Below are 144,179 nucleotides of genomic sequence, written 5' to 3'. Positions count from 1 at the left end.
AGGTCTGTAATTTTTATCATAGGTACACTTCAACTGTGAGACACGGAATCTAAAACAAAAATCCAGAAAATCACATTGTATGATTTTTAAGTAATGAATTTGCATGTTATTGCATGACATAAGTATTTGATCACCTACCAACCAGTAAGAATTCCAGCTCTCACAGACCTGTTAGTTTTTCTTTAAGAAGCCCTCCTGTTCTCCACTCATTACCTGTATTAACTGCACCGGTTTGAACTTGTTACCTGTATAAAAGACACCTGTCCACACACTCAATTAAACAGACTCCAACCTCTCCACAATGGCCAAGACCAGAGAGCTGTGTAAGGACATCAGGGATAAAAATTGTAGACCTGCACAAGGCTGGGATGGGCTACAGGACAATAGGCAAGCAGCTTGGTGAAAAAGCAACAACTGTTGGCGCAATTATTAGAAAATGGAAGAAGTTCAAGATGATGGTCAATCACCCTCGGTCTGGGGCTCCATGCAAGATCTCACCTCGTGGGGCATCAACGATCATGAGGAAGGTGAGGGATCAGCCCAGAACTACACGGCAGGACCTGGTCAATGACCTGAAGAGAGCTGGGACCACAGTCTCAAAGAAAACCATAAGTAACACACTACGCCATCATGGATTAAAATCCTGCAGCGCATGCAAGGTCCCCCTGCTCAAGCCAGCGCATGTCCAGGCCCGTCTGAAGTTTGCCAATGACCATCTGGATGATCCAGAGGAGGAATGGGAGAAGGTCATGTGGTCTGATGAGACAAAAATAGAGCTTTTTGGTCTAAACTCCACTCGCCGTGTTTGGAGGAAGAAGAAGGATGAGTACAACCCCAAGAACACCATCCCAACCGTGAAGCATGGAGGTGGAAACATCATTCTTTGGGGATGCTTTTCTGCAAAGGGGACAGGACGACTGCACCGTATTGAGGGGAGGATGGATGGGGCCATGTATCGCGAGATCTTGGCCAACAACCTCCTTCCCTCAGTAAGAGCATTGAAGATGGGTCGTGGCTGGGTCTTCCAGCATGACAACGACCCGAAACACTCAGCCAGGGCAACTAAGGAGTGGCACCGTAAGAAGCATCTCAAGGTCCTGGAGTGGCCTAGCCAGTCTCCAGACCTGAACCCAATAGAAAATCTTTGGAGGGAGCTGAAAGTCTGTATTGCCCAGCGACAGCCCCGAAACCTGAAGGATCTGGAGAAGGTCTGTATGGAGGAGTGGGCCAAAATCCCTGCTGCAGTGTGTGCAAACCTGGTCAAGACCTACAGGAAACGTATGATCTCTGTAATTGCAAACAAAGGTTTCTGTACCAAATATTAAGCTCTGCTTTTCTGATGTATCAAATACTTATGTCATGCAATAAAATGCAAATTCATTACTTAAAAATCATACAATGTGATTTTCTGGATTTTTGTTTTAGATTCCGTCTCTCACAGTTGAAGTGTACCTATGATAAAAATGACAGACATCTACATGCTTTGTAAGTAGGAAAACCTGCAAAATCGGCAGTGTATCAAATACTTGTTCTCCCCACTGTAAGTATGTGAATATGTATAGATGAATAGTGTGTAAATAGTTTTTTTTAAATGGTCTCTTGGTGCCTTGACAATATATTACTTTTAATTTTAATGTAATAATATCTTATGCTGTTCTTGTCTATAATTGTTCTTTACACTTTAATGTATTTTATGTGGACCCCCAGGAAGCGTAACTGCTGCATGTGCAACAGCTAATGGGGATACTAATAAACGTCAAGTTAACCACAAATGTATGCATTGTCATAAGTTAAATAGCCTGTGCAGTATCTGTGACACATGGCCACAGACACTTGTGTGACTATCACAATGGTGACAGATCAGGGATAAGCTCTTATCAGATGAGTACACACAGACCCACCCTTTTCAAGATGACCTCCCTCCCTAACTTCTCAACTGAAAAATCCTTACTAATATGGAGGTTGAATACAGAGGCTTTTTGAGAATATATTTTACTATGATGACTGAATGATTTTAAGTCAACGTTTGATGACCAGAATTAGTGAACAGTAACATTAATGACATGAAGTGATCAAATATCCTACAGTAGATCATCTGAACAAGCTTGTGAATCAATTCATTATTTGATTTTAATTTAGTCACATGCACAGATGTAGTTGCTGTGTACAGTGAAATTCTTAAGCTCGGAGCGCCAACAGCGCAGGTGTGAATAAAAAAATAAATAAGAATATACATTTACAACTAAATGAATGACTGAATAAATGAATTTACCTGGCTCTTCCTGGTCCCCATCCTAATGACCCGATTCACTGTTCCGTTTCCATCCTGTTAAAAAATATAATAAAAACACATCAACTTCCTTATAAGCGATCTTCCTCATAACTCCAGCTTGTTAGGCAAGTACCAGGTTAAACCTTAATCACTCACTCTAACACACTTATAAGGTCCTTCCTCCATTCTTTCGGCTGACTTAAAGGTGGATCTTCCTGGTAAGGGCGTAAGAAGACTAGAGCTCTTCCTCAGGCTCTACAATGAAGTGTCTGTGATGAGCACTGCTATGAGTGTCTTTGCCCTGTAGTGTCTTAAGACTACTGTATAGTGCCTCCACTCTCTGTCTCCTGGCATATGCTGAGAAATTGTGTCAGTTGTTGTGTGGGTGGGTGTGTGTGGTAAGCCTACACATTGACTTCATGCTGTATTTAGGGCTGAATTAAGAGTTTCGGCTATTCTTTTCACATTTCTTCCAATCATTGCCAGTGCATGTTCAGTGATTGTAACGCTTATCAATCCAATAATATAATACAATCGTACAAATTGAATAACAGAATATTATTTTAATGGCAAAAACAGAGCTAAATAGAGAGATTTTGATATCGTTTTTCCAATTCTCTAGTTGATATTTTATTCGTTTGCAGAGAGTCTAAAAGCTAGGCCAAACCTATATGTCCAAACGGAAGGTTAATTTACAAATCTGTGCATAATGGCATGGTGTTTTATGTACAAATCCTATGAAGTAGCCTCGTAGGACTAGGCTTATCTTGTGAATTTAGCCTAATGCATGGATTGCATAAAGAAGGATTGCGCTACCCTGCCGGCTCACAGGCTGACCCCAAACTCCAGTGATGGACACCTTGCATAGCCACGGGGCACGGGGCATTGGTAAAGACCCATCTGAGACAGCAATTTTACAGTCCATTGTTATAACCTATTACAGGTCTAGACACTAGCCTCTCTATACGATGAACAAGTGGTAGCCTAAAATAGCGGTATAGCAGAGAGAAATGCACAGCCTATAACGGAGATGATACCCCTGTTTTGGGATAACCTATGCATCCTTCATTCCTCCCATCCTTGAAGACATCACCGATAGATGGATAGGTGAAAGGAGATTTTCCATCATAGACTACCAACCAAGTTTTGTCAGATCAGTGATTATTTCTATAGCCTATGATCATTGATCATCACTTATCTAATACAGAAAGTATTCAAACCCATTCCCTTTTTCCACATTTTGTTACGTTACAGCTTTATTCTAAAATTGATAAAATTATTTGTTTTCCTCATCAATCTACACACAATACCCCATAATGACAAAGTGAAAACAGGTTTTTAGAAATGTTTGCATATTTATTAAAAATAAAAACAGAAATACCTTATTTACATTAGTATTCAGACCCTTTGCTATGAGACTCGAAATTGAGCTTAAGTGCATCCGGTTTCCATTGATCATCCTTGAGATGTTTCTACAATTGATTGGACATGATTAGTCAGAATCGAGGCAAAGATGAACGGAGCAAAGTACAGAGAGATCCTTGATGAAAACCGGCTCCAGAGCGCTCAGGACCTCAGACTGTGGCGAAGGTTCACCTTCCAACAGAACAACGACCATAACCACACAGCCAAGACAACGCAGGAGTGGCTTCGGGACAAGTCTCTGAATGTCCTTGAGTGGCCCAGCCAGAGCCCGGACTTGAACCCAATCTCTGGAGAGACCTGAAAATAGCTGTGCAGCAATGCTCCCCATCCAATCTGGAGAGACCTGAAAATAGCTGTGCAGCAATGCTCCCCATCCAACCTGAGCTTGAGAGGATCTGCAGAGAAGAAATGGGAGAAACTCCCCAAATACAGACGTGCCAAGCTTGTAGCGTCATACGCAAGAAGACTTGAGGCTGTAATCGCTGCCAAAGGTGCTTCAACAAAGTACTAAGTGAAGGGTCTGAATACTTAGGTAAATGTGACATTTCCGTTTTTTCTTTTTTATTCTTAATAAATTAGCAAACATTTATAAAAACCTGTTTTTGCTTTGTCATTGTGTGTAGATTGATGAGGGAAAAAAACTAATCAATTTTAGAATAAGGCTGTAACCTAACAAAATGTGGAAAAAGTCAAGGGATCTGAATACTTTCCAAAGGCACTGTATACTAGGGTTGAGGTTAGCGCATCTGACTAGTGATTATTTGTTTTTTCTCCCCAATTTTGTGATATCCAATTGGTAGTTACAGACTCGGGAGAGGTGAAGGTCGAGAGACACGCTGCTCGCTTAACCCGGGAAGCCAGCCCACCAATGTGTCAGAGGAAACACTGTACAGCTGGCGACCGGCCCGCCACAAGGAGTCGTTAGATCGCGATGGGACAAGGACATGCCGGCCAAACCCTCCCCTAACCCGGACGATGCTAGGCCAATTGTGCGCCGCCTCATGGGTCTCCCGGTCGCGGCCGGCTGCGACACAGCCCGGGATTGAACCCGGGTCTGTAGTGACGCCTCTAGCACTGCAATGCAGTGCATTAGACCGCTGCGCCACTCGAGAGGCCCCTGACTAGTGATTTTTTGGCTCTCCCAAAAGCAACACAGGCCTAATAATAAATATATATATATATAACTGTAAAGTAATGAGTAACCATTTTAGAAACTCATGGGACATAGTCTTTGGTTGCATGTTATTTTATGTCAATCATATTGCTGCTATAGCCTATAACTGATGCTTCATGGTCTTATGCTGCCATCTATTATAAATATTTAGCAATTAAAAGTTATTAATTCACATAAAGACATTGGTGAGGCAGCTGAGAAATAAAGTGTATTTTTCTTATTAATTCCTGAGATCAGTCTCAAACCTGTCGCACCTATCCCACGCCAATTGCTGGACTTTTAAATAGAGGTTACTAGGTCAAACCCAGTTCAAACCACATTAAAAAATAATATTAATAATGTGGCTTATTTATCAAGTGTTCTGCCTTTCCATAATAAATATCATAAAATAACTAAGAAAAATAAGAAAAAAACTGCAAAATGCTTACATAGGTTTTGATGTAAAGAAATAATCAAAATGCTATTTAGCACTATAAATGGTATTTAGTAACATAATATTATTACTAAAATAGTTTCTACAAGTTTTAGGCTACCCTACCCTAAAATTAGGGTTAGGGTTTGGGCTAAAATAGGTTATGCGTAGGTTTAGGGTTTTTAAGGCAAAAAACGGTATGCGTTTATAGCTCTCTTGCTCCTCCCTGTGGCCTTCTGCGGGTACTACATACCTCATTCGCGACACTTGCTAGGCTCATAATCTGAGGTAACAACTGTGTCAGATCTACAAATCAATCAGCTAGACCTATCCATTTAGTTTACAACTCAGTGAACCTGCGCAGCATTCGATCAATTCCATGCCCATGAACGAACAGATTTCGACGCATATCAAATTACCCAGCAGCCATTTAGAAACAAATCGTCAAAAATAAAAAAGTTCTCTTTTCACTACAAAATGTCTTCCGGCTGTTTAAATTGGCCACATCTTGAAAAAGAGGACAGGGACATGCATTTTGTTTAGGTTTTACACCTTTTTCTGAAAATAAATATGGTTAACCTTGACCAGAAAATGTTTAACGTTTGATGGCTATGCGCCAGACATCGCTAGCACTGTGGGTCACCACAACGTGTACCCAGGCGAACAGTGAGCTTGCGCACCAAGTAGCCGTAACCTTGTTAATAATAAGTTACCTGAGGTAAGTATACAGGGTTAATGCCAGCAGGTCTCATTGCCAACAATAGCGAAGCTGACATTGTGATGCAGAACAATGGGCTGGGAATAGAACGTTTGGAAGCTGAGTTAGTGCCACGGTGCTCAATAGAACTAATAGGAGCTGGCAGGGTGAAAAACGCCCTAAAATAAGGTCTATTTTTTTTCAAGAACACTTCACAACTACGGCAAGCAGCTGGGACATATGGTAATATTATGAAACTGGGCTCCATGGCGGATGCAATGAACTAGTTTTATCAGAAAAAGGCATTGTTAAAAATGTGATGTGTCCAGCCTACTACCGTTGTCGCCCCACCCCTTCTTCTGTAGGGTTTATCTGCAGCTGGAATCCAACATTATTGTGCATTAACGCCACATAATGTACTGGAGCATCCCCGCCTCCCGCTAACCTAAAAATGTACTAATATAAGTATAAAGAGGGGTTCCTGCAGATGCGGTAATGCCCACATACAGGAACGCCCCGAATTACGGGTCGCAATTGCACCCTTCTCCAAGCTAGCTGCTGTGGTAGACAGAGCGCAAAACGCGTATTCTACCACCGCAGAGTGGTAGAATACGATTTATACTATCCTGACCGACGGACAAGGAGTTACGGATTATAGATTAGCTTTCAATAACAATATTTTCGTAAACAAGTACCTCCCCCCCAAAAAATACATTTTGCCAGTTATTTTTCGGCCTCTGCATTATAATCACCCAGGACGCCCATGCGCGGCGTCCTTTATAGGGCTATTAACTAGCTAGCTACACAGAAACAAGTCAATGTGAAATATATATCTGGAGTGATTCATTGAAAGCCAATTAACCACTTCAGCGTAATACATGTTCTTATAACTGATATCTTTCAGCATTACGTGATCGCGTGCTGGATTATTTCTTGAAAGTTTCCTCCTCGAGTAGCAAATACCAAATGCCCATTCATTTGTTTAGCCAATAGCAGCGCGTGATATGTAATTTTTCACCAATCAATGTTCAATGAAGGCGGTCCCAAAAACAAAAAACTAAACTCCTCGTGCACAGTACTCTCAGGTTCTTACCTGTTCGTTTAGAACTTCACCAGACATCTCCCCGCAAACATAAACTGCCCAGCGATGTTATCAAAATGGTCTTCAAAATCATTCAAATATATATGCTGTTATCATAACGAAATAGTAAATTAATGTAAAGTTCCAGTCCACCTTGGATCAGTGACCTCGACGACAATGTCACTTCCGTCAGAGTAAAAATGAGGCGGGGCGAGTGTAGTTATGTGGCGCGTTCAAGGGAGTCTGACTATGCAGGCAGCGCTGCTCAGTCTGTCTGTCCGTCTGTCCGTCCGTTTGTTTCTTTGCCTCGCCATAGTTGAGAGACCCAAGGCATAGGCCTACTTTTCTTACTGATAGCATGGCATATAGTTCATAACTAGTGCAGCTATATAAAAGGCATATTGCCCCATAATATTTACACATGGACAATGGTTTCTCTGCTAATAGTAATATACTGTATTGAACATTAACTACTTATTTCAATTGACAGTCTTGTGTAAACACATTTATTTGTAGAATGAACGTTTTGTTTATTGTAATGGCCAAACCTGGGAAATAAAATGATGGCTGATGGGTTGCAGTGCACTTAGCTAATAAGTCTGTGTTATTTGGATTCAATGCACTTTGGGGGAATCATGGCGGAAGTGGATGTGGAGAGTGAAACGAGAAGCGAGTTGAGTGGAGTTGGAGAAGATGAATGGAAAATAGTAGTGTTGAAGAATGGAATGAAAATAATAAAGTGTTGAAAACTGAAGGGGATGATAAGTGTATGTCAGACAAGGATTTGTTTCTTGTTTGGATGTGATTTTTGGATAATGATGTTTATCTGGGAGATCCGTTTGGGGGTTTCAAGGAAGGTGAATCTTGTGCTGGTAAAAATGGGATCCATCAGCGTGACCAGGAGTGGGCTTGTCCTGATTAATAGTGTATCTGACGAACAGAGGAAGATGGCAGTGCCTACTGGGCACAGACATCAATTCAACATCTATTCCACATTAGTTCAACATCATTTCATTGAAATGACGTGGAAACAATGTTGATTCAACCACTGTGTGGGCATCACGAGAGTTATGTAGTGCTTCGAAATCCGGAGTAGGGCACCTGTTAAGGGAGTCATCTCTGGGGTGTCATTGGATATCCTTGCGACAAGAATCCCAGGTGTGGTTAGCGCCCGTTGCAGTGGCGTGGCGCAGTTTCGTGGGTGTGAACAATAACTTTAAAAAATGTCAGCATAATATATGCGCAAACTGTTTCGACTGGGAAGCATGCGACAGGCTTAAGAAGGTAAGAGGTTGATGTGGCAAAAGTTAGGGCGGTACATCAGATTTCAGAAGATGTGATGCCCTCCCAGGCTCCTGGATAATTGATTTTAACAGATGAAGGAGGGAGCATTTTGATGAATGATTTTTTGGTAGTTAATATGAGTTGTAGTTTTTTTTCACATTATATATTTGTCATTTTAAAAAAATCCTCCTGCACAGTAGGCGACGGCAATACAACTTTTTGGATGTAGTCCGCTGTAAAACCCCAACGAAGAAGAAGATTCAATCAAAGACAGAAGGGGAAACCTAGACACGTCACATGGACTATAAAGCTTATGCGTCTGTTTAGAATGTTTTCTCGGCACAGAGCTGGAGATGGAGTTATGTCGGGATGCCACTGCTAGCAAAGCCGGGAGAAGAGGAATATTGGAACAGGGACATGGAAAGGTGGATTTCGGAGGAGGAATGGAGGAGGAAAAAGAGGAAGAAGAGGTCAAAGAGAATGAGGAAAACAGGTTGAATCTGAATTTGATGAAAATGGCGATAAAAAGGGAGATGGTGTGTCGAAGAAGACTGGGTCAAGTACAAAAAGAGTAAGATGTCCGCCAGACCGAGTTCTGGAGGTGAAATGGAAGTGAATGAGGGAGATTTAAGTGCGGTGGAAGGTGTGGTGAGGAGCTCGGAGCCCAAGCCTTGCATCAATGGACATGGTTATGACAAAGATGAGTTTGGCCCAGTGGGAGTGAGATTCTTGGAGAAAGTGGATCCAGGCCTTTTGGCTGATCCATATGTGGTATCAGGTTGGGTGGAAAAGATGTTGGGTACTGTTAAATGGGTGTAGGTAACCCGAAGTGGACTTGTGATGTTTGTTTCTGTTTCTTCCACCCAGTGGGGGCGGACACTCTGTGCCACGCAACTCGGGTCAAGATCATTGAAAGGAGTGATTTCTGGGGTAGTGTTAAGTGTGAAGGCGGAGCAGTTGAAGTTTAAGATTCCTGGTATTTGTAATGCCCATCATTTGGTGCGACACAGACCCAGTGGGGAGTGTAGTGAAACAGAGGTGTCAGTCTGTCCTTTTGAGTTTTTATTCTTTATCTAACAAAGTCATGTTAGTATGTATAAGTTAAGCTGTTAGAGCTTTTGTGCCAAATCCACTGCAGTGTTTCAGGTGCCAAGATTATGGTCATGTGGCAGCAGTGTGTAGGAGGAAGATTCCAAAATGTGGGAAGTGTGCAGGAGGGCATGGGACAGAGGATTGTGTAGTTTCGGTGGGAAAAGTTGTGTCAACTGTAGGGGTAACCATGTTGCTGGGGCTCGGAAGTGTCCGGTGCAAGAGAGGCAGGTTGAGGTGGCCATGGTCAGAAGTGAAGAAGGTGTCTTATGCTGAGGCAATCAAGAAAGTAGAGGAGGATGGCTCAAGGGTTAGGGATCCTGAGAGGATCCCTGTGAGTAGTAGATCTGTGCCAGCACAGAGGGAAAGGCCAACAAGTGATATATGCTTCTGTACTTGGGTGTACAAGATTGAGTTCACAAGAGTTACAGAGTGTGTTGAGTGGTGGTGTCCTGTCCTCCGAGGCCGTTGGCGTGGTTCAGGAGCAGATAGGGTAAAAGTAATGGGATGGAGTAGTGTGTTTTTTAATGACTGTAGGGTTACTTGGAAGGTTGTTTATATTTTTTAATTTTTTCTTCCATTTTGTATCACAAAGTGTAATGGATGTATACTATAGTCCAGTTGGGGACGGTAATGCAACATATTGGATGCCAACCGCCATTAAAGCCCACCGAAGAAGAAGAATGTTTTCTTACCACCAAATATGGTAGTGAGAGGAAGTCCAGTCGTGGGTTGTGGGAAAGGATGGAACTAGGTAAAACTGGGCCGACATCCTGCACAACATTTACTCAGTGATGAAACATCTGATCTCAATACATTTTTCTGTTCCCAAAACTAGAATCTGTTACGAACACACTGCACTAAGTGTTATAGACCTGACGCTTTGCCCAAGAAGGAGTGCAAGGTCGAATTGAGTTTGTGCACACAGAATTCACAAAGGAGGCATCCCCTAATGGAAATATGCAAATACATGCTACAATGAGCCAATAGGATCTCGCTAGCTCGTGCTGGGCTTTGCCCACCTCCTTGCTTGTTCTGCCCACTATGTTTCATTTGCTCCCACTGTACACGACACAGATTAACCATCTTGGGTTAGTTATAAATATCTTTAATTCAATGCACTCTTTTGAATGAGTTCTGCTTGCTGCTGATGGTAAATAGGGCTCCAACGAGGGGTTCCGGAAGTGGATTCTCGAACCTCGTTATCGGTGGTGATTTCAAATATTAGCGATAGCATATTACTGTGTGTATGTTAATGTAGTGGTAGTGCCCATCAGTTATGAATGTTTCGACCTCTGTGTTGAGAAGTCGTGTTTTATACCGTTAGTTTCTGGTATCAAAGAGCACCATAAACGACACTAACAATAAGCCCATTTCTGCCGCCTGAGAAACTGACCTTGGGACTGTTCTAACCATTCTCACGTGACCAACAAGTTACCATGGAACTACCGCCAGAGTTTGGAGTTATGTTTTGAAGCCAGAGGATGAGACTGAGTTGTATTTCACTGTTAGTTTTACACAAATACATTTACATTTTCAGTTAATAAAACTGACGATTGTTTATTTTTTATTAAAAGTACTGTTGCTTGTATACATTGTATGCATGTGCTTACTGTGACTGTCACCCTGATATTTGGCACGTTTGAGTGGTAAGGCTAAAGCCTGTCACATACTTCCCAGTTGTAACAGTTTGTGACGTTTGTTTTGGTGTTCGGCAGGTTTTTTTCCGGCTGTTCGTGCACACAACCTTTTTTCTTGAGGCAAATTGAAGTTCGGTAGCCGAAGTCTACGCCCCTTTGTCGCTGATTGGTCAACAGCACTTCTCCTAGTAGGAGTGGGAACTATGGATGGGAATCTTTAATGAAGTGTTTGTTGTCATTCAGAGACAACTACACTGAACAAAAATATAAATGGCAACATGCAACAATTACAAAGATTTTACTAAGTTACAGTTCATTTAAGGAAACAAGTCCATTTAAATAAATTCATTAGGCCCTAATCTATGGATTTCACGTGACTGGGAATACAGATATGCATCTGTTGGTCACAGATACCTTAGAAATAAAGGTAGGGGTGTGGATCAGAAAACCAGTCAGTGTCTGGTGTGACCACCATTTGCCTCATGTAGAGCGACACATCTCCTTTGCATAGAGTTGATCAGGCTGTTGAATGTGGCCTGTGGAATGTTGTCCCACTTCTCTTCAATAGCTTTTCGAAGTTACTGGATATTGGCGGGAACTGGAACACACTGTCGTACAAGTTGATCCAGAGCATCCCAAATATGCTCAATGGGTGACATGTCTAGTGAGTATGCAGGCCTTGGAAGAACTGGGACATTTTAAGCTTCCAGGAATTGTGTACAGATCCTTGGGGCCGTGCATGGGGCCGTGCATTATCATGCTGAAACATGAGGTGATGGCGGAGGATGAATGGCACGACATTGGACCTCAGGATCTCGTCACGGTATCTCTGTGCATTCAAATTGCCATTGATAAAATGCAATTGTGTTCATTGTCTATAGCTTATGCCTGCCATACCATAACCCCATCACCACCATGGGGCACTCTGTTCACAACGTTGACATCAGCAAACCACTCGCCTACACACGCTGTCTGCAATCTGCCCAGTACAGTTGGAACTGAGATTCCTCTGTGAAGAGCACACTTCTCCAGCGTGCCAGTGGCCATCGAAGGTGAGCATTTGCCCACTGAAGTCGGTTACGACACCAAACTGCAGTCAGGTCAAGACCCTGGTGAGGACGATGAGCACGCAGATGAGCTTCCCTGAGACGGTTTCTGACAGTTTGTGCAGAAAATCTTCGGTTGTGCAAACCCACAGTTTCATCAGCTGTCCGGGTGGCTGGTCTCAGACGATCCCGCAGGTTACACGTGGTCTGCGGTTGTGAGGCCGGATAGATGTACTGCCAAATTCTCTAAAACAATAAAGGCGGCTTATGGTAGACAAATTAACATTAAATTATCTGGCAACAGCTCTGGTGGACATTCCTGCAGTCAGCATGCCAATTTCACGCTCCCTCAATACTTGAGACATCTGTGGCATTGTGTTGTGTGACCAAACTGCACATTTTAGAGTGGCATTTTATTGTCCCCAGGACAAGGTGCACCTGTGTAATGATCATGCTGTTTAATCAGCTTCCTGATATGCCACACCTGTCAGGTGGATGGATTATCTTGGCAAAGGAGAAATGCTCACTAACAGGGATGTAAACACATTTGTGCGCAAAATTTGAGAGAAATAATTTTTGTGCGTATGGAAGAATTCGGGGAACTTTTATTTCAGCTCATGAAACATGGGACCAACACTTTATATGTTGGGTTTATATTTTTGTTCAGTGCAGTTTTCATGAATTGTTTTTCAATTGAGAAGTACTGCACCAAACATCTTAATGTAAAATTGAGCGACTAAGACCTCTTTTGCAAAAACATTAACATTAATTACAGATTTCATGATTTATCTTACATGAATTCAGAATATTTTGAGGAAGTCTTATCAAAGACAGTACAGTATGAAGATGGGTAGAAACTGCTTCTCCAATCGAAATCCCTGATTATATTTGTAGGCGATGTCATGGCGACTTTGGCTAGCTAAGCTCATGCACAGAAACACATAATCTGGTCCAGCGGTGTAGTGGTGCTGGGAGAATTGGGTATACTCTAATATTGCAAAACAAAATAAAAAATGGCCCTCCCGGCGAAGGAAAGGCGCCCTGTGGGAAAATGTATATGAGAAACAGTGACATACAGTGCATTCGGAAAGTTTTCAGACCCCTTGACTTTTTCCGCATTTTGTTACGTTACAGCCTTGTTCTAAAATTGATTAAATACATGTTTTTCATCATCAATCTACACACAATACCCCATAATGGCATTCTCTCAACCAGGTTCACCTGGAATGCTTTTCCAACAGTCTTGAAGGACTTCCCACATATGCTGAGCACTTGTTGGCTGCTTTTCCTTCACTCTGCGGTCCAACTCATCCCAAACCATCTCAATTGGGTTGAGGTCGGGTGATTGTGGAGGCCAGGTCATCTGCTGCAGCACTCCATCACTCTCCTTCTTGGTCAAATAGCTCTTACACAGCCTGGGGGTGTGTTGGGTCATTGTCCTGTTGAAAAACAAATGATAGTCCCACTAAGCGTGAACCAGATGGTATGGCGTATCGCTGCAGAATGCTGTGGTAGCCATGCTGTTTAAGTGTGCCTTGAATTCTAAATAAATCACAGACAGTGTCACCAGCAAAGCCCCCCCACACCATCACACCTCCTCCTCCATGCTTCACGATGGGAACCACACATGCGGAGATCATCCGTTCACCTACTCTGCGTCTCACAAAGACACGGCGGTTGGAACCGAAGATCTCACATTTGGACTCATCAGACCAAAGGACAGATTTCCACCGGTCTAATGTCCATTGCTCGTGTTTCTTGGCCCAAGCAAGTCTCTTCTTCTTATTGGTGTCCTTTAGTAATGGTTTCTTTTCAGCAATTCGACCATGAAGGCCTGATTCACGCAGTCTCCTCTGAACAGTTGATGTTGAGATATGTCTGTTACTTGAACTCTGTGAAACATTTATTTGGGCTGCAATTTCTAAGGTGTAGTTAACACTAATGAACTTATCCTCTGCAGCAGAGGTAACTCTGGGTCTTCCTTTCCTGTGGCGGTCCTCATGAGAGCCAGTTTCATCATAGCATTTGATGTTTTTAGCGACTGCACTTGAAGAAACGCTCAAAGTTCTTGACATTTTCCGGATTGACTGAACTTCATGTCTTAAAGTAATGATGGACTGTCGTTTCTCTTTGCTTATTTGAGCTGTTCTTGTCATAAATGGACTTGGTCTTTTACCAAATAGGGCTATCTTCTATATACCAACCCCACCTTGTCACAACACAACTGATTGGCTCAAACGCATTAAGAAGGAAAGAAATTCCACAAATTAACTTTTAAGAAGGCACACCTGTTAATTGAAATGCATTCCAGGTGACTACCTCATGAATCTGGTTGAGAGAATGCCAAGAGTGCTCAAAGCTGTCATCAAGGCAAAGGGTGGCTACTTTGAAGAATCTCAAATATAAAACATATTTTGATTTTTTTAACACTTTTTTGGTTACTACATAATTCCATATGTGTTATTTCATAGTTTTGATGTCTTCACTATTATTCTACAATGTAGAAAATAGTAAAAATAAAGAAAAACCCTTGAATGAGTAGGTGTTTTAAAACTTTTGACCGGTACTGTATATAAACTCAGCAAAAAAAGAAACGTCCTCTCACTGTCAACTGCGTTTATTTTCAGCAAACATAACATGTGTAAATATTTGTATGAACATAACAATATTTAACAACTGAGACATAAACTGAACAAGTTCCACAGACATGTGACTAACAGAAATAGAAACATTTGTCCCTGAACAAAGGGAAGGTCAAAATAAAAAGTAACAGTCCGTATCTGGTGTGGCCACCAGCTGCATTAAGTACTGCAGTGCATCTCCTCCTCATGGACTACACCAGATTTGCCAGTTCTTGCTGTGAGATGTTAACCCACTCTTCCGCCAAGGCACCTGCAAGTTCTCAGACATTTCTGGGGGGAATGGCCCTAGCCCTCACCCTCCGATCCAACAGGTCCCAGACGTGCTCAAGGGGATTGAGATCCGGGCACTTCACTGGCCATGGCAGAACACTGACATTCCTGTCTTGCAGGAAATCACGCACAGAACAAGCAGTATGGCTGGTGGCATTGTCATGCTGGAGGGTCATGTCAGGATGAGCCTGCAGGAAGGGTACCACATGAGGGAGGAGGACGTCTTCCCTGTAACGCACAGCGTTGAGATTGCCTGCAAGAAAATAGTAAAAAAATAAAGTTAAACCCTAGAATGAGTAGATGTGTCCAAACTTTTGACTGGTACTGTATATATATGTATATACAGTGAGGGAAAAAGTATTTGATCCCCTGCTGATTTTGTATGTTTTCCCACTGACAAAGAAATGATCAGTCAATAATTTTAATGGTAGGTTTATTTGAACAGTGAGAGACAGAATAACAACATCAAAATCCAGAAAAACGCATGTAAAAAATGTTAGATATTGATTTGCATTTTATTGAGGTGAAATAAGTATTTGATCCCCTCTCAATCAGAAAGATTTCTGGCTCCCAGGTGACTTTTATACAGGTAACGAGCTGAGATTAGGAGCACACTCTTAAAGGGAGTGCTCCCAATCTCAGCTTGTTACCTGTATAAAAGACACCTGTCCACAGAAGCAATCAATCAATCAGATTCCAAACTCTCCACCATGGCCAAGACCAAAGAGCTCTCCAAGGATGTCAGGGACAAGATTGTAGACGTACACAAGGCTGGAATGGTCTACAAGACCATCGCCAAGCAGCTTGGTGAGAAGGTGACAACAGTTGGTGCGATTATTCGCAAATGGAAGAAACACAAAATAATTGTCAATCTCCCTCGGCCTGGGGCTACATGTAAGATCTCATCTCGTGGAGTTGCAATGATCATGAGAACGGTGAGGAATCAGCCCAGAACTACACGGGAGGATCTTATCAATGATCTCAAGGCAGCTGGGACCATAGTCACCAAGAAAACAATTGGTAACACACTACGCCGTGAAGGACTGAAATCCTGCAGCGCCCGCAAGGTCCACCTGCTCAAGAAAGCACATATACAGAGCCGTCTGAAGTTTGCCAATGAACATCTTAATCATTCAGAGGAGAACTGGGTGAAAGTATTGTGGTCAGATGAGACCAAAATCAAGCCCTTTGGCATCAACTCAACTCGCCGTGTTTGGAGGAGGAGGAATGCTGCTTATGACCCCAAGAACACCATCCCCACTGTCAAACATGGAGGTGGAAACATTATGCTTTGGGGGTGTTTTTCTGCTAAGGGGACAGGACAACTTCACCGCATCAAAGGGACGATGGACGGGGCCATGTACCATCAAATCTTGGGTGAGAACCTCCTTCCCTCAGCCAGGGCATTGAAAATGGGTCGTGGATGGGTATTCCAGCATGACAATGACCCAAAACACATGGCCAAGGCAACAAAGTAGTGGTTCAAGAAGACGCACATTAAGGTCCTGGAGTGGCCTAGCCAGTCTCCAGACCTTAATCCCATAGAACATCTGTGGAGGGAGCTGAAGGTTCGAGTTGCCAAACGTCAGCCTCAAAACCTTAATGACTTGGAGAAGATCTGCAAAGAGGAGTGGGACAAAATCCCTCCTGATATGTGTGCAAACCTGGTGGCCAACTACAAGAAACGTCTGACCTCTGTGATTGCCAACAAGGGTTTTGCCACCAAGTACTAAGTCATGTTTTGCAGAGGGGTCAAATACTTATTTCCCTCATTAAAATGAAAATCAATTTATAACATTTTTGACATGCGTTTTTCTGGATTCTTTTGTTGTTATTATGTCTCTCACTGTTCAAATAAACCTCCCATTAAAATTATAGACTGATCATGTCTTTGTCAGTGGGCAAACGTACAAAATCAGATCAAATACTTTTTTCCCTCACTGTATATATATAATTTCCTATTGATTGTTAGAACTGTTATGTATTTCCTTGTTGTTTTATACCTTAAAAAAACATCCGAACATCCATCCAATTTTCATCCATTGTAGTTTTCAATAGTTTATTCAAAGCACTGTGTGTTATATTTTATTTTATGGCCCAAGCGTCAACAAACTCAGAAGCCTCATTGCCACAAGCATTAATGTGTTTTACATTATGGTCATTGTTAGTGGAAAGGAAACATTTATTGTAAACCAGAATGGATGGGACTGTAATTGTTGATCAACGAATAATACCTTATTATGAGTGATAGCTGTTGTGGGACACACATTTCTGTGAACTGTCTGAGTATCTAGCGCACGGTGGTGGAAGGTGGAGACAGACTGTCAGAGAGGTTGAGGGTGTAGAGCAGGGGCGGTGTGTTCATTAGGGCGATATGGGCGACGCACTGCCAAACGGGAAGGGATTTTTTTTCTAATCAATTATATCACGGCAACAGTAGTTATCAGTGTTCTAATCTAGACGTCTGATCTGCCACTAAATGTCCAATCAGGCTAAAGGCGTGCTTCAAATGGCCCCGCCCCTTTTGGGGCGATTTCAGTCAGGTTGAAAATCGCCCCAGAAGTCTCTCATAGCCTGTCATGTAAAATCTTTTTTTTTTCAAATATCAGAGCTTTCAATACAATCTCTATGGGTTTCTGAGGGCTTGCACTTACGCGCTTTCGTCATACGTAACATAACCATGAACGTAACTAAGAAAAGAGCGGGTAGCAGCGTCAATCAATTCACGTACTATTATCAAGATGGCTAGCGTTCAGTGCAACTCGATTGTCTCTTTGAAAGAAGTTCACATCAAAGACCATTCAAAACGAGCTACTGGAGTGTATGCTAGCGGTCATGAGGGAACATATTGTGGAGGAGGTGAAGTCGGCGAACTTCGTAGCTATCCAAGCTGACGAGACCACGGACGTTTCTACACAGACACAGCTGGTGCTTGTGCTGAGGTACATAGATAGCAACCACAAAGTGCAGGAGCGCTTTTTTGAGTTCCTTCCCATCTCGGAATCAACCTCAGTCTCAATCGCCAGTGTGCTTTTGGAGAGACTGCTTTTCGACGAGAAAGTCAAACTGTGGTGCACTGGCACTGTACCAGGTTCTCATGAGCTACAACCTCCAGGAGACGTTCTCTGAGACTGTGACTCTGTTGAACATCCTCATAACTACTCCCATGACAACAGCTGAAGCTGAGAGATGTTTCTCAACTTTGACACGAGTTAAGACATTCCTGCGAAATTCAATGGGCCAGGAACGTCTGAATGCACTGGCCATGCTTTCCATGGAGAGGGAACTAGTCCTCAGCATGCCTGATTTCAATGAGAAAGTCATTGACCGCTTTGCTGCATTGAAAGAGAGAAGAGAACAGTTTCAGTACAAGTAATGTAGCCTCTCTCTCTCTTTGTCCCTCCCTGTCTGTCTCTTTAACACACACACGCCCAAATCAGTTCACAGTTGATGTTGTTTCAAATAGTTATTTTTCATTAAAAAAAAGTAAAAAAAATAAAATAATCTGTTCATGTTCATTTTTACAAATCTATACAATTGGCCAGAATATGGTTGTTCATATTTACAAATCTATACAATTGGCCAGAATATGGTTGTTCATTTTTACAAAGCCATACAGATAGCTGTGTTTACCTTTTCTGTTTTCAGGCAAAATGTCTATCACTGTTCATTTTCACAAATCTATACAAGAGGGCAGAATATGGAAGTCTATAAAAATTTCTTATTACCAATAACTTGCATCAATGTTTTCAGTAGCCTCTATCAAAAGCTCTATGCTTGCTTGTTGTGAATTATGCTCAGGTGCACATATTTCCAATTCAACCATGAGGCAAAAAATGTGGTAAAAGCTCTTGTTGATCCTGCAATCTGAACAAATACCAAGATGCTGTATTTTCAGCTGATATTTCATTTGTTTATGGAAATGCATATTGTTTATGCAGTGTTGAGGAATGTGAAAGAACACCCTTGATTATTTTTACTGTGATAACTTATTTTGCTTTTGTAAGCCAACACTTTTGAGATCAGTCAATAAATGCTTCTGGCATTGACTTATATGCTGCCCCTGTCTTCATGTTGTTGCTGGACATATCTTTTTAAAAATGTGTGTAGGTCACCTAAATCATCAGAAAAATTGCCCCCCCTGAGAATTTTTTCAGGAGCCGCCACTGGTGTAGAGACAGAGTCTGCTGGCATGGAGGCAAACAAGAAGACATGTATTGAAGAGCATGGTGTTCAAGTGATGAATGGGATCAGCTGGAAACACTCATCATTCAACCATTAGAATGTTGTTTTACATTATATATAGGCATATACAGTATTCCATGAGAACCTAACCCGCTTTGGTGCGCTCTGCCAGCTGCAGGGCCGGCAGCAGAACGAATCAGTTGCAAGGGCTTTTGATTTCCATAGGCAGGCACGTTTTTTCAAAGGACCTCCTATGTGTGCATGCACTTGCACATTCACAATTTTTGTATGGGTGTTATGGTAAAGACCATAGACAGCTCGTGAGTTTAAAATTTGGGGAAGCTTACAATTTATCCTACAATTTCTACTGATCTGCGTGCCAGTTATGATTATTTTTATATGCACATTTTCGTGGAAGTTTAATTTCAGTAATAACGTTTTCGTTTCTCAAAATCATTGTCACATGGTTAATCATAAAAATATGAATAAAACATTGTTTACATCTAAAAGTTACAATTTAACTAAGGCGAGTGCACTAGCCTACACTGTGATCCATTGCCAACTAAAGAAATGAGCGCATGGAAGTCAGACGTAGTTTATAGGCCAATGCAGCAGTTGGCTTATAACTTCCATCGTCAACTAAGTAAAATACATAGACCTAAAGCCGACAAATAAAAACAGAAAAAAATATCCTGATGAAAATTCCGGTGCTTTCAAATAACATTAATCTCTCTACGCCGCCTGTCTGCCTAGAGTTTCCCGCACCAGTGAGCTCGGGACAGACAGCTGTTTTTTTCTGACTCTTCCACTGGATATATGGGATAATCAGATCATGGTATGTTTCTCTTTCACAGGCTTGGTGATTATCGAGGCCGGGAGAGGACAATTATTATTCGCAAAGGATGTAAAAATAAAATAAAAAATACTTTGTTTACTTAGGCTACTGTGTGAGGTGAAGAAAAACATGAATGAGATGCTGAGCTTATTAGTCGTCGACGTGGTGAGTTAAGACAATCAGAAATACCAAATGGGCACTTTCCTACATATACACGCAGCAGGCCAGGTATGCCTACTTCTATGCCTGCTCAGGCGCGTGAGCTCCCTCTACGTTCCTAGAGAGAAACCAGACACATGCTCATTGCTAACATGGAGCACTCCAAACAAAAGACAATGAAAAAATTGACAAAACTTGTAAATGACGGTTATGAAATAAACCAAAACTCACAAGCATAGCAGGTTGTGAACTCTGAAAATAAAGTTTCCACTCCGATAATGAGAACTGTAGGTTGAATGACTGTAATTAATACATGTATTAACATAAATTAATATAACCAAATGACGGAGGATTAATGGCACATTTACTAGGCCTACTGGGAAATGGATAAAACACAATTCACACAATTAGTGCGCAAGAATTGGCGGGAGACAGCTGAGCGCATTCTGGAGAGCTGAGTGCATGTATTTTGGAGAGAATCATGCCATATATTTGCCACACACCCCTACCCTTCTTCTTGTTGCAACATTTTAAATTATACTCAAGACACATTTTCTTCACACATATTTTAGATGCTTTTCACTTTTCACAAATTGCGGTATTCCCAAATAGGCAGGAGTAAGTAATTACAGAATTTTGGAAAAACCTCAATTTACTGGGCAATCGTGTAGTGCCTAAAAGAAACACTTTTGCTGGTCCATGCTTGTGATGATAAAGGAATCCGCCGACACTGTACTCTGTTCACAAAGGTTTATTATAACAAAGAGTTTACAGCATCGAATTTTGACAGACATCTGCAGATGTCTGGAAAACAGCCCGAGCCAATCTGATTAGCTATTCTTCCTTATTCTATTGTTAAAGACATGGTTTTATATCCTCCAATGACGTATTATGGTGTGATTCTAAAAAACCAATCCCTAGTCTTTTCTTCCTCACTCCCCATCTCCTCTTTCCATGAACATCAGTAATGCTTTCCAGATGTTACAACCAAGTAGAGCAAAGTTCAGCTGTTACACAATTTTGTAAACGTCAGCACAATCCTAGACTCTTCAGATACTACATATTTCCCCCCTTCGAGACTAATTAAGTCTCGAAAACAAAAAGAATAGGATTATGACAAATAACAATTCTTGCTCTTGAGTAACTTTAACAATAAACCAAAATTAATGGAGATTAAACACATGTTTATATAGACACATTTTTGTATGTAGTGTAAATACATTATTATGGAGTGTAAATGAATTGTCATGTAGTGTAAATGAATTGTCATGGAGTGTAAATGAATTGTCATGTAGTGTAAATGAATTGTCATGGAGTGTAAATGAATTGTCATGTAGTGTAAATGAATTGTCATGGAGTGTAAATGAATTGTCATGTAGTGTAAATGAATTGTCATGGAGTGTAAGAGCGAAAAACCTGTCTGGCAGCTTTCATTCCAAATATCCATCAGTCAGTCAAGACAGGAAAATTCTCTCACGGCCCCTCTGCCCTAGGCGACCACCTAAGTACTCCAGATCAATTCACACATTTTCATGAATACATTTTAAGCTATGATGCAATTGAATACATATGAAAAACCCCAGCAAACAAAATACAATCAAAATGTCCACATTCAGGCTGGTCGACCCATCGGACCCTCCTGTGGATTCTCTCTGTCCTTGCCTAGACCCCATATCCCTAAACTTCAACGAAATAAACAAAAACATCTGAGGTCCCCACATGTACCCAACACAGAAAACATAATTGTTCAAAAATTAATACAGAAAGAATATAACACTGGAATGTAGTCCACAACACTTCATCTCCTCCACAGTGTCGTCTTTCAATGCAACATTGATGATGGAATCGGAACATTTCCACTCCTTCCTTGTTCCACTTCCTCCAGTCCATTCATATTGTCCATGTTTGAGTATTTGAGTCCCTCTACATATTCCCCCATATGCTTCTGGAAGAAAAGAAAATACCAAACAGTATCTTTTGCAAAACAACACATGCAAATTAAAACATCAATATCAGCAATAATATAAGAATTCCAAAAATGATATGAATTCCATTTCCCCCCTTTGATTCATCACAATAATATAATCATCCCACAATTAGATATTCCAAATTTCCTAGAGTTATTTCAACCCTAGTTTTCATAACATTTTAGTCTGACTTTTTTCCAATTTTTCTTTATCTAATTTTTCAAAAACCATTTCACTGATTTATTCACAAAAACTCTTTCCCATTTTCTGAGGATATTAAATCGGGAAATTCCCACCTGCTGATGACTTCTTTACACAATAACTTTGCAACCGACTGAGCATATTTTAGCTTAGTTGAACATCTTATGAACCTCTTGGTATATGAATGTAACCAAGAATAACAGTCACACATTATTTTTCGGACAGATTATGCACCTACCTATGACATAGTCAATCTATTCAAGAAAATATGGTTCCCAAAAACTCTACTCCTTTGTGATCTTTATCGTAATCTCCCCTTTTACAACATTAGCTAACCCATAGGTTACTAAATCATCATGGTTTCTCCAAAACAATATTTGATTGCTACTCTAACGATTTTTCTCTTTCATTGTCTTCAAAACACTTGCTTTCGAAAGTCCTTCAATTTATGGTTCAATCCCTTGGATTGCTTCATCTTTCAATGGATACTGATTCTTCCAAGGAGGTCTGGCTCCTGGTCGAAGTTCAACTTTCACCTCAATTGAGTTCAATATCAGTCCTTCTTTGATATCACAAACATTCTTGAACCTTTTTCAACATCTCTTCTTCCATAGATTCTCAATCCATCTTCACACTTCAAACACATTCATTTATCTTCCGTACAGCTTATGGCTCTCCTTGTCCTTGAGCCAAAATCATCATTTTCAGAAATCGCTGATTTTCACTCCTCCAAATCCTTCTCATAATTAGTTGATTTGACATAGTGAGATGTGTAACCTCTTCAGGCTGAACACAGATAAAAGCCTTTCTGCTATCCATCATCACTTCCCATAGTCCATTGTTTATTTTCACTTCAATTGTTGGATCTTTTTCTCTTCTTCTCTAATCGGTGCTATCAGTTGAAACTCCTCCTTTCGGATCTTCTTGGCACCTCTAGAATTCTTGCTCCTTTCCTCTAAAGGGTTCACCTGTCCTCCAGATGATCTTCACTTACTCCTGTATCTTCCTCTGAAATTATTTCTTTCCAGAAACTATCTATGGATATGAAACAACTTGTACCACTAGTTGTGGCTGGTACAGTTGCATTTGACCTTGTTCAGTTGAAACTGTAGCAGTGATTGTTGATTCGGTTCCCTCTGATTGATCATAACCAACACTTCTTTTCTTCTTCTCCACCAGTTGTATGATTGAGTTTTCAGAGTTTCTTCGTCTTGTTCTTTCTCGTTGTTGACATATCAGTATTCTTCAAAAGGTTCTCTTCTAAGTTCTGTTCTTGAAATATCATCTTCTTACCAGTGGCCTTTCCTTTGGCCTCACTGTATTATTCTTTTCCTTCAATTCTTGAGGTCTTCATCCAGTCGTGTTACTTCTTCCACTTCTCCATTTCTTCTTTCCTCTCTTGCCAACCTCTGTCTGATGACAGGGTCATATCCACCCATGATCTCTTCTGAATCACTCTCATCTTCATCATCCTCTTCTCCTTCACGTTCCAGACATCTCATTTTCTTCCGTCTTCTGGATTCATCTTCATCGTTGTTTCTGCGGGTACCCTATCTATTATTAATCTATATTTCTGATGCAATAATCACTCCTGGATGATCATTGTAAGCTGAGAACAAACATCCCCAAGCTCTACTTTTTGAACCTATCTTATCGCTGAAATATTTTATCAATTTCTGTTTGAGAATGAAGGGCAATTTTTGTTTCACTTGCCGGATAACCTAGCAACACTTTAATTAAAGGATTACCCCTATTTCAACCCGTGTAATGACTTTCATAGTCCTGATATCTTTTTCCCCATTGTAATGACTATGTTATGTGTTTCCCTCTTGTTTCCCTCCTTTTTTTTTTTTTTTTTTTTTTTTTTTTTAAATAATTAATCAATTAATCCAATCAATCAATCAACCAATTAAATAAACAAAATCAATCAATCAATTACTAATCAAATCAATCAATCAATTAATCCAATCAATCAACCAATCAATCAAATCAATGAACTACTAATCAATCAGTCAACTAATCAATCAATAAATCAATCAATCAATTGATTACCAATCAAATCAATCAATCAATCGATCATCAATGAAATCAATCAATCAACCAGTCAATCAATTAATTAACTAAATCAATCAATAAACTAACTAAATCAATCAAACAATCAATCCAATCAATCAATCAACTAATTACTTCAATCAACAAATTTAACCAATCAACTAATCTGATCAATCAATAATCAACCCAACTCAATCCAACCAATCAATCAAATCAATTAATTAAAAATAAAATCAATCAACCAATTCAATCAATAAATCAATCAATCAATTAATCAATTAACCACACCAATCAACCAATTAACTAAATCAATCAATCAACTAATTAATTAACCACATCAATCAACCAATTAACTAAATCAACCAATTCAATCCATCAATTCAATCAATATATCAATTTGTTTGTGAATTCTATTTTACCAAATTATTGATTGGTGGCAGTCTTACCACATCCGATCAGGAAAGGTAAAGGAAAGTAGTCAACTCCAGAGCAATTAAAAATAAAAGATCTGTACCAACTCACAACCCAATTGCTTAATAAGCACCTAATTACTTTAATTTTACAGAATAATGTTTAATGCTGGATTTCCAAGACAACTCTAATCAATACAAGTCATTCACGGAAACTGTAATGTGCAATTATCAATTACATAAAGTCATCAGTCTGTTGCCAAGCTCTTGCGAAATGGTCACAACATGAAATATTCTATGTAAACACAATGTATCAATTATATCCTGTGAGGGAAAGTAGATTTGTGAATAATGACAGCACTGGCCTTGATTTGGACAGGGTTGCCGTCACTGGTGTCAGTTGATGTCAGCCCCTCCTCTTTCTCCCTCTCTCTCTGTCTCCTCCTTCTCGTCTCTCGTATGACAGAAAGGCAAAAGAACAAAGAAGAGTTTAGTTTATACTTTTTCCACATTCACGCTAAGAAATAAGCAAACAGCTTAACTCAGGAATATTATAAATAGCTCAATAACATTTTATTTTATTCATTTATATTATTATTATTATTAATCCGTCAATATATCTGTCATTCACCAACTCAACCGATTATCAACAAAACAGTTTTACCGTCAAGCAATAGTTAATTCAAGAGAAGATTTCACTTGTGTGCAAAATTCCCCCCTCCCGTTCTGTTTTTGTCTGCACTGAAAACGGACTCTCCCGTTCTCTCTCCAGTTCAGTGCAGGGGAGTGGCTAACTCATGAATCCTACGCGTGCGCAGTTCAGTCACCAATGTGATTTCAGAGTGAAAGGAGCTATAGACAGACCCGCTGTTGCTCCGTTCTCTTCTCCCATAGACAATAACTGTTTAGACTTTAACAGAGCTCACAAACTGAACACATAGAACATACAGAACACAGAACACAAACCCACTACCAAGCTTGTTATCTTTCATTTATCTGCAGATTTATAGTAATGATGTTATCAAATATAAAACATCTCTATACACTCTTAAAAAGTCCTCCCTGTAGGCTCATGATTAGTTAGTAAACTATAGAGACTCATAAGATCTTTAAACTTATAGTCCTTCCAGGGGGCTCATAGTTTATATAGTTTAAGAATTACAAACGTTCTCACAAACAGAGACTCATAAGATATTTAACCTTAACTGTGTTGTAGGGGGTTTTAACTTTTTACTCTAGGGGCTTAACTTTTGAAAACCAAGATACCTAACACATTTATTTACAAGAGACTAAAAACTCTGCTCAAAGCCTTAGTCGACACACATCTGGAAGTCATCAAGCACGCAGCCAAACTCACTGCGTTTCACCCAAACACACACACACTTGCTGACAGAGAAATGTGCTTTTTCCTCCTCTTAGACACACACATAGTTACATACAGGATCCATTAATCGCCGTTCCTATCTTATTCCTTTTGCTAAATTTCTGCTACCTTGAGGTTTTAGACATTCAAAAGAGAGGATTACTTCAGACAGATGTTTCGTCAAACAAATTCAGAGCGGTAAACTTACAATTGAATATATTGTCTTAAACCAGCAGTTCCGAGAACTGACTTGAGAGTCAATCTAATAACTATCAAGATTTATGGCCCATCTCTAATGATCGCCTCGTTTGAGGGCTTCCTTAAATTAACGGCGCCCTAAAAGTATACTGTTGACTCATTTCACGCGTTATCCTCTAAGCCTTTCCTTGGACACTCCTTGCACTTTTATTCAAGCCAAAACATCGGTGTCCTGTGGTGTGCCCTACAGACACTCCCCACTTTTTGCGTTGTTCTCAACGCAAAGTAATTTAGAAAATTTAGAACGGAACTCCTACCACACAGCAAACACCAGCAAAATGCACGCATAAGTAATTTAACGGTACATCTCTAACGCACACACTCTCTGGACTCACAAAACGGCCAGCGTCCAATGTAAGGGATTTAACTCACCTTATTTTTTGCCGGCTTCTTTGAGCGGTAGTCGTTTTGTAGCCCAGGAATGGAATGCAAAGAAGAGACGTAGCACGTCCCAAAAAGTAAAATAAAAATAAAACTACCTCGTCGCCATTAAATGTAGTGCCTAAAAGAAACACTTTTGCTGGTCCATGCTTGTGATGATAAAGGAATCCGCCGACACTGTACTCTGTTCACAAAGGTTTATTATAACAAAGAGTTTACAGCATCGAATTTTGACAGACATCTGCAGATGTCTGGAAAACAGCCCGAGCCAATCTGATTAGCTATTCTTCCTTATTCTATTGTTAAAGACATGGTTTTATATCCTCCAATGACGTATTATGGTGTGATTCTAAAAAACCAATCCCTAGTCTTTTCTTCCTCACTCCCCATCTCCTCTTTCCATGAACATCAGTAATGCTTTCCAGATGTTACAACCAAGTAGAGCAAAGTTCAGCTGTTACACAATTTTGTAAACGTCAGCACAATCCTAGACTCTTCAGATACTACAATCGCCAACTTTCTTTTCCAATTACAACAGGCACCGGTAGCACCTGTATATAGCCTCGCTACTGTTATTTTACTGCTGCTCTTTAATTATTTGTTTTTTTATTTTTACTTATCTATTTTTTACGTAACACTTATTTTTCTTAAAACTGCATTGTTGGTTAAGGGCTTGTAAGTAAGCATTTCACTGTAAGGTCTACACCTGTTGTATTCGGCGCATGTGACAAATACAATTTGATTTGAAATCAGAGATATGTAGGCTATATAATGACGAGATGCTCATGTCTCCGCCCTAACATTGGGAGTCGTTGTCCCAAAGGCAGGAAGGCAGGCTACAAGCTTATGTCTGCATAATATGCCCATAAAAACGCGTTGGATGAATATATACAGTAAATATTAGGACGAGCAATGTCGGAGTCCGGAGTATATAAACTCCCTTTTTCAGCACCCTGTCTTTCAAAGATAATTCGTAAAAATCCAAATAACTTCACAGATCTTCATTGTAAAAGGTTTAAACACCGTTTCCCATTCTTGTTCAATGTACCATAAATAATTAATGAACATGCACCTGTGGAACGGTGGTTAAGACACTAACAGCTTACAGATGGTAGGCAATTAAGGTCACAGTTATGAAAACTTAGGACACTAAAGAGTCCTTTCTACTGACTCTGAAAAACACCAAAAGAAAGATGCCCAGGGTCCCTGCTCATCTGCGCAAACATGCCTTAGGCATACTGCAAGGAGGCATGAGGACTGTAGATGTGGCCAGGGCAATAAATTGCAATGTCCGTACTGTGAGACGCCTAAGACAGCGCTACAGGGAGACAGGACAGACAGCTGATCGTCCTCGCAGTGGCAGACCACGTGTAACAACACCTGCAAAGGATCACACCTGCGGGACAGGTACAGGATGGCAACAACAACTACCCGAGTTACAACAGGAACGCACAATCCCTCCATCAGTGCTCAGCCTGTCCGCAATAGGCTGAGAGAGGCTGGACTGAGGGCTTGTAGGCCTGTTGTAAGGCAGGTCCTCACCAGACATCACCGGCAACAACGTCGCCTATGGGCACAAACCCACCGTCGCTGGACCAGAAAGGACTGGCAAAAAGTGCTCTTCACTGACGAGTCGCGGTTTTGTCTCACCAGGGGTGATGGTCGGATTCGCGTTTATGGTCAAAGGAATGTGTGTTACACCGAGGCCTGTACTCTGGAGCGGGATCGATTTGGAGGTGGAGGGTCCGTCATGGTCTGGGGGCGGTGTGTCACAGCATCATCGGACTGAGCTTGTTGTCATTGCAGGCAATCTCAACGCTGTGCGTTACAGGGAAGACATCCTCCTCCCTCATGTGGTACCCTTCCTACAGGCTCATCCTGACATGACCCTCCAGCATGACAATGCCACCAGCCATACTGCTCGTTCTGTGCGTGATTTCCTGCAAGACAGGAATGTCAGTGTTCTGCCATGGCCAGCGAAGAGCCCGGACCTCAATCCCGTTGAGCACGTCTGGGACCTGTTGGATCGGAGGGTGAGGGCTAGGGCCATTCCCCCAAAAATTTCCAGGAACCTGCAGGTGCCTTGGTGGAAGAGTGGTATAACATCTCACAGCAAGAACTGGCAAATCTGGTGCAGTCCATGAGGAGGAGATGCACTGCAGTACTTAATGCAGCTGGTGGCCACACCAGATACGGACTGTTACTTTTGACCCCCCCTTTGTTCAGGGATACATTTTTCAATTTCTGTTAGTCACATGTCTGTGGAACCTATTCAGTTTATGTCTCAGTTGTTAAATATTGTTATGTTCATACAAATATTTATACATGTGGTTAGCTGTTTCCAATGTTATTCCACGCTTAAGAGTACCTGTAATTGAGCCAGCTAGCTGCCACCTTCAGCTGTTTTTTTTTCTAACCTCATTATCATTAACGTTAGGTGGTCGGTAGCTGCTGTACCTAATTTCGGCTACTGATTGCAGTCTGCCAGTTTGGCTTTATACATAGCTTGGGCTTTGTCGAGTAAGGCTTAAACTATGTATTTAGATTGTAGTTAGGTACTATAGGTAGGCATCGTGGGCTGTATATTATTAAGCAGTATAGGTAGGCATCGTGGGCTGTTGCGGGTAGCTGTTGTGTAGTTATTGTAGGTTACTTTTGTATTCGGCGGTGCCGGATGTAGCACGAAGCTAGCTAGCTAACTCACCTCCTGGATTAGCTGGCGAGTAGCTATTAGCAACGATAGCAACTAAAAACAATATCCTTTTAGCCAGCTACATTCGCTCACAGCGACGCCGTTTTTCAAACAAAGTCAACACAGTAGCCATTGCTAGCTAGCCAACACTACCAGCAGGCTGTGGTAGCTAAATACAATATCTTTGTGCTAGCTACCCAACGTTTAATCATTGCTGCGTTATGAAAGGTAAGCTTGGCTTCTTATATGGTGTTGAGTTAAGCTTAAACCATGTATTTAGATTGTAGGTAGGTATTGTAGTTTGGTATTATAGGTAGCTTACTCCGGTAGTTATTGTAGGTTATTATTGTAGGTAATTATTGTAGGTAAGGATTTTATTCGGGCGGAGCCCAGGCGAAGCACGAGGCTAGCTTACCCACTACCTGGACCAACAAAGCTAGCTAGCTAGAGGGTAGCTACCGGTAACTTTTAGCAACTGTGGTTAGCTGTTTCCAATGTTATTTCATGCTTGAGAGTACCTGTGATTGAGCCAGCTAGCTGCTACCTTTCAGCTGTTTTTCTAACCTCATCCGAGGCATTAACGTTAGGTGGTTGGTAGCTGCTGTACTTAATTACAGCTACTGATAACAGTCTGCTGTAGCTTACAACAATTCTAATTTCTAAAGTGGAAGTTGGGAGAGTTTTATTCGGGTGGTTCAGTGAAACAATTATAGTTTCTGAGGTGGAAGTTGGGAGAGTTATATATTTATTTATTTTTTTGGTGAGGGAGGCCTGCTCTCTCCTTTCCCTGATGTTCAGTTCATTTCATCCCGATCTCCTCTGCATTATTGTAGCCATCTGTTGCAGCCTGTCAACTATGCCTCTGCCTATCCCTGTTCTCTCCTCTCCGCACAGGCTACACAAACGCCCCACACCGCGTGGCTGCTGCCTCTCTAACCTGGTGGTCCCTGCACGCACCCCACACCTGGAGTTCCAGGTCTCAGGCAGCCTCTGGAACTGCCGTTCTGCTGCCAACAAAGCTGACTTCATCCCAGCCTATGCTAATCTCCAGTCCCTCGACTTCCTGGCGCTGACGGAAACATGGATTACCACTGAAAACACTGCTACTCCTACTGCTCTCTCCTCATCTGACCATGTGTTCTCGCATACCCCGAGAGCATCTGGTCAGAGGGGGTGGTGGCACAGGAATCCTCATCTCTCCCAAGTGGACATTCTCAATTTTTCCCCTAACCCATCTGTCTATCTCCTCATTTGAATTCCATGCTGTCACAGTCACTAGCCCATTTAAGCTTAATATCCTTGTCATCTATCGCCCTCCAGGTTCCCTTGGAGAGTTCATCAATGAGCTTGACGCCTTGATAAGTTCCTTTCCTGAGGATGGCTCACCCCTCACAGTTTTGGGGGATTTCAACCTCCCTATGTCCACATTTGACTCATTTCTCTCTGCCTCCTTCTTTCCACTTCTCTCCTCTTTTGATCTCACCCTCTCACCGTCCCCCTACTCACAAGGCAGGCAATACGCTTGACCTCATCTTTACTAGATGCTGCTCTTCTACTAATCTCACTGCAACTCCCCTCCATGTCTCCGACCACTACTTTGTTTCCTTTTCTCTCTCGCTCTCCTCCCACAGTACTCACTCTGCCCCTACACAGATGGTAATGCGCCGCCGCAACCTTCGCTCTCTCTCTCCCACTACTCTCTCCTCTTCCATCCTATCATCTCTTCCCTCTGCTCAATCCTTCTCCCTCCAATCTCCTGATTCTGCCTCCTCAACCCTCCTCTCCTCCCTTTCTGCATCCTTTGACTCTCTGTGTCCCCTATCCTCCCGGCCGGCTCGGTCCTCCCCTCCAGCTCCGTGGCTTGATGACTCATTGCGAGCTCACAGAACAGAGCTCCGGGCAGCGGAGCGGAAATGGAAGAAAACTAAACTCCCTGCCGACCTGGCATCTTTTCACTCCCTCCTCTCTACATTTTCTTCATCTGTTTCTGCTGCTAAGGCCACTTTCTACCACTCTAAATTCCAAGCATCTGCCTCTAACCCTAGGGAAGCTCTTTGCCACATTTTCCTCCCTCCTGAATCCCCCCCCGCCCCCTCCTCTCTCTCTGTGGATGACTTCGTCAACCACTTTGAAAAAGAAGGTTGACGACATTCGATCCTCGTTTGTTAAGTCTAATGACACTGCTGGTCCTACTCACACTGCCCTACCCTATGCTTTGACTTCTTTCTCCCCTCTCTCTCCAGATAAAATCCTGCGACTTGTGACTGCAGGCCGCCCAACAACCTGCCCGCTTGACCCCATCCCCTCCTCTCTTCTCCAGACCATCTCCGGTGACCTTCTCCCCTACCTCACCTCGCTGATCAACTCATCCTTGACCGCTGGCCATGTCCCTTCCGTCTTCAAGAGAGCGAGAGTTGCTCCCCTTCTCAAAAAACCAACACTCGATCCCACTGATGTCAACAACTACAGACCAGTATCCCTTCTTTCTTTTCTTTCCAAAACTATTGAGCGTGCCGTCTTTAGCCAACTCTCTTGCTATCTCTCTCAGAATGACCTTCTTGATCCAAACCAGTCAGGTTTCAGGACTGGTCATTCAACTGAGACTGCTCTTCTCTGTGTCACGGAGGCTCTCCGCACTGCTAAAGCTAACTCTCTCTCCTCTGCTCTTGTCCTTCTAGACCTGTCTGCTGCCTTTGATACTGTGAACCATCAGATCCTCCTCTCCACCCTCTCCGAGCTGGGCATCTCCGGCGCGGCTCACTCCTGGATTGCGTCCTACCTGACCGGTCGCTCCTACCAAGTGGCGTGGCGAGAAGCTGTCTCCGCACCACGTGCTCTCACCACTGGTGTCCCCCAGGGCTCAGTTCTAGGCCCTCTCCTTTTCTCCCTATACACCAAGTCACATGGCTCTGTCATATCCTCACATGGCCTCTCCTATCATTGCTACGCTGACGATACACAACTAATCTTCTCCTTTCCCCCTTCTGATAACCAGGTGGCGAATCGCATCTCTGCATGTCTGGCAGACATATCAGTATGGATGACGGATCACCACCTCAAGCTGAACCCTGGCAAGACGGAGCTGCTCTTCCTCCCGGGGAAGGACTGCCCGTTCCATGATCTCGCCATCACGGTTGACAACTCCGCTGTGTCCTCCTCCCAGAGTGCGAAGAGCCTAGGCGTGACCCTGGACAACACCCTGTCGTTCTCCGCCAACATCAAGGCGGTGACCCGCTCCTGCAGGTTCATGCTCTACAACATTCGGAGAGTACGACCCTGCCTTACACAGGAAGCGGCACAGGTCCTAATCCAGGCACTTGTCATCTCCCCGTCTGGACTACTGCAACTCGCTGTTGGCTGGCCTCCCTGCCTGTGCCATTAAACCCCTACAACTCATCCAGAATGCCGCAGCCCGTCTGGTGTTCAACCTTCCCAAGTTCTCTCACGTCACCCCCTCCTCCGCTCACTCCACTGGCTTCCAGTTGAAGCTCGCATCCGCTACAAGACCATGGTGCTTGCCTATGGAGCAGTGAGGGGAACGGCACCTCTGTACCTTCGGGCTCTGATCAGTCCCTACACCCAAACGAGGGCATTGCGTTCATCCACCTCTGGCCTGCTGGCTCCCTTCCTCTGCGGAAGCATAGTTCCCGCTCAGCCCAGTCAAAACTGTTCGCTGCTCTGGCACCCCAATGGTGGAACAAGCTCCCTCACGACGCCAGGACAGCGGAGTCACTCACCACCTTCCGGAGGCATTTGAAACCCCACCTCTTTAAGGAATACCTGGGATAGGATAAAGTAATCCTTCTACCCCCCCAAAATTGTAAAGTGGTTATCCCACTGGCTATAGGGTGAACGCACCAATTGGTGAGTCGCTCTGGATAAGAGCGTCTGCTAAATGACGTAAATGTGCCCTTGAGCAAGGCACTCAACCCTAATTGCTCCTGTAAGTCGCTCTGGATAAGAGCGTCTGCTAAATGACTAAAATGTAACTGTAATGTAAATGCTGAAAATAAACGCAGTTGACAGTGAGAGGACGTTTCTTTTTTTGCTGAGTTTATATACACTACCGGTCAAAAGTTTTAAAACACCTACTCATTCAAGGGTTTTTCTTTATTTTTACTATTTCTACATTGTAGAATAATAGTGAAGACATCAAAACTATGAAATAACACATATGGAATCATGTAGTAACCAAACAAGTGTTAAACAAATCAAAATATATTTTATATTTCAGATTCTTCAAATAGCCACCCTTTGCCTTGATGACAGCTTTGCACACTCTTGCCATTCTCTCAATTCTAGTGTATATATATACATGCATAAAGTGAATTCGGAAAGTATTCAGACCCCTTGACTTTTTTCACATTTTTTGTTACGTTACAGCCTTAGTCTAAAATTGATTAAATCGTTTTTCCCCCTCATCAATCTACACACAATACCCCATAAGGACAGGACAAAAACTGGTTTTTTGAAACATTTCCAAAATGGAAATATCACATTTACGTAAGTATTCAGACCCTTTACTCAGTACTTTGTTTAAGCACCTTTGGAAGCGATTACAGCCTCGAGTCTTCTTGGGTTTGACGCTACAAAAAGCTTGGCACACCTGTATTTGGGGAGTTTCTCCCATTCTTCTCTGCAGATCCTCTCAAGCGCTGTCAGGTTGGATGGGGAGCGTTGCTGCACAGCTATTTTCAGGTCTCTCCAGAGATGTTCGATCGGGTTCAAGTCCGGCTCTGGCTGGGCCACTCAAGGACATTCAGAGACTTGTCCCAAAGCCACTCCTGCGTTGTCTTGGCTGTGTGCTTAGGGTCGTTGTCCTGTTGGAAGGTGAACCTTCACCCCAGTCTGAGGTCCTGAGTGCTCTGGAGCAGGTTTTCATCAAGGATCTCTCTGTACTTTGCTCCGTTCATCTTTCCCTTGATCCTGACTAGTCTCCCAGTCCCTGACGCTGAAAAAAATCCCCACAGCATGATGCTGCCACCACCATGCTTCACCGCAGGGATGGTGCCAGGTTTCCTCCAGACGTGACGCTTGGCATTCAGGCCAAAGAGTGCAATCTTGGTTTCATCAGACCAGAGAATCTTGTTTCTCATGGTCTGAGAGTCCTTTAGGTGCCTTTTAGCAAATTCCAAGCGGGCTGTCATTTGCCTTACTAAGGAGTGGCTTCTGTCTGGCCACTCTACCAAGGCCTTTCTCCCCCAATTGCTCAGTTTGGCCGGGCGGCCAGCTCTAGGAAGAGTCTTGGTGGTTCCAAACTTCTTCCATTTAAGAATGTTGGAGGCCACTGTTGTTGGGGACCTTCAATGCTGCAGAAATGTTTTGGTACCCTTCCCCAGATCTGTGCCTCGACACAATCCTGTCTCGGAGCTATACAGACAATTCCATCAACCTCATGGCTTGGTTTTTGCTCTGACATGCACTGTCAACTGTGGGACCTTACATAGACAGGTGTGTGCCTTTCCAAATTACAGACTTTTTAAATACCCGTTTTTGCTTTGTCATTATGGGGTATTGTGTGTAGATTGATTGACAATTTAATCAACTTTAGAATAAGGCTGTATCGTAACAAAATGTTGAAAAAGTCAAGGGGTCTGAATACTTTCGAAAGGCACTGTATATACACTACTGGTCAAAAGTTTAAAACACCTACTCATTCTTGGGTCTTTCTGTATTTGTACTATTTTCTACATTGTAGAATAATAGTGAAGACATCAAAACTATGAAAGAACACATATGGAATCATGTGGTAACCAAAAGAGTGTTAAACAAATATAATATATTTGAGAATCATCAAATAGCCACCCTTTGCCTTGATGACAGCTTTGCACATTCTTGGCATTCTCTCAACCAGCTTCATGAGGTAGTCACCTGGAATGCATTTCAATTAACAGGTGTGCCTTCTTAAAAGTTAATTTGTGGAATTTCTTTCCTTCTTAATGCGTTTGAGCCAATCAGTTGTGTTGTGACAACCCTGCTGTATGCAGAAGATAGCCCTATTTGGTAAATGACCAAGTCCATATTATGGCAAGAACAGCTCAAATAAGCAAAGAGAAACGACAGTCCATCATTACTTTAAGACATGAAGGTCAGGCAATACGGAACACTTCAAGAAATTAGGAAGTTTCTTCAAGTGCAGTCGCAAAAACCATCAAGTGCTATGATGAAACTGGCTCTCATGAGGACTGCCGCAGGAATGGAAGACCCAGAGGTACAGTGGGGGAAAAAAAGTATTTAGTCAGCCACCAATTGTGCAAGTTCTCCCACTTAAAAAGATGAGAGAGGCCTTTAATTTTCATCAAAGGTACACGTCAACTATGACAGACAAAATAAGAAAAAAAAATCCAGAAAATCACATTGTAGGATTTTTTATGAATTTATTTGCAAATTATAGTGGAAAATAAGTATTTGGTCAATAACAAAAGTTTCTCAATACTTTGTTATATACCCTTTGTTGGCAATGACACAGGTCAAACGTTTTCTGTAAGTCTTAACAAGGTTTTCACACACTATTTTGGCCCATTCCTCCATGCAGATCTCCTCTAGAGCAGTGATGTTTTGGGGCTGTCGCTGGGCAACACGGACTTTCAACTCCCTCAAAGATTTTCTATGGGGTTGAGATCTGGAGACTGGCTAGGCCACTCCAGGACCTTGAAATGCTTCTTACGAAGCCACTCCTTCGTTGCCCGGGCAGTGTGTTTGGGATCATTGTCATGCTGAAAGACCCAGCCACGTTTCGTCTTCAATGCCCTTGCTGATGGAAGGAGGTTTTCACTCAAAATCTCACGATACATGGCCCCATTCATTCTTTCCTTTACACGGATCAGTCGTCCTGGTCCCTTTGCAGAAAAACAGCCCCAAAGCATGATGTTTACACCCCCATGCTTCACAGTAGGTATGGTGTTCTTTGGATGCAACTCAGCATTCTTTGTCCTCCAAACACGGCGTAGTTGAGTTTTTACCAAAAAGTTATATTTTGGTTTCATCTGACCATATGACATTCTCCCAATCCTCTTCTGGATCATCCAAATGCACTCTAGCAAACTTCAGACGGGCCTGGACATGTACTGGCTTAAGCAGGGGGACACGTCTGGAACTGCAGGATTTGAGTCCCTGGCGGCGTAGTGTGTTACTGATGGTAGGCTTTGTTACTTTGGTCCCAGCTCTCTGCAGGTCATTCACTAGGTCCCCCTGTGTGGTTCTGGGATTTTTGCTCACCGTTCTTGTGATAATTTTGACCCCACGGGGTGAGATCTTGCGTGGAGCCCCAGATCGAGGGAGATTATCAGTGGACTTGTATGTCTTCCATTTCCTAATAATTGCTCCCACAGTTGATTTCTTCAAACCAAGCTGCTCACCTATTGCAGATTCAGTCTTCCCAGCCTGGTGCAGGTCTACAATTTTGTTTCTGGTGTCCTTTGACAGCTCTTTGGTCTTGGCCATAGTGGAGTTTGGAGTGTGACTGTTTGAGGTTGTGGACAGGTGTCTTTTACACTGATAACAAGTTCAAACAGGTGCTATTAATACAGGTAACGAGTGGAGGACAGAGGAGCCTCTTAAAGAAGAAGTTACAGGTGTGTGAGAGCCAGAAATCTTGCTTGTTTGTAGGTGACCAAATACTTATTTTCCACCATAATTTGCAAATAAATTCATAAAAAATCCTACAGTGTGATTTTCTGGATTTTTTTTTCTTAATTTGTCTGTCATAGTTGACGTGTACCTATGATGAAAATTACAGGCCTCTCTCATCTTTTTAAGTGGGAGAACTTGCACAATTTGTGGCTGACTAAATACTTTTTTTCCCCACTGTACCTCTGCTGCAGAGGATAAGTTCATTAGAGTTACCAGCCTCAGAAATTGCAGCCCAAATAAATGCTTCACAGAGTTCAAGTAAGAGACACATCTCAACATTAACTGTTCAGAGGAGACTGTTTGAATCAGGCCTTCATGGTCGAATTGCTGCAAAGAAACCATTACTAAAGGACACCAATAAGAAGAGACTTGCTTTGGCCAAGAAACACAAGCAATGGACATTAGACCGTTGGAAATGTATCCTTTGGTCTGGAGTCCAAATTTGAGATTTTTGGTTCCAACCGCTGTGTCTTTGTGAGACGTGGTGTGGGTGAACAGATGATCTCCGCATGTGTATTCCCCACCGTAAAGCATGGAGGAGGAGGTGTTATGGTGTGTGGGTGCTTTGCTGGTGACACAGCATTCTGCAGCGATACGCCATCCCATCTGGTTTGGGCTTAGTGGGACTATCATTTGTTTTTCAACAGGACAATGACACCTTTTTTGGTTACTACATGATTCCATATGTGTTATTTCATAGTTTTGATGTCTTCACTATTATTCTACAATGTAGAAAATAGTAAAAAAAATAAATTAAAACTTGAATGAGTAGGTGTTCTAAAACTTTTGACCGGTAGTGAATGTGTGTGATGGGATGTCTAGATGTTATGGAAAGTATGTGGATATAATATGTAGTATATCTGTAGAATACATAGGATAGAATGGTATATATACAGCAATAGCTGAATAGGATGGCATTGACAAGAATACAGTATATACATATGAAATGAGTAAAACAGTATGTAAACATTATTAAAGTGACCAGTGTTCCATTATTAAAGTGACCAGTGATTCCATGTCTATGTACATATGGCAGCAGCAATAGTATTTTTGTCCAGACAGCATCAGATACATGGTATACCCGTACTGAGACAGAGGGGCGCTGTTTCGCTCGATCAGATGCTTTATCTGATATTGATTCGTTTTTCTGTCGGCGCCCATCTCGGTCAAATAAATGATCAATATTTTAATATTTTATTTGGACGGGCAAGGAGGTATGGTAGGGCGGCCCAGGCCCCCTAAGGCCCGCCCATAACGCTGGCACTGGCCAGCTGTTTGCCAAGTGTGCTAAACTGAACCATGCAAACAAACCCTGCTGAAAAATAACATTACTCCAATATTAATAACTGTAATGGTTCTAGTGCCCACAAACACTATGCACGTTTATATAAATTGCTGTCTATTAATTGAGTAGCATTTAGAACACAGGTCAGCAGTTCAATCAGATTTCAACCAAAAACCAGATCACAACCAATATAAGAGGTATTTTTCATGACGTCAAAAAGACGTAAAAAAAACGGCAGTCAAGCATCGATCATCATCACCAGAATAAGACCCTCAATATTTATTGGAAAGCGGCATCAAGATCACAGTGCATTTTCACCACCCTGTGAAGTTCATCATAATTTATTTAATCTGTAGACAGATAAACTGCATGCTTTACCGAGTCGTAGTGGGAGGACCACACACCATACCATCGCAACTCGCAAAGTTTACTTCGATATGATGGTCATTATATCAATATTTGCGAATAAAGGTATTTCCTCCATCATTTCTCACATAGCCTAATTAATTTTACTGACACAAAAAGATCCCACCATGTCAAACGAACAAATTATCTGTCGGCATTTATACAATTGTACCGAAATACCTTCATCACAGCTGTCCTGATTTTTTTTTATAAGGTATGACTTTACTCGCATAAAAACTGTGGAGGGAAATGTGGTTACAGTGATGCAGATGCACCTCCCCAGACTTCACTCCTCGACTTTCGTCTGCAGTCGGTTGCTTCAGCCTTACCACTCAAATGAGCCCAATGAACTACAGTAAGTAGACCAGACCATGGAGAATGGTAAGAGGCTTTTAGTGGCCAAAAGGCCATATTAGAATGGGCAGCGCCATTGAGGACTTACACCATTTTAATGTAGTCAACTGGGTGGGAATGTTCCAATTTCATTGGCTGATCCCTCCTGGTGACCCTGTTGGAGTCATGTCCAACTGGGTAATCAGGAGGGATCAGCCAATCGTGAAGAAGAAAATGTACCCTTCGCTAAGCCACCCTTGGTTACTCTTGCAACCTCGGATAACATTTTCCCGGGAAGCCCAATTTCCCATTCAACCACTGGCGAAATCCCCTCACAATGATCTCAAACTGTGTTTCTAATACACAATTAAATTAAACACAGACTACTCCTTGCTAATCAGGAAACTCTTGGGTATGTTGTGTTGGACTGTCAATACAATTGCTTCACAGGAACCTGGTAAAATTATGTTTGAAGTTTAGCTAGCCACTGAATGGCTCTGAATTCACTGTCAGCATGCAGTCAAAGCTATAACCACTTTTGTCTAGAAGCACAGTTTCTACTGCTCCTACAGTTTTAATTCGGTACTGCAGTTTAACTGATGCCTGGCCCAGGAAAATACAATTTCCATAGACGGCCACATAGAGAAGTCAAATTAGAAAATTCCTAATAAGACACATTTTTTCCCCCAGCACTCACAGATGAAGATATTCTTTTTTTTTTAAATCATCCAATGTCTTCCATGTTTTTGGATGACTTCGTCGCTGCTCACACTGCTCCCTGTACACACTGAGTGCTAGTGCGCATGTGATGTTGGTCCATATAAACCGGATGCAACCTGGATATAGAAGGTCCATGAATCAGCGTATGCGAACATGAGTAGATTACCGTGAAAACAACGGTCAGACATCTTGGACGCAGTCTCCAGTTCTTATAATAAAGAGCAATAGTAATGGAGTCTTTTTGTAGGCACTAACTCCGCTATGGTTCGTTGGACAAAACCTATGGGAAAATGAATTAAGTTCTTATACATTTTATTCTATGAGATAATCATCATTTAACATCACTTTTTGTGAATTGTGAAGCATTTATGTAATTATAAAATGCACATAAAGCACAAAATTCATAAAGTTCATGTTTACTGACATATTATCTCATAGAAAAAAATACCTTATTTTCGGCGTTTATCCCAAAACCCTATTCTTTCCCCATTCATTTTCGCCATTGCCATGGCTGAACGAACTAGAGGTAACTCATTTCCGGGTTTTAGGACTACAAGTTGGCGAGCTCTATTATACATCAGTGGACCAGACCCAGCTCCATTGGTGTCTATGGAACCAACCCGTTAAGAACCAACCCGTTAAGTAGACCGGAACTTACCATTTTAAAAAATGGTAAACGGCTTGAGAGGACTATCTTCACTTATCTACCATCTTTGACCCTATCTTCCACATGTTCATTTTTTTCGTCGCTGCCTTTCTGGTCGTCACTAGTTACCACAGCCACAAAGTCCTAAACCCCGCCCATTTATACACTTTCTCTTCCTACATTTACATTTTAGTCATTTAGCAGACGCTCTTATCCAGAGCGACTTACAGTTAGTGCATACATTTTCATACTGGCCCCCCGTGGGAATCGAACCCACAACCCTGGCGTTGCAAACGCCATGCTCTACCAACTGAGCTACACGGGACTTAAAATCAGATTTGAAACCTAACCTTAACCATAATCACACTGCTAACTTAAACTTAAAGTAAGACTAAAAAGCGAATTTTTACGACATTAATCTTTACGACATAGCCAATTTGGACTTTGTGGCTGTGGTAACTAGTAATAACACATACCTTGCTGACGAGCTCTTTCCGGTGGAGACGTGGCTAGAGGTCCTTCCATATTGAGCCTGTAAGTTAAACAGACGCAAGTTTCACTCCGCATTAATATTATATTTTAGACACTAATACGTGGTATTATATTACGGAAACTGCACAAGGATTTGTAGCACAAGGGATAACAACAAAATGGTGAGTTATGAAATGTAATTGATCTACTGTATTTAGCAGCTAGCTAGCTGTCTTGTTCGGCTTGACTGTGAACATTGCAGTTGCAGATAGCTAACAATCTAGCTACAGTAGCTAGCAAGTTAACATTGATCATTTTGCTGCGTATGCAGGCAAATATACTTCCCTTAAGTATATATTGGGCCGTATATCATTAGCTAACGTTAGCTAGCTATCAATAGCGCTTTCATGCACCATCTCATCGATAAATGCCAGCTCAGCTAACGTCAGCTAGTTAGCGTTTGCGTCTGTTTTGTAGCAGCAGGCCTCACTAGCTAGCTAACGTTAGCTATATTGGCTTTCAGCTAGTTAATTGTGAGTCATTGAACTGGTATTGGTTAGATGGCAAAGTTTACAACATAGCCACTCTATAAATGACTAGTGAAATGTCTGGATGTCATTCCCGGCCTAGCATGACTCGAGTTAAAATTGAGGATCCCAGCTTCTATACCAAGCTTGCCAATGTAATACCTGTGTGAGGCTACCCACAATAGTGGAATGGTCCATGCTATCCGGGATCCCTAGGACGTCCCTACCCCGTTGAAGTTAACATTTTAAAATGGGTAAGGGTTAGGTGGAACCACTACTTGTGCTTGAGGAGAGGAGGAATATGACAAGATCTCAGTCTAATGTCCAGGATCCTTCAATTCAAAGTCCGTCCCAACATTAGCCAGCTCTGCAAACGTTATGTCAAAAAACGTTCGGTACTTATTAAAATATGGAGTTTCGCAGAGCAACTTAAGTAATTACTGCCGTTACGCACCGTATGTACAAAAAAAGATCTAAATACAAATAAAATCAATGATCTTTATGGAAACTGTACTGCTACCGAAGGTATCAAAAACAATAGATAATGCTAAATAAGGTTGGAAAGTTATATAATTTAAAAGTATTACAATAATTAATTAATTTGACAAACAGTAAAAAAAACTGTTCAAATCCCACTGTGGATTTATTAGACTGCATAATTGCATTGGGGGCATACATATATGCACCTATGGAGTGTGCACCCATGAAACAGGGTATCAGCTATAGAACAACCAACATTGAACAGGAGCTCAAGCAGTATAAAATTTGAGGTGCTGGTTCTCTGCTCCGTTGGGCTCCTGCCCAAGTCAAGCACTGCTTCTTATCCCTTGCGCAAATAGCTTACAATTGTGTCTTTCCCGAGCTCACTGGCGCTGAAACTCTGAGGGCCCAGAATATTTTATACAATGTGGCAAGTTCGCTAGCGCAAGCTTCTGGTTGGACCCAAGTTAATAGTTGATACAATGTTTCAAGTTCCTTGCAGATAGCCAATATGATTAATAGGATATATTTATTTATCAGTATATTTTCTAAGCCTGCAGGCTGCAATGTTTTTATTTGTTGGCTTTATGTAGGCTATTTTTACATGGTTGGCAATGGCAATAGAAGTTACTTTTGATCATTTTCAACAAGCCATGAGGTCGAAGGAATTGTCCGTAGAGCTTCGAGATTGTGTCAAGGCACAGATCTGGGAAAGGGTACCAAGACATTTCTGCAGCATTGAAGGTCCCGAAGAACACAATGGCCTCCATCATTCTTAAATGGAAGAATTTTAGAACCACCAAGACTCTTCCTAGAGCTGGCCGCCCGGCCACACTGAGCAATCGGTGGAGAAGGGCCTTGGTCAGGGAGCTGACCAAGAACCCAATGGTCACTCTGACAGAGCTCCAGAGTTCCTCTGTGGCGATGGCAGAACCTTCCAGAAGGACAACCATCTCTGCAGCACTCCATCAATCAGGCCTTTATGGTAGAGTGGGCAGACGGAAGCCACTCCTCAGTAAAAGGCACATGACAGCCCGCTTGTAGTTTGCCAAAAGGCACCTAAAGGACTCTGACCATGAGAAACAAGATTCTCTGGTCTAATGAAACCAAGATTGAAGTCTTTGTTCTGAATGCCAAGCATCACTTCTGGAGGAAACCAGGCACCGCTCATAACCTGGCCAATACCATCCCTACGGTGAAGCATGGTGGTGGCAGCATCAGGATTGGAGGGAAAGATGAACGGAGCAAAGTACAAAGAGATCCTTGATGAAAACCTGCTCCAGAGCACTCAGGACCTCAGACTGGGGAGAAGGTTCACCTTCCAACAGGACAATGACCCTAAGCACACAGCCAAGACAACGCAGGAGTGGCTTCGGGGCAAGTCTCAATGTCCTTGAGTGGCCCAGCCAGAGCCCAGACTTGAACCCGATCGAACATCTCTGGAGAGACCTGAAAATAGCTGTGCTGCGACGCTCCCCATCCAACCTGACAGAGCTTGAGAGGATCTGCAGAGAAGAATGGGAGAAACTCCCCAAATACAGTTGTGACAAGCTTGTAGCGTCATACCCAAGAAGACTTGAGGCTGTAATGGCTGCCAAAGGTGCTTCAACAAAGTACTGTAAAGGGTCTGAATACTTACAGTATGTAAATGTGATATTTCAGTGTTTTGGAAAAGTCAAGGGGTCTGATTACTTTACGAATGCACTATACTTCCAGTTGATTTGGGCATCCAATGTATGGGACATTGCAACTCAGATGCTAGTCAGCAGGGGCGGACTGGGACCAGAATGGCATTTCTTTTTCTTTGAGGTCCCGACACCGCCCTGTTTTTTTTAGTTGAGGCCCCCATTTATTAGTCAGATAATGATTATAGGCCCATTAGGCTAAAAATGGGCCAGTCCGCCCCTGCTAGTCAGCCTGCAAAGTTAACACTTCTAAGATAAGACTAAACTAGAATTTGTGGGCTTGCTTCAGGTGAATACAAATATTTGTAGCCTACCATTGCCATTTGATCTTTGATATATTAAATTAGTGAATTATTTCAAAAGGCATAAAACGTGTTTGCTTTTAATGTTGCAATGTTATACATCAAGGGTGGTCAACCATCCTCCAGGAAAGCTAATGGGTGTGCAGGCTTTTATTCCAGTCCCCCTCTAACAAACTACATTCTAGAAATTAGCTGCTCAACCAGACCTTGATAAACTTGCTCTGATGTGTTTGAGCACTCCCAGTAGGGTTGACCATGTGTTTTATTCAGTTGCCTAACAGGTATTCTACTTTGGGGGGGTGTTAAGTGCCTTGCACAACAACAGGAGATGGTACATGGGATCAGAGAGCATCCTCCCAGTGTCAATACCACAGTACGCTTAATTTTTTATACGTACAGAGAGACGCCGCTAATGGTTGGTCATGGAAGTTTGGGAGAAGTCATGGAAAAGTCATGAAATTCCATCTGTCAAAATGTGTATGAATCCTGATAGAAGCAACACTCCAGCATGTCACGCCTGTATGGAAGGACATCATATATGCACTGCTGTTAGTTTGAGAATATAAAATAACATCTATTAAATGTAAATGGGTCCAACGGAACATTATTTGTGATCACGGATGCTTATGAAACTAGTGTTTTTTTGTTGTAATTTTCAGTGATCGGGATAATGTTCTTTCAGGACAATTCGAAACAACTCAGTTGGCTAGTTCAGCTATCTGTCAAGCAATGGACGGATTGTAACTTGATCCTACTACTACGATTGGATATAGGGAGGCTGTAACTCCGATCCCTTTCACATCTCTCTCCATCGCTCACATCACTTGGTGATGTTTACTGCCACTATGAGCACTAGCTCAATTGCGATGACATAGTATCGAACCAAGAGAGCGAGTGTAGGAAAAAAGCTGCAATGACGATGCACGTTCTGTCTGAATGACTCATCTGTCCGTAGTTTGAGAAGTGAGAACGCACACGCTCGCTGATCTACAGCTTCCTTGGTCCATAAACATGCAAGAAGATTCTTGGGTAGCTAAACCTATTGCCAACCTTTTTTTATTTAGGTATTACAATCATTTAATCCGACATCAACTGTCAATTTATGGATACGATTGCAGCTAGTCAGATCAGCACACCAGTAAATGGCTAACGTTAGACCCCAAGTCAGATTGCTCGTTGCCGAAAATGGTGCATGTTCATAATGATAACCAGCTAACGTTAGCAAGCTGCTTTGGCTATTGTCTCCTATCTGATATCTTAGCACCATGTTTATCTAGCCAGCTAGCTAGCATAGTAGCTAAGGTGTTCCTAATATTTTGTACACTCAGTGTATATTGTAATATTAGCTGAATAGGAGCAACACTTGAATATGTTGGACTCACTCATTGCTATTCTGTAACTACGGCCTCCTCTTGTCCCAGGTGCTGTTGGCAGCAGCGGTGTGCACCAAGGCGGGCAAGGCCATCGTGTCGCGGCAGTTTGTGGAGATGACCCGGACGCGCGTGGAGGGCCTGCTGGCCGCCTTCCCCAAGCTGATGAACACGGGCAAGCAGCACACGTTTGTGGAGACTGAGAGCGTGCGCTATGTGTACCAGCCCCTGGAGAAGCTCTACATGGTGCTCGTCACCACTAAGAACAGCAACATCCTAGAGGACCTGGAGACACTACGTCTCTTCTCACGTGTGGTACGACACGAGGGGACCCAAAAAAATCTCCACATACCCTCACAGATGCCCTGCTCACACACACATACCCTCACAAATATCCTTAGTCACCCACCCACAGACTCACACGGTCTCACCCACACATACTTCTAGGAGCGGCAGGGGACACCCATTATGTAAACAGTTTGTTAAGCGTAGCTCAAACAGTGTTTTTAAGTTGAAAGTAGCGTGAACCATATTTTTCAGTTTGGCAGAGCCTAAACAATGTGTGCCACTGAGTAAAAGTATCAGTGGGGATAATTTAGGTGAAGAATAGAGCATTGATGACTAAGTGACCAAATCTATTACTCCTTTAGATCCCAGAGTACTGTCGGGTGCTGGAGGAAGGGGAGATCTCAGACCACTGTTTCGACCTGATCTTTGCCTTTGATGAGATCGTGGCGCTGGGCTACAGGGAGAACGTCAACCTGGCCCAGATCAGAACATTCACTGAGATGGACTCTCACGAGGAGAAGGTGTTCCGCGCCGTCCGAGAGGTGAAAGGAGAGCAGCAGCAGAACTAATGAACAGATTGCCATTACATTATTACTGAGTCTAACAGCAGTCTGAATGAAGGGGAGCAGCAGAACTGAACAGCATTACATTATTATTGTAATATAGCTGAATTACTAAATCCAACACTAGTCTGAAAGAAAGGGTTTTTGGTTTTCCTTTGTTTTCTCGCCATCTCAGACCCAGGAGCGAGAGGCTAAGGCAGAGATGAGGAGAAAGGCTAAGGAGCTGCAGCAGGCCAGGCGGGACGCGGACCGCTCAGGGAAGAAGTCTCCAGGGTTCTCCGGAGGGTTCGGCAGCACAGGCAGCATGTCCAGCAGCAGCAACGCTACCATCATCACAGACACCCTCATGGAGCCAGAGAAACCCAAGGCCTCACCTGTCCCTGCTAGGTACTACCCTCGGTAGATTAGGGTTTTGAGATGTTTTGATTGTTGTGGTGAATGTATCCTGTGTTGTATGTGTGAGATGTATTTATTAGTATATTTGTTGGTTGTTTAGGCTCAATGGAATTTGTCAAACTTGTTTTGTCAGAATGTATTTTTAATACTGCAGAAAGTTAGGCCTATGCCTCATGAGTTATGTATTCATCCACAGGGCTAGTGGTCCCAGTAAGGCCCTGAAGCTGAGTGCCAGAGGGAAGGAGGTAGATGACTTTGTGGACAAGCTCAAGTCCGAGGGACAAGTCATCATGCCCAGCTCAGGGAAGAGGCCCTCCGAGGCATCCAAAGCCCTGCCTCCACCAGTTAACACAGAGAGGTGGGTTTACCAGGTTCTATATTATATCCCACTGATTACAGGCAGCGTGTTTGAGGAATCAGTTTGCGCAAGGCGAGGCGCAGAATCGCTAATCTTGATCCCATAATGAGGAGTTATTTGGGATGCAAAGTGATTGTAGATCAGTGATTCTGCACAGTCCCGACTGCAATGTAGTTAGACTCAAACACCTGCAGGTTAATATGTCCAACTGTCTCTAACCTCTGCCCTCTGGTTCCCAGTGTGCACCTGCGTTGTGAGGAGAAAATCAGCCTGACCTGTGGGAGAGACGGAGGGCTACAGAACCTGGAGGTCCTGGGCATGATCACCCTCCGAGTGGCCGATGACAAGAACGGACGCATTCGCCTCACCATCAACAACGGAGATAAAAAGGGAGTCCAGCTGCAGGTAGGTTCCAAACAAATACATAATTGGTTCCAAAGGGGGAAAGGTTCACCACATCACCACGACAGTTATACATGTCAAGGCATTCATGGATTTGGGCTGTATAAATCAAGGTTAAAAATGGCCGCAGTTAGTTGTATTTGCTTTCGGTGCAGCATGAGCACGGTTCCACGTTTTATGCCATGGGAACTTTAACAATGTGTTTTATCGTTTTTCTCCCTCCCTGCTCTGTCCAGATCCACCCCAACGTGGATAAGAAGATGTTCACCACAGACTCCGTGCTGGGCCTGAAGAACCCAGACAAGTCCTTCCCTCTGAACAATGACGTGGGCGTGCTCAAGTGGAGGCTACAGACCACAGATGACACCCTCATACCACTAACGAGTCAGTAGACTTTACTAGAGTATTACGTGTTTTTATACTAGTGTATTTCCTCAGTGTTTCTCTCTCTGGAGAGCTGGAATACAATGTTCCAAGCATTCCAACTATAGTGTTCCAAGCATTCTAATAGGTTGTTATTAATAAAACGTCACAAGGTGCAGAGTGTTCGATTTGCCTGCTGGGGGGCAAGGAGAACCCCAGCTCTGCTAAAACCATGCTGTTTTCAAGGGATTGTTAAATAAATGTTAACTATTTGGTTGTAATATCATCACCTCTTGAAGAGCATAGTCACAACTACAGATTTCTGATTATTCCATGCAAAACAATTGCGCACAATTAGCTCTATCAGAGTTATACAGCAAGTAACTGCATGCTTTTCGTGAGCAGTAAACATCAATGAATCATGTAATTTCAGATACGTGAGGGTAGCCTCATGACATCTCTCCACCATTAATTGGATATTTGAGTGATAAAAAACTATACCTGTCAAGTATGAGTGGTTTATGTAAATGTCCCATCCTTTATGGGCTCTGCCTGTCAAGCAGCAGAAGGGAGCATTTGCCGACGTACTGTTAGCTGATGATGTGTAAGCTACCGGTAGAAAGGGAGGACTTGCCGAAGTAAAGCTCTTTCCAAAAGCCTAATCTCTGATGAAGCAAGCTGACACGTTGTTTGCTTAGCTAGCGAGCTAACTACATGCTAAATGGATAGGCTACCCTCACGTACCTTAAAATACACGATCAATTGATGTTTGCTGATCATGAAAAGCATGCAGTTCTTGCTGTATAACTCTGATGATAGAGCTAAATGTATAATAATCGGAAATGTGTAGTTCTGACTATGCTCTTCAAGAAGTGGCATGTTTTAAAGTGAAACTGACAGCGTTTTAACTACTTTCCAGATATGAAACAAACAGACACTCATAATATTAGTCAAATATCAAATTCCCAGTTTATGCTTCAAAACCAACTTTAAAAGAGGTTTCAAAAATAGGTTCTATTTGACTCAAAATTCCATGACGTACAGTAAGGCATTGTTGGTAGAATAGATGGATGCCGTTCAATACATAATTAATACAATTCACCAATACATTTCTTGGTAGTCAAAAAAATATTGCTATCAGGTTGTAAATCACAGCTGGCCTGATACATTGTTTGCTGCCGCCACCCTATCGGGATGCACTGTTTCAATGACTCAATTTGAACAGAAACGGACAACTGTAACTAAGACTGGGAATGTCAATACAATCAAACTAGTAAGGGCAATGATCACAAGTCAATCATAACCTGACTAATAGGCTAGCGCACGTGTCAAACACAAGGCCTGCGGGCCAAATGGTACACTCAAACGAGTATAAATGAGTCAACAGTTGAGTCATCTACTTCATGACATTATAGCCTGATGGGCTTGCATCGGGGAATTCAATTGCGCTGCTGTCCTGTGTTGCGTTTACAGCGCGCAGCGGAGGGAAAGTGTACCACATGCCACAGTACTAGCTAGTCTACTGAAATGTTGCAGTCTGGCTTCGGTTTTTAAAGCTTGACAAAAAAAATAAGATTATTTATATTTTTTGGTTAAATATGTTAAAATGCTATATACAGCATCCTATGTACCAGTCAAGTTTGGACACACCTACTCATTCAAGGGTTTTTCTTTATTTTTACTATTTTCTACATTGTAGAATAATAGTGAAGACATCTAAACTATGAAATGACACATGGAATCATGTAGTAACCAAAAAAGTGTTAAAACAAATCAAAAATATATTTTAGATTTAAGATTCTTCAAATAGCCACCCTTTGCTTTGACAGCTTTGCACACTCTTGGCATTCTCTCAACCAGCTTCATGAGGAATGCTTTTCCAACAGTCTTTGTTCGGTTTTATTTACTGCAGTGTCTATTAATTGTCCAAATGAACAGCTGCTTTCCCACTCTATATTGCTATAGAATTTTCCAAAATGCCTTACTATATGTAATTCCCAAACATTCTATGAATTTATGAAAATGTGAAAATGACAATTTCTAAGTGCTTGCTTGTCAGAAAATGTAAAAAAATAAAATAAAGTGACATCTTCCTGGGGGTGTATATGGACAGATTTGAATAAGATTTCATGTTGCAAAAAATACTGTCAGTTCCACTTTAAGCATTCTAACTGTTGTGTTCTTCTACTTCTCCCCAGTAAACTGCTGGCCCTCTGAGAGTGCCACTGGCTGTGATGTCAACATAGAGTATGAGCTTCAGGAAGAAGCACTTGAACTGAATGATGTAGTCATCTCTATTCCCATCCCGTAAGTAAACCACTCTGAAGCACCTCAGATCCCATTTCTCATTTTATCCTTTCCTTTCTATACAATGGATTCCATATTAATTTCTAATACTATGGTCTTAGACACTGTTGCAGTCTGTCATCTGAGTTTAATTTCATATCTGTCTATCTGTCCCTGCAGGTCAGGTGTGGGTGCGCCTGTGATTGGTGACCTGGACGGAGAGTATCGCCATGACAGCCGGCGGAATGTTCTTGAGTGGTGTTTACCCGTGGTGGACTTCAACAACAAGACAGGAAGTCTGGAGTTCAGCATGGCAGGCCAGCCCAATGATTTCTTCCCTGTCAACGTCTCCTTCGTCTCCAAAGGAAACTACTGCGACATAACTGTCAGTCTTATTTATTTATATTATGATTCACTTTTATTTCACCAGGCGAGTCAGTTAAAAACAAATTCTTGTTTACAATGACGGCCTGTAAGTCTCTACACGCTCTGACTGGCTTTAGCAGTTTGTGAGACCATGTAGATGTACATCTATTGTATTAACCTAATATTTCCATTGTGACGGTGTATAATGACTCCTGTTACCCCTCTAGGTGGCCAAAGTGTCCCAGGTAGATGGAGAGGTTCCAGTGAGGTTCTCCTCAGAGACATCGTTCCTGGTCGACAAGTATGAAATACTGTAATATATTCACATACAGTACTACCAACCAACACCACGATGACAAGATCGGTGGATTGACATATGAAAAAACGAAACAAAATGAAAGTGAGAAGTGGACTTGAAACCCTTTTCAAAAAGAAAAACCCTTCGCACCATGGCTTGGCTTGCCAGCATTTGGTGTCTTTGTACCTTTTTACCAGAAATCTATCAACTGATCGACCTATAGCTGTATGTAAAAAGAACCGCTCAATGCACCTGCAAGATGGAATGGTAAAGTCAAACGGGACAAGGTTGGGTAATTGTATCAGGGTTAGGTTGGGTGGACCTGGGGGGTGATGACATCTGGGGTGGGCTGTGTGAATGACACTCATTGGTCCAGTATGTATCAAATCCTTTGACAGACAGAATCTGTGAACTATCGGCTAATAGTTTTACAGATAAGTCGTAATCATGTACAGAAATACACTCTTGATACACATACTCCAATACAAACAGGCTTGCGGTCCATAGTATAACACTACAACCACTCTTTGCTTTAGCCAGAAGAACCACACATTGTGATTGGTACTGAACTGACCTAAATATTAGCTAAAATGATTGAGGTTACATGTTTTATAGTTTAGCTTCGCTCGCATTTGAAAGACCTCGTTATTTAAGAATTTATTTTTTATGACACTGCTCTGTCTACAGGCTAGTTAATATATGATGTATAATGGCATATTTGTTTGTGATATGCTATCAAATCAAATGCCTGGAGTAGTTCAATGCTGAAAAAAGTTGGTTTTGTACCATACCAGTACAACTCAAGCACTGTAGTTGTTTGCATTTTTTGCAATGGAGGGAGCTCATTCAAAGAAAAAGTCCTGTCTGAGATTTGGACTGTTATAATAAATCTGTTTATCAAATGGAAATTATCAATCCGAGAACCATAACCCTCTAACGCTCCAAACATCAAACCTTTATATGCCATTTATCAGATGCTTTTATCTTAATCAATTTACAGTACAGTGAGTACATACATAGTATAACGTACGTAACCCCAACGGGAATCGAACCCACGACCCATGCTCTTACTAACTGTGCCACAGGAGAACCCTGTCCATCACCACCACCCACAGTCCAACCGCCAACCAGCCCTGTTGCAACAAGCCCCCATGGTTATGTATGAATGAATGTCAGGGCTCTTCTCTTGTTTCAGAGTGTGTCTATATAAATGGCCATATTCACCTTGACTGTGCTAATGATATACAATTGAGAGAGGGAAAAGTTAAATACTATTTGTATTGTTGTTGGATTTTTTTTCTTCGTTATTCTGAATTGTGTGTGATTCAGATTGTTGGTCGATGGGGAGATTGGAGGTAAATAAGTGAATCAGACTTTTGTAACCCTATAGAATAATGATATGGGTAATTAACATTCCAATGTAAACATAAAAAAGATTAAAGTGTATTATAAACCCTGAAGATGATCCTATAATGAAATATTTTCAGAATGAATGATGTGCTTTACCAAGGTCAGTTGTGTCATCATTTCTATAAGCAGTCTTGACTAGTGACGGCATGCAAAACATGGTTTCCACAATCGAAGTATGTTTGAGTACTGATAGATGTGGTACTATGTTCTGTGCTTACTAGAGTAGTGACAGCGTGTGAAAAAAGGTTTTACATTATTTGATATGGCATGGATGTACAGGTCACAGGTGGAATACAAGACCAGAGTTTAACATAATCTGTTGGTTTGATCCAAATGTCTGATGTTCTGATTTCTTCCATGCACTCAATGCTTCCAATAATCCCAGTCATGGTATGTAAGTGTTAAACCTTTTTGAGGTGAAGCTTTGAGAAAACTGTTCTGTCCCTGTCTACTATTCAGTAGGGTAACACTAGCAGAACGCTGCACAAAACAAACAGAAAAGTATTTGTATTGGGCAAGTTCCGGTAGTACCTCCCGGTTTCAATCCATTTCTAAATGTTTTCTCCCTACTGAACAGGTGGTCCCATGAGCTCAACCCACCTCCATAGAGGATATTCGGGCCATGTCACTAGAGCAACTGGATGATCCTTCAACAAGTTCTGATTGAATCTGGGGGGGAAAAAACATTATTTTGCTTTTATTCCATCCTTTAATGTCATAAGAACATTTTATAAAGGGATTTCAGTGGCAGAGAATGCATGTTGGAATTATCTGTTTTTTACTGCTCTGTACTTGAGGGTGGAGTGAGAGAGTGTGTGTGTGTGTGGGGAGGAGAGAAAGTAAGGGATTAATGATTCAGCTTCCCTGACCCGCTTTCGTAGCGTGTGTGATGGAGACATAAGATCAGGAATATGTCAGTCAGGAGGATTGGAGGGTGGTTGAGTTTAATGCATAAAGCTAAATCATAAAGGAGGATATTACAACTGTAATGAGAGAAAGGCAGACGTATTATAGCTAGGGAATGTTTGCCATGCGCCACACACACACTAATGCATGGAATTAGTGTCTGGAGGAGGGTAGAGAGGCAGCAACTTCCTTATTTGGGGTAGAGTGCGTGGGACGAGAGAGCGGGTGTGTCGCAGTTTGGAAATGAATGGACGTACAGTTCAGTGCTGTTTGGTGTGGGACGGACAGTGTCTCAGAGAGAGAGGTAGCCACAACCTTAGAGGGCTCTCCTGGAACAAAGTGTTATCTGTTATTAGTTCTGAGGAAGAAGCTGTTTCTTTTGGACTATTGCCTTCTTCTTCTGTAGTTCTTATTGTGGCTGGGGTGTGATAGTCCTGGAGTGAACCTGCATACATGTAAGGAAAACTAAAGGGGAGACACCTGGGGATGTATTGTGATTCTCAGTGGGATGGTGGCACACAGACAGGGATGATGAGTATCCCAGGATACTGCAGTGACAGAGGGGAGGCTTTCTCCTCACACCCAGCACCCAGACTAATGTTCAAGAGGGTCAGATTCAAGGTAAGTTATTCGTTTTTATCTGGCAACTGGTAACGTATGCAATGCCTATGATGTTTTTTATGTAACTGATCACACAAACATTGTGTTTTATTGGGTATAAACAGTAAAATATATGTTTAATTTAGATGTGCTAGATACACTGATGTGCAGATGTATCTACTAGTAGGCATACTTTAAAAAAATTAAAAGCACATTGAGAATTTCTTCCTGATATTTTTATTAATTTATCTTAGGTTTATTCCAACATCTTGGTACATATGCAGAAACATAGTGTCATTAGACAGTATTCCACATTTTGTTGTGTTACAGACTGAATTTAAAATGGATTAAATTGAGATTTTCTTGTCACCGGCCTACACATAATACCCCATAATGTCAAAATGGAATTATATATTTTTTACATTTTTACAAATTAATAAAAAAAATGAAAGCTCAAATGTGTTGTGTCAGTAAGTATTCAACCCCTTTGTTATGGCAAGCCTAAATAAGTTCAGGACTAAAAATGTGCTTCACAAGTCACATAAGTTGCATGGACTCTGTGTGCAATAATAGTGTTTAACGTGATTTTTGAATGACTACCTAATCTTTGTACCCCAAACATACAATTATCTGTAAGGTCCCTCAGTCGAACAGTACATTTCAAACAGATTCGTCCACAAAGACCAGGGAGGTTTTCCAATGCCTCGCAAAGAAGGGCACCTATTGGTAGATGGGTAAAAATAAATAAGCAGACATTGAATGTCCCTTTGAGCATGGTGAAGTTATTCATTACACTTTGGATGGTGTATCAATACACCAAGTCACTACAAAGATAGAGGCGTCCTTCCTAACTCAGTTGCCGGAGAGGATGGAAACCGCTCAGGGATTTCACCACGAGGCCAATGGTGACTTTAAAACAGTTACAGAGTTTAATGGCTGTGATAGGAGAAAACTGAGGATGGATTAACAACATTTTAGTTACTCCACAATACTAACCTAATTGACAGAGTGAAAAGAAGGAAGCCTGTACAGAATATAAATATTCCAAAACATGCATCCTGTTTACAGCAAGGCACTAAAGTAATACTGCAAAAAACATGTGGTAAAGCAATTACTTTTTGTCCTGAATATAAAGTGTTATGTTTGAGGCAAATCCAATACAACACATTACTGAGTACCACTCTCCATATTTTCAAGCATAGTGATGGCTGCATTATGTTATGGGTATGCTTGTAATCGTTAAGGACTGGGGAGTTTTTCAGGATAAAAAAGAAACAGAATGGAGCTAAGCACAGGCAAAATCCTATAGGAAAACCTGGTTCAGTGTGCTTTCCACCAGACACTGGGAAATGAATTCACCTTTCAGCAGGGCAATAACCTAAAACACAAGGCCTTAATATACACTGGAGTTGCTTAACAAGAAGACAGTAAATGTTCCTGAGTGGCCGAGTTACAGTTTTGAATTAAATCTACTTGAAAATCTATGGCAAGACCTGAAGATTGTTGTCTAGCAATGATAAACAACCAATTTGACAGAGCTTGAAGAACTTTGAAAAGAAAATGGGCAAATGTTGCACAATCCAGGTGTGTTAATCACTTAGAGATGTACCCAGAAAGACTCACAGCTGTAATTGCTGCCAAAAGTGTTTCTACAAAGTATTGACTCAGGGGTGTGAGTACTTATGTAAACAATATACACTGCTCAAAAAAATAAAGGGAACACTAAAATAACACATCCTAGATCTGAATGAATGAAATAATCTTATTAAATACTTTTTTCTTTACATAGTTGAATGTGCTGACAACAAAATCACACAAAAATTATCAATGGAAATCAAATTTATCAACCCATGGAGGTCTGGATTTGGAGTCACCCTCAAAATTAAAGTGGAAAACCACACTACAGGCTGATCCAACTTTGATGTAATGTCCTTAAAACAACACAAAATGAGGCTCAGTAGTGTGTGTGGCCTCCACGTGCCTGTATGACCTCCCTACAACGCCTGGGCATGCTCCTGATGAGGTAGCGGATGGTCTCCTGAGGGATCTCCTCCCAGACCTGGACTAAAGCATCCGCCAACTCCTGGACAGTCTGTGGTGCAACGTGGCGTTGGTGGATGGAGCGAGACATGATGTCCCAGATGTGCTCAATTGGATTCAGGTCTGGGGAACGGGCGGGCCAGTCCATAGCATCAATGCCTTCCTCTTGCAGGAACTGCTGACACACTCCAGCCACATGAGGTCTAGCATTGTCTTGCATTAGGAGGAACCCAGGGCCAACCGCACCAGCATATGGTCTCACAAGGGGTCTGAGGATCTCATCTCGGTACCTAATGGCAGTCAGGCTACCTCTGGCGAGCACATGGAGGGCTGTGCGGCCCCCCAAAGAAATGCCACCCCACACCATGACTGACCCACTGCCAAACCGGTCATGCTGGAGGATGTTGCAGGCAGCAGAACGTTCTCCACGGCGTCTCCAGACTCTGTCACATGTGCTCAGTGTGAACCTGCTTTCATCTGTGAAGAGCACAGGGCGCCAGTGGCGAATTTGCCAATCTTGGTGTTCTCTGGCAAATGCCAAACGTCCTGCACAGTGTTGGACTGTAAGCACAACCCCCACCTGTGGACGTCGGGCCCTCATACCACCCTCATGGAGTCTGTTTCTGACCGTTTGAGCAGACACATGCACATTTGTGGCCTGCTGGAGGTCATTTTGCAGGGCTCTGGCAGTGCTCCTCCTGCTCCTCCTTGCACAAAGGCGGAGGTAGCAGTCCTGCTGCTGGGTTGTTGCCCTCCTACGGCCTCCTCCACGTCTCCTGATGTACTGGCCTGTCTCCTGGTAGCGCCTCCATGCTCTGGACACTACGCTGACAGACACAGCAAACCTTCTTGCCACAGCTCGCATTGATGTGCCATCCTGGATGAGCTGCACTACCTGAGCCACTTGTGTGGGTTGTAGACTCCGTCTCATGCTACCACTAGAGTGAAAGCACCGCCAGCATTCAAAAGTGACCAAAACATCAGCCAGGAAGCATATGAACTGAGAAGTGGTCTGTGGTCACCACCTGCAAAACCAGTCCTTTATTGGGGGTGTCTTGCTAATTGCCTATAATTTCCACCTGTTGTCTATTCCATTTGCACAACAGCATGTGAAATGTATTGTCAGTGTTGCTTCCTAAGTGGACAGTTTGATTTCACAGAAGTGTGATTGACTTGGAGTTACATTGTGTTGTTTAAGTGTTCCCTTTATTTTTTTGAGCAGTGTATTTCTGTATTTCATTTTCAAACATTTCTAAAAACATGTTTTGACTTTGTCATTATGGGGTATTGTGTGTAGATGGGTGAGAAAAAAACTATTTAATCAATTTGGAATTCAGGCTGTAAAACAACAAAATGTGCAATAAGTGAAAATGCAGTGTCATACAATAGAAAACACAAGTAAAAAGATATGATCAGCCTAACTTTATGGAAAGTGCATCATCAGTAAATCACAAGTCATAAACAATGAATTAGCATACCACAAAATCAATAAATATGCATATCAAATGTATTAGGTGATAGAGAGTGTAATTTGCATAGTTTGAGAGCCCTAGCCAGAAAGACCTCTGGTGTAGTGCGGCTTGTTGCAATAGAAGATGATTGCCTTGAACTCCTCAGATCATACTGTCTCTGTGTAAGGGTTGGAAACTTGTGCAGTGGGACTTGTGTGGTCTGCTCTACAGAGATGGGAGTGAGTTGTAGGGAGTGCCAATGATGCGGCAGAAGAACTTGAAGTTCTGCTACAAACGTCATTGTCTCAGTCTCTTGGTCTTCATTCGTAATGATTAAGAGTTGCATTATAAGATACAGTCTGTTCAGCATCAGCTGTGTCCCCTCCATAACAGGTCTTTGTCATCATTGCCTTCACTGCCCTGTACGGTGTACTCTCCAGCATGTACTTTCCAGTCCTCTCAGCTCAGGTATGCACGATGCCTTTCTTAGAAACCTTAGCCGGCCATAAGGAATGAATGAGTATACAGGGGAGATATTTTTCCTGACACGGATGTGACGTTCTTCTCTTGAGCCAGCGAAGTCCATTAAGTTCAAGAGGTCCATAAAGAGCCCATTTATATGGTATTTACTTCCCCCTTCACTGGCTCTGGGTTCATCCCTCATTCCCCCTAGTCTACATAACAGACAGGGAAGAGAAATAAGCATACAATATATAAGGTATAGCTACAGAATGGTTCAGCAACGGGGAGTATATATTTAGAGCAGTTTGGATATTAGGGTGCGTTTACACAGGCAGCCCAATTCGGATCTTTTGCTACTACATGGTCTTTTGACCAATTAGATCAGATCTTTTGCCAATAATTGGACAATAGATCAGAATTGGGCTGCCTGTGTAAATGCAGCTTTAGTGAACTTTAACCTGTTCTCAGTTTGAAGCCGGATTGGCAGAGGGACTGCACTTCATTGTCTTAGCCGCAAGGGGGCACTAGTATAACATTTATCCCAGCATACCCTAGCTCCTGTATGTCGTTCTGAAGTCCATCAAGAAACCAGTCAGACCATCAGATGTCAGTCACACAAATATTGTGATGCATTGATGGTTTTTATCAGTCCTATGCTTTAAAATTGATGAATGAATGAGTGTGCTCCTTCAGTCAATGAACAGTGGTGCCAAGGGCAACATCTTTGATAAATCTTTGTCTGTTGGTTCCCACCGGTCATATGCTGTTGGTTAAATCCACTCCTCTGTGGATGGACTGGACCCCCTCCCTCCCTCCCCCCTTCCCTTGTACCCCTTTCCTACCCAATGTAGTGCCAATTAGCCCTCTGTGAATTGCTGGAAAATTCCAATCACCTTAGAACAGCTCCCCCCTCCATTAGCCTGCCTCTCTTTCGTGTTCTTTAATGAGAGCTTTCATCTAATTCTTCCCTGTGGCCGCACACTGGAAGTTAGGGAGCTGAACTTCGACTGCATGGGAAAGGAGGTAATGGGCTTCCTGCTCTTATAATACAATATAACTTTATTGTCCATTTGTGACCTTACTCCATCCATTAAGACTCAGGGGGAGACTGCAGTGTTTCCTGGGAAATTTAGTATTATGATGTGTGGCTAGTTATGGTGATCGTTTTGGTATCAGACAATGGAGTTTCCTATGGTGCATTTTGAGACACTTTCTCCCATTCCTTGTTTTGGGTTGATAACCGGTGGGCTATGTATCCATTTATGATGCAGGGTGTTGTGCTGGGTATTGCAGTAGTGACTACATATTGTTAGAACTCCTAGCTACTAGAATAACTGCTGCTGTCTACAGCTTGTTCACATAGACTATTCACATCACTTCAAAAACACTTCAGACTACATGCTGGGACTCTTGCTGTAACTCATCCAAAGTTTAACTTCTCTCATGTCTGTCTGGGTTATAAACCACATGGGTATTGAGTGTTGATTGTCAGCTACATTTCCCTGCCACCAATAACAAGAATTATCTGTAATTAATTGCTGTCTGTGAGTGGAAGATGTTTATTTATTTACAATTCACCCCCAGATTTAGTAACGTAGTATACCCCACGCACATTAAAGACAAAGGCGGGCGGAAAGGCCCATAACCCAGTAGGAGGGGTAGAGGGTGGGGATGTTTGCGTGTGCGTTGGGGTGTTTTATTTGTGGCAAAACCAGCATGACGCACCAAAGAACTGAACCAAACCCAGGACAGCAGGAACCAATTACGACGTCCTAGACAACGTGTCCAAGAGAAACAGCAGTCTGCAATTTCCATCTCTGAGGGAAAAATGTGAAAATATCCACTGGCTAGGTTAACTATTGTTTCCATACTGGCGTTCTCTCCAATGCTGTCTAAATTTAAGAGCACACCGTTTCTCATTCACATATGTCACAAAGTGATTTTATTAACCTTTCCATCATTGTTTTCGTACTCTTTCGGGGTTATTCTGGTTGTGTAGTGGTTATGGTTTAGCCTCAGGATAGCAAACCAGTAATGTAAGCTCGCGGGATCAGGTGGCTCGCGAGGCTAGTTATGGTTGGTGCTTTTGTAAATTATGTTTCCTTTCCCGATATTACCATATACCTTCATTCCTAAATTGGAGAACCTGTCGAACATCTCAAATTAACCCTGATTATAACAAACAAGAGGTGCACATTGCTGTATTGTTTTAGTCATTGGGAGAAACCCATGACTATATGACTCTCAAACCCTATGATGGCACAAATGAAACTGTCTTATCTGAGTGTGTCAGTGTGTTGTCTCATCCTCAGTTAAATGTCTCTCTCTCTCTCTGGTCCAGGGGTCCGAACAAGTGGGCTGACGCTCAGCTACAGAATAAATGACAGCCTTGTGTAATCTGAGAGAGAGAGAGAGAGAGAGAGAGAGAGAGAGAGAGAGAGAGAGAGAGAGAGAGAGAGAGAGAGAGAGAGAGAGAGAGAGAGAGAGAGAGAGAGAGAGAGAGAGAGAGAGAGAGAGAGAGAGAGAGAGAGAGAGAGAGAGAGAGAGAGAGAGAGAGAGAGAGAGAGAGAGAGAGAGAGAGAGAGAGAGAGAGAGAGAGAGAGAGAGAGAGAGAGAGAGAGAGAGAGAGAGAGAGAGAGAGAGAGAGAGAGAGCGCAAATGGTAAAAAAAAGAAAAGATGGACAGGGAGGGAAAGAGAGAGAGTGGGTGTAAGAAAAGGGAGGGAGAGAGAGAGGGTGGGAGCAGAGAGAGAGATATGTAAAGAGGCTGGCTGTCTCTTTCCCATCCTCCGTCTCTGTCAGTCTGTACAATGTGTTTGCCTTAATCGCTAACCACGTTAAGAATGTGTGAACTAAAGTGAAGACTTCACTGGAGAGACAGCATACCAAAAACATCCTCAGGATACATCTCCCTAAGGATATCACCAGCTAGGACATTTCTCTTCTCTCTCTCTCTCTCTCTCTCATGCAATATGGGAATCATGCCTTGTCTCTGAAAAGTCTTGGATTTGAATGTTTCTGTGACTAAACACTCTTCTGAGACCAGGTAATTCTATTTTTATTCTATTTGCTGTGTTTGTGTATGAAGGTGTTAAATGTACACTGAATGTACAGAACATTAGGAACACCTTCCTAATATTGAGTTGCACCCCCTTTTGCCCTCAGAACAGCCTCAATTCGTCAGGGCATGGTGTTGAAAGCATTCCACAGGGATGCTGGCCCATGTTGACTCCAATGTTTCCCACAGTTGTGTCAAGTTCTCTGGATGTCCTTTGGGTGGTGGACCATTCTTGATAGTCAAGGGAAACTGTTGAGCGTGAAAAACCCAGCAGCGTTGCAGTTCTTGACACACTCAAACCGGTGCGCCTGGCACCTACTACCACACTTACATATTTTGTCTTGCCCATTCATCCTCTGAATGGAACACACACAATCCATATCTCAATTGTCTCAAGGCTTAAAAATCCTTCTTTAACCTGTCTCCTCCCCTTCAGCTGCACTGATTGAAGTGGATTTAACAGTTGATATCAATAAGATATCATAGCTTTCACCTGGTCAGTCTATGTCATGGAAAGTTTTGTACACTCAGTGTATATGTGACACACAGTGCAACCTGCCTTTCAGTGCTTGTAAATATCAGAAGGGTATTTTTCCCATTGGGTTGCTGTCCTACAGCAGAATGAGTTTTTGAAAGACTGCACACTGCATTTCATTTCTCTCAGAGTGAGATTGCGGAAAAATATAAATTCAGAGAGGGAAAGTTTTAGGGGAAAATATGGAAATGGAAAACCTTAGGGGAGAAATGTCATATTTACTCATCACTGGAAACAAGTAGTAGCCTATCCATGACCATGCATACTTTTGGTCACAGTCACACATAGGATATAAATGGAGATACTAGACAGCACACCATGCTAATATTGCAGTGTGTAATGCAGAGGCAGCAGAGCTGGGATAGAGGGGTGGCTTTGTCTGCCCTCAAGCTGAAGGATAATGGGTCTATTGTACCAGTGTGTGTCAGGGGTCCTAGTCTCACATGGCCCACTTATTCCTGCACTGTGTGTGTGTGTGTGTGTGTGTGTGTGTGTGTGTGTGTGTGTGTGTGTGTGTGTGTGTGTGTGTGTGTGTGTGTCTGTGTCTGTCTGTCTGTCTGTCTGTCTGTCTGTCTGTCTTGACCATCACAGTAGGACTAGACCACAGAGCTCCACCAATTGAGCTCTCATATTTATAATTGTGGAAGATCGACCAGGAATGTCTGGTGGCATTGACATTTATGAAACTCTGTATGCTCAGATCAGATGTACGGTGCGATTATAGTATGAGTGCCATGTTTGTGCTAGTTAAAGTTACACACGTGCACTATAATAGCTAAGAAACACAGCTGTTGAACTCCCATGGCCGGATATTGGTGGAGGACTAGAGAGCACAGGTGTAAGCCAAAGCGATTCTGGGCCAAACCCAGCAGGTTCAGTGAATGGAGGCTTTCATGTGTGGGAGATCAGGCTGCTTCAGAGGCTCAGAGGCACTTCGGTAATTTGCTGCAGCTTTGCATTCTTGTATCAATTGTTTCTCAGACTGCAGTGGAAGATATGAGTGTGCAACGTTATCATAGTAACATGCTGAAAAATAAGTACTTGTCTTTCTGAACTGTTGTGCTCCCACTTCTTCAGTCATTGGGACAGAATGACTATTTGTGGATTAGAAGCCGTATTTATTATGAAAAAATTAAATTTGTGTTTTTTCATTTGTTCGTTTGTGTGTATGTTCATGAATTCCATCAGAGAGAAACAGAATAAGAGAAGGAGAGATGAGGGCTGGAGTCGCTGTTGGAAACATTACACCTACTCTACCCAGGTTAATGTGACGTGATGTGAGAGGGGTACGGGGATACCAGCAATTTGGTGTTGGCCTTTTCTTTATCTTTTCTTTTCCTATTCTTGTGTTGTGCTCACACCTGTGTTGAAGGCTGGTAGGTATTTATTTTCAGTGCACATTCAGGTAGAACAATTGATAATGAATCTGTTTCTCCTGGTGTGTGTGTGTGTGTGTGTGTATGTGTGTGTGTGTGTGTGTGTGTGTGTGTGTGTGCTCGTGCATGTGTGTATGAGAGACTTTGAGTAGCCACTCACTTTGCTGGTGTGCTGAGACACAGAGAGCTCTTTTGCATGCAGTAGTAGATAATTGAACTTGGGTATAAACTGGTGGAGTGTAAAGACGTCTAGCGAGTTCATAAGATGATGTTGCCTATTCAGTGATGGTACAGTGGCGTTATGATGGTGAAATTCAAAAAGACATTTTCACTCCCTTTTTCCACTTCTCACAACTTCTTGTTTATTCACTGAATAGAAACTTGCCTGGAGGCTCAGTCTGTAGCTAATTGAATTGAAGCAGCTGGATTCAGCAGCGAAGCAGGAGAACTGTGGTCATCTGAATGTGCTCCGGTTTAGGTGGAAATAACTTCTCCTCTAGTCTGTCTCCATTTAGTACTCACTGCTCACCCCTGTCTAGAAATATAACAAGGTGTGAAATCCTTATGGTAGCTGCCATGCCACACCTGTGTTGGGGTGGGAATAGAAAATACACAGAGTATACGAAACATTAAGAACACCTGCTCTTTCCATGACATAGACTGATCAGGTGAATCCAGATGAAAGCTATGATCCTTTATTGATGTCACTTGTTAAATCTACTTCTATCAGTGTAGAAGGGGAGGACACAGGTTACAGAAGGATTTTAAGTCTTGAGACAATTGAGAAATGGTGCCATTCAGAGGGTGAATGGGCAACTCAATATTAGGAAGGTGTTCCTAATGTTTGGTATACTCAGTGTACATCATATTTTTTTTATTGATTCTAAATGGTATTCTTTTCATTGTTTCTCAATGGCTATCTGAAGACAGCTGAGTTAATGTTCATGAATGTGTTCCCTGTTTATGCTTAAACCAACTACAACCGTTATCCCACCTGTGTTCCCCGGACCCCTACCTCCCAGACTCTGTGCAAGTGTGCTGGCTTAAATGCTTTAATGTGGGCTCTATTCACAGTATGCCTGAATGGATAATCATAATCTCCACAGTGAAAAGAGCTCTCACTGCCACAGGAAAGTGACTGAAACCTGTGGAGCCCTCTGAATCCATGGATAGGAACAGTGAAGTGACAACATACAGTGGGGGAAAAAAGTATTTAGTCAGCCACCAATTGTGCAAGTCCGTGTTGCCCAGCGACAGCCCCAAAACATCACTGCTCTAGAGGAGATCTACATGGAGGAATGGGCCAAAATACTAGCAACAGTGTGTGAAAACCTTGTGAAGACTTACAGAAAACATTTGACCTGTGTCATTGCCAACAAAGGGTATATAACAAAGTATTGAGAAACTTTTGTTATTGACCAAATACTTATTTTCCACCATAATTTGCAAATAAATTCATTAAAAATCCTACAATGTGATTTTCTGGATTTTTTTTCCTCAATTTGTCTGTCATAGTTGACGTGTACCTATGATGGAAATTACAGGCCTCTCTCATATTTTTAAGTGGGAGAACTTGCACAATTGGTGGCTGACTAAATATTTTTTCCCCCCACTGTAATACACAACGGAACATTTGTAACCCAAAAATGAGCAACAGTAGAATAATGTGTTCCCAGTGTTCTACCACCCCATTTCCTCCTGTCCAAGCCTTCCTTTGAACAAACACACATTCCATCATGCTCCATTGCCAGGGAGGCAACCGGCCTCCTCACACACTTGCACATAAACATGGACACACACACACACACACACACACACACACACACACACACACACACACACACAGACACACACTGGCCGAGGAGAACATGTTGTGTTGCCAGAGAAAGACTGACTCATCCTCAGTATAAGTGTAGCTTCCAGACCTGAGGCTATGAGGCGATGGTATTCAGACACGCTGGCACATGCAGCGGGTCAACCATACTGTTTCACTGAAGCAGACCTGGGTTCAAATACTATTTGAAATCTTTCAAATACTTTCAGAGTTTGCTCTAGCCTGTCTGGAGTGCCTGCAGACGGTCTGGGTTTACAGTTTTGGAACTCTTGTATTGGTCCACTAAGCCAGGCAAGCTCGATCAAGTATTTCAAATTATTTCAAAGAGTATTTGAACCCAGGTCTGAACTGAGGAGAAGTGTGGTCACGCGAGGACATGCTATCCTCTACTGATAATGTGCCCCAGACCCAGACTTTATGGTGGTGGGAAATGCTGAAATCTCAGAGACTGATCTTATACCCAACACTTTGAATTAAGATCCAGAGGTCTCCAAGGAGTCAGTAATAATAGATTGGAAGTTTTGATTGGAAACTTTGAACAATAACATACAGGGCCGGACTACCGCTTTTGGGGCCCAGCTAATTTACTGCATTTCAACTAATTTTGCCATGGTGCAGAGAGAAACATTTGCTGTTTTATAATGTTATTTTACACATTTTGTCATGAGGCTAAGAAAGTACTATTTTATAGCTCATCTCATGTTTTTGGTCACATTTTGCCATGAGGCTGGAGAACATTTTGCAGTTTTAAAGCTAATTTCCTGCTATTCTACACATTTTACCATGAGGCTGAGAGAAAATGTTGCAGTTTTAAAGCTAATTTCCTGCAATTCTACACGTTTTGCTATCATATGCTATCTGGGGTAGGGCTGTGACGATTATGGAATTTTGGGTAACGATTCATTGTCATGCAAATGAACATGGTTATTGTCATATTTGACATTTTTGTTGAAAAATGTTTTGAGATTGTAATGCATCATAATGCATCTTTGGAAATTAGCTACGACATAGCTAATCAATAAAACACAGCTTTGGTGACACCCCTGTCTCAAAAACAAATGGTTTTGAAAGCTTGGAACTTTTGGAAATGAAACCTTTCTTCCCGGCCGTTCTGCTCTTAAAATGATGACCAATTTACCCACTTCATGTAAAAATGAAAAACTGCTATTGGGTAAACTACTGTAAAACTACTTGAATATAACATTGAATCCCCCCTTCTCCTAAAATGAATGTATTAAGCCGATTATGTAGATTCTTTTTTTTCACGTTATTGTCCATAATTGTCGGTGAAATTATTTTACGATCTCCCGAGTGGCGCAGCGGTCTAAGGCACTGCATTGCAGTGCTAGAGGCATCACTAAAGATCCGGGTTTGATCCCGGGCTGTGTCGCAGCTGGCCGTGACCGGGAGACCCATGAGGCGGCACACAATCGGCCCAGCATCGTCCGGGTAAGGGGAGGGTTTGGCCGGCTGGGATGTCCTTGTCCCATCGCTCTCTAGCGACTCCTTGTGGCGGCCGGGCGCCACAAGGTCAGCAGCTATTGTGTTTCCTCCGACACATTGGTGCGGCTGGTTTCCGGGTTAAGCGAGCAGTGTGTCAAGAAGCAGTGCGGCTTGGCGGGGTCGTGTTTCAGAGGACGCATGGCTCTCGACCTTCGCCTCTCCCGAGTCCGTACAGGGGTTGCAGTGATGGGACAAGACTGTATTTACCAATTGGATATCACGAAAAAGGGGTAAAAAGTACCAAAAAAATAAAAATTTAAGCAAATAGAAAAAAAACTAAAAAATACAATAATTGTGCCAGCCCTAATCTGAGGGCCCGGGTCACATGCCCTGCATGCCCGTTCGGTAATCTGGCCCTGATAACATATTATCTTTGAATTCCTCTTTTGGGACTTTTAACTTCTTATGAATAGTTCAGCATCAAATGAACATAGTACTCCTACTACAATACTTTGGCCCATCTCTTTAATTTTTGAGCTGAACTCTCACTATTTAACATACTAGACATATCTATTAACATCCCCATAGATGTTCCTTGCAGGCTGGAGGTGGATGTTTAGTGAAATGCTTCTCGAGGTCCAGCTGGAGCATCCACTTCACCATCCCCAAGAGACCTCCACGTCCCTGGGTTGGCTCACAGGAAACAGCCCTGCTCTCTAGGCCGGATCCTGGAGGAATCCATTCCATCTGGTTACTTGGTTGTCTGCCTTTATTTGTTTATGTTTTTATTTTGTTGAATGATCCATCATCTGCTCTCCATTTGCTCCTTCACTTCTTTGGCCTTGACCATGGGAACAGACATGAGAGATCAGAGATCAATAGTGGACTCACTCACTCTCTCTCTCTCTCTCTCTCTCTCTCTCTCTCTCTCTCTCTCTCTCAGCCAGATAGTTCCTGAGGGACATCTCAACAGCAGGCTCATAAATTCTCTCACATCCTGTGGAAAGATGTTGTATCTCTATATATCATTATCAATGCTCCAGTGATCATCTATATCATATAAAACAATTCCCAAATGGTCCCGAAAATTCCCAAATATTCCCACATTTCCAGTCTGGAAAACCCCTCTTTGTTTTGCCAACAATACAGAGACCAACAGCAGGAAGCTGCCTGGTGGAATTCCTCTGATGACTCAAGGTCTTTTCCCTCTTTTCTGTCTCCTCCTCCTCCTCCTCTGCCTACGCTACAACTCCACGTATTTCCACTGTGGGTCCCCGACCTCCTGTGACTGTCAATGTCTGCTTTTATAAAACACTGGAAATGCTGAGTGTTCAGTGTTATTAGTGGTTCGTATCCATAGCAAAGCAGAGTTGGGCTGTCCAGCTGGGCTCATCTGTTCTGCCCGAACTTTTTCCGATCAATGAAAGGACTGTCTGTGGATGAGGAACAGATTGGGATTGGTCAAGTTCACTCTCTCTCTCTCTCTCTCTCTCTCTCTCTCTCTCTCTCTCTCTCTCTCTCTCTCTCTCTCTCTCTCTCGCTCTCTCGCTCTCTCGCTCTCTCACTCTCTCACTTGACCTCATGGCTATTTGTTCTGTGTGTGTTTAGACCAAAGAAGCTGGCGTTGAACATTAAATTACACCCGAGGGTTACTCAGGGTGTCTGAATAGGAAGTTCAGGGAAGTCCTGGGAGGTACAACCTTTGATCTGATGGCAGATCTATTTCGGAGGACACCTCTGATGTTGTTGCCCCCCTGTCATTAATGACGGGAGTGCAACGAGTGTAACGTTGCCCCCTGGGGCCCCCTAGAGCTCAGCTTAGTGAGTGACTGAAGTGAACGAGAGGTTAGACGTAAACAACCATGTGTCCGCGTCGCTGCTCCAACTGCTCTGTGGAATACACTACAGAAATTACAAGAACTTTACCGCAACTTGGATTTCCTATTAGTGGAGATGGTGAGTGATTGACTGCTATACCCTCTGAAGTTTTTGACATGTTGTCAGTATTGACCTTTAATACGTTATTGATATAACTCAGAAGTCAATTCATTTAAATCCTGTACATTTTCTATTATAGCACCATTCTATACAGATGTACTGTATCCACGTTTTTCGCCGTTCTCCAATGTCCCCTTGTCTCTCTGTTTCTTCATTTAATTTTACTTTACTTTACTGTGAAAGGGGAGCAGGGATCAGCCCAGAGCAGAGCCCAGACTGTGTGGCTGGCTAGGTCTATTTCTAGCAGCCCATGGCAACTCTGCAGGGCATAATTGCCCCCATAATCACATGTTACAGAGGAAGGCCCAGCATTTACAAGCATGACATCTCTCCCACATGGGTGTGTGCACTGTATGAGATCAGAGTGGCCTGTGTTGTGTAGGAGTCTGTGTGTGTGTGTGTGTGTGTGTGTGTGACATTACACTGTCCAGTGCTCCCTGTCCCTCTGTGTCTGTGTGGATGAGTCTGTTGACTACTGGGTGGTCAGACAGGGTAAGACAGGGTTAAGGAGCCAGTGGCCAGAGCCAGTGGTGAACAGGACAGAAGGATGCTCTGTTCTCTATGCCATCGACTCTCTGAGAATCCAACACTGGAGAGGATTGTCAGAGATGCCCATGTGGCACTACCCAGCTGCTTGGGCTGAAATGACATCACAGAGAGACAGAGGGAGACACAGAGGGAGAAAAAAGCTTTTTGCCTATTTTGCTTATGTGTACCAATGGCAATTACTGTAAAGTACTATGGACAATATTATAAGGGGGAAAGCAACAGGTAATACCACTGTATTACTACAGTAATATCACTGTATAATGAAGTAAAGACAAAACCTATTTTTATCAACTGAGCATAACTAAGGATTCTCAGTCATACTATCTACAATAACTATTGAACTACCTGAAATTCACAGTAGCTCTGTCTTTGCTTGCTTGAGCAAGCAAAGCTTCACATTCCAGCAATCTCCCTGATAAAATGCAGAACATGCATGAGAGGGAGAGAAAGGGAAAGAGGGAGAGGCTTTAGAAAAGTTGTTGTCCCCAGATAGCGTCTTTGAGGGTGAAGGAGAGTTCCTTATCTACTCTTTAGCCATAGAAACCATAAAACTGCCAGATAACCAGAACCAGGTAATGATCACTTATCAGTGTGTTGGCTTTAGGAGTTGTTCCCCATGATGTGGATCTGTCTCTGTCTGTTAGTACGTTAGTGCCTTCGTACGTTAGTCTCACGCGATACAGTGCCTTGCAAAAGTATTCAGCCCCCTTGGCGTTTTTCCTATTTTGTTGCATTCCAACCTGGAATTTAAATGGATTTTTATTTGGATTTCATGTAATGGACATACACAAAATAGTCCAAATTGGTGAAGTGAAATGAAAAAATAACTTGTTTCAAAACATTCTAACAAATAAAAAAGGGATGCGTGCATATGTATTCACCCCCTTTGCTATGAAGCCCCTAAATAAGATCTACTGCAACCAATTACCTTCAGAAGTCACATAATTAGTTAAATAAAGTCCACCTGTGTGCAATCTAAGTGTCACACAATCTGTCACATGATATCAGTATATATACACCTGTTCTGAAAGGCCCCAGAGTCTGCAACACCACTAAGCAAGGGGAACCACCAAGCAAGCGGCACCATGAAGACCAAGGAGCTCTCCAAACAGGTCAGGGACAAAGTTGTGGAGAAGTACAGATCAGGGTTGGGTTATAAAAAAAGATCAGAAACTTTGATGATCCCACGGAGCACCATTAAATCCATTATTTAAAAAAGGAAAGAAAATGGCACCACAACAAACCTGCCAAGAGAGGGCCGCCCACCAAAACTCATGGACCAGGCAAGGAGGGCATTAATCAGAGAGGAAACAAAGAGACCAAAGATAACCCTGAAGGAGCTGCAAAGCTCCACAGCGGGGATTGGGGTATCTGTCCATTGGACCACTTTAAGCCGTACACTCCACAGAGCTGGGCTTTACGGAAGAGTGGCCAGAAAAAAGCCATTGCTTAAAGAAAAAAATAAGCAAACACGTTTGGTGTTCACCAAAAGGCATGTGGGAGACTCCCCAAACATATGGAAGAAGGTACTCTGGTCAGATGAGACTAAAATTAAGCTTTTTGGCCATTTAGGAAAACGCTATGTCTGGCGCAAACCCAACACCTTAGTGAATAGTTAAACACGCTCAAGTTTTCTGTTTTTTTGTCTTATTTCTTGTTTGTTTCACAATAACAAATATTTTGCATCTTCAAAGTGGTAGGCATGTTGTGTAAATCAAATGATACAAACCCCCAAAAAATCTATTTTATTTCCATGTTGTAAGGCAACAAAATAGGAAAAATGCCAAGGGGGGTGAATCCTTTCGCAAGCCACTGTATCTCAGACAGCACTGGCCCGATTTTGATGAAACTTGGGTGAATGATGTGTCTTGGATAGAGATCCGGCATTTACAAAATGTCACTGATTGGCTAGATGGTGGCGCTATAAGAAGAGATTGAAAATGCTAACTTTGAAAGGTCATGCCCCTCACCCCGTTTAACCTAAAGTCATGGAATTCGGTACATAGGTCTCTCTCCTCACACGGAACAGATTTGCCTCGCAACACAATATTTTACAGACTAGTACCTAAAACATGGCTGCTATTGACCAATAAACATGCACGTGGGCATGGTCTGGCACATAAATGCATATAAATCAGTCAATGATATTGGTATTGTAAGAAAATTTGGTACACATATTGCAAAAAATGTCAAGACTCAATATTTGCAAGAACATTAATATCGACCACACGGTGGCGCTATAACGAGCACATGTTTATATTGATCTTGATCTGTTTGACTCAGTGATGAAATTTGGCACACATGCTCAGGGATATGAATATAGCTAACCCAGGCAATATCTCAGACACCACTATGAATGATGCATCTTGCCTTAGAGATCCATCATTTACTAAATTATACTGATTGGCCCAAGGGCGCTGCATCATTCGTGGGGGACGACATGTTTACTGTTGCCTTGTTTAACTTTAGCATAGGATATGGTTTAGGTTTCTAAAACAACATCCTAGATGGATGAAGTAGGTGGTAATGGGGGGTTATGCTAAATGTTTGTCTGCTTCCGTTTGTGGTTGAGACGGTTCACTGGATATGTTTGGAACAGTGTAATGGGACATAATTACTTAAATTCAAGTGTAGAGACTAGAGAGGACTACAGAGACCGATGAGCAGGTGGAGTCTACATAGCAGTCCACACAGTCACTGCTGTGACATAGAGCATGTTATGTGTATGGTAGGCTGGTAGCCATAAAAGGTTCAGAGTTAAGAAATGTGTTGGCAACATTAGCTATCAACTGATAATATCAAATGTCTTTCTGTAAATACAGTAGTTCCCTTTCAGTAGGTACTCTCGATACAACACAACTACGGGGAGTCGTAATCTCGCGACTTAGACTGAAGAGCTAAAATCATGCGTGACAATGCCAATTAAATCCACGCCTTGCTCAAAGCCCCGCCTTCCACAGGTGATAAGCATGAGGCTCGGATTCATTCCTCCAATTCTTACACTCTTCACTTCGATGTGAGCAGGAATGATTCACGCTACTATAAACAAACATTTTGTGAGACTCTCTGACTTTGCACCAACTAAACTGTCCCTCTGTGGTAGAGCGTGCTCATCCCCTGGACATTGTGTGCTGGAGTTTGTATTTGTTCTCTTAGTTTCCTAACCACAAACCAATTTATTATTCTTCGGATTGTTTGGCCTGGCTGTAGCAATGAGTAAGATGGCTAACGAGACCATGCCCAAATTCATAAAAAGATACTCAAGTGTGTTGTCTTGTATGTCTCGACTCGCTTGAATCAGTTTGTGTGCGAGACTAGGAGATGGTGCCAGTAACAGTAGCTTGTCCGCGGCTGGCACTGTTCCCATAGTCCACGGCTCAGGTTCTCTTGACAACCGTGTAGCATTCTTGAGGGGGCTTGGTGTTTCCGATAATGACTTCCTCTCCCAGGTGCCAGTACTTCAGCTGAGTCTGAGTTGCGGGACACAGAGATGGATTGGGTCTTTTGTCTGGCGTGATGTATGCGGTCGGTGCCCGCGCTCAACCCAGCTCCTGTGCATTCTGTCGCTGGTTAAGGGAAACTACTCGAAGAGAGAGGGCGGCCAGGTTCAGTGGGTACCCCCCCGCCACCTGTGTCTGCCTTCGTCAAGCACCGCTTGCCTCTCTTCCCATACTTGTTGATGAAGGGTCCGATCCCACCTTCGTGATCCGGTCCTATGTAGACTTAGCTAAGCAAGCACTTAGCTAAGCAAGCACTGTTATGCTCTTTGACACTGTGATCAAAGAGGCTAGGTAGCCTAGCTTAGACTAAAAAGTCTACTGGCTTACGTCGGCTAGCATGCGTAACTTACTAGCTTTCCTCCGGTGTTATGGTAACCCCATTCCTATTTCCAATTCCTGGAGTTGGAGGGAGTGGAGGAAGCAGGGCTCAGATGAGGAAGCAGCCACCGAGCGAACCTCTGGAGCGAGGGGCCTTAGCAAGGGTATGAGCGACCGGTGCGCCCCTCCACAAAAACATTGCTGTGACAACAGTGCCCCCACATTTGACACATTTGGTCAGCCATTGCTGGAGCCCCCTGTGCTCGTAAGGGGGCCGGGCTTTATGCAGGCTATATAGTCTCATGGAAGCAGAACTTACTGTTGTTGGAAGCTTGTCCATGTTTAATACCCCCTCTGTTACCCCGTGTTCCATGGTGTTTACATGGTCCAAGGGGTATATCAATCTCCCCAGGGTGAGAGTAATAAGTTGTGCGAATCGCTCTCTATCCACAAGGGGGAACCCCTCCCCCATAGGTGGCTCATTACTGGGATTAATTGCTGATTCCTGCCTGTAGCTCACTAGTCCCTATGAGGTATCTAGTGATACAGGTTATGGCCTCTATAGGCGATTGGCTATTGGTAGCGGAGTCGAGGGAACGAGCAGGGTTGGACACGACCATGCTATTATACCACACACAGTCTCTGTAGTTCATATGAACTCCGATATGAGCTGTCTGTCTCCAGCTTAATGCTTTGAATTACTAGGAATTAGATTAAATTACGAATCGCCCCTTTCTGTTACCACAGAAGCTGTCTGTCCCATTCCCAGCTAGATTACAAGGTGCTTTGTTGCCAGTACCTATGACTGGTCAATAGGGTAACCTCCATGATAATGGAATTTTTCCCTGGGTCTATTTTTTATGTGTGCGTTTCAGCACTGTGTGCCAGCCAGTTAGCAGAACACATCTTACCGCCTAAACCGAGTGAGGCTCATTGTGACAACAGTACCCCCAAGTGGCACCGCCAATCGGGGTACATCACTGATCGTCGGAGCCCTTGTACCCAGAGTGGGCCGGGGCTTTAGGCAAACCTTGGCACATAAACAAAACATTTTCAACCCCAAGTTCCACAGTGTTCACTGGTGTCAAAAGGGTTGTGAGTTCAATGAAAAGTGTCCCTTCTCCACGTTCAGACACACAGTTGTCAAGAGTGGTGGAAATGGAAAAATAATCAGTCTCTCCCTGTCCACAAGATGGCGTCTTGCCACTTCAGATGGCACTTCACGCGAGGCTCGCTGTCTGCTTCGACCAATGGTGCGCATGCACGGTGTCGCACTGGATCATGCAACAGTGACGTTGGGGTCCGGCTACAATTTGTTGTGTGTCATCACTTCGACTGTTTCCAAGTCCTCATCGCACGTTTTGGGGGAGGAAATATCCTCCCTTCTCCAGAAGCAGGCAATCCGAGTGGTTCCTATGTCAGAGATCCAGGACAGCTGGTCGGTATAGTCGGTATTTTCTGGTTCTGAAAAGGGACGGGACTTTGTATCCCATTCTAGACCTACGTGCCCTCCACAGGCACCTCAGAGTCTACAAATTCAGAATGCTCACGAGCCACCCGGCTATTACAGTCGATTGCTACATCCATGCTACTGTCCCGTATTCAGTCTCTAGGCTTTATAAGAAACCAGAAAAATAGATGTTTGACTCCATCTCAGCGCATTCTGCTTCTGAGTCTCAAGCTAGACTCACTCGCGTATCACGCTTTTCTATTCCCACAGAGGGTGTCCGGGCTCTGCTTAGACACATTTTGTCTGGGTCACACAGTGCGTTTTTGCCAGTGCCTGTGCCTACTGGGGATGAAGGCTTCTGTGATAGAAGTTGTTCCCCTGGGCAATTGTTGATGCAGCCTTTCCAGCACTGAGGGCTAGCCACTCACCTGGACACATCTCACACCCTTAAACGGTCGCTTCGGGTATCCCTGTCAGGTCTACGGGCCTTGGCCCAGTGGTGGGACCCTCTGCTATTGTCAGGGGGCTCCCATGGGCTGAGTTGTATCTTGCAAGGTGATCACGACAGACACATCCCCCAGAGGGTGGGGTGCGCGTTATGAAGGCAACTTGATTCGGGGGGTATAGACAGTGGTGCGGAACGCACTGCATGTCAATTACCTGGAGCTCCTAACGGTGTATCTGGCACTCAGGCGCTTCCTCTTGCTTTTGTCTGGCCGGCATGTGCTGGTCAGTACCGACAGTATGTCAGTTGTGGCATACATCAACCAACAGGGAGAGACTAGGTCTCTCTCCCTCCTAACCTTGGCTCGCTCCCTATTACTGGGGAGCAGTGCGCACATGCTCTCGCTTCAGGCGATGCATGTCCCCGGTTGCCTCAACTCGGGTGTGGATCTGCTAACGAGGGGGGGTCTTCTCCCTCAGGAATGGAGACTACACCCCTGGGTGGTTGCCCATATATGGGAGAGGTTCGGCAGGGCCGACATAGATCTTTACACATTGCGAGAAAACACAGTGTCGTCTGTTTTTCTTGATTAGGGACCCAAGTGCCCCCTTCGGGAACAGACGCTCTGGCGCACCAGTGGCCTCGGACCCTCCTTTATATATTCCCCCCATGGAGCTGATTCAGCCCACGTTGGAGAGGGAGGGCTTATAGTTGATTTATGTGGCTCCCCGTTGGCCCAAGCAGCCTTGTTTCGCTGTGATCATTCGCCTGTTGGGCGGGGTCCCGTGTCAACTCCTGTTGCACAGGGACCTGTTGTCCCAGGCGCACCGGCAGGTTTGGCATGCGAAGCCAGAGATTTGGTTACTGTGGTTCTGGCCCCTGAGAGGGCCAATCTGATGGCTAGAGGTTTACCTCTGAACATTATTGCTTTTATTCAGTCCGTCTCTGGCGACTCTTAAGGTGACGTTGCTTCCGAATGCGGCCTTCGCCCCGAAAGTCATGGTTATGTCCTACAGGTCTTTAGCTTTGAGCTATTTCCCTTTTCGCCTTCTCCTTTTGCTCTGAAGAGCAACAGAGGCTGCGTGTCCTGTGTCCAGTATGAGCTTTATGCAAGTACGTTGAGCAGTCCTGAGATATTCCGTTATGTGACCTGCTTTTTGTCTGTTTTGCTAATCCAGTTTGCGGCAGGGTGCTCTAAGCAGTGTCTCTCCTGCTAGGTTGTGGAGGCTATCTCCTTGGCATTTGGCAGCAAGGGGCAAGGGTTACCTAGCTGTGTACGCGCCCACTCCACCAAGGGTCTGGCAGCGTCTTGGGCATTTTTCAAAGGATTGATTGTAGGGAATATTTGTGCTGCGGCCATTCGGCATCACACCATGCATCTTGCGGGGTGAACCTCTAGGTGGTCTGCCATGGGCCGTTTCATTTGGTATCCGTTGCAGCCAGCTTGGGGCAGGATTTAATTTCCCCATAGTTGTACTGAGAGTACCAACTGAAAGCAAACGTAGCGTTATGACTATAACTACTGTTCCCTGAAGGAGAGAACCGAGGTACAATGCCTGTTTGGCCCTGCGCCTCCTGATTCTGGGCTCATTGAAGAGCGTGACTGAATTGAAGGAATTAATCCGAACTTCGGGCTTAACCCCTGTGGAAGGCGGGGCTTCCAGCGAGGCCCGGATTTCATTGACCTTGTCAGGTGTACTTTAGTTCTTCAGTCGAAGTGGGCGAGAGTGCGACTCCCCATAGTTGTGTTGTACCTTGTTTGCCTCCTTCAGGGATCAATAGTTATGGCTATTTACATTTTGTTTGGGCTCAGATCAACTCAAAGGTATGGAATGTTGGTGAGACAGAAATTGAGTGAGTGAGTGGTTGGAGGATTCTTGAGCTAGAGCAGACCAGACAGACATGACTCTTCAGAGTTGTCTATTGTTTGTATTTGTGTGTCTACAACGTCTATGATTTGTGTATACTGTAGTAGACATGTCTGATCATAAGAAGCTTTTCCTCTTCACTGAGGTGAAGACGTGTCCACAGCTGGACCTAATCTACAGTATCTGTCTGTGAACGCAGTGTGTGTGTGTGTGTGTGTGTGTGTGTGTGTGTGTGTGTGTGTGTGTGTATGTTGTGCGAGGCTGAGTCACAGACAGTGATTCAGGGTGAGGGGAAGCAGCCAGGGTAAATATATACTTTTTTACATTTACATTTTAGTCATTTAGCAGACGCTCTTATCTAGAGCGATTTACAGTTAGTGCATTCATCTTAAGATAGCTAGGTTGGACAACAACATATCACAGGCATAGAAAGAAAAATGATCCTCAATAACGTAGCTGTCAGTAGAGTCAGAGCTAGAAGGGGCAGTTCCTCTTGCTGTTCCTTAGGTAAGCACCATGGTCTTGTAGTGGATGCGAGCTTCGAATGGAAGCCAGTGGAGTGTGCGGAGGATTAGGGTGACATGAGAGAACTTGGGAAGGTTGAAAACCAGGCGGCTGCTGCATTCTGGATAAGTTGCAGGGGTTTGATGGCACACATCGTCAGTGTGTGGGTCAGTTGAAATTACCAGTGGTGGAAAAAGTACCCAATTGTCATCCTTGAGTAAAAGTATAGATACCTTAATAGAAAGTTCTAAATATACTTAAGGATCAAAAGTAAATGTACTGTAATTGCTAAAATATACTTAAGTATCAAAAGTAAAAGTATAAATAATTTTAAATTCCTTATATTAAGCAAAGCAGACGGCACCATTTTCTTGTTTCAAAATTGTACAGATAGCCAGGGGCACACTCCAACACTCAGACATTTATAAAAGATGCATATGTGTTTAGTGAGTCCGCCAGGCCAGAGGCAGTAGGGATGACCACGTGTTCTCTTGATAAGTAAGTGAATTTGACAATTTTCCTGTCCTGCTAAGCATTCAAAATGTAATGAGTACTTTTGGTTGTCAGGGAAAATGTATGGAGTAAAAAGTACAATATTTTCTTTAGGAATGTAGTGAAGGAAAAGTTGTCAAAAATATATATAGTAAAGTAGAGTACAGATACCCCAAAAAACTACTTAAGTAGTACTTTAAAGTATTTTTAATAAAGTACTTTACACCACTGGAAATGACCTTTCGCCATATGCCTGATAGACAGTGTGTGGATCCCATTTGGCACCTTATTCCCTTTATAGTGCACTACTTTGACCAGAGCACTATAAAGGGAATAGGGTGCCATTTGGGATGCCGCTAGTGTAATCTTCTACTGTTGTCCACGTAGGCAACGTTCCTTAATATCAAATATCAAAAAAGCTGACTGCATATTTCCTATGTTAACAAATGATCAGCTGGACAAATATATACAGCTTCTATCTCATGATCAGGAGATGGCGATAGAGCCCATACTATCCATTCATATCACTTAATAGACAGCCTACAAAGTTACAAATCAATGAGATTACTATATAAGTCTATTTTAGGATCTTAATTTCTCTAGTTGAGCTGTTATCTGGGACAGCAGGGATCTCTAAGGAGAGCAGTGTTTCTATATTGAGTGAGTGTCCTCAGTGTGTGTGTGTGTGTATGTGTGTTACTACAGGATATCTTCATGTGTGTCCTCTCCTCTGTGTGTGTTCCGACAGGATCTTCATGTGCCAGAAGGTGTGATTGACAACCCAGACGACATGGACAGCCTGAACAGGAACGTATTGGAGCATCATGGACGACAGACTCACCAACACCAGGTCTTACAGGTGAGTCCAGTGTGTGTGTGCGTGTGTGTACGTGCGTGCGCCTTACAGGTGACTCAGGTGCCATGGGTGTGAGTCAGGTGCCATTCTTCACAAGCAGAAAGCAGTGCAGATATATTCAACATAGCTTTCATGAGAAATCAAATGAAGTGACTGACCCATAAGGAACAATGTGTCAGGCACAGTAAAGCGTAGTTCAGTGTGGTAAAGCGTAGTAAAGGTCAGCAAACAATAAGACCAGTGCTTACAGCTAAGGTCAGGAGATGGCGGGGGAGGATAAGGGGCTTAAATAAACTACTGTGACATTATGAACTCTAGGAGAGAAATGTTGGTTAACTTTAGACAGACAGGAGAACCCAAAAGGTCTGGGCTCATGAGGTGAAATCAGTGGTGACTGAATAAATCCAAGGGGAGCAAATTATGGTATAGCAAAAGCATTTCATCATGTAAAATGTAACAAGTAAAGCTTCTAAAATTGCTTTATCAAGTACTTACTTTGAAGTAGTAGTGTCTGTGTAATTTACACACGCACGCACGCACAGGAAATACTTACCTAGCTTGTTAAACTGCAGGTGAAAGGCTGAAACAGTGCCTTCTGGGCATATTGGCTGCTTGATCTGGGCAACACTAGTTGTATCTTCATACCTTCTTCAAAGAGCAGGGAAAATTGTAACTATTTAAAGACAGACTCCAAAGGCATGATTTAATGTAAGCAGCCCAAAGGTGAGTCATCTAGCTGCCATGAAGCTACTTCGTCTTCTTGTTATGCATTATAGGCTACGTATGGAGTACATAGACTTGGATCAAATGCAAGAAAAATATCAAATAGGCCTACATTTGAATATCAGTTAATAAATATGCTTTCATATGTCATGATTTTGTGTCCTGATAGTGTACTGTAAGACCAGTCCATATTTGACTGACACACATGGACAGACTTGTGCTTTTGTCTTCAAAGCAAAACAGACAGGTCTCTCCCCGCTTGCCCCAAGGGGGGGTGAACCCACTTATCCTGTCTAGCTAAAGCCTCTTATTAATCCTATAAGGGGAGCAGTGGGGAGTGGGGAGTGGGCCGTGGGCAGACACAACACAGCTTAGATTGGGCAGACACACACAGACCAGTCTGCACTAATGCTCCAGTAACACTTCAAGGAATAAAGGAGAAGGAGAATCACTGGGACTCTGCTCTCAGGAAGATAGCCATGTGGACATGGGTATGCAATCACTGAAATGCAAAGATAAGGGAGTGCTAGGACTGAGCAATCATAAGTCTCATCTAAAATTAGTCTCATGTCTCAGGTCTAATGCCAGTTTTCTTCTGTCTTGTTTTTGTAATTACCAGAGCACTCCATTGGACCTCATCGAGACGGGCAAGTCACTGAGGTTCCAGGCAGAGCGCCCCCACCTGGTCAGTCTGGGTAGTGGCCGTCTCAGCACAGCCATCACCCTGTTACCCCTGCAGGAAGGTAAGCACTTCTGCATCTCAGAAACATTAAAAGGGGTCTTCTGTTCAATGCTTTGTTCATGCAGACTGGTCTTGAGGAAGGCCTTGTGCTGAAACCTTGAAAAAATATTAATAAATAGAGAGATAACTCCTAAATGGTTTCCAGTTACACCAAGAAATATTATGACATAAGCTACAAAAGGTCCATTACAGGAAATGAGCTGACAAAATGTCCATTAAAACTATTACACACATCATCGCAGACTGGTTTCCTAGAAGCATTCAAGTATTTTCCATAAGATGCTGATTGAGAATGATACCAGACATTCTTACACAGTAATGAACAAAGCTGGTACTTCTGAAGAGAAAAAGCCCTAACTGATTATTTATGGTAATAATTCTATCCATCCATCCATGCACACACTTATTCCCTGGCAAAGAGCCAGCTGGTGGATGATATCATAGGCATCAGAGAGGGGGAGGAGGGGAGAGAGGGAGGGAGGGAGAGAGGGATGAAATGAAAGTGCCGTACTGTAGCTGAACAGTGGAGCCAGTGTATTCAGAGCCCTGACATATCTAATCATCCTAAGAATGACAACTAGAGGACTTTGTGATATGGACAGGATGGAGAAGCTGAAGCTGAACACAGGGATTCATGCTAAAGGTCTGAGATACACCATAACACCATAAAACACTGAAAGGGAAGAATAGGACCATGGCCTGACCTCGTCTTCACCCCCTTAAAAAAACCCAGTTCAAGCACTCTCTCTCTCTCTCTCTCTCTCTCTCTCTTTCTCTCTCTTTCTCTCTCTCTGCACACACTCCCCCTCTGCCCTCTCACCCTCAAAATTGTAACTCTGCCAGTGCCACTGTGGTAGTTCCTCCCATGTCTTGTGATTCCTTTATCCCCATCTGTCCGTCTGGAGGGCCCAGACGCCAGAACAGGAGCAGTGCTGGGAGGCTGGGGGGAGGTGAAGTGGAATGGACATGGAGATAGTGAATAGGAATCTAAGGCAGCCTGCTGGGGTATTCTCAGTGATGTCTCTCCTCTATGTTCCAGGGCTATTTTAACAGCGTGGTGAGGCCAGGGGAAAGGCAAGGGGCTTGTTAGATGAAGAGAGGGAGGGGACTTTTGGGGTAAAGTGTTTAACCCCTCTTGGGCTTGTGGAGTCATGTGCTCCATCCCTTGATTCTTGTCTCTCATCCCTTCCCCCGGACAGACAGACAGACAGACAGACAGACAGACAGACAGACAGACAGACAGACAGACAGTAATGTCATTTATCTATCTATCCTGGAAGCACTCAAAACAGGAAGACAGTGGTTAATCTAATACATTCCCTCTGACCACCGTCCGTCTGCCATCTGCCATGCTCAGAGTGGTCTGTCTCTTTCAGGGCTAGCACCTGCTGTGAGCTTGACTCTACACTCTACAAGTGGCTTGGCCCCTTGACCCCAGGCTCTATTCCTTTACTGTGACATCAGTGTGATCAGCGTTCCACTGACTGACTGTGGCTTTGAACTACAGTCCCAGTCCTTCTCTGAAATAATTTACTACCAAACGTGGGCATGATTGAATAGAATACTTTAATATCCCATAGGGATATTCTTTCTGATGATGTCTGATGATGTGTTTAAAGGATTAATGTTGACATGTATATGTAACTTACCGCTGTGTTCTTGCAGGGAGGACGACCCTGGGCAGTGGGAACACAGACATCCCTCTGCAGGGGCCAGGCATCGCTGCCCAGCACTGCTATATCGACAATAGGGCAGGCAGTATCACCCTCAACCCCTGTGGGAACCAGTGCTCCATTGATGGTCTCCCCGTCTCCAAGCCTGTACGCCTTTCACAAGGTACTATATAAATAACATAATAGCAATAAACTGCTTCATAAAACATTTTTACAATGTTATAAGAGTGATTTTGATTATTACCTAACATGCCATGCCATAGTGTCTTCATATACAGTTGAAGTCGGAAGTTTACATACACCTTAGCCAAATACATTTAAACTCTGTTTTTCACAATTCCTGACATTTAATCCTAGTAAAAAATTCCCTGTCTTAGGTCAGTTAGGATCACCACTTTATTTTAAGAATGTGAAATGTCAGAATAATAGTAGAGAGAATGATTTATTTCAGCTTTTATTTCTTTCATCACATTCCCAGTGGGTCAGAAGTTTAGATACACTCAATTAGTATTTGGTAGCATTGCCTTTAAATTGTTTAATTTGGGTCAAACGTTTCGGGTAGCCTTCCACAAGCTTCCCACAGTAAATTGGGTGAATTTTGGCCCATTCCTCCTGACGGAGCTGGTGTAACTGAGTCAGGTTTACTGGCCTCCTTGTTCGCACACGCTTTTTCAGTTCTGCCCACAAATTCTATAGGATTGAGGTCAGGGCTTTGTGATGGCCACTCCAATACCTTGACTTTGTTGTCCTTAAGCCATTTTGCCACAACTTTGGTAGTATGCTTGGGGTCATTGTCCATTTGGAAGACCCATTTGCGACCAAGCTTTAACTTCCTGACTGATGTCTTGAGATGTTGCTTGAATATATCCACCTAATTTTCCTTCTTCATGATGCCATCAATTTTGTGAAGTGAACCAGTCCCTCCTGCAGCAAAGCACCCCCACAGCATGATGCTGCCACCCCCGTGCGTCACGGGTTGGGATGGTGTTCTTCGGCTTGCAAGCCTTCCCCTTTTTCCTCCAAACATAACGATGGTCATTATGGCCAAACAGTTCTATTTTTGTTTAATCTGACCAGAGGACATTTCTCCAAAAAGTACAATCTTTGTCCCCATGTGCAGTTGCAAACCGTAGTCTGGCTTTTTTTATGGTAGTTTTGTAGCAGTGGCTTCTTCCTTGCTGAGCGGTCTTTCAGGTTATGTCGATATAGGACTTGCTTTACTGTGGATAAAGATACTTTTGTACCTGTTTCCTCCAGCATCTTCACAAGGTCCTTTGCTGTTGTTCTGGGATTGATTTGCACTTTTCGCACCAAAGTACGTTCAGCTCTAGGAGACAGAACGCGTCTCCTTCCTGAGCGGTATGATGGCTGCGTGGTCCCATGGTGTTTATACTTGCGTACTATTGTTTGTACAGATAAACGTGGTACCTTCAGGCGTTTGGAAATTGCTCCCAATGATGAACCAGAGTTGTGGAGGTCTACAATGTTTTTTCTGAGGTCTTGGCTGATTTCTTTTGATTTTCCCATGATGTCAAGCAAAGAGGCCCTGAGTTTGAAGGTAGGCCTTGAAATACATCCACAGGTACACCTCCAATTGACTCAAATGATGTCAATTAGCCTATCAGAAGCTTCGAAAGCCATGACATCATTTTCTGGAATTTTCCAAGCTGTTTAAAGGCACAGTCAACTTAGTGTATGTAAACTTCTGACCCACTGGAATTGTAATACAATGAATTACAAGTGAAATAATATTTCTGTTGTGACGAGGTGAAATGAAGGAGTCAGGCGCAGGAGGTAAAATGCCGAAGTCCAGAGTTTAATGCATTCACAAATATCAAACGCCCCAAGCGTCAAAAGGAACAAGCTCAAGGGAAAACATACACCTTGGTATAAATACAATGTTGAGTAGCTCAACCGAGCTACACGCTCTCACAATAAACAATCACTCACAAAGACAAGGGGAACAGAGGGAACACTTACTGTATACACATACTAATTAGGGGAATGAGCACCAGGTGTGTGTGATTGACAGGACATGACAAGTGGAGTGATGAGAATGAGATCGGCAGTAGCTAGTACTCCGGTGACGACGAACGCCGAAGCCTGCCCGAACAAGGAGTAGGGGCAGCCTCGGTGGACATCGTGACATCTGTAAACAATTGTTGGAATAATTACTTTTGTCATGCACAAAGTAGATGTCCTAACTGACTTGCCCAAACTATAGTTTGTTAACAAGAAATGTGTGGAGTGGTTGAAAAACGAGTTTTAATGACTCCAACCTAAGTGTATGTAAACTTCCAATTTCAACTGTACCTGTACCTGTCTGTAGCCTAGTATCGCCAGTTGGACATCTCAAAATGAAACCAGGTTTTCATTTCACTAAATCACCATGGTCGTTAATTGAATGCTTAGTAGAACATCTCCTAGCTAGGTTTTTTTCCATTAATAAGAAACACAGGCAAGACATAGAACCGCCCATGCTTTATGGCTCATTTATGACCTTGACCTAGATGGAAGGGAAACTTGATTAAACAGGCTGTAATAATTGCTTCACACAGTCAGCTCCTCTCTCTCTATCGCTCTCTCTCTCTCTCTCTCTCGCTCTCCCCTCTCTCTCTCTCTCTCTCCCTCCCTCTCTCTCTCTCTCTCTCTCTCTCTCTCTCCCTCTCTCCCTCTCTCCCTCCCTCTCTCTCTCTCTCTCTCTCTCTCTCTCTCTCTCTCTCTCTCTCTCTCTCTCTCTCTCTCTCTCTCTCTCGCTCTCTCTCTCTCTCTCTGTCCTGCAGTTCCACAGTTGTTTTAGTTAGATGTGCTGCATATTACTTCTGATTTCTCTAAACGAGTAAGACAGAAAATCTATATGCTCTCTTCAGTAATGTAATGTATGGACTTTCAACCCAACCAAAGGAGATGCCATGTAAATGGTTAACATGACCCCAATTTGACTTCATAAAACAAAAAACTGTTTAAGGGCTGGCTATTCATGAATCGTGAATATATTTTCATATAAAATAGCTAAGTGGAGTAGGGATGCATCTTTGAATGTAATCTAACCACCAAATATATACACTCCCAGTCAAAAGTTTGGACACACCTACTCATTCAAGGGTTTTCTTTATTTTTTACAATTTTTTACATTGTAGAGTATTAGTGAAGACATCAAAACTATGAAATAACACATATGGAATCACGTAGTAACCAAAAAAGTGTTAAACAAATCAAAATATATTTTATATTTGAGATTCTTCAAATAGCCACCCTTTGCTTTGATGACAACTTTGCACACTCTTGGCATTCTCTCAACCAGCTTCATGAGGTAGTCACCTGGAATGCATTTCAATTAACAGGTGTGCCTTCTTAAAAGTTCATTTATGGAATTTCTTTCCTTCTTAATGCGTTTGAGCCAATCAGTTGTGTTGTGACAAGGTAGGGGGGGGTATACAGAAGATAGCCCTATTTGGTAAAAGACCAAGTCAATATTATGGCAAGAACAGCTCAAATAAGCAAAGAGAAACGACAGTCCATCATTACTTTAAGATATGAAGGTCAGTCAATTTGAAACATTTAAAGAACTTTAAACGTTTCTTCAATTGCAGTCGCAAAAACCATCAAGCGCTATGATGAAACTGGCTCTCATGAGGACCACCACAGGAATGGAAGACCCAGAGTTACCTCTGCTGCAGAGGATAAGTTCATTAGAGTTACCAGACTCAGAAATTGCAGCCCAAATAAAAGTCACAGACACATCTCAACATCAACTGTTCAGAGGGGACTGTGTGAATCAGGCCTTCATGGTCGAATTGCTGCAAAAAAACCACTGGAAATCTCATGTCTCCGGTGGAAATTTGTCCTTTGGTCTGGAGTCCAAATTTGAGACTTTTGGTTCCAACCTCTGTGTCTTTGTGAGACGCGGTGTGGGTGAATGGATGATCTCCGAATGTGTAGTTCCCACTGTAAAGCATGGAGGAGGAGGTGTTATGTTGTGGGGGTGCTTTGCTGGTGACACTGTCTGTGATTTATTTAGATTTCAAGGCACACTTAACCAGCATGGCTACCACAGCATTCTGCAGCAATACGCCATCCCATCCCATCTGGTTTGGGCTTAGTGGGACTATCATTTGTTTTTCAACAGGACAATGATCCAACACACCTCCAGGCTATTTTACTAGGAAGGAGAGTGATGAAATGCTGCATAAGATGACCTGGCCTCCACAATCCCCCTGACCTCAACCAAATTGAGATGGTTTGGGATGAGTCGGACGGCAGAGTGAAGGAAAAGCAGCCAACAGGTGCTCAGCATATGTGGGAACTCCTTCAAGACTGTTGGAAACGCATTCCAGGTGAAGCTGGTTGAGAGAATGCCAAGAGTGTGCAATGCTGTCATCAAGGCAAAGGGTGGCTATTTGAAGAATCTCTAATATAAAATATATTTGGATTAGTTTAACACTTTTTGGGTTACTACATGATTCCATATGTGTTATTTTATCGTTTTGATGTCTTCACTATTATTATACAATGTAGAAAATAGTAAAAATAAAGAAATACCCTTTAATGAGTAGCTCTGTCCAAAGTTTTGACTGGTATTGTACATAGGCCTAACTCTAGTATATTTGTTCCAACATTATTACCATGGTATTAATTATTTGCTATAATGTAAAGTGCTAGGAATTGGGTGGGGTGCAGCATTGATGACAGAAGTGGTGAGAAAGAGTAAGGTAACGTAGACTAACAACCAGGTTATAAAACAATAGAAAATTTAACCAATCTCTAATCCTGCCCTGGGTTATGCATTCCATTTGCAAAAGCTCGTAGTTTACTGGGATATGGTCCCATAATAAAATAAACTCCACGCCCCCTCCCGCGTTTTGCAGCCAGGGCTGGGCAGGCAGCTTGACAGTAATATCATTTGTGGACTGGACAGCCGGTGTGTTGGACACGGAGCCAACAAACAGCTGTTAGGACGACACCGACAATAAGGCATTATTACTCCAGATTCAGCTTTGTTGGATAAAGAAACGACGGGAAAGTGGAGTAGTCTGTATGTAGAAGTGTGTGGCTGAGTTTTACAATTGCTGTTGTTGCCTACTATCTGCGTTATTTTTGGAACTTGGATAATTGGCCAGCAAAATGCTATTGATGAAGCATATGACAAAAGACTGCTTAGCCTAAAGGGTCTTCTACTTCACTTTAATCGGACGTTGGACATCTGCGCTTTTTGTGCTGAAGAAGCAGGTCGTCAAGGAGCGCACGGAATTTTATTTATCCTCACAAAGACGCTGCAGACGCACGCGCTACATGCACGTTACAATTAAATTACAAAGGAAAGGGAGCTCTTGCTTTTAAATGACAATTATGCCAGTGAATATATCAAATTAATTGCAGATACACGTAAGTGCATAGACCTATTTTATTATTAAAGCGCAATTCCGCCACTTTTCAACCTCGTAATTAATGATCTCCAGCGCCTATTATATGAAAAATGCGCGTTAATATGCTCTGTGGTTAAAAAGATAAGAAAGGTCCTAAAAAATGCTTCTCTGTGACATCACATGATAGGATTAAAAGTTACAAAAACAGTGGTTCTCATAGTGTTTGAAAATCACTGTTTTTAAAATGTTTTGACTTTTGATGATGTCATCTGGTAGAACTTTTTAACATAATATTTTTTAAACGAAACGTAGAAATGCACCGTTTTCACATAGGCCTATGTAGACACTGGTATTGTGCTAGAGATGATTAAAATGAGGTTGCAAAGAGGTGGAATTTCCCTATTACTCATTATTTTCAATTGTCTGTCAGATTCCTAATTGTGAGAGAGTGGGGGGGCAGAACTGGGTGCTTGGGATGGGGTGTAGGGTTTGAGCATAGCCTGAAGGTAGGGAGGGGCAGTTCCTCTTGCTGCTCCATAGGCAAGTACCATGGGGGGGCAGAACTGAGTGCTTGGGATGGGGTGTAGGGTTTGAGCATAGCCTGAAGGTAGGGAGGGGCAGTTCCTCTTGCTGCTCCATAGGCAAGTACCATGGGGGGGGGGCAGAACTGAGTGCTTGGGATGGGGTGTAGGGTTTGAGCATAGCCTGAAGGTAGGGAGGGGCAGTTCCTCTTGCTGCTCCATAGGCAAGTACCATGGTCTTGTAGTGGATGTGAGCTTTGACAGGAAGCCAGTGGAGTGTGCGCAGGAGCACGGTGACATGAGAGAACTTCGGAAGGTTGAACACCAGGCGGGCTGCAGCGTTCTGGATACGTTGCAGGGGTTTGATGGCACAAGCAGGGAGCCCAGCCAACAGAGAGTTGCAGTATTCCAGACGTGAGATGACAAGTGCCTGGATTATGACCTGCGCCACTTCCTGTGTGAGGTAGGGTTGTACTCTACAGATGTTGTAGAGCATGAACCTGCAGGAGCGAGTCACTGCTTTGATGTTTGCAGAGAACGACAGGGTGTTGTCCAGGGTCACACCAAGGTAATTTTCACTCTGGGAGGGGGACACCGTGGAGTTGTCAACCGTGATGGAGAGGTCTTGGAGCGGGCAGGCCTTCCTCGGGAGGAAGAGCAGCTCCATCTTGTTGAGGTTGAGTTTGATGTGGTGGGCAGACATCTAAGCTAGATATCTGCCAGGTACGCAGAGATGCGTGTCGCCACCTGGGTGTCAGAACGGGGGAAGGAGAAAAGTAGTTGAGTGTCACCCGCATAGCAATAATAGGAGAGACCATGTGAAGATATGACGGAGCAGAGTGACTTGGTGTGTAGAGAGAAGAGGAAAGGGGAGAGGGCCTATAACTGAGCCCTGGGGGACACCAGTAGTGAGAGTACATGGTGAAGACACAGATCCTCGCCACGTCACCTGGTAAGTGGCCTGCCAGGTAGGATGCAATCCAAGAGTGTGCAGAGCCTGAGACGCCCAGCTCTGAGATGGTGGAGAGTAGGATCTGATGGTTCACGGTGTCAAAGGCAGAGGATAGATCTGGGAGTATGAGAACAGAGGAGAGAGTTTTGGCAGTGCAGAGAGCCTCCATGACACAGAGAATAGCAGTCTCAGTTGAGTGACCCATCTTGAAGTCTGACTGTTTAGCGTAAAGAAGATCGTTCTGAGAGATAGTGAGAGAGTTGGTCAGAGACCAAAGAGAAGAAAGAAAGTATACTGGTCTGTAGTTTTTTGCGTCAGAGGAGTCGAGTGTTGGTTTCTTGAGGAGGGGAGTGACTCGGCCCATTTTGAAGTCAGAGGGGACGCAGCCAGTGGTCAGGGATGAGTTGATGAGGGATGTGAGGAATGGGAGAGGATCTCAAGAGATGGTCTGGAGAAGGGAGGAGGGGATGGGGTCGATCGGGCAGGTTGTCGAGCATTTTATCAATATTAAATGTCATATTAGTAAATTTTTATGTACAGTATGTCTTGAATGTGTTTTAACCTTGTGTTGTCTACGTGTGTCATTCATTTAATTAAATTGTATTTTAATACAAAACTTGGCTGTGATCTCCTCCACGACGCATTCATCTCTCAGTGCCATGACTCATTTCGTCAGCACATTGGCACATTCGAGGGCGCCGAGAGCACTCACCTTGGTGCTCTGTAGGGTCCTGGCCACTGCCTCATAGGGCCCGAACAGTGCTTCACTACACAGTATGCTGAAGTAGGTTCTTCCTTTGAGCGCCTGTTTGTGCAGTCCCCCGATTTCTGCTCTCGTTTTCCCTTGACACTCTTGTCATCCTTCAGTATGTCTAGTGAGGAGAGGAGAGTGCCGCAGACGAGTGAGATGGCTTTCGTGCGCATGCACCACCTGGTTGGACACAGGCCTAGGATGTTGGTCACTACTTCTTCCACACCAAAAAGAGACTTGTACTACTGTTTACGCTTGTGTGGTTCTCTTATGACGACTGCCACGCCCTGCACAACGTTCAGTGTGTCAGCCACAAGGCTCACCTCGTGCGAAAACTTCTTGCAAAACCAAATCCAGTGACTGGTTACTACAGTGCAAATACATGGACCCTGTACATGCCTCTTTCAATTGAGCCTGCACACCTGAAAAACGGTTTGACATGCTTCCTCCATCAAAGCAGTATCCCTGGAGCCGTTCCAAGGGAATATTTAACAATGCAAAAAGATGTCCTTCACACACAAGAACAGAGTTTCAGCTGTAGAGTCGGGGGCGTCCAGGTTCTGGTCGACGTACTGGAGATTGTTCCATGGTGCACACGTCAGTGGTGCCATCAGCAGTCAGGCCATAGAAGGGACACTGATACGCGCAACACAATCTCCCTCTGTACGGCGTGAGCCAGTTGTTGAATAATCTCATTCTGTATTGTGTCCGACATCCAGTTGTCTCTCCTGTGAACCCATTCCTGTTCCTTTGGTATATTGTAAGTGCGTTCTATCATCAACTTGTAAAGCACACCGTCACGAGTTGTGCCACCTCTGAAAGGAACAACAGCTCTATTCCTGGCAATGCCCTGTTCTGTAACAGCCATATCTGAAAACAAGGCACTGATTTGTGTCAGTTTTAGTAAACAATGTTTTGGTGCAACAACACAAATTCTTACACCTCTTCTGCAGGGGGTGCTGCCGTTTTGCCATTTCACCACAACATGACGGCGTTATGACAACTTGCGGGCAGTGGGTTCAGAACAACAAGGATAAAAACTATACCAAATAAGATATATATATATACAGTGGCTTGCGAAAGTATTCACCCCCCTTGGCATTTTTCCTATTTTGTTGCCTTACAACCTGGAATTAAAATGGATTTTTTGGCAGTTTGTATAATTTGATTTACACAACATGCCTACCACTTTGATGATGCAAAATATGTTTTATTGTGAAACAAACAAAGCTTTGCAGCTCCTTCAGGGTTATCTTTGGTCTCTTTATTGCCTCTCTGATTAATGCCCTCCTTGCCTGGTCTGTGTGTTTTGGTGGGCGGCCCTCTCTTGGCAGGTTTGTTGTGGTGTCATATTCTTTAAATTTTTAAATAATGGATTTAATGGTGCTCCGTGGGATGTTCAAAGTTTCTGATATTTTTTTATAACCCAACCCTGATCTGTACTTCTCCACAACTTTGTCCCTGACCTGTTTGGAGAGCTCCTTGGTCTTCATGGTGCCACTTGCTTGGTGGTGCCCCTTGCTTAGTGGTGTTGCAGACCCTGGGGCATTTCAGAACAGGTGTATATATACTGAGATCATGTGACACTTAGATTGCACACAGGTGGACTTTATTTCACTAATTATTTGACTTCTGAAGGTAATTGGTTGCACCAGATCATATTTAGGGGCTTCGTAGCAAAGGGGGTGAATACATATGCACGCACCACTTTTCCGTTATACATTTTTTAGAATTTCACTTCACCAATTTGGACTATTTTGTGTATGTCCATTACATGAAATCCAAATAAAAATCCATTTAAATTACAGGTTGTAATGCAACAAAATAGGAAAAACGTCAAGGGGGATGAATACTTTTGCAAGGCACTGTACTGTATACCACCATCTAAAAGGGCACTTGGCAAGTGGGAAGGCAAAGGGGCATGTGCTCTGCACAGGTAGACTCTATCTGTGCATGTGCCTGGGAGTGAACTATTTTAAGGGTGAAATGTAACAATGTACTTTAGGCTACTCACCTGTTGTTCATCTCTCTCTCTCGGCCTGCTATTCCACTGGCTTGTTCCTAGAATTAATCTGCTGTTCTTGTTACCGTTAAAACATCTCCCCTTGACCCTCTCACCCTGGATCCGGACCACCACGTGCTGTCACCCTAGCTCCCTCCCTCCACACCTGTCCTAGAATGGAGCGTGGTTCACATTCCGCTGTTGTTGTGTCAATACAGTAGATTGTCACTGGCACTAAGGAACATTTTGACCTGAATCCTCTGACCAACAAAATGATGGCAGGGAACAGTGTAACAGGGAATCATAACAATACATTGATTAGGGACCGTTCAGAATTTACGGGACAGGGTACTTGGAGAATTTGTGGGAGGGTCATACTTTTTAAATTTCAGTCCGGGGAAGGGTTTAATATTTTTTATTGTATTTTATTTATTTCTCAGTGTTTTAGAATTAGTTGCTTATTATATCTCAATGTGTGCCCGATGCCTCCCCTCAGTGGTCCTCTGTAGCTCAACTGGTAGAGCACGGCGCTTGTAACTCCAGGGTAGTGGGTTCGATCCCCGGGACCACCCATACACAAAAATGTATGCACGCATGACTGTAAGTTGCTTTGGATAAAAGCGTCTGCTAAATGGCATATTATTATATATTTCTAATTCTCTGCTGGGCGCGCAATATCACGTTTGTGTGCGCCTATAATTTACTGTGGTCTCAATCAAATGAGCCATAGGCTGAAGTGTATGAGCAGAGAAGCACATGGTAAAGTTATATTTCTAAGACTATTTCCTAAATATGATAGGTAATTAACATCAACATTGCTATGTTGCCATGTAATGTTTTTGAGACGAAGAAGTTTCTCAAACTGCATATCTAAGGCTCTGGTGTAAAATATATTTTCATTTCATTGAGGTATGATTTTCTCCATGTACCACTTATTATAAAAAAGTCTGCAGTACATTATGTCATTTCTCTCTCTGTGGTTTTGTGTTGGCTGAGACTTGTCCTACACAGCATCTCCTAACATGTTACCTCATAGACAGTCTATAGATCTCTCTCTCTCTCTCTCTCTCTCTCTCTCTCTCTCTCTCTCTCTCTCTCTCTCTCTCTCTCTCTCTCTCTCTCTCTCTCTCTCTTCATTTTCATAATGAAATGGCCTTCAGAAGTCATAACTCACCCTGAGGTGTCTATCCTCCACTGAAACACGCCTGGCTGAGATTGATTAATCAGCTCTTTACTCACTACCATGTCACTAGCCAGCCCCGTGGTGTGAGTCAGAGACAATGACTGTGTATGAAGGAGTTGGTGATGACGAGAAGAGTATGAATAGAATCGAGGACCAATCTTCATCATTCTGTTTTGATATAGGTTTGATATAGGTTTGTGTGTGAGGTGTGTGGAAAGCTTAATAATGCAGCACTGGCTATCTATGTCTATCATGATGGATGTGAACCACAACTGGAGGCTCCAGCTTGACTCTCAGATGTTTAGTGGCAGGGGAAGTAGTAGGCTGAAGCTCAGCGTTGTAGCGCGGTTGAAATGTAAAAGATCATTTTCAATTGAGCAGGCATACAGTATTGCCTTTAAATGTCAATCAAGCGACAACGCCGATCTTCGGCGCCACGGATTTGATCCAGTCCTAAGTGGTTTGAAAAGAACAACACTGAAATATGCCCTCCTGTCCTGAAGAACATGGTGTTAGTTTGTACATGTAATAGAGGTGGGGTAGGATAAGCTCCTGTTTGTGGTTACAGGGGACGTATCAGCCACTCTGGCCAGTGACTGCAGAGGTGAACAAGGGGACATAATATGGAGCTTTAGCTGTTTTCACAACACCACTGTTCTATTCTCACCACTCTGTTGTGTTCTCTTGTCCCTCCAGGGTGCATGCTGTGTTTTGGTCAGTCAGCCTTTTTCCGCTTCAACCACCCAGAAGAGGCCCTCAGGATGAAGAGCATGCTACCTGGAGGAAGCCAGGGGCCCAGCGCCTACAAGGCCCACCACACAGGTAACCATCACATCTCAACACTATAGGAACCACACAAGTAATGATAGAGCAGGGGTACTATTTGAGAAGGTCCGGTCAAACACATTTCCTAGGTGGCAAAGATCCGGATGGATGTTGTCATTTTTCGGCATAGTAACAAACCCCCGCCTTGCAATCCATGCGACCCCAAACTGTTCAAACTGCTCACACCCCTCTTGTTGGCCATTTTAAAGCTCAGTTCCTGCAATTCTACACATTTTGCCATGGAGCGGGGAGAACATTGTGCAGTTTTCTAAGCTAATTTGCTGCAATTCTACACATTTTACAATGGCTTATGTGTGTTCATATGGTACCTGAGTGACTCAACAAAATCAATGGGGGCCCCCCTGGGTGTCGAGGCCCTCAGCACGTAATCTGGCCATGATAACTACAAGATTTAGATAGCTTGTTAGCCTAACCTACCTATCTAGCTAACATGAGCTAGTAGTTGATCAACAGGACATTTCTGACAGGTTATAAATAGCTCTCTAAGGTCTGTCAGTGAATGACATAACAAGAGGAAAACTACCAAATTTCAAAATGACACCTTGTGCATTCTATTATTATAACTCTCAACAGCAGTAAGTTGAAAACCCGACTGAGTTCCCCCCAAAATTCTATAAATCAATAAATGTTCTGGGTTCGGATCGGGGCCGCGGTCCGCCAATTGAGGATGGCTGTGATAGAACATGCTGCAAGGTAATGACATCACACAGGTAAAGACCAGCGTCTAACCATCACATCATATCAGATGACACCACACCATAGCTCTACACAAAGACCAGCATCAAGCCATCATAATAGACCCAATAGGAACCCCGCAATTTATGTCAGATTTAGTGTTTCAAACTCATTGTAATCGATGACAGAGAGTAGTAGACAGTACAGTTCCACCCTGTCTGGTGACATTCAGTTGATACTACAGAAATATGCACTAGCTGAACAAACCAATACATCAAGCTACTGTACCTTCAAACACTGACCCAATATGAATTGACTGTAATTAATGAGGTGGTCGTTGACAGGGTTTCTAGATAACCGAAGGGACTGACAAAAGAAGGAAGATAGATAGCTCTCCCTCTCGTATGGCACCATTTTGAGCCTATTGTGAAAGACTGCCTCTTAAGGTTATGACCCTGTCTCTCTGTCAGTTCTCTTGGCTCGACGTATGACAAACCATGTTGTTGCAATATGTGGTGGGTGGTGGGTGTGTCCTTCAATGTGTAGGGGTCAAAGATTGGTATTTTATGGACAACAAGACAATCTCCTAATACAAGAAATGACTGGAGAGTATTAGCCTTTAAACAGCCTTTATACCACAGCGTCAGGCACGTTAGATAGGAGTCGACCTGTGCTGAGCACATGCCACTTTGCCCTTTTGGGTAGTGGTATATATATATACAGTACCAGTCAAAAGTTTGGACACTTACTGATTCAAGGGATTTTCTTTGTACATTCTACATTGTAGAATAATAGTGAAGACATCAAAACTATGAAATAACACATATGGAATCATGTAGTAACCAAAAACGTGATAAACACATCAAAATATATTTTATATTTGAGATTCTTCAAATAGCCACCCTTTGCTTTGATGACAGCTTTGCACACACTTGGCATTCTCTCAACCAGCTTCATGAGGTAGTCACCTGGAATGCATTTCAATTAACAGGTGTGCCTTGAAAAAAGTTAATTTGTGGAATTTATTTATTTATTAATGCGTTTGAGCCAATCAGTTGTGTTGTGACAAGGTAGGGGTGGTATACAGAAGATAGCATATTTGGTAAAAGACCAAGTCCATACTATGGCAAAAAAAGCTCAAATAAGCAAAGAGAAACAACAGTCCATCATTACTTTAAGACATGAAGGTCAGTCAATTTCAAGAACTTTGAAAGTTTCTTCAAGTGCAGTTGCAAAAACCCTCAAGCACTATGATGAAACTGTCTCTCATGAGGACCGCCACAGGAAAGGAAGAGCCAGAGTTACCTCTGCTGCAGAGGAAAAGTTCATTAGAGTTACAGTTGAAGTCGGAAGTTTACATACACTTAGGTTGGAGTCATTAAAACTTGTTTTTCAACCACTGTGGATGTATTTCAAGGCCTACCTTCAAACTCAGTGCCTCTTTGCTTGACATCATGGGAAAATCAAAAGAAATCAGCCAAGACCTCAGAAAAACAATTGTAGACCTCCACAAGTCTGGTTCATCCTTGGGAGCAATTTCCAAACACCTGAAGGTACCACGTTCATCTGTACAAACAATAGTACGCAAGTATAAACACCATGGGACCACGCAGCCGTCATACCGCTCAGGAAGGAGACGCGTTCTGTCTCCTAGAGATGAACGTACTTTGGTGCGAAAAGTGCAAATAAATCCCTGAACAACAGCAAAGGACCTTGTGAAGATGCTGGAGGAAACAGGTACAAAAGTATCTATATCCACAGTAAAATGAGTCCTATATTGACATAACCTGAAAGGCAGCTCAGCAAGGAAGAAGCCACTTTTTGGAGAAATGTCCTCTGGTCTGATGAAACAAAAATATAACTGTTTGTCCATAATGACTATCGTTATGTTTGGAGGACAAAGGGGGTTGCTTGCAAGCCGAAGAACACCATCCCAACCGTGAAGCACGGGGGTGGCAGCATCATGCTGTGTGGGTGCTTTGCTGCAGGAGGGACTGGTGCACTTCACAAAATTGATGGCATCATGAGGAAGGAAAATTATGTGGATATATTGAAGCAACATCTCAAGACATCAGTCAGGAAGTTAAAGCTTGGTCGCAAATGGGTCTTCCAAATGGACAATGACCCCAAGCATACTTCCAAAGTTGTGGCAAAATGGCTTAAGGACAAACAAAGTCAAGGTATCGGAGTGGCCATCACAAAGCCCTGACCTCAATCCTATAGAAAATGTGTGGGCAGAACTGCAAAAACGTATGCGAGCAAGGAGGCCTACAAACCTGACTCAGTTACACCAGCTCTGTCAGGAGGAATGGGCCAAAATTCACCCAACGTATTGTGGGAAGCTTGTGGAAGGCACCCGAAACGTTTGACCCAAGTTAAACAATTTAAAGGGAATGCTACCAAATACTAATTGAGTGTATGTAAACTTCTGACCCACTGGGAATGTGATGAAAGAAATAAAAGCTGAAATAAATAATGCTCTCTACTATTATTCTGACATTTCACATTCTTAAAATAAAGTGGTGATCCTAACTGACCTAAGACAGATCATTTTTACTAGGATTAAATGTCAGGAATTGTGAAAAACTGAGTTGAAATGTATTTGGCAAAGGTGTATGTAAACATCCGACTTCAACTGTATGTACATGTGGGTAGAGGTAAAGTGACTATGCATAGATAATAAACAGAGAGTAGCAGCAGCATAAAAAGAGGGTGTGGGGGGACAATGCAAATAGTCAGTGTAGCCATTTTATTAGCTATTCAGGAGTCTTATGGCTTGGGGGTAGAAGCTGTTAAGAAGCCTTTTGCACCTAGACTTGGCGCTCCGGTTCTGCTTGCCGTGCGGTGGCAGAGAGAACAGTCTATGACTAGGGTGGCTGGAGTCTTTGGCAATTTTTAGGGCCTTCCTCTGACACCGCCTGGTATAGAGGTCCTGGATGGCAGGAGGTTTGGCCCCAGTGATGTACTGGGCTGTACGCATTACCCTCTGTAGTGCCTTGCGGTCGGAGGCCGAGCAGTTGCCATACCAGGCGGTGATGCAACCAGTCAGGATGCTCTCGATGGTGCAGCTGTAGAACCTTTTGAGGATCTGAGGACCCATGCTAAATAGCCTTATAGCCAACAACTAGCTGGCGCTTGTGCTGTCAAATAGTCCCACATGCGCAATCAAGGGATGTGCTACTTTGATGAGTGAAGAATCTTAGCAAGCCTGCATAGTGATCAAAACGAACGACATCCATAGATATAGAACAAAAAGAATGAACGACTGGTTCGCGTCTCTGGCATGTATGAATTTACTTATCAAAATGAAAATATCAATGAAAACATGTCATTTCTATTCTATACCAGTAAATGTGTGCTTTAGTATTGTTTTCTTTGGCAACTGTGGTATAAGTGGGATAAATGGCTCTGCGTTCTACATTACCTTGGAACTAATGAACTCTGCGGACAGATTGTTCATTCTCCTCTGACCTTAGTGCTGCAGCTGGTCTGAGAGCCACACCCGATCCTGTGTGTGTGTGTGTGTGTGTGTGTGTGTGTACGAACCACGCTTTCCTGACTGGGCCCAGTGAGATTGCATCTGCAGCCTGTGATTGAAGTAGAGAGTTTTTAAATTTAGCAGCCCCAGATCCCTATAGGATTACAGCACACACAGCTGAGAAACAAAACCTACAATACACACAGGGTGTGGTCACAGTAGCCTACATACTGTACTATATACAGTAACTGCATGTTTTAGTAGGATCTAAAATTCTTAAGTGTGTGTCTGTCTGTCTGTCTGTCTGTCTGTCTGTCTGTCTGTCTGTCTGTCTCTCAGTCATTGCTGAAGTGTGCGGCCTACTTTAGAAATATATATACCTTTAAAACACTGACTGGTTCCTTCTCCTGTCTTACCATAGACTCCCACACGGTGCTGAATGGGAACCACCAGCCTGCCCTCCATGAGAGGACCCGTTCCGGCTCTGGCCCACACCCAGGCCCCATGACCAGCACCATAGAGAGGGACCTCCAGGACATCATGGACTCTCTGGTGATGGATGACCCCCAGTCCTCCGGGAAGATGGCCCACCACCCCATCCCTCAGTCCCCCCTCTCCCCCATGCTGAACGGGGAAGGGCGTTACCTGCTCTACCCTTCCACCAGCCCTGGGGCCATGTCCGTGGGCTCCAGCTATGAGAACGCCTCCCCGCCCGGCCCCTTCTCCCCGCTCTCCTCTCCTCTGTCGGCTGCCAGTAGTGGTGCTTTCCTGGGGCCTGGTACTTCTCCAGTGCCTGCCCACTCCTCCAGCTACACCCTCACCACCCAGACCCCCGTCCCCCAGCCACGGACCTCCCCTCCTGGGGGCTACAGTGGACCTGCTGATGTGCAGAGGATCCCGGAGAGCCCCAGGCCTCTGAGGAGGGCCCTAGCGGAGGCCTCGCCAAGCCCCACTGCTTCCCGTAGAGGCGTGGGTAAGGACAGCCCAGTAGGCAGTTCAGAGACTCCCAGAGCAGTACATGGAACATCCCACATCCCAGTCTCCAGCGCCAGACTAAACTCTAAATTCTCTGGATGTCAGGCATCCACGGCCCCCTCCAGCCCTAGGGTGAGGGTGGGCGGCTCAGGCTCTCGTCCCCCCAGCCCCCAGCACTTCTCCCAGGCCCAGTCCCACACAGACAGCCCTCAGCAGACACGTAGGACACCAGAGCCCTCTGGACCCTCTAGCCTGAGGGAGCTACCCCCTCCCAGCCCCTCCATGTCCCGCAGAGGGGCTTCTCCAAAACAGGGCTCCCTCCAGGATAGGGGGCTGCGAGCCAGGAGTCCCTCTCCCACCTCCGGGGGAGGCAGGCAGCAGAAGGGCAGCCTGGGTACCGCCTTCACCCCAGCCCTAGGCTCTCTGTCTGGGGCAGGAGCTGGGCCCTCTCCTCTCACGAGCCCCCAGGGCCAGAGGAAGAGGTCTGGTAGCGCTGGGGCCACCAAGGACTCCAGGGGGCCTGTACGGCCCCGGACCCGGGAACGCAAGAACAGCATCTCAGAGATCAGCGACAACGAGGATGAGCTGCTGGAGTACCACCGCTGGCAGAGAGAGGAGAGACTCCGCGAGCAGGAGATGGAGAAACTGGTGAGTATTCAGGTGTGTGTGCATGTGTGTGTGTGTGTGTGTGTGTGTAGAGGTGGTGTGTGGAGGTGGGGGGGCTATATGTGCTCAGAGGAGTGGAGTTCTATAAAGAGGTGGTGGTGTCTATATGTGCTGGGTGGGTGTTCCAGTCCAGAGGAAGCTTGCTTTGAAAGTGATTGCTGCTCCCCCACTCCTGTGTTGGGTATATATAGAAGTCAGTGAGACAGCGACGCCCTCAGCACATGGACCTTCAGACTCCCTAAGGAATTTACACAAGCATGTCACTCTGATTGCGTCCCAAATGACACCCTATTCCCTATATAGTGCACTACTTTTGACCAGAGCTCTATGGGCCCTGGTCAAAAGTAGCACACTTTTTAGGGAATAGGGTGCTGTTTGGGACACATACCTCTGACTGAGCCCAGGGACCCAAGGGCAGGGTGGCTCAGTCACCATGCAAACACACACAGACACACACACAAACACACACACACACACCACGCCAGCAGCCCAGGGATCTGGGTTCATACTCCTGGCAGATAGCAGCTGATGAGACCACAGGGGGGGGAGCATTCCCCTCCTGTTACCCCATTTACAGACGCTATTTCAGGAGCCAAGAAGTCTCTGGGAACAAATAGGACAGTTACTGACAGCATTTAGCAATATAAGCATGGGAGAGAGCCAGAGAGGGGGCAGAGTGTTTGCATGTATGGAAGAAAGGTCAGGGTGGTCAGAGCTGTGGGTTGGGAGGGAATGTGTCAGTGGCCTCATTTATAAACATTGCGTACGTAGAAAATATACCCCAAAACATGCGTCAGTTTTCACACAAAAGTTGGCATTTATAAAAAACGGAACTTGACATGAGGACGTGCTTAACTTCCCGCAAACTTTAGACCATGCGTACACACAATATCTAGTGGTTGAAGTGTTGCATTGCAAGCAGGCAAGTAGTATTTTGTGAAAATGGGTTAAATGATGACACCCTTATGCATAAAAAAATAAAAAATATAGTAACAAGATGCAAGCATTTGCCATTAGTGAAATTAGCGAAAATCTATTTATTTTATCTTTGCAATCTAAAATAATTACAGATAGGAATATATTTCATATGAATTTATTTCATTTCCATTATCATTTGCAGAAGAAATTCCTCACCTTTTCTGACTGTGATGGTTTCAAATAAAATAAAATAACAAATTATAATACAATTGTATTTGTCACATGCGCCGAATTCAACAGGTGTAGACTTTACGGTGAAATGCTTACTTACGAACCCTTCCCAACAGAGTTAAAAATAAGAAAAATATAAATAAAAACACAAGAGGAATAAAATACCAAGTGGTGATGCGGTCAAGATACTCTCAATGGTGCAGCTGTGGAACTTTTTGAGGATCTGAAGGCCCATGTCAAATCTTTTCAGCCTCCTGAGAGGGAAGAGGCGCCGTCGTGCTCTCTTCAAGACTGGGCGGGTGTTTGTGGACCATGTTAAGTCCTTAGTGATGTCCGAATGGACAAGTAAAAACAAATCACACAAAAATCACAATATCCAAGAATTACTCAAATCAGATTTGGATCAGAGAGGCCAACATTGGAATAATATTCAAATCTATTTTTCATGTACATAAATAAAAAAGCCTATGTGCATATTGGCTACATGTCCAAACCGATGCTGACATGTGGGAGGCGCTAGAAAATGTAGCCAAACTTTAATGAGACTTTTAATACATAAATATAAGCTAAACACCAGTCATGTTTCACAAATATAATGAAGGATCATTAACATTAACGTCTAAAGGCTTGATTCTGTCGACATGCTCAAGGCACGGTTCGTTCATCTCAAATGAATACATACATCTGGCCCTTCATTGGACACTGTGTTAACAAACCTCCAAACGAGCTTCAATGCCATACTACACTCCTTCAGTAGCCTCCAACTGCTCTTAAACACTAGTAAAACTAAATGCATGCTCTTCAACCGAACGCTGCTTGCACCCGCCCACCCGACTAGAATCACTACTCTCGACGGGTCTGACCTAGAGTATGTGGACAATTACAAATATCTAGGTGTCTGGTTAGACTGTAAACTCTCCTTCCAGACTCACATTAAGAATCTCCAGTCCAAAGTTAAATCTAGAATCGGTTTCCTATTTCGCAACAAAGCCTCCTTCACTCATGCTGCCAAACATGCCCTCGTAAAACTGACTATCCTACCGATCCTTGACTTCGGCGATGTCATTTACAAAATAGCCTCCAACACTCTACTCAGCAAATTGGATGTAGTCTATCACAGTGCCATCCGTTTTGTCTCCAAAGCCCCATATACTACCCACCACTGTGACCTGTACGCTCTTGTTGGCTGGTCCTCACTACATATTCGTCGCCAAACCCACTGGCTCCAGGCCATCTATAAATCACTGCTAGGCAAATCTCTGCTTTATCTTAGCTCATTGGTCCCCATAGCAACACCCACCCGTAGTATGCGCTCCAGCAGGTATATCTCACTGGTCATCCCCAAAGCCAACACCTCCTTTGGCCGCCATTCCTTCCAGTTCTCTGCTGCCAATGACTGGAACAAATTGCAAAAATCTCTGAAGCTGGAGACACTTATCTCCCTCACTAACTTTAAGCATCAGTTGTCAGAGCACCTTACCGATCACTGCACCTGTACACAGCCCATCTGAAATTAGCCCGCCCAACTACCTCATCCCTATATTGTTATTTATTTTGCTAATTTGTACCCCAGTATCTCTATTTGCACATCATCTCTTGCACATCTATCATTCCAGTGTTAATACTAATTGTAATTATTTTGCACTATAGCCTATTTATTGCCTTACCTCCATAACTTGCTACATTTGCACACACTGTATATATATTTATTTCTGTTGTATTTTTGACTTTGTTTTGTTTTACCCCATATGTAACTCTGTGTTGTTGTTTTAATCGCACTGCTTTGCTTTATCTTGGCCAGGTCGCAGTTGTAAATGAGAACTTGTTCTCAACTGGCTTACCTGGTTAAATAAAGGTGAAAAAAATAAAATAAAAAATAAATAATGGTCACAAGACCGGAGAGTGAAGGACAGTGCCTGTTGCACACCACACATCACCCACCTTGAATCTGAGTGGTCAGCATTTTGATACTATTTAAACATGAAACGTAATTGTTTCAAACCTGGACATTTTATGTAATTTTATGAAGCATGTCTTACTTTGTATCAAAGTAGCCTAGCTTAGCCAAAATATGACCATAGAAATGTTGAGGGATCATTTCTAACAGATATTTTCATCTATGAGAATGGTGTTTTCCTGCTAATTGCATTTTGGAACATTCACGCATAGCCTACAGCCATGTGCGTATTGTTGAGCTTATGATATAAAGAAATACAACTTTATCAACATTTTAAGCCTAATGATCAGCCTCATTGCTTAAAAAAATTAAAATGTGCAGTGGTTGTATGAATTTTGGATCTGCCGTCCCAGATCTGTCCCAGAGTCTGTTTTGTACTGTATACATATTTTCTATCTTCCCAGGGAGATGGGACACCCTTAATTTCGAGCCCTGGAGGGAATTATTTGGTATGAATTGTTATGTTGCAATATTTTATAGGCTACTAAGGATGGCCAACCATCCTCCATGAGAGCCTTAAAAGGGGAGTGTTGTATTTTGAGATATGCAAAGAACCCAATAGGCAGAGTGTAACCACAGCTTTGTCTGATTCTATATGATAAGAAAAGTTAGTAATACATTTTAGTGGCATCCTTGCATCCTACAATGTTGTAAAAATTGGTTACAGACTTCAAGAAATCTGTAAAAGATCAGTCCTACTTAATAATTCCAGGATCCAGTTGCAGAGGGAGGTGTTCAGTCCCAGGGTCCTTAGCTTAGTGATGAGCTTTGTGGGCACTATGGTGTTGAACACTGAGCTGTAGTCAATGAACAGCATTCTCACATAGGTGTTCCTTTTGTCCAGGTGGGAAAGGGCAGTGTGAAGTGCAATTGAGATTGCGTCATCTGTGGATCTGTTGGGGCAACAACACATCTGCCACGCTGATCCTCAACACGGTAGCCCCTTAAGTTTATTTAGTAAATGTTTTCTTAAATATTTTTTCTTAAAACTGCATTGTTGGTTAAGGGCTTGTAAATAAGCATTTCACAGTAAGGTCTACACCTGTTGTATTCGGTGCATGTGACAAATACAATTTCATTTGATACAACAAGGATACTATTCGTCCCATCTCTCATTTAAATGGAACTACTTCACAGTAGTAAATAGATAAGCTATTTCAAGTATTTTGCTCTATGCGATCCAGAGCACCATTTAAAAAATAGGCTACAGTAGAACTTAAATGGATACTTCGGGATTTTGGCAATGAGTCAGATGAACTCGTGGATACCATTTTTATGTCTCTGCGTGCAGTGTGAAGGAAGTTGCTAACTAGCACTAGTGCAATTGCTAACTAGCGTTAGCGCAATGACTGGAAGTCTATGGGTTTCTGCTAGCATGCTAGCAGATACCCATCTGCTATGGTGCTGATGGTCTGTCCATCTGTGTTTCTGTGTGTCTGTGTGTGCATGCACATGCATGCATGTTTATGTAATCGCGAGATGATCAGATATCACAATTCGTTACACAAGATTACATTTATCCTCACAATGTTATTTTATGAGTAAGACAGATAAAGGGACACGCAGGGAGAAGGATAAGATAATAAAGATAAAAGGATCAGAGCGAGCGAGAGAGAGAGCTTTTCTGTTGTCCTCTCTCCTCTCCTGTCCTGTCCTGTCAGTGAGGTAATGTGGGTCATGGTGTATCTGTGGTCTAATTCCCAGACAGAGTAAGGGCAGAGCAGCCCATGGAAATGGAATTGCTAGAATGGAAAAAGACCCTCAGACCACAGCAATTTGACTGTACAGTCACAGCGCTGACTGAAATTGGCATATTGGCGCACGTTTTTAAGGACACACCTAAAATATTTCCACCTCTCCCAACTCAGCAGGCTGATGTTAGACAGGTCGTTTGCCGAAAAATGCCAGTGTGGCAGTTTTTGCAAACTTTGACACTTGCACCTCCTTAAGGACAGCCGAAAATAGAGCCCACAGTCTGAAAAACAGGTCTGCTCACTCAACAGTTTTAACTAACTCAAAGATATCCTGTTTCCGGCAGAGCCATAGATAGAGATTGGTTTCCGTTGAAGATTGAGGTCATTATCAGAGGCCCATACCTTTGTACTGTATCTGTTCCTGGTTTACCCCCACCTGCCCTGGCTGTTTGACTGTTGTTGCGTTTGGAACTCCTTCTGTTTGTAGTTTAGGCTACTCACCATCAGGGGGCAACAAAGTACCATATCCTTGAACCTACAAAAGTGGAGGACTTTTTACAGTAGGATTAACTGGTGCTAGGCAAGTTATTAATTGAACCTGTTACTAGATATAGTGATGTCAGTTCAGCCTGTTCTCTTTGTGTCATGCTGTGGTAGACTGACTGCCAACATCTCCCTTTGTAATTTCATCATATTCACTTTGGGATTAACAGTGTTAAGACTTGAATTAATGACACAAAGAACAAACTGGCAGTTACCTTTCTCACTGTTCCACTGAACTAAATGTGGGAGCCTTGTTGCTGTTGTTAAACTCTGAATCCACTCTTATAGGAGTAGGAATCTGGAGTTATGGGCTGTAAGGAATTTTACTTTATGATCCCATGTAAAGCAATCAAAATATGTGATATCCTGCCAATAAGGTTGAGTGTTCACGCTAAACCATAAGGAATGTCTGAATGTGTGTAGATACTTAGATACTCAGAAAGTAGATGAGGTATATTATCGCTGGGCCTTCACAAGCTTTTCTCTCTTCTCTCTCTTGTGCATATTTCCTCCCTGGTGGTTTCACAAACATGTTACATGGGTCAGTAGTGGGTGGGTGGCATGAGACATTTGTTATTCTGTCTCAGTCACAGTGTTGTTTACACACACACACACACACACACACACACAGACGCACAAACACACACGCTCTCTCTCTCTCGCACACACGCACGCACAAACACACACACACACACACACACACACACACCGTTAAGTACCCTGTTATGACCCTCTGCTGAGGCTCATGTTGTGGACTTAACCTTAAGTAGACAAAGCTTTGTATATGGCTCTAAATGCAGATTCTGACACCTCTTTTCACAAGACTGAGCGTTTCCAATATGCCTGTATTGATTTGAGATCCCTCTTCTGTCTGGGCAACTGAGGTCATGAGTTCATATGATTTAACTCTTTGCCAAGAGTTTTGACTAAATAATGTTCTGTAACACTGCCATAATGTCTACAAATGCACCTATACTGAGTTGTACCTTGTAGGTGCAGTATGATTCAATTTGTTATATGAGAGTGACAAAACATAGCAGTACGTGTCTGTGAATACATTGCATGACTCCCTCTGCCTGTTTGCAGGTCATGGTGAGCTGTGGTATCTCAGTCATCTCATGCCACTATTTTCATTTAGCCTAGCTTCTCTGGCCTGAATGGTGTGGAGTAATGGGTGGCATGACCTGCTAATGGTACTGCCAACCTGGCTGCTCAACAGGCAGACTAGAGGCCATACAGTATATGGTAGAAATGAAGTAGGACCTGCATACACGATTGCTTCACCACATACCTTTAATCAGGCTAGTAAATACACAACATTTCAATCCAATTTTTCTTCAGCGAGCTCAGCACCCCTAACAAGTGATGTGTGTTTGACTATACATACTATATGTACTGTGTGTGGTACACAGGGGAGTGGGGCAGAGTGGCTTGTGGAGATACATGTGAGGGGAAATGCCTGCAGCAGATGGTGAGGTCAGAGGTGAAAGGTCATTGAAGTCACTGATGGGGTCACAAAATGGGAAGCAGCAGGGGGTACTAAGGGAATGATGGCAGCATTGTCTGTTCTGGTCTGTGTGTGTGTGTGTGTGTGTGTGTGTGAGCTGTGTTTTTGTTTGTGTTAATGTGTCTATATTGAGTATGTGTAAGTTTGAGTATGTGCGTATGTGTATATTTCTACTGGAAGTAAGTGTATTGGTTTACACCTTTATTTGGTTGGTGTATATGTGAGTTAATATTAGTTAGGGTTAGCTTAGGGGCTCTCAACATATCTGCTTCCAAAGAGGTGGTCAAGCTGCTAGAAATTGTGCTCTATGGAAGTCTAAAATATACAGTTGAAGTCGGAAGTTTACATACACTTAGGTTGGAGTCATTAAAACTCGTTTTTCAACCACTCCACAAATTTCTTGTTAACAAACTATAGTTTTGGCAAGTTGGTTAGGACATCTACTTTGTGCATGACACAAGTAATTTTTCCAACAATTGTTTACAGACAGATTATTTCACTTATAATTCACTGTATCACAATTCCAGTGGGTCAGAAGTTTACATACACTAAGTTGACTTTGCCTTTAAACAGCTTGGAAAATTCCAGAAAATGATGTCATGGCTTTAGAAGCTTCTGATAGGCTAATTGACATCATTCGAGTCAATGTCTGAATGTGTGTAGATACTTAGATACTCAGAAAGTAGATGAGGTATATTATCGCTGGGCCTTCACAAGCTTTTCTCTCTTCTCTCTCGTGCATATTTCCGGACCTAGCCTATACAGTGTGAGTCTGTACTCCTGAGTGGCGCAGTGGTCTAAGGCACTGCATCGCAGTGCTAACTGTGCCACTAGAGATCCTGGTTCGAATCCAGGCTCTGTCGCCGCCGGCCGCGACCGGGAGACTCATGGGCGGCGCACAATTGGCCCAGCGTCGTCCAGGGTAGGGGAGGGAATGGCCGGCAGGGATATAGCTCAGTTGATAGAGCATGGCGTTTGCAACGCCAGGGTTGTGGGTTCGATTCCCACGGGGGACCAGTATAAAAAAAAAAATGAAAAAATAATATGTATTCACTAACTGTAAGTCGCTCTGGATAAGAGCGTCTGCTAAATGACGTAAATGTAAATGTAATTGGAGGTGTACCTGTGGATGTATTTCAAGGCCTACCTTCAAACTCAGTGCCTCTTTGCTTGACATCATGGGGAAATCAAAAGAAATCAGCCAAGACCTCAGAAAAACAATTGTAGACCTCCACAAGTCTGGTTCATCCTTGGGAGCAATTTCCAAACGCCTGAAGGTACCACGTTCATCTGTACAAACAATAGTACGCAAGTATAAACACCATGGGACCACGCAGCCGTCATACCGCTCAGGAAGGAGACGCGTTCTGTCTCCTAGAGATGAACGTACTTTGGTGCGAAAAGTGCAAATCAATCCCAGAACAACAGCAAAGGACCTTGTGAAGATGCTGGCAGAAACAGGTACAAAAGTATCTATATCCACAGTAAAACGAGTCCTATATTGACATAACCTGAAAGGCCGCTCAGCAAGGAAGAAGCCACTGCTCCAAAACCGCCATAAAAAAGCCAGACTACGGTTTGCAACTGCACATGCAGACAAAGATCGTACTTTCTGGAGAAATGTCCTCTGGTCTGATGAAACAAAAATAGGACTGTTTGGCCATAATGACCAGCGTTATGTTTGGAGGAAAAAGGGGAAGGCTAGCAAGCTGAAGAACACCATCACAACCGTGAAGCACGGGGGTGGCAGTATCATGCTGTGGGGGTGCTTTGCTGCAGGAGGGACTGGTGCACTTCACAAAATAGATGACATGGCTTGCAAGCCTTCCCCTTTTGGGTGCACTTCACAAAATAATGTGGATATATTGAAACAACATCTCAAGACATCAGTCAGGAAGTTAAAGCTTGGTCGCAAATGGGTCTTCCAAATGGACAATGACCCCAAGCATACTTTCAAAGTTGTGGCAAAATGGCTTAAGGACAACAAAGTCAAGGTATTGGAGTGGCCATTACAAAGCCCTGACCTCAATCCTATAGAAAATGTGTGGGCAGAACTGAAAAAGCGTGTGCGAGCAAGGAGGCCTACAAACCTGACTCAGTTACACCAGCTCTGTCAGGAGGAATGGGCCAAAATTCACCCAACTTATTGTGGGAAGCTTGTGGAAGGCTACCCGAAATGTTTGACCCAAGTTAAACAATTTAAAGGCAATGCTACCAAATACTAATTGAGTGTAAGTAAACTTCTGACCCACTGGGAATGTGATGAAAGAAATAAGAGGTGAAAGAAATAATTATCTCTACTATTATTCTGACATTTCACATTCTTAAAATAAAGTGGTGATCCTAACTGACCTAAGACAGGGAGTTTTTACTGGGAATAAATGTCAGGAATTGTGAAAAACAGAGTTTAAATGTATTTGGCTAAGGTGTATGTAAACTTCCGACTTCAATTGTATGTGTAGTAGAAGAAGAAAGCCTGGGTGGGGCCAGAGAGAAAGGTTAACACTCTCCCTGCTCTTTATCAAAATACAGACCTAGCCTATACAGTGTGAGTCTGGTATGATGGCTAGAGGACCCCCTGAAAGGGACAGTTATGCTCATGCCAGCTCCGTCACTTCTGGCGTCTGGTTACAGTCAGCCAATAGGAACAGCCGATGGCTCAGAGACAGCTGCCTGGCCCGGACAATGTCACACAAGGACAACGCAGAGCATTTTAGAGGCAATATGAGCTGTGTCATTGTGTGGTGTGCAGGCTTTCTTACCCCTTTGCTCGGTGTGTGTGTGTGTGTTTGTGTGTGTGTGTGTGTGTGTGTGCGCGCACGTGTGTGCATGTGTATGTGTGTGTAGGAGCGACAGAGGTTGGAGACCATCCTTAGCCTGTGTGCGGAGTACACCAACTCTCCCCAATGTCTGGGTGGTGAGACAGGGAGTACAATAGGGCACTTCCCTGGACCAGTGGAGGGGGGCGCTAGAGAGAAACCCTGTACAGAGACAGGTGGTGGGGCGACCCAGCGAGGAGGAGTGGCTCAGAAGCAGAGAGAGAGTGATGAGGAGAACCAGAGAGAGGAGTCCAGCAGCACAGAGAGCACTCACCAGGAGGTGAGAAAAAACACACGCACAAACACACACACGCACGTGCGCATACGACGCAGGCACTCACACACACAAGCATTCTCGGACGGTGCAATTGCCGTACCATGCGGTAATACAGCCCGATGGTGCATCTGTAGAAGTTTGTGAGGGTCTTACGGGCCAAGTAGAATTTATTCAGCCTCCTGAGGTTGAAGAGGCGCTGTTGCGCCTTCTTCACCACATTGTCGGTGTAAAGGGACCATTTCAGGTCCTCAGTGATGTGCACGGCAATGGACTTGAAGCTTTTGACCCTCTCTACTACGGCCCTGTTGATGTGGATCCCTTCACACCGATTTGCTCTCTCTACTGTGTCCTGTAGTCCACTGTTGTGTCATCAGAAAACTTGATGATTGAGTTGAAGATGTGCGTGGCCACAGTCATGGGTGAACAGGGAGTACAGGAGGGGGCTGAGCACACACCTCTGTGGGGCCCCCCTGTTGAGGATCAGCATGGCAGAGGTGTTGTTGCCTACCTTCACCACTTGGGGTCGCCCCGTCATGAAGTCTAGGATCCAGTTGCACAGGGAGGGGTTCAGACCCAGGGCCCTGAGCTTAGTGATGAGCTTGGAGGGCACTATGGTGTTGAAGGCTGAGCTGTAGTCGATGAACAGTATTCTTACATAGGTATCCCTCTTCCAGGTGGGATATTGCAGTGTGCAGTTGATCTATTGGGGCGGTATGGAAATTGTAGTGTGTCTAGGGGTGTCGGGTAAGGTGGAGGTGATATGATCCTTAACTCTCAAAGCACTTCATGATGACAGAAGTGACTGCCACGGGGCGATAGTCATTTAGTTCAGTTAACTTCACTTTCTTGGGGACAGGAATAATGGTGGACATTTTGAAGTAAGTGGGGACAGCAGACTGGGATAGGGAGAGATTTCATATGTCTGTAAACAATCCAGCCAGCTGGTCGGCACATGCTCTAAGGGCGCGGCTTGGGATGCCGTCTTGCAAGGGGTTAATACACTTAAATGTCTTACTCACGTCGGCCACAGAGATCGGGAGCACACAGTCCTCGTGAGTGGTATGGGCCCACGTCGGCGGCTCGGTGTTCTCTGAATGTACTCACATTGGTGCATGTATGCTTTATCCAGCAGGAGGACTCAGGGTCAGGGTTAGGTGTGGGTGTGTCAGGGTTAGGATCAGGTGTATCTGGGCGTCAGGAGCAGCAGTATCTGGAGGAGGAGAGGACCAGGGTTCTGTCCAGGGTGGATGAGCTGAAACACAGAGTCACAGAGCTGGAGCAGCAGCTACAGGAGTCAAGACAGGAGGTAGGTTAACAAACAGCAACCCTTAAGCACTGCACTACTCTCCAGTTATGAGTACACCGTTAAAATGAAGTGCTTTGTAACACTTAAACTAGTGGCGACTGTGCTGCCACCAATTTAAAGGAGACTTTGCGGCAGGTAGCCTTGAGGTTAGAGCGTTGTGGGCCAGTAACCAAAAGGTTGATGATTCGAATTCTGGAGCAGACAAAAAATGAATACAAATAATGTTGCTGTGCCCTTGAGCAAGACACTTAACCTTAATTGCTCCAGGGGCGCTATACAATCGCGACCCTGGCCGTGACCCCTCTACCTGCGGGTGTCTCAGGGGGAGTTGCGATATGCAAAAAAACACATTTCCATTACACACTTCTGTGTGTAACAGGACAAATATAAGCACCCCCCAAATTATATTATTTTAGGATAAACAGTAACTTCTACCTGATACAGCCAGCTGAGGATGGACTTTAGAATCTGCTTCCTCTCCAGGTTTCTTGCCGCTGTGCTTCTACTTGCTCTTTTTCTGAGTCTAGTCCGGGTTACTGTAAACTAAGCACTGTTGTCCTGTTTGCCTGTCTGTCCCTCCCAGGCGGAGATGGAGAGGGCTCTTCTGCAGGGGGAGAGGCAGGCTGAGCAGGAGCAGGTCGAGACAGAGACAGAGATAATCTCTCAGCTCCAGTCTAAACTCAGCCAGCTGGACAGGGCCACCCAGAGGGAGAAAGACAAGGTAGGACCATCTAGTAACAGACCACACACATACAACTGCTTGTTCACTCACAAGCACTCATCTAGCTACACACCTACACGTGCACAGAGGTGTGTATGGAGCCTGTACTAGTAGTTGGACATCAAAGCTCTGCATCAATTATCAACCTTAATTTATATGGCCAAGCGTGTTGAGTCCTGATGCTCAGATAGCTACACACTTTTCAGCTTATTTTTTTTCCTGTTGACTCAAAAAGATGCTTGAAGCCTTGCAACCTTAACCCCCAGCACCCTAACCCCCTCACTCACCTACTACCTTTGACCTCTCTTTAAAGCTGCTTGGCTGCATGGCGTGGTTTTGAGCCGTGTATTTTTTTTTCTCCCTGGGACGGTGTGTGTGTGGTGTGTGTTCTAGGGGAGGGCTAATGTGTCTGCTGAGCGGCAGCTGCTGGAGAGACTTCATGAGGGGTACAGTGAGCTGAAGAGCCAGGTTCATAACTGTCCTGAATCTCTGAGGGAACAGTTACAGGAGCAGCTACGGAGGGTCAGTGCTCTTCACACACCCTAGTCCACTAGAACTAGAACTAGAACAATAGAACTAGAACTAGAATGCTAGGACTAGAACACTAGAACTAGAACACTAGAACTATAACAATAGAACAAGAACACTAAAACTAGAACACTAGAACTAGAACACTAGAACTAGAACACTAGAACTAGAACAATAGAACTAGAACACTAGAACTAGAACACTAGAACTTGAACAATAGAACTAGAACACTAGAACTAGAACACTAGGACTAGAACACTAGAACTAGAACACTAGAACTAGAACACTAGAACTAGAACACTAGGACTAGAACTCTAGGGGCTCTATTTTCGGTTGTGTCAAATGCACGTTAGTTTGCAATTTTGGCATGTAAAAATTGGCGCACTGGCATTTTCCAGCCCTAATGCCAGGTTCGGCAATTTATCTGTCTAACATCAGCTCACTTGCACTGAGGTGGGATCGGTGGCAATATTTGAGGTGTGTCCAAGCACAACAGTGTCAATTTCATGCAGTGCTAATGGTACGTTTTAAGACCCACAAAAAGCAGGTCTTAACGGTAAAGCAGTTGATAATGGCATAGATTTTGAGAGCAGAAGCGCAGCCTGTACAGCCATGACGCACAGTGCCCATGGAAGGAGAGATGTACCTTTTGTGGCGGTGAATCTCGTATTTAGAAACATAAAAAAATGGTTTCCCACCATTTCGTTTAATTTGATTAAAAACCAAGCACAGCCTACCCTTAATCAAGGCTGGTTTAACAGCATCACATAGATGCCTCTTTTTATCCTTGCCATTAGCCAAAAGTAGCTCATGAGTAAAGGGTTTTGAAATGGTTCACAATTCACATACCTGCATTTTGCTTGTTCAAGTAGGCTATCCATCCCCATTTAGGGTGGCAGGTAGCCTAGCGGATAGAGCGTTGGGCCAGTAACTGTAAAATCACTAGTTCGAATCCCAAAGCGTTTTAATTCACATAATTTTAACATTCTGTCATAAAGAGCATGTGTTCAACTAAATAAAAAACATGTTTTTGCATCGACCCACTCAGTTTTCCACCACAAAACACCAGAAAATGGCCAAAAAGAGTAGAACCAGAACCACTATGATTTTACTATTAGATGTTCAAAGCTACAAAATAAGTAGGGCTTTACAATGATGATGAAAACGAAACATTTTGAGGTTAAGTGTGTTAACAATTTCCTAGACGTCACAGAGGGTGCACAGAGGGACATGCCAAAATGCTGAATCTTGGCACAAGTTTATAGAATTTTACATGTGGTTATATTAAAGGGCACTTCATTTAATATAACAGGCTTTTAAATTCAATATTGGGGCTCAATTTCTACTTAAAATATCAAAGGGACGCAAAAAGGACCCAGGTACTGCTTAAGTGTATTGCCTTAGAAAAGAGTCAAAGCTGTGAATGAAATAACATTTGGACACTGGAGTTCATTCAGGACTATGGAAGTCTTATCGCTTTGCATGTGCTTGTTGTATTTTTTTAATGTCTTTTTTAAAAGTAAGCTAGAAGTATACTGTGCCCTTTCTGCTGTGTATGTTGCAATATCATATAAAAATTTGCTTTACTAATTAAATAACTAGCTAACATGTTTTCATGTTGTTATTACTTCTGTTTGTCAGTGAATAAGACCTCCCCATTTTGAATTGGTGTGACCTGTCTGTGTCTGTCTTGCCTCTTGTCTGTATGTCTGTTTGTGTCTATGTGTCTATGGCAAGATGCAGATGGCGCCGACAGACATGGCAGCTCTGCTTCTAGCTCCTAAGCAACTTTGCAGTATTTTGTTTTTTTTGTGTGTTATTTCTCATTGTTAGATACTACTGCACTGTTGGAGTTAGGAACACAAGCATTCCGCTACACCCACAATAACATCTGCTAAATATGTATATGTGACCAATAAAATATGATTTGATTTGATCTGTCTGTGTGTCTGTCCATCTGTCTGTGTGTCTGTCTGTAGGAGGCAGAGGCGCTTGAGGTGGGGACCAAGCAGTTTGAGGACCTGGAGTTCCGTCAGCTGGAGAGAGAGAGCGGTCTGGAGGAAGAGAAGGAGACGCTCAGCAGACAGCTGCTCCTGGAAAGGGCCGAGTACCACCGCAGCGTGGCCAAGAGGAAGGTAGGACAAGACACACTGCTACACAGTAATCTACACCATATTGGTAATTATAAACCCTTTCACACTACTGAGCCGAGCCGAACCAAGCTGAACTGTAGTACGCTGGTCTGGTTAGTGGTAAAGCATCCACCACAGTTGCTAATACCGTGCTGATAAAATATCAGAACTAGTTCAGTACGGTTCAGATTGGCCCAATCGTGTGAGCGGGATAATAGTCATACTATCATGGAAAGTATGGAATTGAAAAAACATCGGAGCTTGCATTGTAAGATGGGATGTAAAGTGAAGTGCCCCTTGATCTTTAGGAGAAGATGGCTGCTCTGGAGGTGCAGGCCAACCAGTTAGGGGTGCAGGCAGCTCAGGACTGTGAGAGGATGGCTAAAGATAGGACCCTGGCCCTACAGCTGCTTCATAAGGAGAAGGACAGGCTGTCTACTCTGGAGAAGAGATATCACACTCTGACAGGAGGACGGAGCTTCCCCAAGCCCTGCAGCACCATGAAGGAGGTGAGAAGAAGGAACACAATCAATTGAATTCATCTTGATTTATCCAGGATAGTCTTTAAATAATACATGATTTGTTTCTTAGGCTTAAAAATGTGGATACTTTTTTGTTTGTTTTTGTTTTTAGAATCATTTGAAAGGGGGAGGTGCCTTACAAGCCTCTCTGGGTTTTTTTTTTAACCTCTCCGGCACATGCTCTTTTCATTTGCCGTTTAAACTCTCATTATATTGTTTTGCATTTTCTTGTGTGCGAATAAATAAATAGTCCACTCAGCAGCAACTGTCACTGTTTCCTAGAGAGTCCTGGGATCTATAAAAGCAACCTACAAGCCTGACAACTAACAAGTGAGGCCGCAGTACCTCAGAGATGCTGAGGACTCTTGTTAGTGTAAATTGCTGACACATCACTGAGCTGGCCTCTCTTACTGAAAGGAGATCAGCTATGTTTGTCAAGCTGGACTCTCTAGTCTAAATGATATAGGTGAAAGCTATTGTACTGCTGGGTTGCTGTGATGAATAGAGGAGACTCATTAGGGTTAGGATTTGTTGTTTACAGTGTAGGGTAACAGGTTTAACCATAGACCTTTGAGTACACATTTGACTGAAAACTTTTACTGAAACAGGAAGTACCAGTGCTGCATATCAGCGAACCTGACCTGGTACAGGTAGAGGGGGAGGTTGTCCCTCCTCCACATCCTCCCTACCCTCCTCCTGCCTCCTTCTCTTCCTCCTCCTCGTACACCCCCTCCCCTGACCTCTGTCCCACCAGGCCACAGGAGGTAAACACACTGACGCATGTGGACTGACTACACTACCCATAATGCAGCCTGACTACACTACCCACAATCCCCCTTCCTTGGGGACGTATCCTAACCTGGCTTGCTCTGCATTGAGTGTGTTGTGTCCACTAAGAGAAATGGACATGAGTGGTTTTTCAGAAGCTTGAAAAATAATCCCTTATTTGTTTTAGTCTGTCGGTGTGTCTTATGACAAGGTGGCCTGTGCCTGAATGTTTCTGCATCTACATTTGTATCGTTTGTGTTGGGGTTGTCTCAATTTGTGACGTCGGGATCCAGTGTGTTTGGACCAAGTGTCTGTCTGTTTTCTGTGGCTTGGTTGGCTTACCTTTACCCTTTGTGATGAGTACCAGTAATGTAGTTTGAGGTGACTTATTTTTTGTGTGATAATGATCATACACAAAATTAATTTTAGGAACTTAGTGCATGTGTGTGGGAATCTGTGTATGGGAATCTGTGTGTGGGTGTGTGTGTGTGTGTGTAGGGGTGTGTATGTACAAAAAATAAAAAAAATGTATGGACTCCCTACTGTAAGTCGCTCTGGATAAGAGCGTCTGCTAAATAACTCAAATCTAAAATGTGTGGGAGAGTAGGGGTATTTTGTCTTTGAATATACAATCTATCCCTTATTTCAACTTGTGTGTGCTTGTGTTGTGGGTGTTGGTGTTGATGCAGGAGTACCTCAGGCTCGCTGATGTCTATAAGATGTATGGGAGCTGTGGTCCTCTCCCAACCTACTCTACCTCCCCTGCTCCTCACTGCCTCTCTCTCACTGTTGCTCCAGCAGCTCTGCCCCGCGAGGTAGAATATACCACCTGCTTTCTATTATTCCCTCTGTTTCTGTTTTCTGTTTCAAAAGTTATTAACTTTTATTAATCTTTTATTAAATGGCTTTCTTGGAGATATACCCTTGGTTAAAATTCTTACCTCTCTCTGCTCTCTCCCAATATCTACAACATTTGCCTTAATTGTGTGTGTGTGTGTGTGTGTGTGTGTGTGTGTGTGTGTGTGTGTGTGTGTGTGTGTGTGTGTGTGAGTGTTTGTGTGTGTGTGTGTGTTTGTGTGTGTGCGCATCCCTGCGCGCGCGTGTTGGTTATCTTTGTAAAGGAATACGTCACAGTTAGTCAGTTAAGCCAGATGTTGGGGATGCAGAAACTTGGCCCCTCCCCCGCACCTTCTATCCAGTCATTCCAGCTTGCGCTCGCTGACCCTGCCTTCTCCTGCCACTCAACTCCATGTGACCCCTCCCCCACTATCTCAGTCGAGGTGTGTGCCTCCCTCCTGGCTTTAAACCCCTAAAACGTTTATACGGTTTACGGAGATATGGAATAAAATGTATTGTGGATAAAGTTCTCTTGGGCTTTGGTATAGACAAACTGCACTTTCTCCTTTCTCCTAAAGGCTGTTTAGAATTTAGTTCAGTCATTTTTGGTTAATGGACCAACCTTTGTGAGCATAGAATGTTCTGAAATCACTTTATTAATTATGAATAACTTTATGACTATGTTATGAATGGTTCCTTTTACTGTCTGGGTAAAAGAAAGTCTTCGACATCAGCTTTATATTACTCATATCAAGGAATTTCCATTCTATTACTTCTTGTTTTTCCTGCCTCCTACCTCTTTTATGCTTCTCATCCGGTCTCTGTTGCTCTCCTGCTCTGCTCTCTGCCTGGACTCTCTGCACCACCAACCCCCTCAGAGCCAGCCTGAGTGGATTAGACCTCACAACCCAGCCCTTAAATTAGAGCGCTGGTACCAGGACATAATGTCAGCAGGGGAGCCACACCACCAGTCATGCCCTCCCCCTCTCCCTGCTAAGTCTCACTCCTCACGCAGACCTAGCCAGGTAAACCTCTCGCCTCTCTTTGCTTCAGTCTTCTATTTGTCCTGTTCTTCATTTCATTTCCTGATATGATGTTTGCCATTTTGATCAGGGTTGGGTTGCTGACCAGTGGTGGTGATTGTTTACATCAGTGTCTTTGATGCTACCTGGTCATCTTGGTCTTGTGCTGTGTCATGGAGACCTGTTCTGGTCACCTGTCTGACTGACTTGTTTGACTTCCTCTGGTCTTGTCTTCAGGTGTACCGGTCAAAACCAGATGGTGATGTAGTTCAGACAGCATCACGCTCTAGTAGTGTCAACGGTACTGCCAGCCCTCCACAGTCCAATGGGGTTACACTGGGCCGAAGCACACCCACCAAGGTAAGGGACTCTCTAATAATCCTCTACCCATAGATCATGGTGGTAGGAACTATAATATTATACTCTACTCTATTCTATTCCCTTCTCTTTTATTATATTATATAACATTCCGTTCCATATTATATTATGATATTCTCTATTATATTCTACATGTATACGTAATCCCTCTTCATAACTCCCCCCTCCCTCTGTCCCTTCCCAGGGTCTCCAGCTGGTGTCCAGGGAGCTGTCAGTGTCAGGCCCTCCAGACATGGTGATGGACACCAGGAGGCAGCTGTCACTGCAGACCAAAGGTAACAGAGCCCCTCCCCTTCCCCTGTCTGGTTCCACCCACTAGTACACATCAATGCTTCTCCCACTTCTACAGTATGATTCCCTCATAGCCAAAAGACCATGGACGTTACTGTACCTGTGAGACTAGAACCAAACTATGATGTTGTTGGAGAAAATATAAACTGTAGGCAACTGCAGGGGGAAACTGGGGAAACAGTTGGGAAATTGTTTGATTGATTATATTACTATTTATTGATTGCATGTATTCTGCAGGATTCATTTGTAAGAGACCTGGGTATCAATATGACTCCCTGTTGAAATAAAGGTGAAATAAAATCAATGCAAAACCAGATGCAATGCCTCATATAGTAGAATACTGCACTTAAAATGGTGTCATTCTTGTTCTTACATTGTGGTTTCACAGAGTCCCTCCCATCTAGTTCAGAGTCCCTCCCACCTAACTCTGAACCTCTCCCAGTTGTAGACAGGTAGTGGGTATTTTCTTCCTATAGAAAAAATGTATGGTTCTTTTGCATTCGAGCCTATAACACAGAATTCAGACCAGCTATGAATATGCTGCGAAAATATTGCCCTCCATAATGTTTGCATTAATGATATGGCATCAACAGAGGCATACATAGAAGAATGATATACTGTAGATGTAAATATTTCCTTTGCTAATGGGACCCATCTCGTGGGCTAATGGGCATAATGGGACCCATCTCGTGTCAGACCATCCTTCTGTGAGCTGAAGCTGAAGCTCAGCTGGGTCATGCAGCAAGACAATGATCCAAAACACACAATCAAGTCTACATGAAAATTGCTAAAAAGCAACAAATTGGAAGTTTTGGAATGGCCTAGTCAAAGTCCAGACCTAATCCCAATTGAGATGTTGTGGCAGGACTTGAAACGAGCAGTTCATGCTTGAAAACCCCCACGTCACTGAGTTAAAGCAGTTCTGCATGGAAGAGTGGGCCAAAATTCCTCCACAGCGACGTGAGACTGATCAACAACTACAGGAAGCATTTGGTTGGAGTCATTGCAGCTAAAGGTGGCACAACCAGTTATTGAGTGTAAGGGGGCAATTACTTTTTCACACAGGGGAATTGGGTGTTGCATAACTTTGTTTATGAAATAAATTAAATAAATATGTAATTGTTGTGTTATTTGTTCACTTATGTTCCCTTTATCTAATATTAGGTTTTGGTTGAAGATCTGATAACATTCAGTATCACAAATATGCAAAAGTAGAGAAAATTAGAAAGGGGGCAAATACTTTTTCATAGCACTGTATATACAGTTAAAAACATGGGGATCCATAATAAATACAAATACAAATATCCTGGCCACTGTCAGGTCTAAACAACAGCCTGCTATGACATCTCAGTACCACTAGGTGGCGCGTGCGCTGCAGTCATTAGATAACCATTTCACTGCCCTGTTTTCACCTCCTCCCACAGGCCCTCCTCCCATGGTCCACCACTCCATCCTGCACCACCAGACACCCCCCTCAGGGGACCCGCAGTACGACACCCTCAGCCTGGAGAGCTCTGACAGCGTCGAGACCTCCGTCTCCACCGGCAACAACTCTGCCTGTTCTCCAGAAAGGTGAGAGACGAGACGGGGGGAGACGGGGATACCACGGCAACTCAGTCTGTTTCCATGGGAACACTCAAGTCTGCCCTCTCTATGTCCCTGACGATGATGGGTCACTGTGTTCACTTTTGTTCCCCTGACAACATGTTTTGTTACACGTCTGTTACCTTGACAACACGTTTCACACTAGCCTGTTGCTATGCCAACCCGCTCAAGCGGTAGGCGAGGAGAACCTCACCTGTTTGAGTTGTTTATGGGATTCCCCCAGGGAAGATACTACAGTAGAAACTGTTTCATATAAAACGGAGGCAGATATAATAGCAGCTCCATAGTGTTGTACAAAAGCTTCTTGAATGTTATCTACAGAGGAGTGCTGCTCTGGTAACTGGTACCGTTTTGGAGCTTTGTTGTTTGTAGACGGTTTGGAGTCATGTTTTTATTTACTTTTCATTCCCAGTGCAGTACTGTAGTAAACATCTAATTTGAGTACTGTAGTAACCTCCCCCCCTCCCTCCCTGTGTAGTAGTAACATAACATCCCTCTCTCTTTGTGTAGTGGCAGTGGGCTTGAGGCCCTGAGGATCGAGGAGATGGAGAAGATGTTGAAGGAGGCTCAGCAGGAGAAAGCCAGGCTGGTGGAGAGCAGAGTGAGTCCAAACAACATGTCTCACACCAACACCAATGGAGCATATAACCTACAGATAATTATGGCAAATGGAGATTCCTTCTACTACAGTGCAACTGATTTTTTGTTGTCTCTACACCCCCATTCTCTTCTATCTGTCTCACTCTCAATCCATGAACCCATATTTCCCCTGACCAATCACCTTGCCATTGTTTACCTGCTGCACTTCCTGTCTCTCTCATGTCTCTTCCTCCATCCTTCTCTCCATCTGCTCTCCCCTCTTTTCCTCCCGCCCGTCCCCAGGAGAGGGAGGTGCAGGCGCGGAGGCAGATGTTGGAGGAGGAGCGGGGGAGGCGCGAGGAGGCCGAGAGGAGGCTGCAGGACGAGACGGCCCACAGGCAGAGGCTGGTGGAGGAGGAGGTGAAGATGAGAGAGAAGCACTTCTCTCAGGTTAGTGGAACAACGCAGCAGGAGAGGAGGACTGGATGGAGGGAGGATGGAGAAGGAGGGTGGGTGGAGAGAATGAAAGACAAGAAATCGGGAGTGAGGGTGGGAAGATCAGATGGTGAGTTAAGAGAGAAAACAAAGAGAGAGGGCGGGGAATGGAGAGTTTGAAGGAAGAAGAGAGAGAGAGAAAGGGAGAGAGAGAGAAGGGAGAGAGTGCGAGAGAGAGGGTTCACAGTAAAGTATGATATATATATATATCACGAGTGCTTTTATCTCAGTTGATTGGGTTTAATTGTCTATATTTTCTGCAGTGAATAATGAAACTAAACAAACATCCTCTGGGATGATAAAGGTGCACCTGGCGTGCCTAGTTAAGTAATACTTATATTATCATACATATTAAGTCTCCCCACTACACTGCTGCCTCAGCTTGTGTTGTAAATGGATGGAACTTTCACTCACATAGTTATAGACATAAAAATAGAATTACTAGAAGGGACATAGCCGAGCCTCAGACCACTGCAATTGAAATAGAATACTCATGGGCACACTCAACATGGCCGTCGGTCCACCCATCACGAACCATTTATTTGAACGGGATGTCCATTCTAGTCATTCTATTTTTATGGTGAAGCCTCTTTGTGGGGTGTGTGTTAGTGTGTCTGGGGGTGTTGGGATAAAGGAAACAGACAAATCTAAGTGTCTCTGTGATAATAAAGTAATCTTCACCTCCCTCTCTGTCCTCTCCCCAGGCCCGCCCCATGACACGATACCTACCCATCAGGAAGGAGGAGTTTGACCTGCGTTCGCACGTGGAGTCGTCGGGTCACAGCGTGGACACCTGTCCCTACGTCATCCTCACAGAGAAGATGTGCAAGGGACACCTGGTCAAGATGGGCGGCAAGATCAAGTCGTGGAAGAAACGCTGGTTTGTCTTCGACCGCCTCAAGAGGAACTTCTCCTACTATGCTGGTGAGGAAGGAAGCCATTCCCTAATTAGTCATCCTAACATCTTTTTCTATGAACCACGTAGGAAGGAAGCAATGGCCTAACCGCTCTATTAGTGGGTTAATGACAGAATTCTGTTATGTAGCCCAGAAGATAAGATATGGCACCCTATTCCCTATGGTGTGGTTTGACCACTTCTGCCCTGTTCTCTGAATCCCCCCATCCCTCTCTCTCTCTCTCTCTCTCTCTCTTTCTCTCTCTCTCTCGGATCACTTCCGCCTAGCCTTTTCACCCCCTCACTCCTGACGATGATGGTGGTGATGAAATAATCTGCAATACTTTCTGGTGCTGTGCGTTTCTAAGGGAGGCGAGGAGGCTAGGCTAGCTCCTGGCTGGCTTGGTCGTGACTAACAAAACCAAACTCACAACATCTTCAAAAACATTTATCTCATTACTAAGCAGATTTGGCTAATCAAAAAAGGCAAGATGGTGAAAGAGAAAAAGTGGGATGGATTTCAAATGATTTGCTTTTTAATTGTTGTCGGCTATTGGTCTGCTTTTTTGTTTTCCATGTACACTAAAGCGCCTCGCTGGCTACCATTGTTTATTTGAATAAGGATTAAATATATATATATATATATATATATATATATATATATATGTATATATATATATATATATATATATATATATATATATATATATATATATATATATATATATAAATGTTTCAGAAATCCTTTTCTTGCCACACAGCAGGGAGAATGAATTCTTAACTCCAAAATCAGTTTGACTCTATGAAACTCAGTTATCTTAAGGGCATTTTTAGACAGTCACGCGTCCATCCTAAGACTTATTAATTAATAGCAGTTTATATATTGGACTACACTTGACCATCAAGTATGTAGGCAAATCAAAAACAAAAAACTTAGAAATACTTGTTGAATTCCAATTCAGTTCAATACAGTACAATGAAAAATAGGGTAGATTCACAAAGTAGACAGACTCCAATATCTTCTTTTCACGATTTCTTATGTTTTTTTTCTTTTTTACTTTCTTGAAGCAGCAAGAAAGCTTGACACAATTCAATTCAGTGTTATTTTGTCAGAGTGAAACAGAAACAGAAAGGCCTGTTATTGCATCAGTATAAGACTATAAAACACTGTGATTCTCCTTTCTCTCCTCTCAGACAACTTAAAACACTGTGTTTTCTTTCTGTCTTCCTCTCAGATAAGCATGAGACCAAGCTGAAAGGACTCATCTACTTTCAGGCTATAGAGGAGGTATACTACGATCACCTACGCAGTGCCACTAAGGTACAGAACCCTTCACTCTATCCGCTACAGCTTAACACTCAGTACATTGTCATTACATTCTTCAGTTCTGAATTTATTTTAAATGTATTTACTGTGATCACTTTTTTACTAGTTAATGTACAGATTTTGTTTTGTTTTATTACAATATTACTGTTTTGTTTGAAATTGATTTTAAATACTTTAAAAGTAATTAGCAAGAATGTAGGATTTTTGCAAAGAATGCTCTTACTAGATGTTATTTATTGGAGATAGATGTGCATTTTCAAATCACGGAACAGTGTGTTTAAGAGCTCTCGGCAAAGACAGAGCTGCAGTAAGTTATCATTAACTTATTTGTCAACTAAATGTATAAATATTTAAGGACAAGTTACCATGTATATTCTTAGTAATTTTGTGATAATTAACACCCTGTCAAATAAAGTTGAATTGATTGTACAATGTACTCTTTTCCACAAAGTATTTTTCACCTTGATAATACTTTCTTTTATTATCCTTCCCCTCTCCCTCTCCTCCTCTCTCTCTCTCCAGAGCCCCAACCCGTCGCTGACCTTCTGTGTGAAGACTCACGACCGGCTCTACTTTATGGTGGCCCCATCTCCAGAGGCCATGAGGATCTGGATGGATGTCATAGTAACCGGGGCGGAGGGATACACACAGTTCATGACCTGAGGGACCGAGCTCTCCGGGTGACAGACCTTACAACAGGGTTGTGTTCATTAGGGCGCGTAATGGAAAAACATTTGAAAACCATTTGCAACAGAAAACGAAAATGTTAGTTTATTTTTGGACAAGTCCGAGTAGTTCCTCTCTGTTTCAGTCCTTTTTCTTCCGTTTGGTGCCTAATGAACATGACCCAGGAGAGAGAGAGACCACGGGGTTGCTGCTCCCAGATGTCTGTCTGCAGCTCTCTATGAGTCCCTGTACCTTTCAGAATTATAGATCTCTGTAACTCACATGGATAGGACTCTTCCTCTGTGTGATGGATGGATGTACTTCATGGTAAGTTATCCAATATACAGGTAACTGCCAAAATAAAGGAAACACGTGAGTAAATTAGGAATAATGAATCAATTAACATCCCATCATGCTTAGGGTCATGTACAGTATAAAAATGCCCAGTTGCCCATTATTTTGGCTACCATGGCTAGAACAGGAGATCTCAGTGACTTTGAAAGAGGGATCTTAAAGAAGCATAGGGGGTTTAGAGGGTGTGTGTGTGTGTGTGTGTGTGTGTGTGTGTGTGTAAGTCGCTCTGGATAAGAGCATCTGCTATATTACTAAAATGTAAATCTACATACAGTACCCGTATATACACCTACTTATTCAAGGGATTTTCTTCATGTTTTTTTTCTTCCATTTTCTACATTGTAGAATAATAGTGAAGACATCAAAACTATGAAATAAGACATATGGAATCATGTAGTAACCAAAAAAGTGTTAAACAAATCAAAATATATTTTGTATTTGAGATTCTTCAAAGTAGCCACCCTTTGTCTTGATGACAGCTTTGCACACTCTTGGCATTCTCTCAACCAGCTTCATGAGGTAGTCACCTGGAATGTGCCTTGTTAAAAGTTAATTTGTGGAATTTCTTTCCTTCTTAATGCGTTTTGAGCCAATCAGTTGTGTTGTGACAAGGTAGGGTTGGTATACAGAAGATAGCCCTATTTGGTAAAAGACCAATAAGAAGAAGAGACTTGCTTTGGCCAAGAAACACAAGCATTGGACATTAGACCGGTGGAAATCTGTCCTTTGGTCTGATGAGTCCAAATTTGAGATTTTTGGTTCCAAACGCTGTGTCTTTGTGAGACGCAGAGTAGGTGAGCAGATGATCTCTGCATGTGGGGTTCACACCGTGAAGCATGGAGGAGGAGGTGTGATGGTGTGGGGGTGCTTTGCTGGTGACACTGTCTGTGATTATTTAGATTTCAAGGCACACTTAACCAGCATGGCTACCACAGCATTCTGCACCGATACGCCATCCCATCTGGTTTGCGCTTAGTGGGACTATCATTTGTTTTTCAACAGGAAACCTCCAGGCTGTGTAAGGGCTATTTGACCAAGAAGGAGAGTGATGGAGTGCTGCATCAGATGACCTGGCCTCCACAATCACCTGACTTCAACCCAATTGAGATGGTTTGGGATGAGTTGGACCGCAGAGTGAAGGAAAAGCAGCCAACATGTGCTCAGCATATGCGAGAACTCCTTCAAGACTGTCGGAAAAGCATTCCAGGTGAAGCTGGTTGAGAGAATGCCAAGAGTGTGCAAAGCTGTCATCAAGGCAAAGGGTGGCTACTTTGAAGAATATAAAATATATTTTGAATTATTTAACACTTTTTTGGTTACTACATGATTCCATATGTGTTATTTCATAGTTTTGATGACTTTACTATTATTCTACAGTGTAGAAAATAGTACAAATAAAGAAAAACCCTTGAATGAGTAGGTGTGTCCAAACTTTTGACTGGTACTGTATATCTGAGTCACCAGATCTCAACCCAATTGAACACTTATTGGAGATTCTGGAGTGGCGCCTGAGACAGCGTTTTCCACCACAATCAACATAACACCAATTGATGGAATTTCTCGTGGAAGAATGGTGTTGCATCCCTCCAACGCCCTATTAAGACTCTTTATGTTGGCGTCTCCTTTATTTTGGCAGTTACCTGTAGCTTTCCAGAGGTAGCCCTGGGTCTCAGACCAGTAAAGCTCATAAAGGAAGAAAGGTTTTACATACGATACTTAAAGGGATGTTTTTTTACTCACTCTGTTTAATATAATAGTCAGTTTAAGGGCTCTATTCAATCCGTATCGCGGAAGTTCAGTATTACAACGTGATTGAAATTTAAAGGCAATGTTCCCGCGTTAGCAGAGACTACATTCATGGTAAACGCTGCATATGTCGGCTCAATCTGAAATTATTTTTACATTTCTATCAGTGACACAGATTGAATAGAGCCCCTAAGCATTGCATTTATATTATAGAATTATAGCCAGACTAACTAAATGAGAGTTTATACTACCTGACTGTCTCTGGATCTATATAGGGAACTCTGTATAAAGACAATATGAAAATATGTAAAGGATAAATTCCCTTTTTTTGCCAAATGTTTTTAACAGAGTGTATATGCTATTATATTGCCTATGAAAATAATTCATATTTTACTGAATTTGTCTAATATTTGATTAACTATAAGTCATCATATTAATGGCATATTATTTAGAGTTCATTCATTCTGATAAAATCTAAATCTTTGTGCCAGCTATTGTAAGCTTTATGTATGTTTGGTCAGACTGTCAGAAAAATTATCTCAATTTTGTATATTATTTTAAAGACTTTTCATATGGAAAATAACATAACACAAGCACGCCAACATTTCAAACCAGTCTTCTACACCGCAAACAAGATAGTACTGACGGTGTTTACACTATCTCAACATAAACACCTTTTAAATAAAAGTTGCAAATGCATAATTACCAATTGTGTAATTTTAATTTTGCCGCTGACTAATCAGGCAGCTTAAACAGTAAATCAATGTGTACTAAATAGACACAACAAAGTACAATAGTTACTTTGTACCTTTGCGGATGTGAATGCCATACAAGGCCAGGTTGTTTAAGCAGACATAACTCATTCCAGGCAGTTCTCCAAAGAAAAGCTAATTTCTTTCCTTTTTGTCTTTTTTATGAAAAGAAACTACAACAGTGAATTAATGACTTATTTAATAATAATAATATGAATAAAAAACATATTCAATATGATTCAACATTAATAGAAAATAACATGAAATCTATTCTGGGTGGCATTTATAGGTGAAGGTGCATTTTAAGAACCTCATTCATAGACAATACATCTAGGACAAGAGAGAGCAGTCCAGTGGGAACTATCTCCCTTCCTTCCACCTCCCTCCTTCCCTCCACAGGACCTATGGGATTAGAGTGATTTTCTCTTCCTGCAATGTTACACTTTATTTGTTTCATCCCCTGTAACACAACAAGACCAGCGGGGTTAAAACACATGCACGCACAACACACACACCCACACACACACATAAAGCGCTCAGCAGCTTTCCCTCAATATTGCCACAGCACTGTTCAGAAAGAGTGGTGGGCGGGGGATGGGATGGTCACCCAATACCTTGTCCAGCTCTGAATAAAATTGGCATTGGGTTCTCCCGTTCCCACTCCTGCCATTACAGTCCTTGGCCTTTTCAAATATTAGATTTTGTGCTGGCATTGGATGTGGGAACGGGAACCCTTTTTCAAGAGGGGCTGAGATCCCCCTATGGCTATTGTCAAAGGACAGCCAGCCAATGTCGACAGTCAGCTGGCCAGTGTCGACCGACAGCATGACAGTGCCAACAGACAGTGTCCTGCTGAGTGACCTGGGGCTACCGAGGGTGGGCTAGGGGTCCATGGCTGGGTTGTTTTCAGGTGAAATACCTTCTGGAGTTATGCGAGTTCATAGACATTGTAGGGACAAACCCCCAAAGGTTTGTGTCTCACCACTGGCTGTCAGCATATGATGACATCAGCAACAAGAGAAAGCTGGTGGAGGAATATTTGCATACCGATAGGATGCATGGGGAGAGAGTAGCTCCGTTTTGTACCGACAAGACTGTGGATATATGAAGAAACCAGACAACATATACTGAACAAAAATATAAACGCAAATATAAACGCAACATGTAAAGTGTTTCATGAGCTGAAATAAAAGATTGCAGAAATGTTCCATACGCACAAAAAGCTTATTTCTCAGAAATGTTGTGCACAAATTTGTTTATATCCCTGTTCGTGAGCATTTCTCCTTTGCCAAGTGGTTTTCTGATGTCAACGTCGTGAACAGAGTGCCCATGGTGGCGGTGGGATTATGGTATGGGCAGGTGTAAGGGTTGGTGTGAGGTGTGACCCAGATGCGGTGCAGGATAGACAGTAGGCAGCAGGCAGAGACGGTGAAACAAGGATCTTTACTGGTGGTCCCGAAGCCAGGAAACAAAATAACGGACTTAACAGGATAAAAGAAAGGCGGAGCAAATAAGTCTCCAAAAACAGGCTGACAGCCAATGTACGAAATAGTAACTATGACTGAAACAATAAAGAAACAGGGAGAACACTTCTCGAGTACCTGTACATACATCTCCGATCAGACACTGATTAGTACTGCTGAGCATAGAGAAACTAGCAGAGAAAACTGAGCAAGAGAACAAAGGGAAGAGAGGGCATAAATACAGTGGCTTGCGAAAGTATTCACCCCCCTTGGCATTTTTCCTATTTTGTTGCCTTACAACCTGGAATTAAAATTGATTATTGGGGGGTTTGAATCATTTGATTTACACAACATGCCTACCACTTTGAAGATGCAAAATATTATTGTGAAACAAACAAAAAAACAGAACTTGAACACGCACAATTATTCACCCCCCCAAAAGTCAATGCTTTGTACAGCTGCAAGTCTCTTGGGTATGTCTCTATAAGCTTGGCACATCTTCAAGGCAAAACTGCTCCAGCTCCTTCAAGTTGGATGGGTTCTGCTGGAGTACAGTAATCTTTAAGTCATACCACAGATTCTCAATTGGATTGAGGTCTGGGCTTTGACTAGGCCATTTCAAGACATTTAAATGTTTCCCCTTAAACCAATCGAGTGTTGCTTTAGCAGTATGCTTATGGTCATTGTCCTGCTGGAAGGTGACCCTCCATCCCATCTCAAATCTCTGGAAGACTGAAACAGTTTTCCCTCAAGAATTTCCCCGTATTTAGCGCCATCCATCATTCGATCAATTCTGACCAGTTTCCCAGTCCCTGCCGATGAAAAACATACATGGTGTTCTCGGGGTGATGAGAGGTGTTGGGTTTGCGCCAGACATAGCGTTTTCCTTGATGGCCAAAAGCTCAATTTTAGTCTCATCTGACCAGAGTACCTTCTTCCATATGTTCGGGGAGTCTCCCACATGGCTTTTGGTGAACACCAAACGTGTTTGCTTAATTCTTTCTTTAAGCAATGGCTTTTTTCTGGCCACTCTTCTGTAAAGCCCAGCTCTGTGGAGTGTATGGCTTAAAGTGGTCCTATGGACAGATACTCCAATCTCCGCTGTGGAGCTTTGCAGCTCCTTCAGGGTTATCTTTGGTCTCTTTGTTGCCTCTCTGATTAATGCCCTCCTTGCCTGGTCCGTGAGTTTTGGTGGGCGGCCCTCTCTTGGCAGGTTTGTTGTGGTGCCATATTCTTTCCATTTTTTTTATAATGGATTTAATGGTGCTCTGGGGCCTTTCAGAACAGGCGTATATATACTGAGATCATGTGACACTTAGATTGCACACAGGTGGACTTTATTTAACCAATTATGTGACTTCTGAAGGTAATTGGTTGCACCAAATCTTATTTAGGGGTTTCATAGCAAAGGGGGTGAATACATATGCACGCACCACTTTTCCGTTATTTATGTTTTAGAAATTTTTGAAACAAGTTATTTTTTTCATTTCACTTCACCAATTTGGACTATTTTGTGTATGTCCATTATATGAAATGCAAATAAAAATCCATTTAAATTACAGGTTGTAATGCAACAAAATAGGAAAAATGCCAAGGGGGGTGAATACTTTTGCAAGGCACTGTACACAGGTGAACAGGTAGACACGTGACACCAATAGGATCATGATTATTCCAGACTGTGTGTGAGGAGGTGCCTATGGATGTCGGAGGAGGACACCTAGTGGATCGCTCCGGAACTGCGACCTCCTCCTGTAACAGTGCCTTCGAAAACCGGTCCACAACGACCAGGATGACTGTGTATCCATCAGAGGGGGGTTGGGTGGAAATTAAATCCAGCGAGATATGGGACCAGGGGCACTTGGGGATAGGCAGGGGTCGGAGCAGCCCTGCCGCTGGCTGACCTGAGCTCTTTGTGCGCGCGTAACACCGGGCAAGCAGCCACGAAGGCGTGCGTATCCCCCTTAGCTGATGGCCACCAGAACCTCCTACGCAGGAACTCCAACGTCCTGGCGCCACTCCGGATGGCTTGTGAGGTCGGACGCGTGCGCCCACTGAAGCAGTCGCGAGCGCGCCGCCTTGGGTACGTACATCCTCCCCGATGGACCTCTGCCCGGATCGGGCTCCCCCGTAGCGCTGCTCTGACCAGCCTATCGATTCCCCACGAAACTGGGGCAGCAATCAGGGCATCCCTCTCCATCAGGTCCATGGGGTCGAACTGCCAGGAAAGCGTGTCAGGCTTGGTGTTCTTCGACCCCGGACGGTATGAGATCGTGATCCGGAACCTGGTGAAGAACAACGCCCACCTGGCCTGGCGCGAGTTGAGCCTCTTGGCCCCCAGAATGTAGGCTAAGTTCTTATGGTCAGTCCATACGACGAATGGATAGGTGGCCCCCTCTAGCCAATGCCTCCACTCCCCCAGGGCGAGCTTGACCGCTAGCAGCTCACGGTTCCCCACGTCATAATTCCGCTTCACCGGGGACAGCTGACGGGAGAAAAAGGATGACCTAGGACGGGGCCGCTTAAGAGCATCGAATGCGTTCCCCGCTTCTGGGGTCCAGGTGAAGGAGCGCACACTCGTCTGGGTGAGGGCTGTCAAGGGAGCGGCTAGGGAGCTAAAATTGAGAATAAATCGCCTATAAAAATGTGCGAACCCTAAAAACCATTGTAGTTGCTTAAGGAAGGAGGGCAGGGGCCAATCCAGTACCGCGCTGACCTTGGCTGGGTCCATCCGTAAAGGAGTGGGTAGCGGTTCTTAACCGTGATGTTGTTGAGCGCCGGGTAATCAATGCACGGCCGCTGCCCACCGTCCTTCATCCCCATGAAGAAGAAGCCCGCGCCCGCGGGTGAGGTAGAGGGGCGGATGGGACCCTCGACGAGTGCCTCGTCGATATACTCCCTCATGGCCAGCGTCTACGGCCGGGACAAGGAAAACAATCGTCCTCGTGTGGTTATGGCGCCCGGTAGGAGATCGATAGCGCAGTCGTATGGCCTGTGAGGAGGTAGGCCTTTGGCACGCCTCTTATTAAACACCTCCCCCAGATCCCAATACTCCCGGGGAACGCCTGTCAGGTCTGGTCTGGTGACTGAGTCTGTAGTCGCCGTCCTCCCAGGTGGCAACCTCCGCTAGGGCGGTAGGCTGTTCGGAGTGCGGGACCTGGGGAAGAGGTGAGGACTGGTAGGTGGTCTGGGACGGTGGTTTGGGTTTATGAGTGGTCAGTGGAGACCAGAACAGGACGAGGGCGGAGCCTCCCTTCAGGTTGAGCCACCCCGTGGACCAGTCTATCCGGGGTTTGTGGGTGACCAGCCAGGGGTGCCCGAGGACGAGGGGACACTCCTGAGAGTCCACAATCAACAACTGGATATCCTCCCATAGCCCCCCTGCCACCCGGACACGCACGGGGACAGTGCGCCGGGTGATGAAGCCTGACCCCAACGGCTGGCCGTCCAGGCCCATGACCGGAACCGTCTCGGAGAGGGAGAGTAACGGAACGCTCCACCCTTGGGCCACCCCTGCGTCCATCAGTTTTCCTGCGGCCCCAGAATCCACCAGTGCATGCGCCTGACGCGTGGTGCGGGCCCACTGAACCCTGACGGGAAGAAAAGTCTGGGAGTCTCTGGAGTTGGGGTTTCGGTTCCGGCTCGCTAGCACCCCTCCCGATATTAGCGTGCCCTCCCGTTTCCCGGCTTCTCCGGGCATGAGTCGCAGTGGTGACCTGCCTGGCCGCAGTACAGGCAACGTCCCAGGCGCAGACGCCTCTGCCTCTCCAACCTTGACAAGCGCGCCGCACCCAGCTGCATAGCCCCCTCCTGAGGCGTCTCCTCCCTGAATCGGCTGAAAGCCTCCGGGCTGATAGGTGGACGCGGAGGCGAGCCTTGCGTCATCCCTCTCTCGTGCGCCCTCTCACGACGCCGATTGTCTACCCGCACCGAGAGGTCGACAAGGCCGTCCAGGCAGCTCCCTGAAGGAGAGTTTGTCCTTCATCCCCTCCGACAGCCTCTGCGCATAAAGGATGACCAGGGCGGCCTCCTCCCATCCTGCCTCTCAAGCCCGGGTCCGGAACTCCACGGAGAAGTCCGCCACTGAACGGTCACCCTGAAATATTACATTTACATAAGTGTTCAGACCCTTTACTCAGTACTTTGTTGAAGCACCTTTGGCAGCGATTACATCCTCGAGTCTTCTTGGGTATGATGCTACAAGCTTTGCACACCTGTATTTGGGGAGTTTCTCCCATTCTTTTCTGCAGATCCTCTCAAGCTCTGTCAGGTTGGATGGGGAGCGTCACTGCACAGCTATTTTCAGGTCTCTCCAGAGATGTTCGATCGGGTTCAAGTTCGGGCTCTGGCTGGGCCGTTCAAAGACATTCAGCGACTTCTCCTGAAGCCACTTCTACATTGTCTTGGCTGGGTGCTTAGGGTCGTTGTCCTGTTGGAAGGTGAACCATCGCCCCAGTCTGAGGTCCTGAGCGCTCTGGAGCAGGTTTTCATCAAGGATCTCTCTGTACTTTGCTCCGTTCATCTTTGCCTCAATCCTGATTAGTCTCCCAGGCCCTGCCGCTGAAATAAATCCCCACAGCATGATGCGGCCACAACCATGATTCACCGTAGGGATGGTGCCAGGTTTCCTCCAGACATGACGCTTGGCATTCAGGCCAAATAATTCAATCTTGGTTTCATCAACCCAGAGAATCTTGTTTATCATGGCCTGAGAGTCCTTTAAGTGCCTTTTGACAAACTCCTAGCGGGCTGTCATGTGCCTTTTACTGAGGAGTGGCTTCCGCTTGCCACTCTACCATAAAGGCCTGATTGGTGGAGTGCTGCAGAGATGATTGTCCTTCTGGAAGGTTCTCCCATCTCCACAGAGGAACTCTGGAGCTCTGTCAGAGTGACCATCGTGTTCATGGTCACCTCCCTGACCAAGGCCCTTCTCCCCCGATTGCTCAGTTTGTTGGGTGGCCAGCGCTAGGAAGAGTCTTGGTGGTTCCAAACTTCTTCCATTTAAGAATGATGAAGGCCACTGTGTTCTAGGGTACCTTCAATGCTGCAGACAATTTTTGGTACCCTTCCCCAGATCTGTGCCTCGACACAATCCTGTCTCTGAGCTCTACGGACAATTCCTTTGACCTCATGGCTTGGTTTTTGCTCTGACATGCACTGTCAACTGTGGGACCTTATATAGACATATGTGTGCCTTTCCAAATCATGTCCAATCAATTGAATTTACCACAGGTGGACTCCAATCATGTTGTGGAAACATCTCAAGGATGATCAATGGAAACAGTAGGCACCTGAGCTCAATTTAGAGTCTCATTGCAAAGGGTCTGAATACTTATGTAAATAAGGTATTTCTGTTTTCTAAAAACCTGTTTTCGCTTCGTCATTATGGGGTATTGTGTGTAGATTGATGAGGGAAAAAAGTAATTTAATCAATTTTAGAATAAGGCTGTAACGTAACAAAATGTGGAAAAAGTCAAGGATCTGAATACTTTCCGAATGCACTGTATCACCAAGTAACCGGGAGAGAGTGAGCAGTCAGTTATTCACAACAGCAAACCAATCTGTGAGTAAAGCGAAGCTGAGACTCGAATCCAATTCGCTATGGCATGTAAATGAGAGCAGTGAACACCTTAAGGATATCAAGGAAAACCTAGCTAAAATGCTCTCAATGCTCACCAAAACAAACAAACTGTTACAATATGTTGTTAAAAAAAGTAGATTTGCTCGAAAGGAAAGTAGAGTCTATCGAGTCAGATATGCATATACAGGGTTGGCTCGTGGACGAACAAGGCAACAAAATTGGCCTTCTGGAAACAAAGGTGCAAACTTTAGAAGATGAACTGGATCAGCTGGAAAACAGATTGAGACTAAATGTGACCTACAACCTCGATTCAGTCTTATGTTGCAAAATGTCTGATGTTTTTTAAAAGTAGAGACTCAGAGCTACAAAATGGTATATCATACACTGCAGTTGAGGAACAATGGGAAAGCAATTCCGCTTTGAAAGTTGATAAACTTGTAATCCCACTTTTGAGAAAATGTCCCTTGAATGTGTTGGTACACCTACTGGAGAGCTCTTCTTTGTCTACATCTATTCAGCATCGTTCACACCCACTTAAGCCTTAGTCCCACCCATCTCTTTAAGGATTCACATGTGAGGCCATGTGGTAAACAGAGTGAGTAAGGTAGTGTAGTAAACAACCAAAGATCTCAAGACTAAAAGTGTTGAAAGTAGAAGCGTACAACAATAAGGAACAACTCCAGGTAAAAAATACACGAACTAGTCCTTAGCCTATATCCTAATCTGACTTTTGTGCAGATCATGTTGTTCTTCACATTATCTTCTTTGGTAAATCATATCAAATAAAATATATGTTTATTTATCACATGCACAGGACATAGAAGGTGTACATGGTACAGTGAGATGGTTGCTTGAATATTTGCATAGTAGCAATATTGAAAATAGAAAGTGTCCAGAAAAAAATATTGTATAAGTATTGTATAATTATTAGATGATGCTTACCTGGACACACTTAACTAAACTGATGGGTAATGGATGGCGTTTGCAACGCCAGGGTTGTGGGTTCGATTCCCACGGGGGGCCAGTATGAAAAATAAAAAAATAATGTATGCACTCACTAACTGTAAGTCGCTCTGGATAAGAGCGTCTGCTAAATGACTAAAATGTAAATGTAAATGTAATGTGAAAGAAATGCTATAACCACCCCCCAGCCACATCTAGCTAAGTGGATGGGTCACTATTGTCTAGACATGTACACATGAAATACAATAGATGGCCGTAATCTTTTGTTTAGACATGTAGCTAGCTAGCTACAGTGAGGGAAAAATGTATTTGATCCCCTGCTGATTTTGTATGTTTGCCCACTGACAAAGACATGATCAGTCTATAATTTTAATGGTAGGTTTATATGAATAGTGAGAGACAGAATAACAACAAAGAAATCCAGAAAAACGCATGTAAAGAATGTTATGAATTGATTTGCATTTTAATGAGGGAAATAAGTATTTGACCCCTCTGCAAAACATGACTTAGTACTTGGTGGCAAAACCCTTGTTGGCAATCACAGAGGTCAGACTTTTCTTGCAGTTGGCCACCAGGTTTGCACACATCTAAGGAGGGATTTTGTCCCACTCCTCTTTGCAGATCTTCTCCAGGTCATTAAGGTCTCGAGGCTGACGTTTGGCAACTCAAACCTTCAGCTCCCTCCACAGATTTTCTATGGGATTAAGGTCTGGAGACTGGCTAGGCCACTCCAGGACCTTAATGTGCTTCTTCTTGAGCCACTCCTTTGTTGCCTTAGCCGTGTGTTTTGGGTCATTGTCATGCTGGAATACCCATCCACGACCCATTTTCAATGCCCTGGCTGAGGGAAGGAGGTCTCAACCAAGATTTGACGGTACATGGCCCCGTCCATCGTCCCTTTGATGCGGTGAAGTTGTCCTGTCCCCTTAGCAGAAAAACACCCCCAAAGCATAATGTTTCTACCACCCATGTTTGACAGTGGGGATGGTGTTCTTGGGGTCATAGGCAGCATTCCTCCTCCTCCAAACACGGCGAGTTGAGTTGATGCCAAAGAGCTCGATTTCACCCAGTTCTCCTCTGAATCATTCAGATGTTCATTGGCAAACTTCAGACGGCCCTGTATATGTGCTTTCTTGAGCAGGGGGACCTTGTGGGCGCTGCAGGATTTCAGTCCTTCACGGCGTAGTGTGCTACCAATTGTTTTCTTGGTGACTATGGTCCCAGCTGCCTTGTGATCATTGACAAGATCCTCCCGTGTAGTTCTGGGCTGATTCCTCACCGTTCTCATGATCATTGCAACTCAGCGAGGTGAGATCTTGCATGGAGCCCCAGGCCGAGGGAGATTGACAGTTCTTTTGAGTTACTTCCATTTGCGAATAATCGTACCAACTGTTGTCACCTTCTCACCAAGCTGCTTGGCGATGATCTTGTAGCCCATTCCAGCCTTGTGTAGGTCTACAATCTTGTCCCTGACATCCTTGGAGAGCTCTTTGGTGTTGACCATGGTGGAGAGTTTGGAATCTGATTGATTGATTGCTTCTGTGGACAGGTGTCTTTTATACAGGTAACAAGCTGAGATTAGGAGCACTCCCTTTAAGAGTGTGCTCCTAATCTCAGCTCGTTACCTGTATAAAAGACACCTGGGAGCCAGAAATATTTCTGATTGAGAGGGGATCAAATACTTTTTTCCCTCACTGTAGCTAACCAATGAACCATAATCCCAACTCATACTACTAGCAATACAAACGGATTGTCATAGCTAGCCACCACACATGAAATGCTTTAGTATGAATCTGCAGATAGCTAAAGTTAACCAACTATACTGAACAAAAATATAAATGCAACATGCAACAATTTCAATGATTTTACTGAGTTACAGTTCATATAAGGAAATCAGTCAATTGAAATAAATAAATTAGGCCCGAATCTACGGATTGCACATTACTGGGCAGGGGCGCAGCCATGGTTGTGCCTGGGAGGGCATAGGCCCACCCACTTGGGAGCCAGGCCCAGTCAATCAGAATGAGGTTTTTTTTCCCACAAAAGGGCTTTATTACAGACAGAAAGCTCCTCAGTGTCATCAGCTTTCCGGGTGGCGGGTCAGACGATCCCGCAGGTGAAGAATCCGGATTTGGCGGTCATGGGCTGGCGTGGTTACACGTGGTCTGCAGTTGTGAGGCCGGTTGGACATCCTGCCAAATTCTATAAAATGACATTTATGTTAGAGAAATGAACAATAAATTCTCTGGCAACAGCTCTGGTGAACATTCCTGCAGTCAGCATGCCAATTGCACACTCCCTCAAAACTTGAGACATCTGTGGCATTGTGTTGTGCGACTAAGCTGCACATTTTAGAGTGGCCCTTTATTTCCCCAGCACAAGGTGCACCTGTGTAATGATCATAATGTTTAATCAGCTTCTTGATATGCCACACCTGTCAGGTGGATGGATTATCTTGGCAATGAGAAATGCTCACTAACAGGGATGTAAAGAAATTTGTACACACAATTGGAGAGAAATAAGCTTTTTGCGTATGGAACATTTCTGAGATCTTTTATTTCAGCTCATGAAACACTTTACATGTTGTGTTTATATTTTTGTTCAGTATAAACTTCTTGTCAAAAGTTTGGACACACCTACTCATTCAAGGTTTTTTCTTTATTTTTACAATTTTTTTACATTGTAGAATAATAGTGAAGACATCAAAACTATGAAATAACACATATGGAATCATGTAGTAACCAAAAAAGTCTTAAACACATCAAAATATATTTTATATTTGAGAATCTTCAAATAGCCTTTGCCTTGATGACAGCTTTGCACACTCTTGGCATTCTCTCAACCAGCTTCATGAGGTCGTCACCTGGAATGCATTTCAATTAACATGTGTGACTTCTTAAAAGTGAATTTGTGGAATTGATTTCCTTCTTAATGCGTTTGAGCCAATCAGTTGTGTTGTGACAAGGTAGGGGGGTGGGGGTTATACAGAAGATGGCCCTATTTGGTAAAAGACCAAGTCCATATTATGGCAAGAACAGCAGTCCATCATTACTTTAAGACATGAAGGTCAGTCAATACAGAACATTTCAAGAACTTTGAAAGTTTCTTCAAGTGCAGTCGCAAAAACCATCAGGCGCTACGATGAAACTGGCTCTCATGAGGACCACCACAGGAATGGAAGACCCAGAGTTACCTCTGCTGCAGAGGTTAAGTTCATTAGAGTTACCAGCCTCAGAAATTGCAGCCCAAATAAATGCTTCACAGAGTTCAAGTAACAGACAAATCTCATCATCAACTGTTCAGAGGAGACTGTGTGAATCAGGCCTTCATGGTCGAATTGCTGCAAAGAAACCACTACTAAAGGACACCAATAAGAAGAAGAGACTTGCTTGGGTCAAGAAACATGAGCAATGGACATTAGACCGGTGGAAATCTGTCCTTTGGTCTGATGATTCCAAATTGGAGATTTTTGGTTCCAAACGCTGCGTCTTTGTGAGACGCAGAGTAGGTGAACGGATGATCTCCGCATGTGTGGTTCCCACCGTGAAGCATGGAGGAGGAGGTGTGATGGTGTGGTAGTGTTCTGCTGGTGAAACTGTCAGTGATTTATTTAGAATTCAAGGCACACTTAACCAGCATGGCTACCACAGCATTCTGCAGCGATACGCCATCCCATCTGGTTTGCGCTTAGTGGGACTATCATTTGTTTTTCAACAGGACAAATAAAAATCAAGTCAAATCAAATCAGATTTTATTTGTCACATACACGTGTTTAGCAGATGTTATAGCGGGTGTAGCGAAATGCTTGTGCTTCTAGCTCCGACAGTGCAGTAATATCTAACAAGTAATATCTAAAAATGTGACAACATATAACCAATACACACAAAACTAGTAAGGAATAGAATTTAAGAATATATACATATATGGACAAGCAATGACAGAACGGCATGGACTAAGATACAGTAGAATATTATAGAATAGAATGCAGTATATACATATGAGATGAGTAGTGCAAGATATGTAAACATTATTAAAGTTACTAGTGCAGTTGCCGTACCAGGCAGTGATACAGCCCGACAGGATGCTCTCAATTGTTTATCTGTAAAGGTTTGTGAGGGTTTTAGGTGCCAAGACACATTTCTTCAGCCTCCTGAGGTTGAAGAGGCTCTGTTGCGCCTTCTTCACTACACTGTCTGTGTGGGTGGACCATTTCAGTTTGTCGGTGATGTGTATGCCAAGGAACCTGAAGCTTTCCACCTTCTCCACTGCGGTCCAGTCGATATGGATAGGGGGGTGCACCCTCTGCTGTTTCCTGAAGTCCACGATCATCTCCTTTGTTTTGTTGACGTTGAGTGAGAGGTTATTTTCCTGGCACCACACTCCAGAGCCCTCACCTCCTCCCCGTAGGCAGTCTCGTCATTGTTGGTTATCAAGCCTACTACTGTTGTGTCGTCTGCAAAGTTTCCTAAGAGCTAGTCGCGAGGCCGCCATTTTCGTCAGCGCCAGTACTCAACTGACTCAACACACCTCCAGGCTGTGTAAGGGCTATTTGACCAAAAAGGAGAGTGATGGAGTGCTGCATCAGATGACCTGGCCTCCACAATCACCCGACCTCAACCCAATTTAGATGGTTTGGGATGAGTTGGACCACAGAGTGAAGGGAAAGCAGCCAACAAGAGCTCAGCATATGTGGGAACTCCTTAAAGACTGTTGGAAAAGCATTCCACGTGAAGCTGGTTGAGAGAATGCCAAGCGTGTGCAAAGCTGTCATCAACGCAAAGGGTGGCTATTTGAAGAATCTCAAATATAAAGTATATTTTGATTTGTTTAACACTTATTTGATTACTACATGATTTCATATGTGTTATTTCATAGTTTTGATGTCTTCACTATTATTCTATAATGTAGAAAATAGTAAACAAAAATATAAAGAAAAACCCTTGAATGAGTAGGTGTGTCCAAACTTTTGACTGGTACTGTAGGTTCAATGTTAGCTAGCTAGCTAGAGAATGGTGCCGGAGAAGATGGCTGCCGTTTTACAGCCCTCTAACCAATTGTACTATTATGTGTGTTTTTTCATGTTATTTGTAATTTATTCTGTACATAATGTTTCTGCCACCGTCTCTTATGACCAAAATTAGCTTCTGGATATCAGGACAGCGATTACTCACCTCGTATTGGACAAAGATTTTTTCTTCAACGAGTCGGACGCAAAGGATATTCTACAGACACCCGACAAGGCCCAAATCCCCGTCATTCGCATGAGAAAGAGACGGAGATATCGTGGACGTAGGTCGGGGTGCCTTGTAAGGATCTGACGGTGTGCGAGTAAACTGCCTCTTCCATCAATCCTATTAGCCAATGTTCAATCATTTGAAAACAAATTGGATGACCTAAGATTAAGGTTATCCTACCAACGGGACATTAAAAACTGTAATATCTTATGTTTCACCGAGTCGTGGCTGAATGACGACATGGATAACATACAGCTGATGGGATATACGCTACATCGGCAGGATAGAACAGCTGACTCCGGTAAGACAAGGGGTGGCGGTCTGTGTATATTTGTAAACAACAGCTGGTGTATAAAATCTAACACTAAGGAAGTCTCGAGGTTTTGCTCGCCTGGGGTAGAGTATCTCATGATAAGCTGTAGACCACACTATTTACCAAGAGAGTTTTCATCTATATTTTTTGTAGCTGTCTATCTACCACCACAAACCGATGCTGGCACTAAGATTGCACTCAATGAGCTGTATAAGGCCATAAGCAGACAGGAAAACGCTCATCCAGAGGCAGCGCTCCTAGTGGCCGGGGACTTTAATGCAGGGAAACTTAAATCCGTTCTACCTCATTTCTATCAGCATGTTAAATATGCAACCAGAGGGAAAAAAACTCTAGACCACCTTTACTCCACACACAGAGATGCATACAAAGCTCTCCCTCGCCCTCCATTTGGCAAATCTGACCATAACTCTATCCTCCTGATTCCTGCTTATAAGCAAAAACTAAAGCAGGAAGCAGGACTTGGTTAATAAGGAAGTGGTCAGATGACGCAGATGCTAAGCTACAGGACTGTTTTGCTAGCACAGACTGGAATATGTTCAGAGATTCTTCAGATAGCATTGAGGAGTACACCACATCAGTCACTGGCTTCATCAATAAGTGCATCGATGACGTCATCCCCACAGTGACCGTACGTACATACCCGAACCAGAAGCCATTGATTACAGGCAACATCCGCACTGAGCTAAAGGGTAGAGCTGCCGCTTTCAAGGAGAGGGACTCTAACCCGTAAAATTATAAGAAATCCCGCTATGCCCTCCGATAAATCATCAAACAGGCAAAGAGTCAATACAGGACTAAGATTGAATCGTACTACACCGGCTCTGACGCTCGTCGGATGTGGCAGGGCTTGAAAACTATTACAGACAACAAAGGGAAGCACAGCCGCGTGCTGCCCAGTGACACAAGCCTACCAGATGAGCTAAATCACTTCTATGCTCGCTTCGAGGCAAGCAACACTGAAGCATGCATGAGAGCATCAGCTGTTCCGGATGATTATGTGATCACGCTCTCCGCAGCCGAAGTGAGTAAGACTTTTAAGCAGGTCAACATTCACAAGGCCGCAGGTCCAGACGGATTACCATGTCGTGTACTCCATGCATGTGCTGACCAACTGGCAAGTGTCTTCACTGACATTTTCAACATGTCCCTGACTGAGTCTGTAATACCAACATGTTTCAAACAGACCACCATAGTCCCTGTGCCCAAGGACACTAAGATAACCTGCCTAAATGACTACCGACCCATAGCACTCATGTCTGTAGCCATGAAGTCATGAAGTGCTTTGAAAGGCTGGTCATGGCTCACGTCAACACCATTATCCCAGAAACCCTAGACCCACTCCAATTTGCATGCCGCCCCAACAGATCCACAGATGATGCAATCTCTATTGCACTCCACACTGCCCTTTCCCACCTGGACAAGAGGAACACCTATGTGAGAATGCTATTCATTAACTACAGCTCAGCGTTCAACACCATAGTGCCCTCAAAGCTCATCACTAAGCTAAGGATCCTGGGACTAAACACCTCCCTCTGCAACTGGATCCTGCACTTCCTGACGGGCTGCCCCCAGGTGGTAAGGGTAGGTAACAACACGTCTGCCACACTGATCCTTAACACGGAGGCCCCTCAGGGGTGCGTGCTCAGTCCCCTCCTGTACTCCCTGTTCACCCATGACTGCATGGCCAGGCACGACTCCAACACCATCATTAAGTTTGCCAACGACATAACAGTGGTAGGCCTGATCACCGACAATGAGACAGCCTATAGGGAGGAGGTCAGAGACCTGGCCGTGTGGTGCCAGGATAACAACCTCTCCCTCAACGTGATCAAGACAAAGGAGATGATTGTGGACTACAGGAAAAAAAAGAGGACGGAGCACGCCCCCATTCTCATCGACGGGGCTGTAGTGGAACAGGTTGAGAGCTTCAAGTTCCTTGATGTCCACATCACCATGAACTATCACGGTCCAAACACACCAAGACAGTTGTGAAGAGGACACAAAGACTGAAAAGATTTGGCATGGGTCCTCAGATCCTCAAAAGGTTCTACAGCTGCACCATCGAGAGCATCCTGACTGGTTGCATCACCGCCTGGTATGGCAACTGCTCGGCCTCCGACCGCAAGGCACTACAGAGTGTAGTGCGTACGGCCCAGTACATCACTGGGGTCAAGCTTCCTGCCATCCAGGACCTCTATACCAGGCGGTGTCAGAGGAAGGCCCTAAAAATTGTTAAAGCTTGGTCACAAATGGGTCTTCCAAATGGACAATGACCCCAAGCATACTTCCAAAGTTGTGGCAAAATGGATTAAGGACAACAAAGTCATGGTATTGGAGTGGCCATCACAAAGCCTTGACCTCAATCCTATAGAATGTTTGTGTGCAGAACTGAATAAGCGTGTGCGAGCAAGGAGACCTACAAACCTGATTCAGTTACACCAGCTCTGTCAGGAGGAATGGGCCAAAATTCACCCAACTTATTGTGGGAAGCTTGTGGAAGGCTACCCGAAACATTTGACCCAAGTTAAACAATTTAAAATGGAATGCTACCAAATACTAATACTAATATTGGGAATGTGATGAAAGAAATAAAAGCTGAAATAAATCATTCTCTCTGCTATTATTCTGACATTTCACATTCTTAAAATAAAGTGGTGATCCTAACTGATCTAAAACAGGGAATTTTTACTAGGATTAAATGTCAGGAATTGTGTAAAACTGAGTTTAAATGTATTTGGCTACGGTGTATGTAAACATCCGACTTCAACTGTACAAATATGACCTCAATCACCTTGACTAGCTGGTGCCCCCGCACATTGACTCTGTACCAGTATCCCCTGTATAAAGCCTCCCTACTGCTATTTTTACTTTAGCTATTTGCTTTTATTTGTTATTTTTCTTAATTTACACTTTTTTATTTTACATTTTTCTTTCAAAAACTGCATTGTTGGTTAAGGGCTTGTAAGTAAGAATTTCACTGTAATGTCTACACCTGTTGTATTCGGCGCATGTGGCAAATACATTTTGATTTGATTTGATTTAGCTAACATTCGGCTATGACTAGCAATGCAAATGGCTTTCTGAGATACTAATAACATTACTACACAGATCATACACGTAACGTTAGCTAGCGAGCCAGCAAGCTAATGTTCGCTAGCTAGCGAACAGTGCGCTTTAACTTGCAATGAAAACTATTTTCTGACAAAATTAGAAACGTATAATATCTGAAGATGTAGCTAGACTCTTATGCATATACATGGATGAACTCTTCACGGCAGACCGCCTTTAGCTAACTAATTAAGATATCCTGTGTCGTTTCCGTTTTGTTTGTAAAACTTGTTTGGCCTGTGTTGTGTTAAGTCACTCCAGTTCACACTGAACCTGTGCAGAAAGTAGTCCATCACAACTAAGTCCATCACAATGTGGTCCATCACAACTCCCACTGATCTTTGTCGATAGTGGCTGATAAATTCAGGGCAGCAATGTTGATGAGAGCAGTAGCAACACTTTTACAGTTCTCGATGGCTAACGTTATATCTTTAAAAAAAGCAGTGGTAGCAAGGATTATCTACACATACTGAGCAGCTAATGTTATAGACAGAAGCATGCTACATGACAGACCAATCCGAACTCATCTCTCGGCATGTCCAGCCCATCCATTATCTCAGCCAATCATAGCTAGCGGGAGGTTCCAGTCTTTTTCCATGGCAAAACCAACTAGGCTCGTAATTTAACTATTCTATTTGTATTTACAGATGGCATACACGTTTGTTATTAAGGCACATGAAAGTTCACTTGTTCCAGAGGCATTTCTGCCAAAGAAACATTTTGATAATTTACAAAGATTACGTTCAAATGCTTCTCTTGTGAAGTAATGACATGCTACATATGCCTAGCTTCCTGAAATGGGTCACAAAAAGAATATGATAATATTGTCCTTACCGGAGGACGAGGAAAAAGGGGACCTTTCCAGCTACGTGATCAAGCTGATATCGGAGGAGCTTGGTGTGGATGTGTTGCCTGAGGATCTGGAGCGATGCCATCGGATAGGCGTGAAGCAGAAGAAAGCTAAATACCCTTGCATAGTAATTCCCGGCAGTACTGTGGAACACAGACAATTGAGTTCACAATAGCTGAATAATAAATCCAGCCGAAATCATACATTTAATAAAAATATTGTATAAATGTTCTAAAGCAAAAATATACACAAGTAATACATTATCTAATGAAATTGCTTTAAAAAGGAGTACAAGACAGGGATGTCCTCTTTCCCCCATCCTGTTTGCATTGGCAATTGAACATCTTGCAGAAAGAATTAGACAGGACCCAAACATAACAGGTATCAGTATAGGTAAACATGAATATAAACAAACCTTATTTGCAGATGATCTCCTGATATACAGTGGGGGAAAAAAGTATTTAGTCAGCCACCAATTGTGCAAGTTCTCCCACTTAAAAAGATGAGAGAGGCCTGTAATGTTCATCATAGGTACACGTCAACTATGACAGACAAAATGAGGAAAAAAAATCCAGTAAAATCACATTGTAGGATTTTTAATGAATTTATTTGCAAATTATGGTGGAAAATAAGTATTTGGTCACCTACAAACAAGCAAGATTTCTGGCTCTCACAGACCTGTAACTTCTTCTTTAAGAGGCTCCTCTGTCCTCCACTCGTTACCTGTATTAATGGCACCTGTTTGAACTTGTTATCAGTATAAAAGACACCTGTCCACAACCTCAAACAGTCACACTCCAAACTCCACTATGGCCAAGACTAAAGAGCTGTCAAAGGACACCAGAAACAAAATTGTAGACCTGCACCAGGCTGGGAAGACTGAATCTGCAATAGGTAAGCAGCTTGGTTTGAAGAAATCAACTGTGGGAGCAATTATTAGGAAATGGAAGACATACAAGACCACTGATAATCTCCCTCGATCTGGGGCTCCACGCAAGATCTCACCCGTGGGGTCAAAATGATCACAAAAATCCCAGAACCACACGGGGGGATCTAGTGAATGACCTGCAGAGAGCTGGGACCAAAGTAACAAAGCCTACCATCAGTAACACACTACGCCGCCAGGGACTCAAATCCTGCAGTGCCAGACGTGTCCCCCTGCTTAAGCCAGTACATGTCCAGGCCCGTCTGAAGTTTGCTAGAGTGCATTTGGATGATCCAGAAGAGGATTGGGAGAATGTCATATGGTCAGATGAAACCAAAATAGAACTTTTTGGTAAAAACTAAACTCGTCGTGTTTGGAGGACATAGAATACTGAGTTGCATCCAAAGAACACCATACCTAATGTGAAGCATGGGGGTGGAAACATCATGCTTTGGGGCTGTTTTTCTGCAAAGGGACCAGGACGACTGATCCGTGTA

At 43.5% G+C, this 144,179-nt stretch overlaps 3 protein-coding genes across 12 annotated transcripts in view; 2 read left to right on the top strand and 1 right to left on the bottom strand.

Moving 5' to 3' along the window:
- Positions 1-7,265, bottom strand: part of hmbsa (hydroxymethylbilane synthase a) — a 20,467-nt gene extending 13,202 nt beyond the window's left edge. Inside the window, exons 1-2 of one of the 3 annotated variants that reach the window (XM_041894541.1) lie at positions 7,074-7,265; positions 2,273-2,326 (exon numbers count right to left, since the gene is read on the bottom strand). In XM_041894541.1, coding sequence (XP_041750475.1) covers positions 2,273-2,326; positions 7,074-7,100 — 81 coding nt within the window. In that variant the 5' untranslated portion in view covers positions 7,101-7,265. Of the gene's footprint in view, positions 1-2,272; positions 2,327-2,428; positions 2,599-7,073 lie in introns of those variants that run through there. The other 2 variants (XM_041894540.1, XM_041894542.1) reach the window with 2 other exon arrangements.
- Positions 7,266-41,046: 33,781 nt separating this feature from the next.
- arcn1a (archain 1a) lies at positions 41,047-52,171 on the top strand. Its single transcript, XM_041894539.1, has 10 exons — positions 41,047-41,209; positions 45,443-45,706; positions 46,042-46,221; positions 46,418-46,629; positions 46,835-46,996; positions 47,236-47,401; positions 47,635-47,782; positions 49,960-50,068; positions 50,228-50,432; positions 50,641-52,171. Exons 1-10 carry the CDS (start codon positions 41,207-41,209, stop codon positions 50,728-50,730), a joined length of 1,539 nt encoding a protein of 512 aa, XP_041750473.1. The 5' UTR covers positions 41,047-41,206; the 3' UTR covers positions 50,731-52,171.
- Positions 52,172-60,343: 8,172 nt separating this feature from the next.
- phldb1a (pleckstrin homology-like domain, family B, member 1a) lies at positions 60,344-122,982 on the top strand. 8 transcript variants are annotated; one of them, XM_041894531.2, is made up of 24 exons: positions 60,344-60,625; positions 77,698-77,808; positions 79,148-79,271; positions 80,936-81,106; positions 92,415-92,540; positions 97,139-98,340; positions 108,056-108,307; positions 109,434-109,610; positions 110,194-110,331; positions 110,725-110,853; positions 112,839-112,994; positions 113,300-113,500; positions 114,121-114,276; positions 114,970-115,095; positions 115,402-115,560; positions 115,996-116,142; positions 116,377-116,499; positions 116,702-116,792; positions 118,233-118,380; positions 118,924-119,014; positions 119,296-119,442; positions 120,192-120,411; positions 121,618-121,703; positions 122,232-122,982. In XM_041894531.2, exons 2-24 carry the CDS (start codon positions 77,740-77,742, stop codon positions 122,370-122,372), a joined length of 4,380 nt encoding a protein of 1,459 aa, XP_041750465.1. In that variant the 5' UTR covers positions 60,344-60,625; positions 77,698-77,739; the 3' UTR covers positions 122,373-122,982. The 8 variants fall into 8 exon arrangements, with proteins under 8 accessions (XP_041750465.1, XP_041750464.1, XP_041750472.1 ...); XM_041894530.2 differs by lacking the exon at positions 60,344-60,625 and adding an exon at positions 67,488-67,781; XM_041894534.2 differs by lacking the exons at positions 60,344-60,625; positions 114,121-114,276 and adding an exon at positions 67,489-67,781.
- The last annotated feature ends 21,197 nt before the right edge of the window (positions 122,983-144,179 follow it).

Source organism: Coregonus clupeaformis, chromosome 13 (genome assembly GCF_020615455.1).
Source record: "Coregonus clupeaformis isolate EN_2021a chromosome 13, ASM2061545v1, whole genome shotgun sequence".
Lineage (NCBI taxonomy): Eukaryota > Metazoa > Chordata > Actinopteri > Salmoniformes > Salmonidae > Coregonus > Coregonus clupeaformis.
This window is presented reverse-complemented; position numbering and strand designations above follow the sequence as displayed.

What these genes read in the sequence shown, in the direction of transcription:
- phldb1a (XM_041894530.2), top strand. An exon ending in ACCAACACCAGGTCTTACAG is followed by an intron (nt 77,809 to 79,147) that starts GTGAGTCCAGTG and finishes TGTAATTACCAG; the next exon opens with AGCACTCCATTGGACCTCAT. An exon ending in GAACTTCTCCTACTATGCTG is followed by an intron (nt 120,412 to 121,617) that starts GTGAGGAAGGAA and finishes TCTTCCTCTCAG; the next exon opens with ATAAGCATGAGACCAAGCTG.
- arcn1a (XM_041894539.1), top strand. An exon ending in TGTTCCGCGCCGTCCGAGAG is followed by an intron (nt 46,222 to 46,417) that starts GTGAAAGGAGAG and finishes TCGCCATCTCAG; the next exon opens with ACCCAGGAGCGAGAGGCTAA. An exon ending in GTCATCTCTATTCCCATCCC is followed by an intron (nt 50,069 to 50,227) that starts GTAAGTAAACCA and finishes CTGTCCCTGCAG; the next exon opens with GTCAGGTGTGGGTGCGCCTG.